At 44.5% G+C, this 144,179-nt stretch overlaps 1 protein-coding gene across 3 annotated transcripts; it reads left to right on the top strand.

Annotated features, from left to right (window-relative positions):
• The first annotated feature begins 47,257 nt into the window (after positions 1-47,257).
• PAMR1 (peptidase domain containing associated with muscle regeneration 1) lies at positions 47,258-120,639 on the top strand. 3 transcript variants are annotated; one of them, XM_069469819.1, is made up of 12 exons: positions 47,258-47,399; positions 67,411-67,587; positions 71,639-71,767; positions 85,881-85,995; positions 90,666-90,883; positions 93,596-93,703; positions 108,881-108,931; positions 111,708-111,920; positions 113,750-113,816; positions 116,887-117,119; positions 118,091-118,383; positions 119,548-120,639. In XM_069469819.1, the coding sequence occupies exons 1-12, from the start codon at positions 47,327-47,329 to the stop codon at positions 120,082-120,084; spliced, it is 2,214 nt and encodes a 737-aa protein (XP_069325920.1). In that variant the 5' UTR covers positions 47,258-47,326; the 3' UTR covers positions 120,085-120,639. The 3 variants fall into 3 exon arrangements, with proteins under 3 accessions (XP_069325920.1, XP_069325921.1, XP_069325922.1); XM_069469820.1 differs by lacking the exon at positions 108,881-108,931; XM_069469821.1 differs by lacking the exons at positions 85,881-85,995; positions 90,666-90,883; positions 108,881-108,931.
• Positions 120,640-144,179: the final 23,540 nt, after the last annotated feature.

Here is a 144,179-nt window from a genome sequence, read left to right as displayed (position 1 = left end):
ACTTTGTGTAAAAGATGAATTTATTATAAAGACACGGGTGTTTTTTGGAAGTCAACAATAGGGGGAAAAATGGGGCTTGGGAAAGGACTAGGATCCGGGATCAGGACACAAGCCATGCTCATCCTGGGTCTCTTGCTTCTGATCTCTTCTGCTCACTCTTACTCCCTGGAGCCTTGCTTTCTCTGCTTCTCAATTCACGTGGCAGCTGGAACACATCCACTGATAGCACAGGTCCAGTCATCCAAATGAAGTCATCCTCTTTTTTTCCTAATCCCATTTCCTGTTCCTGGAGAACTTTATTCAGCCAGCTCGGGTAAGTGCCCACATCTGGTCCGATCAATCATGGCAGAAGATTGAGGCAATACTTTACCAGATGACTGTGAAAGGGTCACTGCCGTGGATGAGGAGATAGTTCAGAGTTTGAACTGAGCAGATATTGCCAAAGTGATCCACTCCTTCATCTCAGTGGGTGAGGATTCCAGGGAGTTAAAGTATCCATGCGAACTGAGGTGGGGCTGCCTACCCCTCCCTGGCCCTCTACCCATCCTCCCTTTGGAGGATGCCAGCATCTGTGACCTTTCTCAGTAGCTGACAGTAGCGAAGAGAGCCCGTGGGAAACGCCAGCCTTCCTTCCTGCCTTCCGCTGAGAGCAGACTGGGGCCTGTAGCTGCTTGGGGCTGGAGGAACTCAGGGTCATGCCACTGCATTGCCCGAAACGAGCTCATTCACAATTCAACTCATGGTCCAAGAAACAAAAATAATATTTAATGAGCAAAATCTTCTTTGTCTAATTATGGGAAATGTCAAGGTTGAATCCAAGTGCTTTGCTTAAGGTCAAATACTCAGTGCTATCAAAAAGCATTTAAACCAAAGCTGATGGGCTATTAAATCCCAGGCTAGTTAAAATCAGGGACGGTTCTTCTTCAGTGATTTATGTCCTCCTATTGGAAGCAATAATGTTGAAGCTGGAACAATCCACCAGTAGCTTGTGCTTTGCTCTTCCCTGCTGTTCTCTGTAGACTGGCCAAGGATTCCCTGATGAAATCAATGCCCACAGAGTTACCTCCTAGGCTCAAGGATTCGGTTTCCGTTTGGTCAGTGATTTGAAAAGGTACTGACCTCTTTCTTAGAGCTTCTGATTTAATTGGTTTGAGGTGAGACCTGGGCATTGGTATTTTTTGAAGGCTCCCAAGTGAAGTGTTTCTAATATGTAGTGGGATCAAGAACAACCGGGTTAAATGCTTGATTGAGTAAATTAAAATAAAATGATGAAAGCTTGTGTCCTGAACTTTCCTCCATATTGCTCTGCCCTTTCTTACGAGTTTCATTCAATACAAATTTATATTCTTCTCTGCTGCTCCTTATTCTTGGAGCCCAGGGCTGGCTCCTCCAAGGGGGCTTGTGCTATTTAGCTCCAGAAAGGGCAAAGCTGCATCACCATGTTCTCCTTGTATTTGGTGGTGAATGGGATGGACCCTACCCCCCACACCTCCCGATCCCCCTACCAAAGGGATCAGCAAAGATCGGTTCTGAAGGCTCAGGAGAGAGATGAGAATTCAGACTATGGGATAGGCCCCTTCAGGTGGTCTGAAAAGAATGGGACAATAGAACTTTCCTGAGCAGCAAGAAATCTTTCTCCTATTATTTATGCACACTGCTTGCTGTTCCTTCTTTCTTTCTTGTCATACAATAGAAATAATGATCTTGGTACTGGACCCTGTGCTGCGCTGGGACAATTAATCACCCACCTAGTCATTTATTTCCTCATACTCTCATCCACTAGGACCATTATCCTGTAGGTAAACAGAGGTGCCAGTAAATCACAGACAGAACACAAGTTGGCGGGAGAATGGTTGATTAAGCGTGCTATAACTTATAGTTGTATAGCACCTCTCATCCCAAAGGATCTCCAAGCACCAGAAAGACTGATGTATGTGCCTCTACCCAGTCCCTATATATGTCATTTTCTACACTGTTGCCTTGGGGGTGGTGGAATGTTTATTGCCTTTGTCACATAATTACTCTCGTAACTGCAGTCATGGGTTAGACAGAAGGCAAAGAAAGGAACTTTTCACTTTCTTGTCCTTTCAGGTAACAGAAATCAACTACCAAGCAGGAACTCAGCAGCAATCTGAGGGTAATCTACCCACCCTCTTGGATAAAATTTCTTTGGTTCATGAAATGCTCCAAATATTAGAATATTCCATGTTTATTCTTCTAAAGTTGGCAGCAACTGAGCAGGCATTGAGGTTGAGTGATGAGCTAGGACAAGATCAAAAGCCAGCGTTACCAGGGCAAGAATGTGTAGGATCTGCTAGAAGGAGGACATCTGTTTAGGAGGACATCTCTGGTAAGAGTAGATCACACACTCACAAGTGTGGTAACTCTGTTCCTTGAGCTTTAGTAATATATGGACCTCTTTGAATAAAAAAGCAATTTCCATTTTCCTTCCAATGTTTACTTAAATTGTTTGATTATAATGCTACTTTCAGACTTATCCTTATGACTTTGATATATGTACAAAACCAAAAACAAGTTCAATTAAATTAAATCTAATACAAGTAAAATTCAAACAAAACTACAAAGCCTATGTAATTAAATTTAGCAACATTAATTTAATGAGAAGGATGATGTTGTTTTGCTGAAACCAAATTGCCTCTCAAATGGAAAATAGGATATTGACTGCTGTCTCATTAATTCTTTTAAGTTTGGCATGCCTGTGCTACTGGGTGCCATGTGATGACCCAATTTCCCACAATTCTCTCTATTTGAACCTTTATGGAGACTCCCTTTGTGAAATATTAATATATATCAACGTATTTGGCTTAATTTGTGTGAGCCCAACATTTCTGTGCAACGTCTATGTTTGTGCCACTAGTGGAACAAACAAGGCCACTGGGATCCCATGGTATGACTTGGTTATGAGGTGTCATTAAAATGATGTGGAAGATGGTAAAATTCAATTTTAAGACTATGATGAAAAGGAAAATCCCCAATTTAAAAAATACTCATAAAAAGTTTTAAGACTCTTTGGGGCGCTGTGGGAGCCATGGACCTTATATTAAAACACATATGTCCAAAGTAATTAGGTTTAGGTCAATAGTGGGTTTAAAGCTGAAATCAATGCAAAATTCTGGGCAAAAGAAAAAAGGAAAATAAAGTTAAAAGATCACATGACAGTGAAATTCATTCCTCAATAGAATCATGGACTTGAGTATGGAATCTTGTTATAGGCATGCCAGAGACTGCTAAATGTCACAGCATGTCTGTTTTCTCCTTTTTCCTTTTTTTTTTTTTTTTTTAATTTGAAGATAAAATCTCCCTCTGTTGCCCCAGCTACAGCACACTGCAACCTCAAACTCCTGGGACCAGCGATCCTCCTGCCTCAGCCTCCCAAGTAGCTGGGACTACAGGTGCATGCTACCACACCTGGCTAGTTTTTGTATTTTTTGGGGAGACAGGGTCTTGCTCTTGCTCAATCTGGTCTCCAACTTCTGAGCTTAAGCAATCCTCCCACTTCGGCCTCCCAGGGTGCTAGGATTACAGGTGTGAGCCATCATACCCAGCTTCTTTTCCATGTTAGTAAGAAAAGTCTCCCCTGCTCCACAGGTGCTCTCAGGGAGCATGGCTAATCAGCTAGAGGCCATGTTTCCTGGCCTCTCTGAAGCTCACTGTGACCATGTGATAAAGTTCTTGCTAATGGAATGGGAGCAGAAGTATACATCTTGCACATTACTCTCTTAAAATGACATTGCTGACTTCCTACTCTCTTTGGCTCTTCTCTCTGGCTGGGACGTGGATGTGGTACTACCAGCATCAGCCATGCAACACCACCCTAGAAGGATCTGGAGGAAGAAAACAGAAAAAACCTGGGTCCCAGCATAACTTGATAGTCCAGAGCTATCAGTCTCCCTGGCTTACAACTATTCTGTTATGTCAGAGATACATAAACCTCTTCTGTTGTGTAAGCCACTGTGTTTTGGGGTCTCTTTTTTACAGCCTCTTAATCTATGCTTTTACTGATAGAGACAGTGGTAGCTTAAGATCCTGTTCCATTCATTCAACAGTATATATTAAGTACTTATTACGTGCCAGGCAGCAGAGAGGGAGAGATTTATTTGAGATTGCATATTTAGTTAATAATAGAGCTGGGGCAAAATATAGGTCTTCTGAATTCCAGCCCAGTACTCTTAGAACATCATGCTTCCTCCTCATCTAGCTGTGTGGCTAATGCTCCAACCATTGAGATTAATTAGGGGAGGGCTAAGTGTTCCCAGAACTGAGTTTGACCTGGTAGGCTTTACTCTCAGATGGCTTGTTAGACCCTTGTTTGCTTGGGGTTTTATTTCTTGAAGGGAAAAATAATGATAGTCCAAGCCAAATTAGAGAAGTTACTAACCCAGAAGAAATGTTTATTCATCACTGCAAGACCAACCCTTTCCCCTGTGTATAAGAGGGATGTACAGGGAAGCTTACAGTATCTTAGGGACACAACTTGCCAGCAAAAACATTGTTAGGGAACGGCAGAGGCTGGAGTGTATAGTCTTAGGCAATGTTTATGCCAGGGAAGAAAACACACTGGAGTCAGGTTAGGTCGAACTGTCTCAATGTTCCAAAGTAGAATCTGAGGGATGAGAAGAGAAAGCAGCAGAAAACATGATTAACCATACAAATAGTAGGTTTACTTCCCTCACCCCCTAAAAGAAATTCCTTACTACATCATCCTGTTTTATTTTCCTTAAGGTATTATAATGATCAGAAATTTTCTTCTTCATTTTTTGCTCATACATTTATTGTTCATCTTCCCCAAAACAAGGTATTTCCATGATGTTCTCATTTACTGTTGATTCTCTGGTGACCAGAAGAGTTAGACTCTCAAAAGTATTATTGAATGAATAAAAGAAGAAATGAATGAATGAATGGTTAATGTGACAACATAGACAATGAACTACATGAATCATGAAGCAAGACAGTCCACCTTCTTTGGTGACAGTGTAAAGATTGTATGTTTTCAATAAAGACAGAGAAATACTATGCTGTCACCTCTTAGAGGTATTCCAGAATACCTTCACTCCACCCACTGCTGCCACAATTTTCATTGTCATGGTGACTGTGAGCATGGTCCTTGCAGACCTCTACTACAGGGAGCACAACTGACCAGGGGCCCTAGCCTCTGGGCTCTGAAATCCATCACCCTGTCTGTGCGCAGGCCATGCCTCCTATGGTCTGCTCCCAGCCAATGCAGAGTACAGAAGGGATACTGGGGCAGACCATTCCTGGGAGACACAGGACTCTTCCAATAGCCAATTTTGGCCTGAGGACTCTCTAAGAGGTTTATAGAACCCTCCTTAGACTATGTGGCCAACTGGGACACTTCTGCCCAACTTTCCTTCCTCCTTTTCCTCACTCAGGGCCAGACTTTCCTTGTAGTCTGGTAGCTCTCCCAGCCTTTTCCGATGCCCTCCGCATTTCCACTCACAGGCGTTTTCCCTATTAAATCCTTGCATATTTAATCTCCTGTTAGAGTCTGATTCTCAGAGAAACAGACTCAGGGAACTTAGATTCTCTGAGGCCAAGACCTCTAAGACCAGTCCTGGGGCCTGCGCTGGTTGGGAGGCTGGCTAGCCCCAAGCACCGTCCCATTCTGAATCCACTGCCTGCTCACACAGAGCCACCATCCAGTTTTCCTTCCATGCCTAGATCCAGTCTAGATTTTAAAACTCTAACAGAAAAGCAGAGGTATAAGGCAAATGCTATTTATTAGTGCTCACTCTAGATAACTGGCACTGACAGAAAGAGAAAATAGCAGCAGGATAGGAAGTTGAATAGGAAAAACAGACACAAAAATCTCTTTTGAGTTCAGAGCCTTCCTCACCATGAGGGAGGATGTCAGCTTTGACATACCACATGCAGCATGTTTATTGAATTTTTGATAACAAAAGAAGCGAGATTAGAGAATTCAAGTGGATAGTAGTAGCCCTTGAATGGAGGCACTAAAACATACAGCTTTGTTGGCTTTGTGTAATTACAGAAGGGGGAGGGGGTAATTGGATATAACATATCAAAAACTAGATTTCCTAGTATGCCCTGGGGAAAGACAAGGGATTGAACATTTGTTCCTGAGCAATGGATTTCCCACAGCACTACATTCTTTGAAGTACTCTCAGCCTGGCACAGACATTTTCCCCCCTCCTTATTAAAGTAAGACAATTTTATCAATTCGTAACATAAGAACAGAAAATACATTTGTTATCTCTTGTCACATAACAAATAACTCCAAAATGTAGTGGCTTAAAACAGCAGAATTTTTTCATCTCCTAGTTTCTGTGGATCCAAAATCTGGGGCAGCTTTATTGGTCCTGTGATTCAGGGTCACTCATTGACTGTAGTCAAGGCATTGTCTGAGCTGCCGCCATTTCAAGACATAACTTCCATGTGGTCATTGTCAAGAGTCCCTTTCTTGCAAGTTATTGCACTGCAGGCCTCAGTTTCTCAATGGCTTTGGCTGGAGGCTGCCCTCAGCTTCTGGTCAGGGGAGCCTTTCCATAGGGCAGCTCACAGTGGGTGGCATTGGAGGTCATCAGAGTGGGCAAGTGAGAGCCAGAGAGAGAGATGCGAGCAAGATGGGAGTCAGTCTTTTGTAACCTGTCTTGGCCCATTTGGGCTTTCATAACACATACCATAAGCTGGGTGGCTTACAAACAACAGAAATTTGTTCATCATAGTTCTGGAGGCTGTGAAGTCCAAGATCAAGACACTGGAAGATTTGGTGTCTGATGAGGGCCCATTTCCTTGTCCATAGGTAAGACCTTTTTGCTGTGCCCTCACATAGTGGAAAAGGGGGCAAGGCGTCTCTCTCTGGCCTCTTTTCTAAGGGCACTATTCCCATTCATAAGGGCTCCATCCTTCTTTTGACCTGATCTCCTCCCAAAGGCCTCACCTACTAATACCATCACATTTTGGATGAGGATTTCAACATATAAATTTTGGGGGACACAAACATTCAGACCATAGCAGTCTAATCTTGAAACAGCCATCCCATCTTTTTTGCCATACTCAGTTGGCGAGAAGGGAGCTACCAGGCACAGCCCACACTCAAGGGAAGGAGACTACAGAAGGGCATGGATGCCAAGAGGAAGGGATCATTGGGAACCACTTCAGAAGCTGCCCATTACACAAAAATGAACTCTACTCAAGGGCATAATGGAAGAATGACATGGAAGAATGAGAAGATGAAACTGTATTTCCAAGTAATGATCATTTATAGGGCTTTATTGGCTTTTATAGAGGACAAATGATGGGTTAACTTTTGAATAGTGCTAGGCGGTCTTCTCCACCAAAGTACCAATAATAATTGAAGATTATAAATGTACTCACAGAGCCCAAAGCAGTTGGTTGCAAACAGAAAATTTCTTTTAAGTTTTATGCTTTGTCTCAAGAGCTTATGTGAATTTTGCCTTCTAGGCCATGATGTATGTGTTCGTGGGAATATAAAGGCATAAAAATTACTTACCATGGAGAAAAATCAATTTTCCAAGGCAAGGCACCATATGGATTTAGTTTGAAGAGCCTGACTAAGATTTCATAGCACCAGTTCCCTTTTGACGGGTCATCTCTACTGAGTCATCTGTGCCTATTTCCTCTGTGACATGGGCAAGCTAACTATTATCATCTGCTAACAGGGAAAACATGAAAGATCTTGCAACATCTATTTATTTTCCTTTTTTTAAAGAAATTTCCGCCCCCACTCCCACTTGCTAATCCTTGTGTGGTCCACACGCCAGCCATGTTAAACAACCACTTGTTCTTCCCTGAGTGAAGCAGCTCATTCTTATGTTGGGTTAGGTGAACATGTAGTTCTCTCCACCAGGACTGCTCTGTCCTGGCATGTTTCCCTCTGTGATTCTTCCTTACACTTCAACCTTCAGCTTGGGGGGTCAGAAGGGAGGTCTTGGAGAAACAGTGACATTTCATCAGAATTAAGGGCTAAACCTGCTCTGTGTTCCCAAAGCCACCCTTGTGCACTTTCATTTGTGCACATTAGAGGGTTAAAACATGTCTACGGTGACCGTATTTTGACACCTCCTCCTGTAGATGTAAGCTTTTTAAGGACAAGGACTTTGACTTTTCCTTTTTATGCTCCAGTTGTGTGTGTAAAGTCCCCACTGTTTAGCATACAGTAGATGTTCAAAAACGGCTTTGACTAAATCAGTGTTTCTCAAACTTTTTGGTCTTAAGACCTCTTTTATACTCTTAAAATGTATCGAGCCTTCCAAGGAGCTTTTGTTTATGTGGGTTTTATCCATTGACATTTATCATATTAGAAGTTAAAACTGAACCATAAAATATATTTATTAAAAGTTTTATTGATTCATTTAAAAATAACAAACCCATTACATGTTAACTAAATAACATTTCTAATAAAAACATTTTTCAAAACAGAAGACCCATTAGTCAGAAGAATGGCATTGCCTTACATGTTTGCAGATCTCTTTAATGTCTGGCTTAATAGATGTCAGCTGGATTCTCGTATCTGTTTCTGCAGTTAATCTGTTGCGATATGTTGTTTTGTTTGAAGTTTAGGAAGAAAATCTGGCCTCACACACTATATAGTTGGAACAGGGAAGAACATTTTAGTAGTCTTTTTAGATAATCATGAATATTCTTCTTTGATATTACATCAACATTTTTAAGTCCCTGGGCTTAGCTACTATCTAGGGATCCACCAATATCAACAATCTTTTCAATTCCTCAAAATCCATCTCTCCAAGCCCAGAAAAACTTTCTCTGGAGAAAAAGAGCTTCTCCTGGAAGAGAAGTGATAGTAGTTTCACTTCTAAGTAAAACTAAGGGGTAGTTTCTTAAAAGTTATTTTCAGTGTGGAATCTAAAACCATATTAATGAACTTTTTATAACCTGTTAGGCTGACATCTGTTGGTCTGTCCTGAAATTTTTCCCCATGAATGATTTTATAACATCATGGAAAATATTTTTTCACTGAAGTTATGCATATCTTCTAAATATCAATGCATTTCATTATGTAATATCAAAAAAAAATCACATTTGTCAATATCACCACTGATCTCATCAGAAAAGTTCTTAAGTATTGGGGAACTGTCAAGTTCACAGTGGTAAATACAATTTTTTCAAATTCCAATTTTCAGTTGAAAGCTTAACTTTTATCTTTGGTGACATATACTGTCAGTTGCTTTTCTTGAAGTGACATGGCTCCTTTCGTTTACTTTTGATAAAATATCTAGCACATTCTGAAGTTTAAATAACTGAAATTTATTTGTAATCTCTATGGGCTGAATTGTGTCCCCTCCAAACTCATATGTTAAAGCCTTTACCCCCAGAACCTCAGAATGTGACTGTATTTGGAAATAAGGGCTTTGAAAAGGTGATTAAATTAAAATGAGGCCGTTAGGGTGGGCCCTAATCCAATCTGATTGGTGTTTTTGTAAGAATAGGAAGACACCAGGGTTGCATGTGCACAGAGGCGAGACCACATGAGAACACACCAAAAAGGCAGCTGCCTGCACGCCAAGGAGAGAGGCCTCAGGAGAAAGCAAACCTGCCGACACTCTGATCTTGGACTTCAAGAGAAGTAAGAAAATAAATTTCTGTTGTTTAAGCCACCCAATCTGTAGTATTTTCTTATGGCAGCCCTAGCACACTAGTATAGTGGCTTTGAGAGGAGCAACGACTTTGGGTGGAGAGACCAGCCAGCCAGAGAGGACTGCTCAAGGAGGAAGCCAAGAGAACATATTGCTCTTCTTTCTCCAAACCTGCTGGGCCCCCCACGGTCCCAAACAGCTGGAAGCCAGAGGGCGTGGAGATATGTGCCATGGTCCAAACAGGCCAGCCTTGCAGAGATGGAGAGCATAGAGAAGGAAGGCCAAACAGAAGATCTCTGGACACTTGCCTACTTATTTTTCATCAGGCATATTTAGAATTTAGAATTTTAGAATTGGAAGGAATCTTAAAAATGTTGTCATTTCTCTCACTTTACGGAAAATACTAACATTTACTGATCACTTGTTAAATACCAGGAAGAGTACTAATCAGGAAGAGTGTTTTATGTAGGTAATCTCACTTAATACTTACAATAATCCTATGCATTAAGTGTTATTATTGGAGGAAAATAATACTCTTGAAATATTAACAGATGTTCACACCTCCTCATCCTTTTAATGCTTCTTTGCCCTCTCTCTCTGTTTCCACTTCTCCCATCCAAGCAGTTGGGCCATTCTGTGACCTCGGGAGGTGTTGGGACTGCAGATAATAAAAGAGGAAAAAATATTTGTTGGCTTTTGTATTTCAAAAGCCTGAGCCTCAGGTTCTCTCAAGGCAGAGATAAAGAATTTTGGAGAAAGCATCCTAAGTAAGTACTAACTAAGTACAAAGCATCACTTACTTCTCTTCCAGGAGAAGCTCTTCTCCAGGAAATGTTTTTCTGGGCTTGGAGAGGTGGGTGTTGAGAAAGTGAAAAGATTGTTGATGTTGGTAGATTGCTAGATAGGAGCTAAGTCCAGGGATTTAAAAGAACACAAAACAAAACAAAACACAGAGAAGTTTGTGCACACCAAAGTGACCATACTCCATTTCACGGTGCAGCCTAAGAGAGCTCTCCAGACTCTGGGGCAGAGGAGAGGAGGTGGCTGTGTGATAGATCTCAGCAGGTGGTACCTTAGATGGCCTCACAGAGTTTTCCAGGCTCCAGAGTGGCCAGAAAGCAGCAGGATGATTGCCAAGCACCCAAATGTGTTAAGGAAGTGTGGAGAAGGCCCCAGACAAGAAGGAGGATTACATATGGGGGGATCTACATAGCTGACAGCTGTGGCTACCAACCTGGACTGATGAAAAACAATCGGAGGATGGACATTTTTATAGATATCAGTATGAACATATGACATGGAACCCAGGCAAGCACTCCTAAACTTGGCACTTTGTAAACTCCCTCAGAACATGGTCCCACCACGAGGAGAAAGGGCAGAAGACCCTGGATTGACAGAGGTAAATGTCCGCCATTCAGATACAAACAGAGCTCAAGATAAAAGTTAAGCTGAGTTATAAAAAATAAAATTATATTTCTTACATGAATTTCTGGACTGAGATTTGCCCTTGCTACAGCCATTTTACAGATGAGGAAACTGAACCTTACAGACAGCAATGTACTTGCCCAAGGTTAAACTGTTAGTGTCTTGGCTGGGATTCAAACACCAGAGCCCAGCTCCTAGACTCTCCAGAGGAGTAAACTGAAGCCTGGGGATATTCAGTGTCCCAGGCCACATGACTATTCAGGGTAAACTTTGAGATGGAACCACATCTGCTAACTTCTCAGTCTGTGCTGTTTTATAAGACAGTGGGATTCTGTATTTCAAAGGAATATGGTGATGAATTCCTGCAGTGAATTGTGTTATAACTGAATTACTGCTGACTTCCCAAAAGACCAAGCATGAGAAAAATCTGTTGATCAAGCGTGAGTTATTTTAATCCTGGCTTTGCAAATTACTAACCTTGAAACCTAGAGAAAGTGATTTAACCTGTCTTCACCTCCATTTCTTCTATAAAATGGGGCTTATAAGGTTTGTCTCCCTACTCCTTAAGTGTGTGCTGTGCATACTGACTTCCTTCCGAGACTACAGTATGGAAAGGGGGAAACAAAGGGAACTTTATGGTGGAGAAACCTGGCAGACAGTGCCTCAGCCAGGTGATGGGGGTTGACATCTTCAGTGATAAGCTGATAAAGCAATGCTTGCTCTGTTGTGCTGAGAATGATATTTGACCTCTGTGATCTTCCTTCCCAAAACTCAGAACCCCAGTGTCTTAGTCTGTTTCGGTTGCTATAGCAAAATACCATAACCTGGGTGCCTTATAAACAACAGAAATTTGTTTCTCACCAGAAACTGGAATTTGTTTCTTCCCAGTTCTGGAGGATGGGAAGTCCAAGGTCAAGGTACCAGCAGATTTGGGTGTCTGTTAACGTTCCACTTTCTGGTTCATAGATGGCCATCTTCTCATTGTGCTCTCACATGGTGAAAGGATGCACTGAGAAGAGAGGTCTCTCTTGGGCCGCTTTTATGGGGGCACCAATCCCATTTATGAGGGCTCTGCTCACATAATCTAATCACCTTCCCCAAACCCTGCCTCCTAATACCATCATCTTTTGAGTTAGGATTTCAACAAATTAATTTTTAGGGGCACACAAACATTCAGACTATAGCACCCAATGTATCCATGACAAAAGCACCAGAGAAATCCCAGGTGATGGACGTTCTACAAAATACCTTACTGGTTTTCCTCACAACTGTCAAGGTCATCAAAAACAAGAAAAGTTTGAGAAATTATCTCAGTCAAGAGAAACCTACAAAGACATGATGCATGAAAGTAATGTGCTATTCTGGATGGGATCCTGGGCCAGAAAATAGACATTAGGGAAAAACTGAGAAAATCTGAATAAAGTATGGACCTTAGTTAAAAATAATGTATAAATATTAGGTCATTAACTGTGACAAATATACCATACTAATAGAAGTTGTTAGCAATGGGAAACTGGGTGTGTGGCATATGGGAATTGGCAATTTTGCTATAAATATAAAAATATTATAAAATAAAAAGTTTATTTAAAAAAGGAAAAAAAGAATAAATATCAATATGTAAGTAAAAAATAACTTTGTCAAGAAGGTGTCCTTGAATATCTTATATTTTATTAAAAGGAAAATCATTATCAAACTTAAATTTCAATTATTTTTAGTAACAAAGCACCAGTGACATACCCGTGGGTACAGAAACTTGGGCTGAAAAGTGCTGAAGTAGATCGTGTCTATAAGAGGCTTTTTGGCAATGCTGCCTTCTTGATTCAGATCATCAGATAACAGCTGAGGTGCTTTCCTGAATTCGATCTCTATCTAGTATTCACCTTCAGTTGTAGCCAGACCTTGCTGACCATTAGCATTACAGGAAGGCTTAAAATTTTTTAAAATATGTTTTTATTAGCCTAACATATCCAAAGTATTCTAATTTCAACACATAATAAAAAAATTAATGCAATTTTTGACATTCATTTTTTATGGTCTTTGAAATCTGGTGTGTATTTTGCACTTATCATACATCGCAGTTTGCACGAGCCACACTTCAAGAGCTCAACAGCCGCATGTGCAGTCCTAGTTTATCAGTTAGTATAAGAAAGGGTACAATGACATACTTGTACACACACACGATTGTGATCCCTAAGTTTTTTAAAATGAAGAAACTTAGGTGAATAAAAGATGAATTGCCTTGCCCATATTGTTCTCTCTTCATTATGAATGTATTTGAGGACCATGCCAGTTTACAGACAGGTGCTGGGGGCTGGACACAGTTGGAGTGGAGTTGCATAAGGGTGCCTAGGACTGCCTTGGTCACACCTGCATTGGCTCCTTCCTTCCTTCACTGAACAGATATTGAGAACCTACACTGTGCCAAGCCTGGTAGGTGCTTGGTAGGTGGGACAATGGTGAGGGTGAAAAACAGATGGGTCCTCTGACTTCACAGAGCTTCCAACCTACATGAAAGGTTAATTACCAAAGGAGTTGAGTGCTCTGTAGTGGTGTATTAAGGGTGAACTGGACACTGAGGGAGTGTCTTTTCTGTAGAGATTTTACAAATAATACTAAAATGAATTGAAAGTTGTTCTGCTTTTCATTATCACCATGCACCTGCAATTCTAAACCATGTCAGTGATAAAATACTTGAAGGAGTCCAGAATATGTCATTGTAGCATGAAAATTATTTTGAGCTGAAAGCATTTGGTTCCTGAAATTCTTTATCTGCCTAAAAGCAGAGCCTCCCCAAAGAATTTGATTGTCATAAATCCCTTTCCTGGGAGCAACTTGGGGAAGATTGACTCTTATCATTAGAGATGAGAAGTCAGCACCATACCCAGACAGACATTGTCACAAAACTATCATATCTCTCATCATTTCCTCTAAGGGCCCATTTATCTTTCCAGAAAGTCATTTGTTTTCCCACAAGTGCCCTTTCTCTTCCTTTCCCCTATTAAGATGGTATATAAACTCCAGACTCTAACCACTTCCATGAGTCACATTTCTTTGTGAACTAAAGTCAGTATGTGATTAAATTTGCCTTTTCTCTTGCTAATTTGCCTGTTGTCAGTTTAATTCACAGGCTCCTAAGTACTGAGCCTAAGCAGGTAGAAGAAAAGTGTTTTTCTTCAAACACTCCTCATAGGAAGACTTTTAAGTTTCCCATGCCCCACTCTAAGTCACTATAATGGGATCTCTGGAGAACTGGCTTAGACATCTGAAAGTTTAAGGAGCTCCCCAGGTGAATCTGAAGTTCATCCAGGTTTGGGAACTCTTGATCTAGACCAGGAATAGCAAATGTAGTTCTTCTGCCATGCTGGTTGGGAAGGACTTTGAGCCCTTGATAGAAACTGGTATGGACCAACTGGGTTCTTTGCCTGTGCACAGGTTGAAGCCAATATACTGAGAGGGTAGGGGTTGCAGTGGAGAAAGAGTTTATTATCTTAGGGCACTGAGCAAGGAGATGGGAGGAATTTCTCAAATACATCTCTCCAAGAATTTCAGAGGCAGGATTTTTGAAGGTAGTTTGGCAGCTAGGGAATTGGGTCTGCTGATTGGCTGGGGATGGACTCATAAGGCTGGGAAGCAGAAATTATTTTCTTGCACTGAGACAGTCCCTGGATAGAGGGTCACAGGACCTGTTGAATAAGTTCCCAAGTATGGCCAGTGGTCTGGTTGGTGTCAGCTGGTTCTTCCCCCACCCTTCAATGCAGAGTATGGAAAATATCTCAAAGACCTGTCTTAGGTTTTACAATAGAGATGTTACCTATAGAAGAAATTAGGGAAGTTACAAATCTTATGGCAGTCAGGGATACCTGACTCCTAGGCAGTAAGCAACTACAGGAAGGCAAGAGATGAAACAATGGCTGGTTAACTTTTAGCTATGCCTATACTTCTATCCAAATCAGAATTCTACCACAGTTCTTGCCTTTTGGCCCTACATTACTTTAACATAGGTGGTTTCAAACCAAGTATAGTCATGTGTTGCTTAACAATTAGGATATATTCTGAGAAATGTGTCCTTAGATGATTTTATCCTTGTGTGAACACTGTAGAGTGTACTAACACAAACCTAGATGGTGTAGCCTACTACACACCTAGGCTGTATGGTATTGCCTATTGCTCCTAGGGTACCAACCTGTACAGCATGTTACTGCATTGAATATTGTAGGCAGTTGTTAACACAATGCTAAGTATTTGTGTGCCTATACATATCTAAATATAGAAAAGATACAGTAAAAATAAAGCATTATAATCTTACGTGACCGCCATGGTATATGTGATCCAACCTTGATTGAAATGACTACTCTGATGAGTGATGTCTACCAGGGATGGCAGGGTGAAGGGGTGCATGAGGAGGCTGGGGGAAACTATTTGCCAAAAGTGCCACCTGTGTGCCATCCTTGTAATTCCTTAAAGTTTTAATAGCTTCTGTTCTTATTTCCTTGGGTCCTCTTCTTTTCTTTCCATGTATCGTAGTTTTGATAATTTTAGCAAATCCTCAAAGAAATTTACACCCTTCCTCTTGAGTCACACATGCTTCTTGGATATCAAGAACAGATGCTGAAGAGCCAGGAGTCATTGTCTACATTTGTCCTTTGGGCTTTTCCTTTTGGCTTATCTTGTTTTTCCATTCCTTCTCTTTAGATTTCTGGAAAAATCTTGGGAGTGATTCATCAGTCACACATTCTAACTTTAAAACAAAAGAATCTCTGGCATTAGAAATAATAGAAATTAAAATGTGATATGATTGCATCCCTTTTCTTTCTCATTCATTCAGCTTCTAGGGTCCAGTCCCCATGCTGCTTGGCACTTGAGAATCAAAGACAAGTAGAAGACAAAATCCCTGTCCCTGGGAAGTTCCAAAACAAGAGACCTGGAGTCCTACGAAATAAGTATAATGTGTTAAGTGCTGTAAGAGGAGGTGCTAAGGGAACACAAAGAGGGGAGAGTCCACTTCCTTGTGGAAGAGATGATCAAGGTATCTGAGGCGCTAACTATGCCCCTTCCCCCTGTGAGTTCATTAAGTTGTTAAACAAATAATTTCTGAGCAGCTCCAGTATGCTAGGCTCTGATCCAGGCATGTAGGATGCATCAGTGAACAAAACAAAGATCCCTGCTCTTGCAGCACTTGTAATATAACAGACGGATGAAATGAGAAATAGATTGAAGTGTCAGATGGGATGGACAGCAGATTACAAGCTGGTAAAATGAGATGGGAGAAAGTGGCTGGAATGGGACTTGCTCATCTTTCCCTCCCGCATCTTCAGGGAAGGTGAAACCTGCTTCATCCTGCCTGGCTTGAGCTGATCTATCTTAGAAATCAGGCCCTGGGCCCTGATCGGGATGTGTTTACCTCAGAGAAGGAGAAGCAAAAAGGTAAACCTGAGAAAGAGAGCTTTTGCTGATCTCATAGCTCAGATAAACTACTCGTTCTCACTAGGAGAGGAGGGTGGGGATGGGTGGTGGTGGTGGTAGAGTGTTGGGATGGAGAGGTCAGAAGTTCTTGTTCTAGAGCCTGGAGGAAGGCAGAAAGAGCGGAAGGGAGCCTCTTTGGCTTTAGATCAGAAAAAGGTTCAGAGAGATGCAGAATTAGATGACGAGAAATTGTTCACTAGGTTGACAGAGATAGAGGGAGTCTTAGTCCGAGGAATAGCACACGCTGAAGCACAGGCTCAAATACTAATTTTACCCTCATTACATAGATGAGGAAAATGCATTGGACATCTCTCATGCCCCGCCTCACATCCACTTGGGCCCATCATTTATTCCAGCTATTGCTGCAACAACCAGCTTGGTATAGGTGTAACCTGACCACAGCTCTGTACCTCACCTTTGTTACTTTCCACCTCAGGACTTCTCTAACGTGCAAAGTCTGCAGGAACCCATCTGGCACTTATGCATGCATGATCTGGGAGCAGGTATGCCTGTGGGGAGAACAGAGCCCATCAGGAATTGTCCCCTCTTCTGTCCCTTGGGCATTCAACATGGCTCCCAGAAGGTCCCTGCACAATTGGGCCTGGTTGTCCACATTGGTGGCCAACTCCAGAATATCCACTTGTAATGGCTTTTCCTCTTTTATTTATTTATTTTTTTCCTGTTCTCAATCCTTTCCCTAGGACATTTCCTAAGCTACCTGCATGAAAGCTCCTGACCATATCTTTCTGGGGAAACCCAGTCAAAGATAGAAATTGCAGTTCCAAAAAGAATAGTAATCATACCAAGATGTCACACATAGTATATGGCAGCAAAGGAACTCATACCTCGGCTTCAGTCAAAAACAGGTCCTTTCTTCCTCCTGTTATGATATCTTTCTTCTCTGCATGTTTTTAGTTGCTAAAATGTACCTACATTCACTGGGTCTTCTAGGGAAAAATTCTAAAATAAACCGGGAGTAGAAAAGAATAAGATATTTTGTAAAGTTGAACTACATGAAACTTACATCTGGTAATTGGTTTCTTTGGAATTTTGAGAGTCATTGTCATCAATGGTTAAATTTGGAAAGCTTTTCAAAATACTGGTTTTGGAATGCTTTCCTTAAAATTATTTGATTTGGGATTTATTTCATGTGGTTTTCATAACACATAAGTAGATTTTTTAAGACAGTGCAAGTCTATTTGGTTTCAAACTGTTTTTTGAAACCAGACCACTTAGACAAAATATTTTTGTAGCATTTTTATATTTATTTAAAATTAAAGAACTTTAATGTAAACAATTTAAAAATCTTCAGAAACCTATTTATCCGAGTGCCAAGATTTCTGGATAAGTCTCACTCTATTTAACTTCAAAACGCTTAGTCAAAATAGCTTGGATTCGAGACAGATTTCAAAGCCGTATACTTTCAAAATGGTTCATCAGGATAACATGCAAAGATATATGGACCATTTTATTGTCCCAAAACATTGGTTTCCCATCATATAAATATGGGCCTAGGCAATAACTTCACGTTACTGCAAAATAAGCCACATATTTTTTAAATTAAAACATCTGTGTAATGTGCAAATGGATTAAAATGTTTTCTTTATCAATAATACAGGGACTATTTTGCAAAACTTTCAACCCATAGGATTATAACTGTGTGGATTGTGGATCACTGGGATATAACCAGCACTTTATAGATTAGCTTTGCACATTTTTTACTTTTATTACTGCTTGTAATTCTCACAACAACACTGTGAGGTATATACTGTATTATCCCTTTTAAAAAAGAACACCTATGATTAAAAAAGATTTTAAATAACTTGCCTAAAGTCTTAAAATTACTAAAGGGTAGAACAGGTTTAACAACTCTTTTGGGATCCGTATCTTAAGCTCTTAACCATGGTACTTCTTACCTTGTGCTCAGTATTCATAACTTTCACTTACGGAAACATTTTATCTTGTTTAGATATCCCCTCATTCCGCTCTGTTTCACTAGTTCTCACCCAGAGAATTACTATGCACCTTCAATCACTTGCCAGATATAAGTAATTTATCATTAATAACAAAATATTGATATGAGCCAATGATTTATGTTGAGAAATTAGAGTGGATTGTGGATTATCTGCAAAGTCATATCACTCCCACACATTTCTAATCAAGTATTCTTCTTGAGTGGAGGCAATGGTGGGGGGAAGGTGCAATTAGACAACAGGGAATTACCTAATCCAGATGAAAGGAAGTCTCTTTAGCATCCTCTATGAGAACGGTCCTTAGCTAAGAATTGAATGTTCCTACACGTGGCTACTCTAAGCTCAGGCAGGAGCTCAGGGTGTAGTAATTTAGCGGTGTATCACTCATCAGCGCCAGCTACCTGGGGGACACAATTTGAAAGGGTGAGGGTTAGGAGTAGGAGGAAAGGAAATAACCCTTCTGCACAGCATGATAGGAAGGACTAACTTCCCTATGTGAGAGAGAGGCTCATACACTGAAAATTATGGAAAACAGAAAATATTTCTCCTTATGACTGTCCTGACTCTGACATTGATGTTTGTCGTTGAATATGTGAGTGGATGTGTTTGATTTCAAGGGTGAGGAAGAGCTGGACAATAGGGAGAATTATGGAGTTTGTCTCTAACTACCATTTGTAGACCAATTTCAAAAGCATAGCAAAAATATTTGGGAATATCTCATGGTCCTTAAGGTGTCAGAGCGCAGGGGTGAATCTTCCTGGAGCTCTCCCCAGCGCTGACTCAGCCTACATGAATTCTACTCGGGGATACTGCCTGCTGCGGGAGGGGTGATGGATCCTGGGACAAGATCAATTTCTTTGGACTGGGGCAGAGTTGCTCCAAAGGTTGGTGGAGAACTTTCCAGAAGAGAGTAACTGGAGGTGCTTTCCCCAAGAATCATAGACCCCCAGACTGGAAAGTAAGACTGGGAACTGTGATATGCTCACAGGGTACTCCCTGAAAGCCTTATATGCAGGACACTTCAGAAAATCATTTGCTTTCTCATGAGCCCATTACATTTGCGCCTTGTAGATGAGAAAAGAATGTCCCCGGCTCCTAAATTGGAACTTAATTTAAATAATTTGTCAGGGACACATATGTCCTAACTGCCAGTTAGGACTCATCTCCCAGAATCAAACCATTTTGCCTCTGACTTGGTATAAACCTGTTAAATTAAGTGAAGAATTAAGACAATTATGCAAATAATTTAGCCTTACGAATATAGTTTTCCTTGAAAAATTCATCCAATTAAGGCAAAGAATTTTCTCCACTTGCATTTTCTGCAAACTGCTTTTGGGTTATGTTAATTAAGCCGTCGCCTGTGGGAGGAAATGCTGCTGGGGAGGTGGGGGTGTCGGGATGTTTGTGTAGTGGGAAAAATTGTAATTTAAAAAATAGAATGGCTGGCTGCATTTCTACATTCCCGGGGAAGGGCTAATTCAATATCCTTCATTTCACCGTATTTATATTTAATTTAGTTTTCAAAGCATGTGTTTCTCTTGCGAAGAAAATCACCTGGATTAGCTTTGATGGACTTTTTGGACTGAGAAAGGGAAGATCCCCTTGGCTGAGTCTGGTCGGGCAAGCATGAGTTGGTCTGGATATAAAGTCTTAAGACTCGGGGTCGGGAGAGCCGACAACCCATTAGGAAATTCTGATGCCATAGTAAATCCTGAATCTGCTGCCAGCTTGGTGGGAGCCACTATCTGCTGAATGACTACGTTTGCCTCTAACCAGGCTCCCCACTATGGTCTTGTCTTGCTATGTAGTCTATTCGCAACCCAGCAGCCTGAGTATTTCTACTAAAACACAAGTCAGATCACACTGTTCCTCTGCTTAAAACCCTCCAGTGGCTCCCCATCCTACTCTGAAAAAAGCTCAAAGTCCTGATCGTGGCTTTCCTTGGGCTTACCCTTCTGACCTCCTGTGTGCTTCCTGTCCCTCTTCTGTCACACCTGCCTCTGGGCTGCTCCTCTAACACCCCAGGTGTACTCCTGCCTCATGGCCTTTGCACTGGCTGTTCCTTGCCCCTGGAATGCTCTTCCTCCATGTATCCTCATGGCTCCTCTCCCCTCCTTCAAGCCTTTGCTCAAATGCTACCTTCTCGACGAGGCCTTCTCATCCACTTATGTAAAACTGTACCTCTCCCACGCCATCCACTCCTGAGCTTAGGATACTATAGAGTCTACTTATTTATTTGTTGTTTATTTTGTCTCCCCTTGATGAAATAAAATCTGTGAGGGCAGCAACTGCTGTGTGTTTTGTTGACTGATGCATCCCAAGTACTTAGAACGACGCTTAGCATACATTATACACTCAATCGGTATTTGCTGGATGAATTAGATTCTCTTTACCACCCGCCTCTGTGTTCTTCTCTGTCGCGTATGCTTCCAGGGATGTTCTATGCATATACAAGCATATGCGGTTACAATTGGGTCCAGTTCTTATATTTTGCTGTGCCATAACTTTGCTGCTTATAACCTTCAGTAAAAGTTTGCTGCACACAACTTCAGGGTACTTGGAAGGGCTGAGGGTATGGGGTGGTGTTTGGTGTGTGACAAGAGGGACCAGGGAGAGGGGACAAGAATCAGAGGAAATCTCATGGAATGGAGAGAAATAATTCAACAGAAACACAAAATCAAGGTATGAGGTGACAGGAACAAATGGGGTAGATTTGGGGAGAATCCTCAGAGTTAACTGGTAAATGGTATTGATTCTGGTTGCCTGTTCACTTACTGTTCTATTTGAATGCTAAATGAAAGGGCCACCCCACCCCACTCCACCGAGGCTGGGAGACTTGGCATGTTTAGACACCGGATGTCTTGCTGAGATTCAAAGAATTGCCCTGATTCTTTATTTCATTATGCTGATGTAAAAATGAACAGGGTCAAGCTCTCAAATAACTGGTTTCTAGGTTTCTATTTTCTTCTTCTTCTTTTTCTACATTCTTTTCTTTTCTTTTCTTTTTTTTTTTTTTGCTTTTTATGGTTCTTAAGGAGACGATCTCAGTTCTCTCAGTTCTGATGGCTGAGACCAAAGGTGTCCAGAGGTGGAGGAGGGTGGGAGATGGTGGAGCTGGATGACATTCTTCAGGCTCCTGCCCTGCGGGATGCAGACACAAGCTCCACTCTTCTTCCTCGCTGATGGAGGGACTGAAAGTGCTGGGACTGTGGCTCCAACCACAGGCCCGGCCTTCTCAGTTCATTTTACAACAGCGCCGGGACGTTTCCTTCTGGCTGAAGTGCCTGGGATTGCAGGTCTGGAACATGTATTAGTAGAGTAACGTCTGGAGAGAAAAGGACAAAAACATGGAAACACTGACTGCCATGGCAACCACTGGAATAATAAACAACTTCTTTTTCCCTAGGAAAATCATAGAGTTTGGGCTTGTGGCAACACTTGGAAGGGAAATATGTAATATGCAAGTTAGATCTTGTGTTTGGGGTTTTTTTTTTTTTCCTTTCTCTTGGGTCAAAGAGATTTGCTAAGTGTTTCATGGGGCAGACGGAAGCCATTATACATTATTCAAAACCTCACACACCTTTCTAGACATTTTCTTTAAACAAAAGTAATTCAGAATGTGTGCACTGAAACGTGAAAATCACTTCTCCTCCTTCTCATACTTACTCTTCCGGGGTAACCACTACTACAGGAACCATCATAAAATGCCTCTGTACCACATACAATTGTGTTACTACCTGGTTTGGGTTGGTTTGTTTGTTATTGAGTGGGTGGGACTTGGTAGGGTGCAGTCAGCAGTTAGTACAAATTTTTCCCCCAATGCTTACTTGAAACGTGCCTTAATGATTTCCCTTTTCAATCTCTTGAAGGCATTTCAGATGATCTCATAGCTTTCTGATCGCTGTCACGTGTTAAAACATCCAGTCCAGTGTAAAGTGAGTCTTCAATCTCTCATGCAATTCACAGTTTCTTTCCCTGTGCCCCCCGACCTCTGACCCCAGCTCAGTCCTGACCTGTTGCGGAAGGGGGGCCATGGTGACATGATCTGTTCTTTCAAACTGCTTGCACCCTGCTGTCCTCTGCGGCTTTTGGCTCCCCCAGGGTGCCGAAGAGGGAATCAGAAGGAAAAAGCAACATCTTGCTGGACTTGCACTGCTGCCATCTGTGTGCCAGGTCCCCAAATGCTGGCTCTTCAGGAAAATCTCCTCTATCCCATTTGATAAGCTTATTGCTCCCCAAACCTGAGTCCCACCTCCGAGGGTACACCCTGAGGTCTACTCACCTCCGGGCCCCACTCACTTTCCACAGTGTTCATTTGCCCAGTCGTTCCTCAGATTTGGGCAACAGGGCTCCAGCCTTGGACCCCACGCTTTAGGGCCCCTGCTCTTTCCTCCTGCCTGTGGCTCTTTGACTGGGCGAGAACTCAGCAATCCACAAGCATTTTCCCACCTGGAGCACAAACAGCTCTTCCAGACCTCATTTAGGGTAATGGAACTCCAGAATTCCCTGTCTTAAATCGCCTCAAGCCCGCTTCCAAGGCCCTTGTGGTTTTCCTCCCCAGGATCACCTGGGCTCATTCCAGGTGTGTACACCGCTAGGCCCGCGGGGCAGCCAAGGGGTGCTGCTTGCTGGGAAGCTCGGCAGGGCCAGCTCTCATTGTGCCTCTGCACTCAGGAGTGAACTCCAAGGATTATGAGAATCCTCTATTTGAATCCAGCTTTCCAGGCCATTCTAAGGATGTATTTGTCAAGGTAGAATGATAGAATATGTTTTATTTAGCTTGAGTTATACTTTGAACTCTTTAGACATAGGTTATCTGGGCCTCCATTTGTACTCTTGTTGTGGGCCCTGGAAATATTAGGGATGAGCAGGACCGAGCCCAGAGGAAAACCCATGCTCCTTGACACCCAACCTTGCAGGTACAGGTGTGTTCTGCCACTGCCCCCTCTCTTCTCCCCAACATCACAGGTCGCTCCAGCCAACCTCCTGTCTTTATTCTCTAGGCTAGAGGTAGGCATTTCTATCTCCCTGTCCAGACCTCTCAAACTCTTGGAGCTACAGTTCAGATTGTCCTAGAACTCCTTAGTGCTCTACTCAGTCAGCAGCACCACGTGGTGGGCTTGTTTGTTGTTCCCAGGACACATTAAGCTGAAGGGTGAGATGTAGCCACCTCTCCTGGCAGACAAACTCAAGACTCCACGAGTAGTTCTCTTGGGGAGCACGCCCTCACTTTGAAGGGGAAGGGAGGAGAAACATAATTGTGCCCCCGATGCCTGTGAATTTCCTTCAAGAGAAATCTTCTCTATGGGATCTCAACCTTTTCTTCTATGACCCCTTCAGTGGGCAAAGGGACTTGATCGTGGAGGACCTCTGTGAGTGGCTGAGTCTAAAACTTTTCCTTAGAATCCATAAGTACTTGTCACTTATCATTTTCAGTTTGGGGCATTAGCAGAATTCAAAGGCAAGAGGGAAAGTCCCATCTAGTAATCTGTTACACATACGCACATACTCATTTATAGTCCTAAACTTACCTTCTTTATTTGCAGGACAGTTTCTGTAGTTCTTCAACAGCTGCATAATGTCTCATTTGGTACATGTGGCTATACCATAATTTATTTAACTATTTTCATGTTGATAATTATGTAGGTGGGTTTTTGGTGTTATAAGTAATGCTGCAATGAGTAATCCTTTCACATAATCCTTGTGCTTTTATGTAAATATTTTAGAAGTGTGATTGCTGAGCCAAAGGGTACATGCATTTCTCACATTTTGATAGGAAGCACATTTTGTGTTTTGATACATAAAGCCACATGTTCAAAGAATTGTAGCAATTTATAATCCTATTTAAAGTATCCGGGAATGCTATTTTCCCCAAACTCTTGCCTACACTGAATATTATCAAGATAATCTCATCTGATCTATTCTAATCTAATCAGTGAAAAATTATATCTCATTGCTATTTTACTTCGCATTCCCCAGATTGCTAATGAAGTTGGACATCCTTTCATACATTTACGCGTCATTTGTAATTCCTTGAATTATGTTTATATCCTTTGGTATATTTAGAACTCTTTGTTCTTTAGTCATAATAACTACTTGAATATAAAATATGTTGCAAATATTTTCTCACCATCTGTTATTCTCAAGATGCTTTCATCATAAATAGACAGATTCTTGAAGGTTATTCTGTCTTGAATTAACTTTAGGTCATTGACTTTAGGTTATTGTCTCTGGCAAATAGAGTCATGAATTGTATTAGTCAAAGTAGCCTAGCTGCTACAACAAATTATCCCCACATTTCTGGAGCTTAACTCTGTAAAATTTGTTTTTCACTTTTGCAACAGTTTGACATGGGTATTTGTGGTTGGCTCTTTTCCAAGTGGTGACTTATGGACTCAGAATCCTTCTTTCTCAGCTCTGCCCTCTTCTAGAGTTTTGAAGTCTTCTCCAGCTGGCAGATGAGGAAAGAGAGAGGTAGCAGAGTCTCTTTGCTGTGTTATGGGCGAGGCTTGGAAGTGGCACGCATGACTTCCCCCATATTCCTTTTGCCAGAGCACAATCGTTTAGATGAAGTCCACCTAGGGGCTTGCAGGAGAAGATGAACACACAACAGGCCCTGCTACAGTAAGATGAGCAGATAAACATCTGAGCAAATAGACTTACCTTCTCCAGGTCTCCTTGTGTTATTGAAGGAAGCCTAGTGGCTCTTGGGAAGAGTGCCTAGGGCAATCCCTGCTGAAGAATTTTCAAAACACAGAGACCTAACTGAATTCTTAAGAATCATGATTCTATTGGTCTGAAGTCCTGACTACCTCTCTTCCTTGTGGGACAAGATTTAAAGTTGTCTTCGGAGACAAGAGCTTCTTCTGAACTCTTTTACAGGAGTAAAAGATGATCTCTCAATTCTAAAAGAATTCTGGAGGTCTTTCTACCCTTCTCACACTCGGAGGTGTTGAGAGTGGGGTGATTGGATGGAAGGATCATGACCAGGAAGCCCCTGTGAGTTCTGGGGCTCCGGTAATAAAGATGGGAGGTTGTTGGCTGACAGCCACAGCCCAAGCAGGATCTGGGGTGAAATGAAGTCAATCGGTGGGTGGGTTGGGAAATCATTATGGGGGGATTGAAGGATGAGCCTTGGGAATGTAGCTCTTCTAAGGGATGGCCTGAATAACAGTTAAATTAGGGCATAGGGAGGAGAAAGACCAGGACAGACTGGAGCTTGAATTTCCAACCCGTGTCCAAAATGCGAGGGAGAGAGAGGCAAAAACTTGGGCTATTGATAGAAACAGCAACCAGAATTGCTCCCCAAAGGCGGCATGTGGGCTTCCAGACATTTTATATGGTTATCTTCAGTAGCCCTGACCCTAGACCTTGGTCCTTCCACACCTTGGCCATTGAGATTTTCTCTAAACCCAAGCCCTAGTGTCATTGGGAAGCAGTGCTTCACCATCTGGTTAGACAACTACCTGCAGGTGTTATCATGGAGCTTGCTGTTTGGTGTTGGGGCCCTGAAGGTATTTAGTTGGTGGGAGGAGTGATCCATAGCCATTTGTAACTAGAATGATGGTTTCCCCATTTGTGAAATCAAAGGACCAATCTGAATGAGCTCGAAGGTTTTATCCAATGTTCCCATTCCATTAGATGGGATGTTGAGGCCAGCAAGAGTCATGACCTGGTCTTTTATGAGGGGTAATTAGTTTAAGGACCAAGCAAAGGAAGACAGCAACATCTCCCGAGCCCCTTAGGCTCTAGTGATGTCTCTGGGCTTGGACAAGTCACTTTCTCTCCCTGGGACTGTTTACCTAACTGAAAAATGGGGTGGAGTCAGTGGGGTGATTTGCCCTTCTGTCTCTGACTTCCTAGGAATCTAAATCAGGTGCATGAAAACCCAGGTTTGTAGAAAAAGGTGGGTTCTGTCATTATACAATCAGGGCAGTCTTTTCATTACTGAGTTTGAGTAACACTCAACGGTCTTTATGCTGCCCCAGGCAGCTCAAAGACCTTAATGGCTTCTCATCACTCATGCTGAGCCCTAGGATGTCCAAGGAGAGCACTTCTTGCCCAGATCTGGTGGCTTCAGTGTCTACCACCCCTCTGCACACCACCCCCAGCCACATCTCTGAATTCTCTTTTGTTGCTACTCCCTGTTTGCTTCCCCCTTTTAAATAAATCCATACAGATGGTCCCTGGCTTCAAGCTTTGGTTCCTCTCCATATCACTGAGTCTTTCATTCTCTCTTAAATTACACACCAACCAAGGCTCATGGTTACATCCTATACAGTCCTGCTCAGAGTCCCAGGAGTCCCATGAAGAGAGATATCGGAGAGTTACTGTGCACCACAGCACTAGTCCTTGTTTTTCTGGGTGACTAAACTTTGGAGATGATGGTCAAGTGGCCTTTAGCTCTCACAGCCAAGAATCAGTTCTGAGAAGTGGGCCTTTTACTGGCTGGAGATTTGGGAGAGGTATTATAGAACATGCACATGATGGGTCCTGGGGCTATCTTGGAGGATGTCTTCGCCACCAGTATTGCTAAGATATGAGGAGTTTGACAATCAAATGTACATTGTACATTGGTAGCAGCCAACAGGGTCTTGAAGTTGTACAGGGGCTGGAAGAGGTCCTGGTTTCCCAGTATTTGCAGGTCTAAAATACGCCTGTCATTACCAAAAAACCAGGCTGCACTGTTGGAGGCCTTATGTAGAGCTGAGGGTGGTCAAGATGCTTGAACAGAATGCTGAACCTATTTTTCCTTACCCCACGTGGTCCCTTCTAACTCAACGAGCAGGACAGGACAGTTGTCTTTGAAGGAAGTGTTCTACTGGTTAACAAGCTTCTTCAGAATGGCCTATACAGTTCCCAGATGATATCACTCCCCACTTTGATCAGGTCTTTATTTCTTCCATTTTATATGGTCCCATCTGGAAGAGAAAAATAAATCTACCAACTGAGTATAATTGTGGGAGAGAAGCTCACATGTGGCAGAGATAATTTTCTAGCAAAACTTTTTCATTCAGGGAACCCACCCTAGGCTGTGGCAGCTTGAGAAAGGGTCCATGTTTTGCTCACCACTGTTTGTTTATTTATTTTTTATTTCAGAGTATTATGGGGGTACAAATGCTTTGGCTACATAAATTGCCTTTGCACTGCCTAGCAAGCGTGTCCATACCCCATTGGGTGTGGATTTACCCATCCTCTACTCCCCACTCCCACCTGCCCAACACACTGTGAATGTTACTTCCCATTTGTGCATGTTAGGGTTGATAAATTAGTATTACCACTGTTTTTTTTTTTTTTTGGTTTGTTTTTGTTTTTAGGCTAAGTGAGTGAAGCAGTGAGAGTTGAGAAGGAACAAAGAAATCTGTAACTTGTTGTGATTAATTAGTTGTAAACGCCACTGCACTCGGACCAGCCATCAGCATTGTTTTTGGTGCCTGTTGAGTGACAGCATCTGGAATGAGTGGGTGAGTCTGGGGCTGCCCCCCCATATCCATGGTGGATGTTCCCAGGGCTGAGATGCCACCCTAGATCAAGGGAGCCCCCAAGATCACCCCGCAATTTGGCACATACTATCCTGTTATACTCTAAATCTCACCTTGTTTCTTACCTTCTTCACTTCACAGGGTTTTTGAGACCGATCTCTATTTCCAGATATAAATTATTATTTCAGACTGCTGTATAATGTTTCATTATATTTTTATACCAACTCTCTAGTGATAGATATCTTACAGGTTGCCTCCAACAACTGACTCCAATTCCTAGCTCCCACCTTGCTCAAAGTACATCCTTGTACTTGTCTTCAGAAATGCAATCTGTCCTTACTAGTTTTGTGCTTACTCAGATGGTTTCAAGTATTAATCCACTGCTTTCTTAACTAGTTTGTAAGTTTCACTCCAAGCAGCTAATTATAGTACCTGCTTCACAGGGTGGTTAAGGGTGTAAATGAGATCACATGTACAAAGTGCTTAGCACATTATCTGGTAAACAGAAAATTCTCCATAGATGGTTTAAGCCCTGCAGAGCCTAGAACACATTAAGACTTTAATAAATACCAATTACAATAATGAATATTTGATTACCTCTGGTGATCTGAGGTCTACTTCTCCATAAAGCCAGGTCCCGGAACACTTAAAACATGAGGTATTCAGGAGATAGTAATTATGATAGTCGCCATTAATCCTCCCAAATTATTCCCCTTTCACAGATGATGAAGCCGAAACTCAGAGAGGTTATGCATCTTGCTTATGCTCATTCAGCATGGTTGTTGCAGGATGGGGGCTCAAATCCTGGACTAACTCCAAGGCTTTTGTTGTTAACTATGCTGTTCTATTGCTACCCCAGGAAAGTAGGCTAGATTATTATTATTTCAGCAACAAGGGTTTTTATTTTCTCTCTGTGTGGATAACAAAGAATTTAAGATCCAATTAACCTTTACTGAGACCTAACATATACTAGGTCCTACCAGGACCATGTTTAGGGTACATTTGTGCAAGCTACCAAAAGATGCCCCCTTTGGGTAGACGCAGCTATGGGCACAGGCTTGGTCAGCAGAAGCTGAGCTGGATTCTGGCCTTCGCTTGTCCCCTAGCCTGGGCACCTGTATGCAGCACACAAATGGCCCACGTGTATTCCGTGCCCTGGGAACTTGTCAAACCATCAAATCTATTTCTCCATATTAGTTCTATGGGGCAAGTACGATGCCACTCCGCAGATGAAGAGACCGAGGTTCAGGGTTGTGACATTGTCAAAGTTACATAGGTCTCAAAGTGCAGATCCAATGTTCAAGTTGGAGACTGGGCTCAGTGGTTCACGCCTGTAATCCTAGCACTCTGGGAGGCCAAGGCAGGAGGATCACTTGAAGTCAGGAGTTCGAGACCAGCCTGAGCAAGAGTGAGACCCCATTTCTACTAAAAATAGAAAAAATTAGCTGGGCATGGTAGCACGTGCCTGTTATCCCAGCTACTCGGAAGGCTGAGGCAAGAGGATCGCTTGAGCCCCGGAGTTTGAGGTTGCAGTGAGCTAGGCTGATGCCATGGCACTCTAGCCCTGGGCAACAGAGCGAGACTCTGTCTCAAAACAAAACAAAACAAAACAAAAAAACAAATTTGAGTCTTTTGACTTCGAGTCCAGAGACTGGTTAAATATACAGCAGAATGATTTAGGGATTCCAGAATTCAGGAATCACTGGGTAGAACCTGCACAATTTGACAACTGCTACTCTTATGACCCTCTTGCTTTCAGGCAGTCACCTCCCTGGGGAGTGATGGACATGGTCCCTCGTTGCCACTGCAGAGGAGACAAAGTTGCAGGCAGGCTGAAGCCCTCTGGTGAGAGCGTGGGGCTGTGGACCGTGGGTGCTGCAAGGGTATCACAAGCTGGAACAGGCAGGGTTTCAGGTTTCAGTGCAGATACTGTGATTCCCTCACAGGGGACTAGAAAACACCTTTACAGAGCAGCACGTGCTCAGCCGAGAGCCAGGAGATCCTGCCAGTGGCTGAGTGGACGGGACAGACTGCTGGGTGCTGTGGTTGAGATGTGGGCTCCAGAGGGAGCCAGACTGGGGCTACCATCTGCCTGGGCACTTCCTAGCAAACCTCTAAGAGCCTTGGTTTCCTCATCTCCTCCCTCATTCTTCTGCGACTTTTCTAGTCCTTTGGAGATTGAGTTTATGATCTCCCTGAAAAGTCCCAAAGTCAAATCAGGACCTTTGATTCTAGAGTGTTGTTCTAAAGCACCGGGAATTTTTTTGCCAGCAAAGGAGATGTCTGTTTTGATGGGCTAGTCTCAATCTACTCTTCAAAGGTATTTCCTTCCTTCTAATGCTGGGGACATTTTTCCCTCAAACAACTGTGCCAGATGTTAGAAATATCATTGAAATATTTTCTACTTGAGGGAGTTACATCTAATGGGAGGTAGACTAAGAAACAAGTATTTATTTATTTATATTTTTTTTAGTGACAGAGTCTCACTCTGCTGCCCAGGCTGGAGCATGCTGATGCAATCATAGCTCACTGCAGCCTCGACCTCCTGGGCTCAAGCAATCCTCCTGCCTCAGCCTCCTGAGTAGCTAGGACTACAGGCATGTGCCACCGCACCTGGCTATGTTTTTTATTTTTATTTTTGTAGGGATGGGATTTCGCTATGTTGCCCAGGCTAGAAACAAGCATTTATAATCCAGTATATTAAGAGTTAAAATACGCACTTACATACTCTGGAGGAATCAGAGAAGACTTCCTGCAGGAAGTGATGTCTAACTTGAGCCCTAAAGGATGAGTAAAAAGTGGAGTGGGGAGAGTTGCAGAAGGAAGCAGCAGTCTGCAAAGAGGCCCAGAGCAAGACAAAGCCAGCTTGTTTGGGGAGAAGAAAGGTGGGGAGAGGAAAGACCCCACCTTGATGCATTTGGACTTTATCCTGGGGACAATAGGAGGCCAGGATGGATTTGAACAGAGGATTAGGCTGCTTTGCAGTTGAGGAAGAAAGATCACTCTGGCCCTGTGGAGAAAGGGCAGGCAGGGAGACCAGTTAGAAGGCTGTTGTAATGGCTCAGATGTGGGATTATTTAAGGAAACCTGAAAACCAGTCTAGCTGTGCCCACTGGGACAGAAGCCTCTCCCCTCCCACCCTAGAGTAGCTGAACTGAGCTCATCTACCCCTGGGATCTCTTGCACCCCGTGGTAGGGGAACCCTTCCTGGCCCCCAGAGCACCGCTGGCTCCAGAGCGTGGCCCTCCCTTCCCCTCTCAAGTATCAGTTCCTCCCCCTCCAGTTAATCTTTCTCCAGCATCCCAGTGGCCTCCAGACTGATCACCAAATATTTTATCCTGCGCCCTTCCATTTCCCTTCTGACTCCTCTTTGATCTTCTCTTGACCTCCTTGTGGCAGACGCAGAGATAAATTTGTTGGCTTCTTGGCTGGGGAAGCAGGTCTTGTGTCTAGCTCTGGCCTAACACTCTCCCTTGGCTCAGCGGGGTGGAGGCTTTGGCTTCACTGTGGTCTGGGTCGGGGCAGAGGAGCAGAGAAGGAGCTCTGGTTGTCGGAGGTCTGGCTGTAGACACGAGGAAGGAAAGAGCAGCTAGTTCTGACCTCCTGCATCAGTAGCGCGCCCTGTCTCAGGGGTCCTCGACCCTGGCTGCACATCGAATCACCTTTGAGGTCTTTTTTTTAAAAAATGCCTACTTCCCACCAGAGATTGTGATTTAATTTTCATGGGAAGAATCCAGGCCTCTGTAGTTTTAAAAGCTGCCCAGGTGGTTCTGACGTGCAGCCAAGATGGAGAACCACAGCTCTATTAACGCGATTCAGAGAGGTGCTGACACCAGGTGGGGGCGTCCAGGCAGGAGTCTCAGCTCTGGCCGTTTTTTGCTGGGTTTACCTTGGACAAATCCTAGCTTCTTTGAGCCTCATCTATTTCCCCTTCTATAAAATGTGCAGTTTAATAGCTCATACCTCTTAAGTCACGTAATTGCATTGCCTGGTACACAGTGTCCAACCAGGAGCACGGACTGGTTATTTTTCTTGTTAATATGCCCTCAAGTTGGGCATTGCCTTATCCTGCCAGGTCTTCCTTCATGCCCAGCCACTTTAGTGTGAGTTAGATGATCAGATTTCTAACCCTCGTCTGTGGGAGGAGATGTACAAAATGAGCGGGAAAGGCATAGGATTCAACTTTTACAAAATGATTGAATAGAATAAGTTTGTCTCTAGGGCCCCACCCCCATTTCCTCTTCCTGTGCCCTGAGGTTTATACACAGGATTTGAGGTCAATGGAAGTATTTCGGTACCAAGCACGCAGCGCCCGTGAGGGTGGAGAGAGAATTCCTCTGGAAATTGTTCCTTTAATAAGTGGTTTCAGTGCCATTCTGAAATAAGACTTTCCATAGCTCTCCTGCCGAAGTATGTTCCATTGGTCCCTGGACGGTTGCATTCCTCCTGATGGCCTGTGTGGTCTTTTCCTATGAGTGGCCTCTTAGAGTCACTTTCCACTTCTCTTCTAGCTTTCTTGGAGTGTGACTAAGGGGGCTAGTGATATCCAGCCTGGCGCGGCTTGCTGGGGACGAATGGGTCCTCTGGTCACAGTTAGCGCTGCAAAGAACTCTGTCCCCTTTCTCTTGATATCACAAATGTATTTTGCTGGGCACAGCAGAGATGTCAGTGAAGGATGGAGAGGTCAGTGCAAACTCATCACTACTGCAGGAAAAACAGCTCTTCATAACGAAAAGAATGATGTGTCTCTCTCAAAAGGTTTGGGACTCAAAGAGCTAGGCTGTGGAGCTCTGGGACAGCTGAATCTGAATTCCAGAGAGAGAGGCTCAGAGAACCAAGTGACAGCTGATAGGAGAAGCCCAGGCCTTCCTAGCACTAGTGATGGATTTCTAGCCCGAAGGATACTTCATTGGCTTTCCATACAAACCAGCTCTCTATTAAGACAGAAAACAAACAATGGTTTCAATATGAGCCTTAAAAAGATTTAGCTAAAGACTCTAACTGCAATTCAATTTCTAAAAGTTGACACTGTTTTAAGAGGAAGCAGTACAATTATCTAAATCATTTTTAAATGCTGTGACAGCACCCGGAAGTCCTGTGCATTAAAATCGCTTAATAATCCAACAAACATGAGTTGCCCTAAAGAGCATCCGTTTCTCCTGTTTCACCACTAATACATCATAGGGACAGGCCTTCGAAACTGCAGGCGTTGATTGGTAACTGCATTGCTTCTCACACGGGGAAGTAACCGCATAAGCATGAACCAGGGCGAGTTGCCGCATGGAATTAATCGTGTGTCCTGGTGAACTGAATGACCAATTCGCTATATAAAGAGGCTTTATGGCAAAATTTAAAACTATCATAGCTTGACATTAATTATTAACAATTATAAAAAATTATTATGATTTCAACATTAGTTTTTATTGTTTCCATTAAACCTTAATAATGGTTAATCGTTTCTCCTGAGCAAACCTGGCAATATGGTGAGTGAGATAAAATATGTCAAGTGTTTAGCACAGTGTCAGAAATTTAGGAAGCAGACAAGAAATGATGGTCTTCATTTTATCATGGGAAAATTATATTTTTCCCAAAAGATAAAAGCATTTTGGAAAAACTTAAAATTTTTCCAAAAAAAGAAAAAAAAAAGGTGCTAGCCTAATGGCTAGTCTGGTTATGTAGGAATCACAGTATCTGTGAAGTTCAGGTTTAGGTATTCATTGACACTGTTGTTTAGATTGATGTTGCTGTTTCTTGAATGAATACAGTAGCCCTCCCCCATCTGGGGTTTTGCTTTCTGCGGTTTCAGTTACTCATGGTATAGTACAGTAAGATATTTTGAAAGAGCACATTCACATAACTTTTATTAGAGTTTATTGTTATGCTTGTTCTATTTTACTATTATTGTTAGTTTCTTATTGTGGCTAATTTATAAATTAAATTTTATCATAGATATGTATGTATAGGAAAAAACTTAGTGTATATATATATATAGAGAGAGAGATTGCTACTATCTGCAGTTTGAGGCATCCACTGGGGGTCTTGGAACATATCCCCATAGATAAAGGGGGGACTACTGCATAATATTAGCAGCAACTATTATTGTCATAAATACTAGTATTAGTAGGAATAGTAGTAGGGGTGGTCATAATCATAGTTGGCATCAGTTGTTTCTGCTTGTATCTTGGCCCCCTGCTTTTGGTAACAGCTAGGTTTTCCTTTGGAAATTACCCCTCCCTGTTGGGCCAGTGGCTCAAAGGTGGTATCCTAGTGGAGCTGATTTGTCCTGATAGCAACACCTGCAAGATCCCATAGGTAGTCCCTGTGGCTTACTCCTGCTTCCTGATTCCAAAGCTTGGCCATTCAATTTATCCTTCAATATGTCAACTATGTCAGAGTCAATCCAATAAGTTTTCTCTTCTTTTTTTCTGAAGTTAACCAAATGTGATTTGCCTTGCTTTGTAATCAAAGAACCCTAAATAATACTTGGGAGCTGACATTAATAATAGCTGTGGTTGTCATTGTCATCATTTTCCAAGTCACAGTAGTAATAACTATCATATACTTACTATTTATTATGTTCTGGGCACATTCTAAACATTACCTCAGTGCATCCTCCTGACAGCACTGTGGGGTGGCAGACATGCCATTATCACCCCCTTTTGCAGATGAGAAAACTGTGGCTTCGAGAGATCAAGTAACTTGCCTGTAGCTGGTAAGTGATGGAGTCAAGGTGCAAATGCAGCGTGTCCAGCTGTGGTCCTTACACACTCGATCCCACAACTGCTTCTCTACTGAATGACTCAGTGGGATGTGCCTGGAAATGTGCTAATCACGTTACATCAACTATCTCTAATTTTCACAAAAAGAATTAAGTTTCAGTGTGTGTTCTGTTTGCAGCTCGACAGACAGGGAAACGGGCGCAGGCGGGTTAAGGACTTTGCGAGGCTGCTCAGTACTCACATTCCAAGCAAAGCCATCAAGCCGAGAAGGGTCTGAGCCTGTCAGGAGAAGGAGGAAGACAGGGTCTGGTCTGCCCAGACTTAACCTCACTCACTGTTAGCAGAACAAAAGCACCTTTAAAAGATGCTGGGAATTCAGCTTCCTTTGGAGGATTCCCAGGAGGCTTGTGCAGAAAGGGAAAACTTCCTTGTGCCGAGATAACTTTGAAACCCTCAGATCAAGGCCAGTTTTTTTTCCCTCCCCTTCTTGTTTGAGAATTCCAGGCCTGATTAGATCATGCTCTGGACTAGAGTCGGCCAAGGGCCATGGTTTAAATCACGTGCTCCTGGTGACCTTACAGGAACATCTTAAAAGGATAAATCTATTTGTTTTACACTGAGATAATGGAAAATAAAGCTATCCCTACTCCTCTCCAGGAAAACTTGCTTGCCAAGTTGGTTTTCATAACATAGTTTGACACTTGATTTATCTTCTCTGAAAAGGGAGACTTTAAAAACTAAAAAACAGAGTAGCACTTAGTAGTGCTTGTGCCAACAATGATGAAGAAGACCCAGAGCATTGTCACAGACCCTATTACCACAATTGGCAGGTTGATGTGTTTCCAGATGCGGGAACAAAGACCCCAGATTCCGAAGAGTCTGGGAAGACTCTCAGCGGCCCTATTTTTAGGGCTTTGTCAGGAAATGAATGATTGGAAGGCACTTGTGTGGCTGCTGTTTGGCTCCCCAAACCACCACCAAATCCCACCAGCATTCACAGCCCCCACCTCCACGCTCTCAGGACAAGTGGGGTTGAAAATTTGGAATTTGTACCCAGGAGGTAGACTCAGGCCCTCTTGAGAGATTATCCGCTTGTGATGATTTTCTAGAGGATGCTGATAGTGGGGTGGGTGTACAGGGAGCAATCAAGGTGATAGCAGAAGAGCAAAGAATTTCTGCTTTGCTTTTTTGGAGCAGTTCCTTCTAAACCAAAGCAATTTTTTCACAACTTTCAGATGAATGGAAGGATGGAATTGTCATTGACTCATTGTCTCAACATCTCTGTGCCTAATAGTCTCTCCTGTAGAATGGGGCAATCTCATGCCTAACCCAGGCTAGATGGGAGGATCCATGCGATAATGCCTGCCTGGCGTAGGGGACGTCACCGATGAATGGTGAGCTCTCATTCTCATTACCCCACTCCCGGCAGCTTCCAAGCCCAATCATTCTGAGTCCCCATCTGTGCTCAGTGGTCTGCCTTCAGGGCTTATGGCCTACTCAGATGATCTCTAAATCCCTTTCTGGTAACATTCTAGTACCTGAGTCCACTCCTCTCATTTTATAGGTGAAGAAAGAAACTGATGCCCAGAGAGGTTAAGTGACTTGTTCAAAGTCACACAGTAGGCAAACTTAATTCTGTTGCCACTCTTATGTATTACTTATCTATTGCTGACTAATAAATTACCCTAAAATATGGCAGCTTAAAACAACAAATGTGTGCTATCTCACATGAGTTCTGAGGGCCAGGGATCTGGGAGCAGCTTAGGTGTGTGGTTCTGGCTCAGGGCCGCTCATCATGTGCGCTCCACTATCAGCTGGGGCTGTGGTTTCTGAAGAATTACTGGGGCTGGAGGATTCCTTGCCAAGATGACTCCGAGGGTAGCAGAATATGCCACCCCAACATGTGTCACTTGGGCATAAGAATTATTTTGAGCTGAAGGCAAATGAAAAAAAAGCTGATACAAGAAGAACTCTCTTCCCTCTACCTATTTGCCTAAAACAGGACAGAAATTTGTAAAGCTGTCCCCCTCCTCTCTCTACCAGGGATGGAGGTTAATCCCCAGAGACAACTCTAGACCTTTCTCAGCCCAGAGAGGGCACCGGAGGAATCTACACGACAAACCTCACCAACCAGCCCTCATCTTCCGTTCGTTCCCCCACAGATTTGCCTCCCCGTAATTTGCCACACCTAGAAGCTCAAAGTCCCTTTGTCTTACCATTTCTCTAAAACTTTACTGTTCTTTTGTTAAAATGCTGCATAAGTCAATTCTAACCCGCTCTTCGAGTTATTCCCTGGGTGCTTCCATGTGTCTGGTACGCGTGCTACACGTGTTAATAAAGTTTCACTTGCTTTTCTCTTGTTAACGTTTTATCAGTCTAATTTGCAGGGCCCCGAATCTAAGATGGGTGGAGGGAAAACAGTGTTCTCCTCCCCGACAGCTTACTCCCATGGCTGTGTCAGGAGGCTGCAGTTCCTCGCCATGGGGACCTTTCTCAGGACGTGACCTCCCCAGAGGACGCCATCCCAGGGGGAGTGCAGACGGAAGCAACAGCATCTTGCATAGTCCAGTCTCAGAAGTGCTGTGCTGTCACCACTCCCGTCTGGGACGGGTCACACACACCAACTCTGGTACTATGTGGGAGGGGACTGTGCAAGGGCTGTGACTGCCCAAGATCATCGGACACCATCGTGAAAGCTGGCGACCACATCTTCTTAAGTTAGAGACAAAGTCCTTGACATGGCCCCAGAGACCTGCTCAGCTTACCAGCTCCACTCATAAAATGCTCCTTTTTGATCTCTGGGCTTCAGTTTACACTGGCCTTTTTTCAGTTCCTCACGTATACCATGTTCCTTCCCAGACTGCCATCGCCATGTTGTGCCGTCTACCTAGAACACTCGGGCATCACTGTCTGTCTCATCAGTCCCTCTTCATCTTTCAAAGCTCAGCTTTGCCAGCACCTCCTCCAGGAAGCCTTCCCGGATCCCCTAGACTCGGTCTGGTCTTCTGGTCAGATGCTCCGCATTGGCAGTGATTGAGTCATCAGTTGCTAAATATCTGGCCCCCTTGCAAGAATCCGTGTCCTGACGTGCTCTCTCTGGGTCACCAGCAGGCAGCACAGATCACAAAGTCGGGCTCAGATTCCAGGTTTCTTCACTCCGAATCCTGAGTCCAGATTCTTATTAACCACTTTTTAATCCTCATTCCTAGAGGGAGAAAAATAGCTGTTATTGTGCCTTGTCCTTATACAAGGCTCTTTTCATTAGTTCTAAAATAGAGTCATGGATTTTCCAGACTGAGCATTGAGCCTGTATGTTTGCTTTCAAGCCCCCTGCGTTGACCACTAGAACGCACTTTCTTAAGTATATTATTTCATTCCCTCATCAATTTGATTCTTCTCTGATAGCCAGTACAGAATTTTAAAAGTCACCAGCCACGCTCCTTATCACAGGTATTCTTTGGAGACCAAGTCCTGCTTCTAGAATACATTGGAGGAAGGAGTTGGATAAGAGAATTCTTGATTTTTACCAGGTACTGTGGTTGGGCATAGTGAAGGGGCCACCTGGGGCAGTGGGGATGTCTCAGCTTGAGCCCACAATGGAATTCATGTCTGTAGCAGTGGTGGGGAGGACCCCCAGGAGGGCATTTGCAGGATGGCTCTCCCACCCTTAACCGGGAGCAGGCAGAGGGTGGGGGACCCCTGAGGGCACAAGCAGGCCCTTTGGAAGGTCTGGGTGGCCCCTGTGGTGCTGAGTGGGAGAGGAACAATATCCTTACTTCTAAATGGACCAGAGCAACCTGTTGGCACCTGGAGGCCCAGCAGCTGTGGAAGCAGCGGTAGGTAGCAGCATCCTTGCTGTGGACATTGGCATTCTCGCCATAGACTGGCATCGGCGGCCACTGGGACACACACACTGTGAGCTCTCAGGGAGACTTAGATGCAGGCAGCATAGGTGAGTGGGTTGGGAGAAGAGAAAATCCCAGTGGCTGCAACTGGGTGCATTGTGTCTATGGTGACTGACTGGCTTGTGAGCACCTGGGAGACACCTCCAGGGGATGCCAGGATACAAGAGACTGAGATCTCATGGGGCACCAACGTTCTCTAGGATCCTATGGGAGAAAGAGCCAGGGATGTGTTAGAATGGCTGTGTTAGGTGAGCTGGTGCCGCCCATAGATCAGAGAGATCGGAGAAACTCAGGTTCATGCAGAATAAACCCACTGAAGTTAGAGGCTCAGGGGACTTTAGAGATCACATAGTCCAACTCTTCACTTTCCAGAGGAGGAAGCTGAAACCCAGAGAGAAAGGCCAGTGTTCCCAGGGCAGACAGCTCAGATGGAGATCTGAGTCCAGCCTTGGTTCTCTTGGTACCTGAGGGAGTTTGGGAAACTGACTTGTATCACTGATATTTCCTTGAGACCACTGAGACTTGGAGCGGAGGCTGATGCTTGGAGACAGGCAGGTACTCAGCATGTTGGGTGACTCTGTGTGGTGCGACTGGAGGGACAGAGGAGAGCTGGCTTGCCTGAGATGGCTCCCCTGACGGCACTCCCTGGACTCAGCAATGTCCTCCCCCAAGATCATTCCTCTGGGATGAAGCTGGGTACTTGGAAAAGATGCTTTAATTAGATGAATTGTCCCTGGTCAAGAGGGACAATTACTGAGGAACTGGGCAGGCCTGGAGGGGAGGCCCCGGGGAGGCCAAGCATGGTGAGCAGATGCTAGAATGGAGGAGAGAAGTGGAGAACAATAACCAAAGGGACCATTTCCCAATGTTACCTGGAGGCCCCCTGCCAATCTCCCATGCCTCCTCCAGGCAGGAGTCCTTGGTTTCAAATGGTCTGATATGCATTGGCCGCACACTCAGAAATCCCCTTCCCCTGTTTAAGTGATGTTCCTTCTGCCTCCTGTTTCGGGTCTTGAGTCTTGCTTCCCTGCAAGTCAGGAGGGGGAAGGAGGGGCATGGAAACAGAGGAAGAGAAAGGAGGGGAGAGAATGAGAGAGGGAAAAGGGGGAAAGAGGGAAATATGTGCAAGAAAGTGAGATACAAACACACGCACAGAAAGAGACGCACAGAGACACACATGGAGAGAAAGACCAGACGCGAGCAGTAAATTGCTTCCAGGGTGGAAGGAACCAAATACGCCCACTTTCAAGCCCTTCTGGGGCCACCGTTTAATAGCAACCAGCCGCCTGGCCACAGGTGGGCCCCTCACCTGTCTCCCATTAGAGCCCCGCGTGATTTATGGGCCCCTCTGGGCTTCCGGCCAGACAGCCACCCCCCACCCACTGCACACGGGTCGACCCCGAGTTGCCTTCCCTTGTGCACGTGGTCCAGCAGGTGGATTTGAGTTTCTAATGACCACAGACACCTGCGGCACTTGCCATGGTGATGGAGAACAGATCCAGGCCACACCCAGGGGGAAGTGCCCAGCGGAGGAAACGCGAGAGACAGACTTGTCGGAGGCATGAAATATCACGGTAAGTGTGGGCCTTGTTCGATTTCATTAACTGTTTACATTTCCCTGGCTGCATTTCCCTGGTCACCTGCCCAAAAACAGGATTGGAAACACAAACCTTCAATGAGGTCAGATTTTCCAATGAAATTTGATAAGAAAGAAAGAGTCGGGAGCCAAATCACAGGTAAATGGTGGGCCCAGTCCACCAGAGGGACAGTCATAAGGAGCCCAGTGTCAGCATCGCCCTGGTCCAGCCTGACTTATGGTTGTGTGGAGGCCCTGGGAGGCCCACTGTGAGGAAGGGGTGAAGCAGGTTTGCAGGCCCGAGGGAGGCACAGCTCGGGCTTGGATTTATGGGGGGCCCCCTTCAGAGCAGCTTGCTTCCTGTGGTAACAGTGCTGCTGCAGCTCGTGGAAACTCAAGACTGAAAGTTTCAGGCCCATGGTGGAGCCAGCAGTGTGGAGGCGAAAGAGAAGACTTTGTTACAAACCCTGTAGGTGCAACACAACTCATGCTGTTCACCCATGAGCTGCTTAGCAAAGAGTAACCCTTTCATCCCCAGGGAGCATGACTTGCAAGTTCCCCCAGTCCGTGGGTGCCAGCTGTCCAGGGCCAGCGGTCCCCTGTGGCTGCTTCTGCTCAAAGAAAGAAGTGTTTCCTGCTAAAAATGTTCAAAGATGTTCCTTTAGAGCCCCTGGAAAGAGCTTTCCCCTCAGTCAGCATTCCAGCCTGTGACCTTAGAGGAGGTCACTTCTACTCCTTCTTTAAGCCCCTACTCCTCAAACTGTGGTCTGTGGACCAGCATCATTGGCACCATTTGAGACCTGGCTAGAGATGCACAGTCTCCATCCCTGTCCCAGTCGTACTGGGTCAGAATAGTGCCTGCTCAGGGGTTCCGCGTTGGGCCCTGCTGCTGGTGGGCTGGATATGAGGGTTGTGGTGGTTGGACTGGCTTTGGTAAGCTGCAGTCCAGGCTGCTGTGCCCCGTGTAACCTCCACCTCTGCCACCCCGGCCCCTGTTCACCTGCCTATCACGCCAGGCCTGGGTGGTTGATGACAGACACTGGCTAATGTCCACTGGCCAAGCCGTTTCTGTCCACTCTGTTGTTCAATGCCTCTTCCATGGTGGAGGCTTTCTTGTCCACCACTGTCACACTTTCTGGTCACATCTGGTGCCACTCCCACATGCCTGTCCACATGCCTCTGCTCCAGGCCCTCCTGCCTCCAATCATTCAGTCCATTTCATTTCATGTTCCTAATCAGTCAGAAAGGCCATTCATTCGCCACTGTCCATGAATCTGCACGTATATTCTCACCTCAGGCCACTTCTCCTTCCACACAAAGCAGATGACCAGGTGCACTACTCAAAGCTCCACCCATTGGGAAGATCTGCCCTCAGCACTGTCTTTCAAGGCCACTCCTGAAAGTGGCCGCAATGCATTCACCATCCACCTTCAGCTTGTACTCACATACCAAGGTGCAAACCAAGTTGGGGGTTTCCTAGTTATACTGGAATGGCCAACCATATGGCCACAGGTGCAAGCTCAGAGAGGGGCACTCGACAGCCATGGAGGATGGGAGGGGGCCTGGGATTTCTGCTCACGAAGCTTCATCTTCACTGGGCCCTCTAGTCCTGCTTGGGCTCGATTCTGGATGGGCCGTTTCCATCTTAGGAAGGACTGTGATGGGCTTGTGTGACTTTAAGACCTGGAGAGTCTGCTGGAACTCAGCTCATCACGGGCAGTTCCATACTCATGGTCACTTGATGCCCCAAGGGCCAAGTGTTCTGTGTCCATCTATGTCCATAAATTTCTGTTGTTATAAGACACATAGTTTATGGTATTTTCTTATAGCAGCCTGAATGGACTAAGACATTGTGAAACAAATTTAGCAGCTTAGGACAACAGACTTTGTTATCTCACCCAGTTTCTGACGGTCAGGAAACTGGGAGCAGCATCTCTGGGTGGTTCTGGCCAGAGGTCTTGCATGAGGCTGTAGTCAAGTTGCTGTCTCGGGCTGCAGTCTTCTGAGGGGCTGGAGAATCTGCTCCCAAGCTCATTCATGCGACTTGTCAAGGGACTTCGGTTCCTCTCTACGTGAGGCTCTCCACAGGGCTGCTCACACAACATCAGCTGGCTCCTTCCAGAGAGAGAGAGAGAGAGAGAAAATGAGGGGGCTCCTCCAGCACACCACCATGCACCAGCCAACCACCACATGGTCATCACACTGGGAGTCATCCTTGACTACTCTCTCGCTGACCCTCCTCCACATATCCTCAGTCACAGATTCCATCCTTTTAACCTCCTTAGTGCCTCTCAGATCAAGCCACTTCTCTCCATCCTGTTGTCTGCAGGGACCAGAGAGAGCCGAGTCTGAGGTACAAATCTGATCTAGTCACTCTTGGTGCTCAAAATTTTTCCCGTTGCCCTTAGAATGAAGTTCATGGCTTCCAAAGTCTCCCTACATCTCTAGCCTCCTTATTGCATGGTCCATCTGTATAGTAAATGCCCTCTATCCTCCCTTCCCTCTGTTTGTCTTTAGGTCTGAAGTTCAATGTTACTTCCTCAGGGAAGCTGTTCTGACCCTCAGACGAGATTGCCCCTGTCACCCTGTTACAATATTCCAGAATATTCTGTTCTTATTGTATTGCTCATCACATTTGTTCAATGTCTCATTGAGATCTGGTCTATAAATCCACAAGGTGAGGGACCACACAGGTCTGTTCCCAGCCATACTCCCAGGACCTGAAATGATGCAAATAGTAGACATGCAATAGATTGTGTTGATATAAGTGAATGAGTGATGTTTACTTGGGCTTTGTCCTTGACTTCCTCCCATGGAAGGAGACAAGTTGCTTTATGTCCATCCCATTTTACCCTAGTGAACAATGTGGCAAGATTGAACCAGACATTCAATGCAAGGACCCTCCAAGGGAACAGGCCTCTCAGTTTTGTCTTCGAGCAGATGCACACTTTGTGTCTAGATCTCTAACTACAAGCAAAAATGTACAAGGCAATATATTTTTCAGATGTTCATTTGCCTCAACTCTACATGGAAACATAACCTAACTTATATCACCAAACCTGAAGAAAAACAGTTCCTACTTTAATTTAAATTTTATTTAAATACCTGAAGGGAGGGGTTTTTTGCAAACTTCAAGATGAGATGTTCACAGACAGATACATAGATAGTTATAATAGTTAACAGATAGTTACAATAATAGTTAACATTGTTGGACCTCCCATTATGTATAACAGCCTCATTTTAATCTTGTCACCCCAATTAAAGGTAGCTATTACCTCCTTTTTACAGGTGAGGAAACTGAGGCTCAAAGGGGCCATTAAACTTGCCCAAGTTCATACGTCTAGTAAGTAGTGCCGCTGTGCCCCATTGTCTTCCCTTGGAGTTACTCTATTTTTTATTTCTTTCCTCACCCAAAATGGCTCAACTGCTTTTAACTCTTGAGCTAGTCACTTGGATGGTGGTCAAAATTTTTACCAGTCTTCTTTGTAAAGCCTTGCAGTTCAGTTGCATAGCAGACAACCTTTTTTTTTTTTTTTTTACTGAAGTTTATAAGTATATATATGGAAGTCAAGAACAGGTTTCCCCAAGTGATTCAGGAGCACATTGACGATGAAGGAGAGAAGCTTACCGGCTTTCAGCAATTTGTGTGAAGAATGACATAGGGCCAGAAGAATGTGGCCAGAGAAACAACCACAGCTGCACCTACCCCCTTGCCTGCCTCCCGGTGGAAGGGAGTGGAGCTGAGCCAGACCTGGAGGCAGAACATGACTGCTCATTGTGTAGGTGAACAGCCGGGATTCATTAGGGCTGGAGACTCCCCTGGTGGGGCCGGCTACATACAGCAGGTTCTGGTGGAAGGGTCCTTTATCTTTTCCACAGTCTGCCCTTCTCCATCTCTGGCCCTGGCTGACTTGAACTTTGTGTTGTGCACAGCTGGGGAAAACCAAACTTAATTGCCAGCAGTCTGGGATGCCTCTGGTAGGGGTGCAGACCTGTTCCACTCTGCCCTCTTTCCTCCGGCCCTCTCAGTGTGTGGTTGCTGCTCTGTTGCTGGTCTGCAGAAGGTACAGCTCCTTCAGAGATCCGGGAACTGTAGACATTCCCAAAGATAGCCTTCTCTGCTCTTTCTCCCTGTGCATTCACAAACAACTGGCTTCCCTGGTGGCACTAAAAAAGGTACAGCTTTTGTTAGAGTGCCTCATCCTTTCATGTGAAAATTAGTGTGTATTACGACTTGTAGTTAAATGGGTGGCCTGACTCTATCTACTAAAGCCAATTGTTGATTTCTGAATGCTGATTATTAGTAGATAATTCTTAATTCCAGGTATCATTCCCTACTTCCCAGCATGCCACTTGCCTTTTTTCATCCACAGCCTTTCTTGTGATTTATTTCTCCCTGAAGCAAGCAGCTGTGGGAGGTAAGGGTCGGAGGGGGAGAGAAGTACAGTAGACATAGCTAACATTTACTGAGTACTTAGTGTGTTGCCATTCTGAGCTCTTTACTCTAACCCTATGGGAGGAGGTACCATGATTCTTCTCAGTTAACAGATGAGGAAACTAAGGCCATCATAGGTGAAATGTGCCCAGGTGTACATAGGTAGTAAGTGGTCCATCTGGATTCAACACTGGGCAGTATGGTCCAGAGCAAGTCAGGAGTATAAGAAAGGACAGGGGTCCTCCAAGTACCCACTATGCTGTTGATAGTCTAGACTCAACAATTGTATGTATGTACAAAATCACTTTCCCTAAACCCAAGAAATATTTGGCCAATTTTTCAATTTCAACTTATAAAGATCCATGATGCTAAACAATTTGGGAGTTTGCAGATGAGACTTCAAAGAAGGTCATGGCCCTCTTACTCCAAAAGCTATATGCAAAATTTTTTATATAATTTCAAGAGGTTCAAACTCCCTCTAGAAACCCCTTCCTCATAGGGAACTCCCAAATTGAGAAGCCCTGATTTAGCACAATACTAAACTCCATCAGTATGAAAAATTGAGTTGACCTTAATGGGGACAGAGGGAGCTAAACTTGTGTAGGAAAATCAAAATTTGTGTAGAGCTGTATGGCCTCGGGTAAACTACTGACTTTTCTGTATCATAGTCACAGCACCCCTCTCAATCTCCTAGCCCTGGGTTCGTTGTGAAGTTCAACAAGGTGAAGTTCAACTATCTGATCACTGCTTTATGTTCTCCAGAACAATGTGTTTCCCTCCTTTGCAAAGCATCTTTCTGAGGGTTCCTTTCCAGTTTCTCTAGCCTTAAGAAATTGGCAAACCCAAATAAGTGACAACAAACTAGCAAAAAATTCTTGTGGAGATTCCAGAAACAGAAGTAAGGGCCATGTTTTCAGGCCCCCAAACCTGCAGAAGCAAAGATCTGGTCCCAGGGACTTCCTTAGCAAGCAGCCAATCAGGCTGGTTTGTAGGGGAGGGAAAAAAAATCTTCTTTTTTCTCTACCCATCTTAGGTTCCTTGGCTGGAGCCCTCTAAATTAGACTGACAAATCAAACCTATTTTGTAGACGATTGCAAGAATTTAATGAGATTATGCACATAAGGCCCATAACAGTGCCTGGCACATACTAAGTGCACATAAATATTAATCATTCTCTGTATTATCTATTCTGAGACTGACCCCAAGAAAACCACATGGTTTTCCTCACCCTCAACTTCCCTATTTGAGGTGAACTCTGTTTAAAACAAGCACCACAAGTAGCATTAAAGAGGAGAAAAATACCAAAGGGCAGAATATCGAAGGAGTGCTGGGGTTCAAACCCTAGCTTTGTCCCTCATTAACTATGTGACCTCGGATGACTTATTGAACTCTCAGTGGCTCCATTTCCTATCTGTAAAATGGAGTGGACCGTTTTACTGTGAGGAATAACTTAGTTAATGCATATAAGGTACCTGGACCTGGCACAAAGACTTGATAATAAAATGTCACCTATTATCTTATGAAGCAAAAAGATTCCCCAGTCTTTTTGGCACCAGGGACTGCTTTCATGGAAGACAATTTTTCCATGGATTACGGGTGGTGGTGGTTTTGGGATGATTCAAGCACATTACAATTATTGTGCAAACCTCTCTGCTAATGACAATCTGCATTTGCAGCTGCTCCCCAGCGCTAGCATCACTGCCTCAGCTCTGCCTCAGATCATCAGGCATGAGATTCTCATAAGGAGCTGGCAGCCTGGATCCCTCACATGCACAGTTTATAGTAGGGTTCACCCTTCCATGAGAATCTAATGTGGCTTCTGATCTGATAGGAGGCGCAGTTCAGGTGGTGATGAGGGGACTGTAAATACAGATGAAGCTTGGCCAGCCACTCGCAGCCTGCTCTACAGCCCGTTCCCAACAGGCCACAGACAGGTATGGGTCTGAGGTGGGGGGTTGGGGTCCTCGGTTATACAGCTTCCTTCTTGCTCACTTCAAGATGTCATTTGCTGTCTCATACCTAAACTGAGTCCCCTCACAGGGGAGGTAGCGCCCTGCTCTCTGTGTCCTTCTGTTCTTGAGCCTAACGCCCTGTGTGGCGTGGCACAGGAGCTATGCATGTTGCTAAATATCATGGAAAGATGAAAAGTTTTTTCCAATAGGCTGTAGTTGCAAAGAGTAAGGTTTCCCAATGGTGATCGCCCGGAGCAAACAGAGGGAAAAGGAGATCTTGGGGGCAGACAAGGAGTCCTGGGAGGAGGGGAGGGGCGGGCTCCCCTTGCCTCCTGTCACCAACTCCCTGCTCCCCCAGGCCATGCTTTCAATCGGGGGACTCGGTGTGCTGCCGAGCAGACACCTCCAGCTCCGTCCTCACCTGAGCGCTGCGCAGTCCCGCCCACCTCCGCTCCCACCCGGTGCGCTCCCCTTCCCACCCCGGCACCCAAGAGAGGGAGCCCCGCCGGACATGGGCTGGCCTCGGGCTGGCCGCTTCCCTTCCAGCCACACCTCCCAGGGCCGCGCAAGGGTTAAGGCAGCCGAGAGGTTTGGGCTGACGTCGCTCTGGCTGAAGGTGGCTCCCCTCGGATGAGGACGGGAGAGCCGGGCGAGCTGAAACCCGAGCTCCGGCTCAGCTGGGGCTTGGGGAGGTCCCTGTAAGAGCCGCCTGCCCGCCGGCCTCCCTCCGTCCCTCCTCTCCCTCCCCCGCAGACACTCGGGCACCCGCCGCGGGAAGGATGGAGCTGGGCTGGTGGGCGCAGCTGGGGCTCACTTTTCTGCAGCTCCTTCTCATCTCCTCCTTGCCCAGAGGTACTGTGAGTAGTGACACCGGGGAAGGGGCAGGACCAGGGAAGTTTCGAGAGGAGGTGGTGGGGGTGGGGGGCAGGGGTCTTGGCTGGTGGCGCTGGAGCTCCTGTCGCCCTCCCTGGGAATGTGACACGGTTTTGTCATCCCTGATAGTGAGACTGAACTATCTCGGGATGGAGGACCAGCTCCAGTTTTATTTGTTCTTTTTATCTTTTTAAAAGTACCGAATTACCTTGGGGAGTCACTTCTGTCTGCCTCACCCGCTTTGACTGCCCAAAGCAAAGTTTCCCCTGGAACCAGCTCCCTCAGAGGTGAGCAGGAAAGAAAGAAGAGAGCGAAGGAAAGACTCGGATAGAGAGCAGGGCTCGCCTGGTGTTCTTCCTGGTGAATCTTGCTTGGTGAAATCTTACAGACATGACATTCTGAACAGACCTCCAACGTAGGAGATACACTAACCCAGCATATATGTGTATACACACACACACACACACTGCCTTCCCCATAGGAATGAGAAAGAAGAAAAAGCAGAGGTTAAAAGTGCAAGTTGTTTCTGGGGGATGCACAGTGTTTGTTTTGAAAGAGCGCTGGCTTCTTTGTTTTTCACATGTCATCTTCTGAACCACAATCTCAGGTCAAATGGGCTGCAGGGGGCCAATGAGGCTGAGACCCAGCACAGAGCGTCTGGGAGGCTCTTGGCTCAGCCAAGACAGAAGCAAGGGAATGGCAAGCTTGTCCTGTAACCGCTAGCTGGCAGGCAGGGAAATGGGGACTTCTTAGGAGCATCTGTCCTGTGGCTCGAGGGCGAGGTGTCAGAAGGTAAGGTGAGATCTCATGGAGTGAAGGCAGGCTGCGATGTACAGAGACAGCTGTGCATAGGGGCAGGCTACGTGTCAGCCTCTGCTGCTTCCCTTCTGATCTGGCTATGTGTCACCCGGGCCGTACCTGAGAGCTGGTGCTCTGCCGTTGAGAATGAAACAGGACAAGTGGGGTGTAGAGGAAGCCAAACGCGATACCCTACCGCACAGAAGGGGAACACAAACTATAAGGTCTATCCCTTCGTGGTAAACAAAACGCTGACACACACAAAAACTCCTTCTCCCCCATTTTGGTCAATACTTTCCACCTACCCAGAGCCTGCCTGCCCAGGTAAAATCTTCCTTAGTGATTTCCTATCAAGATGGCCAGAGTGTTTCATTTGAATTTTGCCTGGATTGGCATCTGGAAGAGCCTGAAGACATTAATGAAGGAAGAAGGAGCCCTTCCTGAGGGTCTGATAATACACAAGCCTAAACACCGACCCAGGAGTAAGCTGCAGCTTTGCATGAGGACTCCTCCCTGTTCCATCTCTGCCTCTTGGAACCAAACCCACAGGGTGTGGTGTCGTCAGATCAATTCCAGAGGACCCTGGTTCTTCTCAGTGTACCAGGGCGCAGTGGATTAGATTCCTCATGGTTGCATCCATGATCTCCCGCTTTGTTTTTTCAAATAATGTGGCAGGTAAGATGGGTCAGACCTATAAAAGTTAAAAATCAAAGCTCAGCTGTCCCTTTTTTCTAGCCTAGGATCTGAAAAACCCATTTATTTCTGACCCAAGAATCTCTTTTACCTTTTGCTATGAGAAAGCTTCAGGGAGGGTGCACAGTTTCTTGGCAGCCAAGCTGCTGACTGAACCAGAGAACAGCTTCACGTGTCTAGCAAGGAAATTTCAGTTGTTGAATGTTTTATTCACACTTAGAGGGAAGACGGAGGAATAGAGTGAAGAAGGAAAATATTTCTTCAAGTAGTGAAGGAGTCCACTCCCTTCTGGAATTCTGAATCTGGCCCTGTCGAGAAAAGCTTGGAAGCACATTTCCTCTAATTGCTTTTCTAAAAAGAGTATGTGATGAAATGTAAACATCCACTGGGATAGTACGGAAGACTGTTGTTGCTCATTGGCATGTGACCCGTGTTGGGAGGATGAGAATCCAAACATTAAGCCAAGCGATAACCCAACATAAACAGAATGTTTGGGGAGAAAACCCAACTGCACTGACTTCACCAAATAGCAGTAGCTCTGCCAGGGCGATTTTGCCTAAAGAGGAAAACCTCATTTAAAATATGGGACTCTTGGGAATGAAACCTTAATCTGGAGAACTTCACAAGTGTTGCTTCCAACAGACATTAGCTTGTGGGGAATGAACATAAATACGACTGGGAGAGATAATTCGAAGTGCAGATATTCAGTGGGCAAGAGCAGCCGGCTGAGAAAGGAAATGTGGAAAGAAAGCAAAGGAGAAGGAGTGGCAGGAAAAATTAGATGTTAGTTTACACTGGGATGTGTTAACAAATTCCTAGGAAAGAGCTATGACAATTGGGCCTTCTTGGCAGGGGTGGACTTTTGTGGAGGATCATGAAGACAGTGTTTCCCTAATATATACTCTGAGAGCTCCTGGCTTCCCCAACAGGAAAATAATTTCATGATTGGATCATGGAGTTTGGGAGCGGAGGGTGACTTTAGAGATTATTTTAGTTTGAGTCCCTCCATTTCAGAGGACATTGAAATCAAACATCCAGCTAACATTTAGTGAGCATTTATGATGTGCCCAGTCTTTGAGCCAAATACTCTATGTGCATTAATTCTCAGACTGCCCTATTAAGATGGGTACTATTATTATCCCTATTGTACAGATGAGGTTCAGAGAGGCTCTAAAGATATCTAGGCCTGGTTCCTCAAAAAATTAAATATAGAATTGCCATTTGACCTAGCAATTCCACCTTTGGGTATGTATACAAAAGAATTGAAAGCAGGGACTTGATCAGATATTTGTACCCCGATGTTCATAGTACCATTATTCTCAATAGCCCAAAAGTTGGAAACAACCCAAATATCCATTGATAGGTAAACAAAATATGGTCTATACATACAATGGAACATTATTCAGCCTTAAAAATGAAGGAAATTCTGATACGTGCAGCAACATAGATGAACCTCAAAGACCTTACACTAAGTAAAACAAGCCAGACACAAAAAAACAAATATAGTGTGATTCCACTTATATGAAGTGCTAAGAATAGTCAAATTCATATAGCTGGAAAGTAGGATGGTGGTTGCCAGGGGCCAGGCAGAGGAGGGAACGGGGAGTTATTATTTGATGGGGACAGAGTTTCAGTTTGGGATGATGAAAAAGTTCTGGAGATCAATGTTGGTGATGGTTGCACAACAATGTGAATGTACTTATGCCACTGAGCTGTGCACTTAAAAATGCTTAGAAAGGTAATTTTATATTATATATATTTTGCCACAATAAATCAATTACAAAAACAAAGAGACAACACAGGCAGATTAGTGGAGGCTGGGATAAGACCAGGCTGTCTGCTATCTGAGCCCAAGTTCACCTGTTACCTGGCTGACTTCCACTCACACATCTAGCATGTGGGTTGATTATGCCGATGCACATCCAACTCTGGTAAGGTTTCAGGACACACACAAAGCAAGAGAGAGAGCCCCTGCTAGCTCCTGTTTTGGTGGCACCATTGCAGTGTCTTGACTGGCCGTGGCAAAGAGACAGATTGTAGCGCTGAAGGACAGCAAACTGGTAGCCCTGGGGCCAAAGTGCCTGCAGAAGTATTTCACAGGACATGGTGCTTAAAAATGTTTTGCACCTAAATTCCTTGAGGTAGGCTGGATCCTCTCTAGGGTCTGACCCACCACCTTCTCAACCCACATGTCTGATACCTGCTGGTCCCTACTAGCATTTGAGTTTTTGACTTCCATTTCTGAGACAGACAGGGCAAGAAGGGAGAGTAAAAGAGGCTGGAAGGCTGGATGCTGAATGGGGAGAAATGCAAGTGAGTAAAACTACTAAGGATTAATTGGTAACAGGACTTTTAAAAGCATCTGATAGATTTGTATGGGCATCTCATAGATTTTTAACTTGCATGTTTCATGGAACATAATCTCACTTCTCTCTGTGACCTCCAACTCTTTGGTAAAAGGTTTTACTCTCATGCATGCCCTTGAGTGTGAGCTTTTGGTGGAAACTGAGGGCAAGGCTGGGTGTTATATCTGGGTCAGTAAACTGTGGACGAAGCACATTTGGACCTGGGAGCCCAGAAGCAGAGGTGACCTAGAGAATGTAAGTCCCTCAGAAATATCCAGAATTCTTGGAAAGAGCTTTGAAATGTCACTGGCATGGACTGTGGGTTTGACTTAATCTTATCTACACCTGGGTCACACTGGCTAGACAGAAATGGCTGAGGTAATGATGTCTGGGGGACCTAATGACTGGCCTTAAGTCAGAAAATTATTTCCATCTGCCCCGCTGGGGGTGGCCAATCCTGATGCAAGAGAAACTTCTCTACCTGTCTCCCCTGAAAACAGCTCTAGAAGCTGCAATTGATTTGGGGTGTGTGTAATTTGGAAAAAGTGCCATTCCAATGATAAATGAGGGAAGGTTATGCCTTCTCCCCCAACATGGGGAGGGAGCAGCCACCCTCACTCTATGGATATTTGAAAGTTACAAGGGCCCGGCTTCCCTCCCCTCTTATTTTATTTTAAAGGGGAGAGAAATGCAGTGTTTACATTTTCCAGTTCCTGAATCCCAGGGCAGAGGATCCAGAGGCCAGCTGGAACATTGAAAGCTACCAGATCAGTGGCAGACAGTCTATCAGATCCCAAGCCTGGTCTGTGCTTAAGGAATTCTGTTTGTCGTCACAGAATCTGGGCCAAAACTTTAGGTTTATAATGGAGAGAAAGAAGAAAAAAAAAAAAAAAAAAAAAAAAGTAGAACAAACCAGATCTTATACCTGTAAACAATACCACAAAAGGCAGGTGGAGAATTGGAGTTGGCTGGAGATGTTCCACTCTCTTAACGTGATGTCTACCCCCACTCAACAGCCCCAGTGGGCCCACTGGGAACCCAAGAGAAGCCATTTCTTAGAGGAAACAGGGGTGCTGAGCAGACCAAAAATCCAACCGACTTCTGGGATCTCTGTCCACTGTGCCATCTCACTCTGATTACACATGGGAAGTGAGAATTTCTTTGTCCCATGATCAACTTTTACAATCCAAACCATGTGTCCATTTCTAGAGCAACAGAATTAAGGAAGAGACATATTTCATGTCTGGCCCTGACACTATGCATCCCTGCTCCTTTATGGATTTCTTCTGTCAAGATCATCAATGTGTAAACTCTTAAGCCATGGGATGCGAGGAGCAGGCCAGGAATGAACAAGGGGAATCATTTTTCTCCTTTCTTTTTTTGGCGCAACATAATTGATGGATAGTGCAGGGGATGGAGACTCACTCCCCTTCCTCTAATCCTAGGATGGGCTTTAACCAATTCATCTCAACCTTGAACGAGGATCTACTGTCTACCAGACACCAGTGTCTTGGGTCTTAATGTCAAGTATTTAAAAGAAGTGCTTCTCTTGGCTAAGCAGCAAATGGAGACACCTATTTCTGCCACCCTTCTGCTGCTGGAGTTGGATAAATGCCTTTATTCCTGCAGTCTGGGCGTTTTTATCTCCGCCCTCTCTAAGGTTCTGGCTGTCTCAGAAGGTTGAGTTAGCGGTTTGGCAGCAAGTATCTGTGTAAGTAGCAGTCTGGTCAGTTGGTTTGGTGATTAGAAAACCAGGACTGCTACTGCCAGAATGGAGTGAGAAGCACATTCAGCTAACTTGAGCTCATGGGGAGACATAGCAATTGTCCTCATAAGCTGCATTTATGGAGGGTTAAAAATAATTCCATCCAGCTTACTGGCAAACCACTGGATGGAGAGGGGATGTTGGCCCAGTTTGCTTCAAATCAAATGAATTGTTTGAGGACTCTGAGAAACTAAAGTGTCAGTGTTCTTCAGACCCTCCTCAGGAGTTAACAGAGGTGGTGGAGAACACCTGACATGCCCTAGGAAAAGTTGCTTGAGCTTAGCTTCCAGTTGGTATCATCTCTTCCTGTATTTTCCAACATACCCGTGGCTTACCTGGATGCAAGCAGAAGGGAGGACTTGGCTGATGGTAAAGAATCTTTGTTGTAGGATTTCTTGGTCTGGCTTTCTGCTTCCCAGGAGGTTGACTGCCTGCTTCCAAATGGTGTTCACCCTCCCTTCTGGGAAAGCCTGTTCCTCTGGCCAGACCACCGGGAGAACAAAACGGCCCTTATGGAAATGAGATACCAACTGCAATAAACAAAAGTATTCAGTAGGCTGGTTGTGGTGGCTCATGTCTGAAATCCCAGCACTTTGCGAGGCCAAGGTAGGAGGATCGCTTGAGGCCAGAAGTTCAAGACCTACCTGGGCAAAATAACAAGACCCCTATCTCTACAAAAAATGGTGGCTCCACCTGTAGTCTCAGCTACTGGGGAGGCTGAGGTAGGACGATCGTTTGAACCCAAGAGTTCTCGGTCGCAGTGAGCTATGATTGTACTACTGCACTCCAGCCTAGGGCGACAGAGCAGGACCCTGTCTCAAAAAAAAAAAAAAAAAAAATCAGTAATAGACCCAATGGATTCCTCATTCTGGACAATAGAGACTCCAAAAGTGACAGCAAGAGAAGATAGAGGATTCTAACATCAGTCTTTATCACAAATAGCCTTTACCTTGGGAATCACATGTGCCTCCTATGTCCATATTCATGTATCTATTTGGCAATCCATATCAAGCACATATTAGGTGCCAGGCATGGTTCTAGGTGCTGGGGATACCATGATTAAGACAAAGTCCTTTTCCCCAAGGCACTTGCAATCTACTGAGAGAACTTATGGTTCAGCATGGCAGTTCCCAAAATGGATTTCATGGAATGCTAATCTTGGGAGATATTCAGCAAAAATAAACAGAACCCAGGATGTTATGATGAATTAAGTCTGGGGGAATGTGGAGATTCACTAGGCACAGAGCATATTATAGACTCTGAGTCCTGCAAGAAAGACAGCTGTAATTAGCATTTTACAGAGTTTGACCACAGAGCCTTTTTTTGCAGAATACCTTATACTATCCAGTGGAAGTAGTGCTGCATGGAATGTAGTTTGGAATACTCTGGTCTCTTGCCTGAAAGGAATAAACATAGAAGAATATCTCACCATTACAGTTTGAAAGTCTACAAAATGTGGGCTTCTCTTCAGCTTTTGCTGAGGTATGGGCAGGAAGTCTAATGTCCTTGTCACTTAACACTTGCTGAGATGCCGGCAGGACCACAGAGATGATGGCATATTCCTGCTGCCGTGAGAAAAGTCCTCACCGGCACTGACCTACACGGGCCATCCGGAAAACTGGTTTCTTGTGTTCAGCTTGTTTGAAGTAATGTGTCTGGTCTGGGATTGTTGGGCAAACTGAGACGTGAGTCTGATTCATGAGCACTCATAGTGGTGTGGCAGTTCTGGGAAGTGATAAGAGCTGTGACTTGACTTCCCAACTCGGTGTTCCTTGGTGTCAGTCATACTGTCTTCCCTTCAAAAATAAGGAGAATATCTGGGCATGCTCCTAATCCCTGGGGCATTGAGTCCAAGGTTCATTCATCACCAATTACTCCCTCCTCTCCCTCTACCCTCCCTCCCCATTCCCCCTCCCCGGGCTTGTCTCCAATCCCTTGTTATTTACTCTTGTGTTTCCTAGTTCTGACGTAGCCCAGTCACTGTGACCCTGGTTTGCACAACCCGAGAGTGGTCTCTCTGTTTACACTGGGGTTGTATCCCATAGAGAGAGCACATGAGTTTGAACTTTTCATCCATCCTTTGTTGATTGTTTCTGGGACCTACTTGATTCCTGCCTTTGCCAAATATTGTCCTTGTTGTCATGCAACATGGTTTCTCCCTTGGCCCTAGCATTGCATGCCTTCTCTCTGCCCGAACTTGTTTCAGAAGGGATGACTGCAGTGACAATGGGTGAGGAATAAAACCAGCTAGCTGTTCCTTTAAAGGACATCTCGCCTATGTGGCCTTTGGCAAGACATGATCTCCTCAGCAAAGATTCAGCCCCCACTGAATATGTATGGAATTCATCTTTGGTATAGATGTCTTAGTATGGATATATTCAAGTTTACATGTGCATGCACACAGAAGAATAAAAGTACAGATGTGGATATATTTGTGTGTGTGTGTGTGTGTGTGTGTGTGTGTGAATGTGTACATGCATGGGGCATAGAGTATTGTGGTTTAAATGACAGGCCGGGGTTTGAATCCTGGCTCTGTCATTTATGGCTGGTTTTATTTGGCAAATTACTTTACCTGTCTAATGGGACCTTCTCACCTTCCAGTCTGTAGACTGAGGGTAATTGTGCCTATATTGTAGGTTTAGTGCAGGTATTAAATGAGATAATCTATTTAAAATACTTAGCATAGTGCCTGATAAAATGAGAATACTCAGGAAATTAAGGTTGTCTTCTCCTCCTCCCCTTGTTTCTCCTGTTATTCCCACTAACACAAGTTTCACAGGGAATTGAGAAGAAGTGATACTGGTGTTTTCATCTGTAGTAGGGTAGAACTTACATAGTCTGCCTGAGGCTCACTTCGTTAGTCCAAAGTCCCATTTCATTCATCTGTGATTCTGTCCGAACAAAAAATCCCTAAAGATTGGCCATACATTTATTAACTCATGACATTTTCTTTCTCCTGTTGGTTTTATCAAACATCCTCCTCCCAGCCTTAGAGGAAGTGCTTTCCACATGCTGTGCCTTAATGTCTCTGTGTTTGAAATGGGGCTGGTGTCAGGTTCTTGCAGGGACTTAGGGGACAGTGTCTTGTAGAATAGGTGAATTTGAGCCAATGATGTTGCATGCCAAACACTGAGGGCCCCTTAAAATTCTGCAGATGAGATGTTGCTCATGACCGTTCACCTGTTGGGATTCAAGGGTGGGGCCAGCAAGGAATACTCAGGCCAAAAGAAGTTCCCCTTCATCTTGGTCTGGCTTGCAGAGCTAGGGGGAGGTAGCTATAATAAGGACTAGTTTGCCTGAAGCTGCTGCCAGCTCAGGGCTTAGGAACCCATCAGATGTACCATAACAAATGCATCCCACTGGCTCAACATCCCACCACACTTCACACCTGTTGTCGGCCAGCCAGCTGCCTTTGGTAGAAAGAAGATCTGGCTTCTACTTGGCATCAGTGAACCTGGGTGGGATGACAGTAATGCTAATTCTGGAAGCTTTTGGCAAAGAGGTAGACAGTGGAAGACCAAGACCCCTGGTGTAGCCCTAATGCATTCTGGCTCAGAAAGAAGATTTTGAAGTGCTCAAGATTTGGAGCACGTGGGACAGTTTGTAGAATTCCTGGGTCTAGGGAAGTCCAGATTGGAGTTTCAGGGTATAGCCTAAGTTTTATTGTCTTTAATGTAGCCTAATGTAGCACTCTAATGCTTTGTTTGCTATATTATTCGCTGAGTTCTATTGCCAAGTATTTTTAGATGCATTATCCAATTATTTTGTCAGTAACCAATGCTAATAAAAATAACATCTATTCAGCTCACATTCCAACATTCGAAATAACCCAGAAGCAGCTGTCCTTCAGGGATTTCCGGCACCACATTTGGTGGATAACGGCACCCGGGGGCTCCTCCAAGATGCTAGAGTTTGAGTTTTGTTCCCTTTGGCTACGGATATGGAATTTCTATTTCTAAAGAGAAGCAGCAGGGGGTGAGATATGTCCTATTAAATGGTGTCCAAAGAGGAGGAATTAGAGAAAAGAGATGAGGAAATCTAAAAGCAAGCAGGAAGAGCCGAGAATGCCAGGATATAGACATGAACAGACTGCTTGAGAAGGCCATGTGTGGACCCCCAGGGGAGACGTCATAACTCACGACCTCTGCTCCCTCAGCCATCTGTGTCTTTTTTTATTCTGCAGAGCCTAATGGTACTGTCTGACACATATGCAATTTTTCTTCTGAAGTCCTTTATGCTCATTGCCTTTTTCAATGTGGTGACATCGACAGTTCCACCCCTTGTACCTCCATTCCCGTGGGGCCTTGGGGAAAGGCTATGGCAAGGTGTCTTGTCCCTGCTTGTCCAGCAGCAGAAATGAGGGGCAGATTCCATGATCGTGGGCCCAGACGATAGCCCAGAAGGTCAGAGTCCCTTTCAAGGCCACTAAGAAGCCAGGGTTACCATTCTTGATCTTCAGTCAAGTGGGAAGGGAGCACCAATACAAAGTAGAGCCTTATGGGAACTGGAGAGAGGGTGAGTTTGGGGTAACATTCTCCTAGAAATAGTGAAAGCAGAAAAACAGGGCTGTGATTCTCAAAGGAATATGCTTATTGGACAGGCAGAGACTTAGACCCCACCCCTAGGGATTCTGAGGGAAAAGGTCTGATTGGGGTCCAGGAATACGACTTTTCCACAAGCATCCCAGGTTGTTCCAATGCAGGCGGTCTGGGGAGGGTGTCGCAGATGAGAACGTGGGCTTCTGACGCGTGTGAACTGAGCCCCAGCTCCGCCGCTTCCTGTGTAACCTTCACCAAGGTCCCTAACCTTTCTGTGCCATGGTTTCCTCATGTGCAAAACTCAAGATCGTAACGCTGTTCTGAGGACTACAGGAAACAACACGTGGAAGCACATGGAAAGCACTCGGCCCCGTGCCTGGCTCAGAGCAAGCTCTCAGTGTATGTTTATCATTACTGTTGCCATTCAGAATTATGAGTGATCTCTCCGCGAGCCAGACCAGCACGGTGGTCAGGCAGTCTGACTCCGCAAACAGGCTGTTCGGATTCGCTCCTGTCTGCTCCTTGCTACTCGTGTGATCTTGGGCATGCCATTTAACCTCTCCGTATCTATTTAAAAGATAAGAGTGCTAACTGTCCCTATATTCTAGGATTGTTATAAGGGTTAAATAAGTTTATACAGGTGAGCAGCCCAGAACTGTGTCTGGCATACGGAAAGTACTGCAGAGGTGTTTGCTGTTATCTGAAACAGGTTATTCATCAGCACTTTGCAGTGGTTTCAGAGCACAGCAGTATCTTCCCTAAACTTCCCTTTGGTGTCACTGCTGGCAGCAGAGCCCTGTTCTGGGTAGACTGCTGATGTGACCCACGGCATGGCTGTTGATCTTAATCATAAAGATAGTAATAACACCGAACAGTTACTGAGCACTCCGCTAGCCACGTCCCTTTTACCAGCTTTTGTTTTCCTCATTGCGACCACGAAGGAGTATTATCATTAGCCACATCTCACAGACGAGAAACTGAGGCACAAAGAAATGTAATGGCTCTCCCCAGGCCACATAGTAACTGATGGAGCTGGGATTTGGGCAGTCTGATTCCCAGGTGTTTCTGCTTCACCAGTGCTGCTTTCTTCTTAAACTGTAAGTCAGAGGCATAAACGTTTAAGAATCAATGTCTTGTGTTGGAAATAACAAGGCTTTGGCCCCAGAAAGAGCTGGGTTCTGATCTTTCTTCTTCTACCTGAAAGCTGTGTGACTTGGGGCAATTTACTTACCCTCTCTGTTTTCTCACCTGCTGAATGAAGAAAAGAATACCTACTTCAAAGGGTGGCCGTGAGGATCCAGTGAGCTGGTGTCAAGGGCTCAGATATATCCCTAGTGGGTGCTAGCACCCAGGAGTAGAGGGGGACAGATGAGGACCCACAGTGTCAGGCAGTGTGCTTAATAGAGGATGAAGAGGGAAAGAAAGTGACAAGTTGACTTTTGCCCTACTCCCTCTCCCCAGTGTACATGATCCAAAACCCATATATCTAGGGACTCTATTGAAAGTTGTATCACTTCTGTTACCCAAAGTGAGGATGAAGGCCTTGACTCTCCATCTGTCATTGTCCAGTTAACAGGAGGAGCTGGGAGAAGGGGAAGACTGAAGTCATGGAGGTCGAGATCTAGCCAGGCTGGACTGAGAGTCCCCCAGTGACAGGCTGGCTCTCAAAGCCTCAGGAGGAGGGACAGAGTCACCAAGGGCCGCAGGAAGCCATCCATCCCCTGACCCATGCTCTCATTATTCAGGTCTAGGCTCTGCCCATGTCATCAGCCCCACGGAGCTGGTGGTCAGATCTTCCAGTAGTCAGGAACGCTGGGTGCTGCTTAGACACCCGTACGGGGTTTGGACAGCACAAGGCGAGGGGGCCAGTGAGTGGTGATGAACGAGGCCGCCTAAGTGTGTCTGTCTGATGCCTACATCTCCTTTCCTCCCTCTGGTCTCAGAAGGTTTAGAAAATACAGATGGTAAAAATAAAGCCTCAGTAGAAATTTTAATTAAATGCGGTTAGATGGGAGGCCTGTGGGGGTTTTGGTAGACCAAGATGTCTTTCATTTTACAAAGTGCAGTCTGGAGGAAGCAGGGCTGTGCTACTAGAACTGGACTCCCCGACTCTGGACGGGGGATACTGGGACGGCTGCCTCCAAGCATGGACGTTGAGACAAGGGCTCGAACAAAGCTTATGATGCCAAAGTATGATACTTTGCAACTCTCTGATTTAAAAAAGGGGTGACCGAGTGCTTGCCCGCATAGGGTAATTATACAGCTATTTAAAATTTCTTGTGAAGACTATGCAATGTCAAGAGAAAATGTTCATAATATAAGGAAAAAAGCAATTTCTAAAACAAAACATGTTACCAATTTTGAGAGGTAGAGACTCTATGTATCTATCAATACCCACATGTAGATATATATGCCTGCTGAAACAGATTACTTGATGACACCAAAATGTTGAGATTATTTCTGAATACTATTAATTCTCTTATTTATAATTTCCTTTATTTTCCAAAGCACTTTTTTTAAATATATTAAAAAGTATACTGATTGGGGGTGGGGAAGGATAAAAGGCAGAGCACAGAGGGTTTTTAGGGCAGCGAAACGATTCTGTGTGATGCTATAATGGCAGATACACATCATTATGCATCTGTCTAGACCCATCGAATGAACAACACCCAGAATGACCCTAATGTGGAATATGGACCTTGGGCAATAATGATGTGTCAAGGTAGGTTCGTCAGTGGTAACAAAGGCACCACTCTGGTGAGGGGTGTTGATGATGGGAGGAGCTACACATGTGTGTGGTAGGGGGAGAGTTGGGGGTTCATGGGAAATCTCTGTACCTTCCAATCAATTTTGTTATGAATCTAAAAGTGCTCCAAAAAAATGAAGTCTTAAGGAGTTTTATAGAGAAAAATAAATATTTTATCCAATGGAAGAATTAGCAATGAATGTATGAACATGTGCAGCTCTCAGACTTCTGTGAGCTTCATCTCCCAGTGCCTCAGTTTACCCCAGGGCTGTGCTCTATGGGTTCTTAATGCTTTATTTGTGCTGATTTACTGAGAAGTACTGACAGTGTAAAACTCATTTTCAGCTTTTATAAGGCTTATTTTTAAACATGGAAAGCAAAGGAAAGTTTGCTGCATTCCAATAGCTGGCAAAACTGGAGGCTGTCCTAGCCTGTTTCCCCCTCGGTAGCCGGGTTGTTCACCTCCCCTCCAGCCCTGGAATTCTGTGGACCTCTCTTTGTCCCCCAGAATTAATTCTCTAAAACAGATTCTCTGGCATTTCTCTTTGGTTCAATAAATAAGATCAACTCTTCCCTACTTAGCATTTTCCCTCACTAGTAACCTGGAGGGCTTGGGCTAAATGACTTTTAACTTAAAATATATTAGCAACCTCACTGGATCATTTTGAAAATTAAATTGTTAGGCGTTTAAAAGCACTTTAGCTAAAGGAATGCTAAAGTGCTTTAGCATGCATATAAGAAAACATTCAATAACTTCTACTGCTGTCGGTGTTGCTCTAAATCCTAGTTTCTGGAACTGGCCCATAGCACCATATTGAAATTCCCTGAAATTTGTACAGCTGAAGCCAAATGGCCAATGGGCCATTGTAATTCTAATAAAGGGAGGAAAAAAATCCAGGATGTTGCTCCTGTCTGTTTATTGCATTTTTAAATCTCTTTAGCTGATCAACTTGAAATACTTCTCACAGGATATCTCATGTATCTGCTTTTTACATAAATATTTTGGGGGTCACTTTCCTGTCTCTGCTCAAGCTGGGGGAGATGGAGGGGCAGTGGATTTGTCAGGCCAGAGGGCAAGGGGCCAAGTCACAAAACCATCAAAACCATCACTTCTACCTGCCACCTCCATAATCCTGGGATGTGGTCTTATTTTTACAAATAGATCAATTTCTTTCTGTGATTTTATTTAAACCTCCCTAACCCTGTGAGGGTCTGTAGCTTTGGTGCTAATGCCCCTTCATGACCATTCATTCATTCTCATGGCACCCTAAATTTTCTCCATCACAGTTTGTAATTGTGTATTTGTGGGGTCATTTGAACGATGCCTCCGCTACTAAACCGTGAGCTCCCTGAGGCCAGGGATGGCGTCTGTGTTTCTCTCCATTGCATTCCTGCACCCAGCCTCTTGCTTGGGACATAGCTGACACTCAGTAAATACTTGTGGAAAGAAAGAATGCGTCAGTTTACTCACACTCTTTGCACCGTGTTCAGTGGGGAAAATGAGGAACAGAGTGGTTGAATGACTTGCTGTGGGTTAACCTTCCTTTTAAGAAGTCCCAGTGTGTCAGTCCCCTATTGATGCTGTAACAAATTACTATAACCTTAGTCACTTATAACAGCACGCGCTTATCACCTTACAGTTCTGGAAATCAGAAATCAGAAAAGAATCTGACAAGGCTAAAATCAAGGGGTCACGGGGCCGCATTCCTTCTGGAGGTTCCAGAGAAGAACCCATTTCCTTGCCTTTTCCAGCTTCTATAGGCTGCCTGCATTCCCTGGGCCGTGGTTCCATCCTCCATCGTCAAAGCACATCACCCAGCCTCTATTTCTGCACATCTGCCTTTCTGCCTCAGACCCTCCTGCCTCCCTCTCGTAAGGATCCTTGTGATTACCTTGGTTCCCCCTGGAAAATCCGGAACACTCCTCCCATCTCAAGATTCTTAAAGTCCTCCCATCTGCAAAATCCCTTCTGCCAACATTCCCTGGGGTCACTTCCGTAGACTGAGATGGTTGTTACTTATAAAGTTACTAATAATGGGCCAAAGAGGGCAGAGGTGGGCTTGCTTATTAAAGAGAAATGCCAATGAAAGTGTTTTAGGGAATCAATTCCTGGGTAATAGGGAGGGCCTTGGAATCCCACAGACAGGCCAGGGTGACCAACCGTGCTGCTTAGCGGGAAGCAGGCTTTGCCAGCTGCGGGAGTGGAGTGAACCTTCCTTGGCCTCCCGTGTTGAAGTGCGAAGTCCCATAAGGGTTGCAAATGAGTTTTATGCTGTCAGTGCCCCACTTCAAGAAGTTACTCATATTTATAAATTCTTAGAAAACCTAGAAGGATGTAGTGCTTGCCCCAGGGTGAACAGAGGGAGGGTGTGAGACAGGAGCCACACCCACCAGGTGTATTCCCTGCTCACAAGGGCTGGAAGGGAAGAATATGGGGGCAAGGCAGGCAACTTGGACCACCTTTCTAGACACCTGGCCATGGGCGGAGAAGCGCCAGAGCTCTGATAGCAAATTAGGGGCAAAGCCGGCTCTCCTGGCTCCTAGGTCCAAACTGGACCCATTGGTTGGAAATCTTCGACTGTTTAGGCAAGGGTAGCTCTAAGGCATTAAGGCCAGATTCATTCAACAGATATTTATCAGCACCTCCGTGTACTTGGCCCTGCCCTAGAAGCCGTGAGTGAGTCAGATGTGGTTCCTGTTAGCTTATGGTCACAGGCACGTAAGGGAGACAGACAATAAGCAAGTCAATGAAAACAGAAAATTATTATGAATTGTGCTGAGGGCCATGCAAGGAAGCAGACAGGATACTGGGATGGAGATGACCATGGCTGGGAGGGGCGGGGCGTGCATTTCAGATGAGAAGGCCGGGAGGACCTCTCTGAACAGGTGTTGTTTCCACCAAGGCCTGACAGCTGAGACAGAGGCCCTGGGCGGGGCAAGAGCTTGGTGGTTTTGAGAAACTGAGAGAAGGTGGGAAACTGGCTGGAAAAGGTTGGTGCGGTGGGGAGGGAGCAGGCCCTCAAAGGCCTCGTGGGCTGCGGCAGAGCATTTGAGGTTTATTCGATGTGCAGTGGGAAGAAAGCTGATCATTGTAAGCAGGAGCCGATATGATACACAGTTTAAAAATAAGACCCTTGACAAACATGGATGTTCTGTACTATTTTTAAGGTATTCAATACTTAATATGTACTGGGTACTATGTTAAGCTCTTTATAAACATTATCTTGTCTAATACTTTCAACAGGCCTGAGTTGAATAAACTGTTCCCATTTTACTGGATAATAAACTGAGGCTGAGGACATAAAGTAACTTAGCCAAAGCAGGTAGCAGGGGTAGGATTGAACCCCCCGTCTGTCTGACTCTAGTACTTTGCCTCTAACCATTTTGTTTTCTCTCACCCCCTCCACTGTTTTAACATTTAAAAATTGTGGTTATATATATATTTTTATATATAAACATAAAATTTGTCAGTTTTTGGTTATTGCAACTGACTTTAATTTGAATAATTTTGGCCATATCTTATGGATTTAACACACCATAGTACATTACCAATAATACATATTCCACCAGGAAAACTTTTGGCACAGAGAATACAGGTAGGAGCATGTGATCTGAAAAATAACTTGCCCAGAAGTCATAATTTTTTTTTTTTTGAGGCAGAGTTTCCCTCTGTCACCCTGGATAGAGTGCAGTGGTGTCATCATAGCTCACAGCAACCTCAAACCCCTAGGCTCAAGCGATCCTCCCTCCTCATCCTCCCAAGTAGCTGAGACTACAGCTGACCACCACCACGCCTGGCTAATTTTTCTATTTTTTGTAGAGACAGGGTCTCACTCTTGCTCAGGCTGGTCTCGAACTTCTGACCTCAAGCAATCCTCCCACCTCGGCTTCCTAGAGTGCTAGGATTACAAGTATGAGCCAACATGCCTGGCCCAGGATTTGTAATCTTTGCTTCTTTCAAGCAAGCTTGCTTTTTGCCCTGTGCCTATGGCCTGTGTTAATTTCCCTCCTTTGGCCTTTGGGTATGGTATTCTCCCTAACTGGATGGCTTTCCTTCATTCTCTTGGCCTTTGGAAACATAATTGTTTTTTTCTGTGTTTAAAGGAAGCTATGTATAAAAAAAAGAAAGCTGTGTTGAGTTAGTAGAATTTTTAGATATTTTACTTGCAATGAGAAAGAAGAAAAGAAGTCAGGATGTTATAATTTAGTAATAAGTATCAGTAGAGTGACATCTTACAGTTCATCAATCCACATTTATCAAGAATTCAGAGTGGTCAGCATGTCGTTGGGTGTTAGGGACACACAAAAACACTTTAGCAATAGAGAGATATAAATATAAAATGAGGGGGGACAGAGAGCTAAGGAGTAATGAGAGTAGAGTGCGGTTAATCAGAGGAGGAGTGGGAGGACAGAGAAGGCTGAGAAAATTTGTCATTCAAACCATTTTAGGTGTACAATTCAGTGGCATTAATTATATTCTCACTGTTGAGCAACCTTCAGTTCCAAAACTTTTTCATCACCCCAAACAGAAGTTCTGTAATCACTAAGCAATAACTCCCCATCCATCCTTCCATTCCCCTGGCTCCTGGTAACCTCTAATCTACTTTTTGTCTCTCATATGAATTTGCCTATTATAGATATTTCATATAAGTAGAGTCAGGCAATATCTGTCCTTTTGTTTCTAACTTCTTTCACGTGGCATAATGTTTTCGAGGTTCATCCACACTGTAGCATGTATAAGCACTTCGTCCCTTTTCAGGGCTGAATAATATTCCACTGTGTGGATAGACCTCATTTTGTTTATCTCTTCATCTCTTCACCATACGTTTTCACCCTTTGGCTATTGTGAATGCACATTGGCATATAAGTATCTCTGAGTCCCTGTTTTCAATTTTTTAGATATATACCTAGAAGTATAATTGCTGGATCATGTGGTAATTCTATGTTTAACTTTTAGAGGAACTGCCAAACTGTTTTACATAGCACCTGCACCATTTTATATTCCTGTCAACAATGCATGAGGGTTCCAATTTCTCTACATCTTTGCCAACACTTGTTTTCCTCTTTTTTTGGGGGGGGGTGTGGTTTGGATTGTAGCCATCCTAGTCAGTGGTAGCTCATGGTGGTTTTGATTTGTGTTTCCCAAACAACTCGTGATGTTGAACTTCTTTTCATTTGCTTGTTGGCCATTCATACATCTTCTTTGGAGAAGTGCCTATTCAAGTCATTTGCCCATTTTTTAATTAGGCTGTTTGTCATTTCGTGGTTGAATTGTAGTTGTTTTTTTTTTTTTTATGTTCTGGGTTTTAAACCTTTATCAGATATATGATTTGCAAATATTTTCTCCCATTTTGTGGGTTGTATTTTCACTGTCTTCATAATATCCTTTGATGCACAGTTTTTGATTTTGATGAAGTCTCATTTATTTTTTGTTTGTTTCTCATGCTTTCGGTGTCATGTCTGAGAATTCATTGCCAAATCCAAGATCATGGATGGAGATTTATGCCTGTGTTTTCTTCTGTTTTTCCTCACTTATAACCATCAAATTCTCATCTAGATTTCAGGTCATTCACTTCATCAGCTACCATAGAAACATGGGAAGCTCAGCTAAGAAAGGCGTGGTGGTTGCCCTGAAGGGACTCACACGGTCGTGGGGGAAACAGACCTAGTGGTGACAACGCCATGAGGATCTGTGCCACTCATGCCCAAACGCCAATGGGGGCATCTTTCCTGGTCCACCAATGTTTTAGAAAAAAATGATTTTAAAAAGCAAATTTTTCATAAGACTAAATTTATTCCATTTAAGAAATGGTCCCTTATTATGCAAGCGGTTCCTTTCTATTGTACTAGAATGTTCTTGTGACCCGAGGCTGAGAGTACATGGGGACAGTTTCTTTAAATGGCTCTACTTGGCACATTAAAAATGATCACCCCCTTGTCAGAGTTCCACATTTGAGAAGGAAAATAGAAAACCAGACTGTGAAATGCAAGAGTGTAAAGGCCAGCGCAGATGCTAGGGCCCATTTATGTGGCCTACAGTGCGTGTTGGGGCTCTCAGCCTGGAGTTTGTAGGGAAGGCTTCATGGGGACCTTTCCAGATTCACTTTCTTTGTCAAATATCTGACCTGTTTCTGCTTTAATCGTCATCTTTGCACCACAGTTTTAGAAATGGAGAATAAGGAAAAAGCAGAGCAAGTCCAATTTGGAAGGCCTGCTTCTTAACCTGAGTTCCTCTGGGCAATCTCTGATTGATTCCTCATATAGCTTTTGCCCAGATGGTTTTCTCTTTTACTTAAGGTATAGTAAAAAAAGAAAAAGAGAAAGAAAAAATCCTGCCCGGAAAGGGATACTTTTTTCTCACGGGAAAGGACACTCAGTTGTACTTGGGGACTGAATGAAGTTGGGCTAATGAGTTCACCCTTGTCTAACAGTGAAATTCTCCCAAACATACTAATTAAGGTACTTTTGTCTTTTCTGTTGGTTTTAGCTTTGAAGGTACTATGAAAATGGCATGCTGCAAAATTGAGGAGCCAAGTTTGGAAGAAATGGCATAGCCTCTACTTGGCAACCAGCCTTGCACTTGAATGGCCTAGTCTAGAGACTGATCTCCAAACTTTTTTCATGGCCCACATGCCTGGGCTGTGCTGTATAGTTATGCAGTGCAATGGTTCCCCCTGGAGTTGTGCAGTGCGCAACCTATGTAGCTGTAAGCAGTGACCTGATGTATTACAACAAAAATAGAAATGAGCACAGATACCCAAGAGATGTGTACTTGTTTATAAATTATATACATGCTCTGCTGGTAATGTAATTAGATGATATATTGAGGAAACATGATTTCTTTTTTTTAAAAGATAAAAATAAAAATGAATAGCAGTTCTAATGAATTTCATCTGTGCACCAATGGATGGTTTTGAATACTCCTTGGGGTGGGCCACCTCACTTTGTGGACATCGGCCTAGGAAGAATTCACTAGAGGTTCTTCTCTCTCGTTCAGGCAGGACAACGCGTTAGTAGGACGAGGTTGCTTCCTTGCAGTAGAATATTTAAGGATCTTACCACTCCCTGCCGGGACCTGGCCTTACCTGCTGGCTTTCCATTTCAGAGTACACTGTCATTAATGAAGCCTGCCCTGGAGCCGAGTGGAATATCATGTGTCGGGAGTGCTGTGAGTATGATCAGATTGAGTGCGTCTGCCCCGGAAAGAAGGAAGTCGTGGGTTACACCATCCCTTGCTGCAGGAATGAGGAGAACGAGTGTGACTCCTGTCTGATCCACCCAGGTGAGTGTGGAATGGGAGACCTCAGGTTGACTTCTTGTTGTCCGAGGTAATGAATGGGAGCAGGCTGAATGCCTGAATTCTAGCAGGCAGCCATCAGAAGGCCGTGGTGCCATGATTATTAAAAGTGACACAATTTAGCCCAGTCTAACTACAGGCATGGAAATTAAACAGGTCTGTACTCTTTTTGGTGTTAAACTTGTAAAGCTGTGAATGTATTCCTTCATTTAGCAAGCAGACTGAATAGCTCCTATGTACTATGTCAGGTAGTGGGAATACAATGATTAGGAAAAAAAAAAAAAAAAAAGACACACTCCAGCATTCCCAGAGCTCATAGCCTAGAGGGCAGATGGAGAACGGGCAGCTACCATATAGCCACACAGCGCTGTAAGCGCTTGACAGAGAAGCACAGGGCACCAGGGCAGCGTGGATGGGAATGGGAGGCAGGCAGGAGGAGGGTTCGTGAAGACTTTCTGGGGAACGTGGTGTGCACGCTGAGGGTGGAAACAGCAGACTGGAAAGGGTGAAGGGGATCTGGTAGAGAGGTCAAGCCACAGAGATAGCATGTGCCAAGGCCCTGTGGCAAGAGGAAGTGTGAGGTTTGGGAAATTGCAAGTAGCTCTGTCTGGCAGGAGAAGTGTGTACCTGATGGGAAAAATGGAAAGAGAGAGAGAGAGAAAGAGAGAAAGAGAGAGCGCACAAGAGAGTGTACATGGGAGGGGGGAGGGGAAGAGAGGAGGAGAAAGAAGATTAAGAGAACAATCTGAAGGAGGGAACAGGAGCTAGATCCCGGAGACTGTGTAAGCTGTGCTGTGATGTTAGACTATATCCTGAAGATATTTCGGTGACATTGAGATCTTTTAGTAAAGAGAGGAAAGTGGATTTTCTCTTTAGCTGTAGTATGGGGAAAGGATTGGGGCAGGGGCACGACCAGAGGCAGGAGGGAAATAATGGGGACCTTAATAAAGGTAGAAGCCCTAGGGATGGAGAGGGTGGAGGGATTTGAGAGCTGTTGGGGTGGAGCTGGCTACACTTTGGGATTGCCTGGATGGGGAAGGACAGGGAAGGAAGAGCAGAAGTCGAGGATGATGCTCTGGCTTTTGAGTCGGACGTTTGGAAGATGGTCGCAGTGACGTGAAAGAGTCTTCACATGAGACGGGAACTTCTAGTGATTATTTCTTTATGGTTACTGCTGGCCTTAGAGTCTACACCACTAGGTATATACAGTCAAAATATTACTTTTTAAAATCAAATCAACTGATAGAATTCCTTTCTCAGTGGTGTTATGCCACCTATTTGATATACAAATAGATTTGTTGTTTTCTTCTGTTTCTATGTTTGAAAATATAAGCAAATATGTATATATATATATTTATCTTTCCCGTTCTTACACAAAAGAGAACAATAAACATTGCTAGCCATCTTGCTTTTTTCTCCTAACAATATATGCTGGAGCTCACTCCACATCCGTGTAAAGCCATGTTCTTCATTTCTTTGAATGGTTGCATATATCTGCACTTACCGGAGTTTATGAACATTTGGGTTGTTTCCAGCCTTTTGTCATTATTAGCAATACTATAGGGACTGCCCTTAGACATATATCATTTAGTACTTTTGCAGTGTATCTCTGAGGTAGGTTCCTAGAAGAGGGACCTTCTGAGTACAAGGAAGGTGCAGATGTCATTTTCCAGGTTTTGCCAAATTCTCCTCCATGCATTTGGCATGCACTCCAGCAGTGTATGAGGGTACTGTGTTCCCAAAGCCTTGCAACAGAATGAGTCATTTTTGATGCTTGCCAATCTCATAGGTGGGAAATGGGATCTCAGTATGGTTTTAGTTTGCATTTCTATCATTATGATAGATGATGATCTTCTCTCTGCTGGTGGCAAGTGGTACAGGAGGATCAAGATCCAGGCCACCAATGGCAGGGATGTGATGGTGACTTCCAGTAGCATCTGGTGGCACCAGGGCCCTCACTGGACCAATGTGGTTTCCTGAGGTTCTAGAATATGTACCTCTGCAACTGGGTCCCTGGCCCTTCTGGCAACTCAGTGAGCTACCTAGTGTCGTTTTCTCTCTCTTTTACTGATACATGATATTTATACATATTTATGGAGTACATGTGATATTTTGTTACATGCATAGAATGTGTAATGATCAAGTCAGGGTATTTAGGGTATACATGATCTTGAGTATTTATCATTTCTATACCTAGTGTCTTTTAAATATAACCTCGTTCAGCTTAATTGCCTGGCTGGTTTTCGTGGCTTGCACCTAAGGACCCCTGATGTGACTGTGCTGAAAGAGAGCGTTGGCAGGGCTGCTGAGGGCAGACTCAGCCCATCTGCATCCTCGGTGGCAATTATATAGGGAATTAAAGAAGGGAAATCGGCACGTGAGTGCAGATGGCCCATGGAAGGCACAGTGACCCCACAGGGACCCAGTTATAGTTCATATGACCTACTGGAATTTGCCAAATCATACAGTCATACCTTGGCATCCATGAGGGATTGTTTACAGGACCTCCATGGATACCAAAATCCACAGATGCTCAAGTCCCTTGTGCAGCCCTGCAGAACCCTGGGGTTCCACATCCGTGCATACTGTATCTTCCATCCACAGTCGGTTGAATCCATGGATGCCGAACCCACAAATATGCAGGGCTGACTGTTTCAGCAACTCATCTTCTCTGGTAGGAGGGGGCCCTGGAAGAGGGGAAGCGAAGTCAGGATGGTGTGGAAAGAGGGCTGCGAGTCTCTCTCCTACAGAAACCACACATATACACTATAGGCCAAGGAAAAGCTAATTTCAGCCAGAGCAAAGAAGCACGCTATCAGCTCAAAGAAATGTTTTTTATCCCTAGCAGTTCAGAAGCCTGGATCAGCCATCCATTCATTCATTCATTCACTCATTCACTTGAGTAATATTTACTGAGCACTTACTATGTTGCCAGCCACCGCATTAGGTGCTGAGGATATAATGTTGAACGAGATATAGTCCCTGACTTAAATCTGTCAACGGATAATAAGCTGTTGACACTAAGCATGACATATGCAGTGGTAGGGATACACCAAGTGAAGTTATGGGAAAGCAAAATAATAATAATAGCTCATATTTTGTGGGTACTCTCTATGTGCCTGGCACTTTACAAATGCTAATTTAATTTAAAGATTAAAACAGTGCTAAGAGGTAGGTGCAATTTTTAATCCCAGTTTGACAGATAAGGACACTCAGGTACAGAGAGCTTAAGCAATTTGCTCAAGGACACACAGCTGAACAACAGCAGAGACAGACCTGAGTTCTTGGTTTTGAAAAGTGGGGTTCAATTATTTCTGCTTTTTCTCACTATCCCCTAGCCCTTTAAGAGACAATGTTTTTAAAATGGTCCTCGCTGGAGAGTCACTCCGGACTCTCTGGTGTGGCCTGCTGGTGACACCTTGCAGGGTGAGCCTATTGTTAGGCATTCGGCTTGTTTCCAACGGCATACTTTGGTTATAGAAGTACGTGACATAGATTATTTAATGGCACAGGAAAATATTTACTATCTATTATTAAATTAAAAAGTGAGTTACAAAGACAGAATGTACAGGATATAGCATAAGCCTAGTTTTAAAAATTGCATGTGTTTATACTCAGAAAGTGTTAGCAATAGTTTTTTCTGGGTGATGGGATTTTAGGTATTTTTTTATTTAATTCTTTTTGATAGTCTGAATTTTCTAAATATTCTGCAATACACATGTAACACATCTATATAAAGAAAAAATATACTATATTAAGAGATTCTGCCTTTTCCTACTCATGTTACTTTAAAACATCATCCACTAACTGGGAAGATGGTTCGGACCACCGCGCTAAATCTCCCAGTCTGAATTCTGGTGACTCTGCCATGTTCCTTGGGATGAGCAGTTTTTCCTAGGGGTTTGGCACCTTGCTGGGTCCAGAAGCACACTGTGTTGAGACAGGGCCCTGAGAAGGTGCAGTTTCTCTCTCTCACGCAGCCGACCAGAACCTGAAAGTGTTTAACCCAACACTCCTCTTCTTGGGAATGTTTCAGGCTGTACCATCTTTGAAAACTGCAAGAGCTGCCGAAACGGCTCGTGGGGGGGTACTCTGGACGACTTCTACGTGAAGGGGTTCTACTGCGCAGAATGCCGGGCGGGCTGGTACGGAGGAGACTGCATGCGTAAGTAGACCTGGAGCCAGCTCCATCTCCAGTGCACGCCGTCGTAAAGCGTAAAGTCTTGGCTTACAGGGGACTAAGATTTATCTTTATCTTTTTTTTGAGACAGAATCTTGCTCTCTTGCCCAGCTAGAGTGGTGCAGTGGCATCATCATAGCTCACAGCAACCTCAAACTCCTGGGCAGTCCTCCTGCTTCAGCCTCCCAAGTAGCTGGGACTGCAGGAACATGCCACCATCCCCGGCTAATTTTTCTATTTTTAGGAGAGACGAGGTCTTGCTCTTGCTCAGGCTGGTCTCTAATATTTATCTTATTGGAATCTGAGTTCTGGGAAGCTTGTGGCCAGAGGGTTTTCTAGGTAAGACTATAAAAACAAAGATATGTTTCTATGTGGTGGGTGTGGATTGTGGACATCGGTTTGAATTGTTGGCCACAGGAGGTTTATATCTGCTCTTCAACCTCTCCTTTGTAAGGGAAGCCAAGGCATTCTGCACGTAGCCTGCCTGCGTCCATTCCAGAGCAGTCGTGCGGTAGCACTGGTCGGCACACGGTGAATAGGCTTCAGAAATGTTGTCTGTAGAGCATTTTACTTACGCATTTCTGTGGGTAAATTTCTTGAATCCTGAGTTAAATTCCTGGAACCCACAGCAAATTGCCAGCGTGCCATTTGTCCCACGAAAGGGATTCTTTCTGGGAGCTACTTGATCTCAAAGAATTACTTAATCTTTATAAAAGTTCTCTTGTGAGTTTCAATAATTCTTTGACAATGGAATGGAAATCTAACCCTGTGCTCAGTCTAGATCCGCCTCTGCCGTGCCCTGATGGATGAATATCCCTCTGAGAGTCTGTGTCTGGAGGAATGTACAAATTGCTGGTATTTCATTAAACTTGTTTAATATGCTTTCTGTCTGAACCAGAAACAGTCAGAATGGTCATACAGTCTAACTTCACTCCTGTGGATGATATTTCCAGTTTACAGAGATGGAGGATGCAGTGTTATTGGTAATTTTTGCCTGATCCAATGTGTAGTGAAATGCCACCAGTTTTAAGACTCTAGGGCTAAGGATAAAGTGTAGGGTCTGCAGCTGAGAAACCCAAGTATCCCCAGAGGTGAAGGGGTTTGCTGGCACTTCAGGGTGAACTTGGGAGTTAAATTATCCAGAATACAGAAAAGTTTTAAAGTGCTGGTTTCAGTAGCGGATTTAAAACCTCAATGCCATTTTAGGTGGTTTCTAGTAAAATTTAATTTAGTACTTGGCAGATTATGTTCCAGGTAGGTTAGTTGCAAGATTTAACCCTGATCTTTCTTCGGCAGCTGTTCTATGAAAACTGTATTATATAACGATCAGAACAAAGCTCTGGAATGACACAGACCTGGCTTTGAATAATGACTTTGCCCATCACTACCAGTGTGACCTTGGACAAGTCATAAAAGATGGGAATTATGCTACCTACCTTGTAAGGCTGACTTGAGGATTAAATGAGATAATGCGTGAGAAGCACTTAGTGCTCTGCCTGGCAATAATAAAAGCCAATTAAACACAATCAATATGTCAGTATTCTATAGGCTTCTTAATTGCTGAGTTGGTAGGTGGTCCAGAAATAAAACTACTTTCAATAAGAGTTTAAGAGAGACATCATTAGAGTTATAGTGCACCACTTTAGATTTCACATTGAACTTTGGACTATATGAGATCACTTTGGGTTTTTCCCTGTTTTGGATCATATGGAAGGTTACTTTTTCTCCGTGTACATGAATGCGGAAGGGGAATTTGATGGGGTTGGAGTGGTACGTGGGCGTGTGGTCAGGCATGGCCTCGTAGGTAGGGAAGTTAGGTAAGGAACTCAGTTGTTATTCCAAGTGCTATGGGAAGCCAAGGAAGAGTCATAAAGTAGGGTATGGACCAAGTGCTCTGAGAACTAGATAAGAGAATAGTTATCACAGGGACTTGGGGAGAGAAAGTGTCAGAGAGGAGGTGATGGTTGAGCTATGCCTTTGCTCAGATGTGGGTGAAACAGGAAGATATTCCAGAAGAGGGAATAGAATGGTCGGCGTGTGAAAATACAAGGTATGTTCGGGGAAGCATGTGACATCCAGTGTGATTAGGGTGCGGTGATGGTGTTAGGGGGTGGTGGGCGGTGACAGTGGAAAGGTAGGCGGTGACAGTGGAAAGGTAGGCAAGCTCTGACCGTGAAAGGCGTAGTGTGCCGGGACTCAGACCTCAGACTCTGTTCTCAGGATGGTGGACGGTGTGCACTGGATGGTTAATCAGGGCAGTGACGTTTGACAGGTAACTGCAGCGGCGTATGGAGGGTACACTGGAGTCAAGACCACATCGAAAGGTAGCAGTTAGGAGCATGATTTCAGTGGTTCAGGGGATGGAGAAGGGCAAAGGTAAAAGTGACAGGAAACCATGACACAGCTGAATGTGGAGGTGAGGAATCTCAAGAGTTTACCATTCAAGTTCCTAGTTTGACCAGCTCTATAGATCAACTGTTAAGAGAATAATAAGAGAGAAGAGGTTTGGTGGTGGGGGAACAGATGAATTCCACTTGAGACATGCTGGAATTTGAACATCTACGAGAGACTCTGGAGACAGTTGGAAGTAGTGTCTAAGCTCAAGAGAACTTTGGAGACTTGAGATATACGTATGGGGGTCACAGGCTGAAGCATGAGATGAACAGAGTGCCAAGGGCAGAGGGAAGAACAATAAACATACATGGAAAATAAGAGAAGACAGGGAAGGAGGTGAGGAAGAACAGTTAGAGGGGTGGGAGGAGCACCAGGAGGGAGGAGGCTTCTGGAAGCTGGGGGCAGAGTGGGTCAAAATAAGGCGGCAAGGTCAAGTGGGATCAGGACAGTAAGGAAGGTTTTGTATTTGACAGCTAGCTGGTGACCAGTGACCTTAGCGATAGCAGTTTCACATAAAGAAAGATTCGAAGGGGAGAAAATGGAGACAAATAGTAGAGACAATTTTTCAATTAGCTTAATCGAGCAGGGGAGGGGAAACATAAGGCGAGAGTTTACACGAGTAAATAGAGTTGTGGAAAAATACAGATTAAGACAGGAGAGACTGGAGCAGGGTTGTAAGCTGATGTGAGGGAGGTGCCAGTAGAGGTATTAATAGAAGCTGAAGATATGAGAGTGAAAATAGTTGAAGAAGTCGCGTGGGAGTGAGATGAACAAAGGTGAGAGGAAAAGGAGAGGGAGTTTCTTACTTCTGTTCTAGGCTGACGTAGGAGGGAAAGAATTATTTATAAGTAACACATATCCACTTGTTAGGCATTGGATAGTAGGAACTGTGAAAAGCGCTTTATGTCCAATGTTTTATTTGATCTGTACCTTTGCCCCATGAAATCCATATCCCCATTTTATAGATTATGACACTGAGGCTCAGAAATGTGAAGTAACTTTTAGGGATAAAGCACAGGGTGATTCCAGACCACTTGTTCTTGTTCTTAACCACAGTCCTAGCCTGCCTCCCACTGGTGAGTCCCCTCTAATAGTTCTATTTTCTCTGGGAAGTAGGAAGTGAAATCTCGGCTGAGAGTAGAGTGGGAGTGGAGGCTGTGCTTGAGAGTATCAAAGGTTTGGCGCAGCCACAGGAGGAACAAGAAAAGTCACCAGCTAGTGATAAGATAAAGCATGTCCCAACAAGCTGGAGCTCCTGCGGAGGTGACACAGTCAGCTGGGATAGCTGAGAGATGCTTTCCAGGAGCGTGGTAGCAGAGGTGAGTGAAATCAATTGTTGGTTGATCCAAGAGTTGGCTAAGACATGACTGACCTAGATCCCAGGTGGGAAGGACGTGAAACCAGAAAGAGCCTGGCAGGGAGAGAATAGGGACTGGAGCAGAGAAGCAGACTTAGTGGTAATAAAGTAAGAACAGGTGGATAGAAGGATATTATGATCAGAGCATAGAATTTCTAGGTTGAAGCTTTCAGGGGTGGTGGTGGAGATAATGTGTTCATATATGTCAGTCTGTTTTCACTGTGTAACAATCTCAAAAGGACAAATGTTTATGTTTCTTTATCATGGGTCTATGGGTTGGCAGAATTCAACGATTTTCAGCTGGGCTGGTCTGGTTGGGCTCTAAGCTGCAGGGCTCGGGCAGAGAGGGCAGCAGCTACTTGGGGCATGAACTTCTCAGGGTGGGTTGTGGAAGCATAAGAGGCCAAGCCTTTTTGTTTCAGGCACACTTATGGCCTCTGCTCACATCACATTCACTCACGTTCCATTGGCAAAAGAACTCACATGGCTAATCTCCACATTAGTGGAGTAGGGAAGTATACTCCATCCAAAAGTGGGGGGCGGGGGTCATAAATACAAATATTTCCTAAACCGCACTCCAGTCACCCCATGTGAGTGAGTGAGTTTGTCCAGGAGACAGGGGAAAGAAGGGAAAGAATATTTCCATGCAGGAGGCCAATAAAGCAAATGGGAACAAGACAGAATGATAGCAGTTGCCCAAAGAAATTCCGTATGTGTGCCCTTCCAAATAGCACCTGTTGGTTGAGGCTTGGCTTGAACCTCAGTGTGCAAGGCAGCTGTACATGGATTCCATTTGGATGGGCTGGTGAGGGTGGCCATATATAAGAGCAAGGCTCTCTCAAGGACAGCAAAACTGGCTCAGGGCAACCAGTCATCACCACTAGGCAAGCAAAGCGGAGAGCTAATGCCTTCATTCATTAATCTACCTGTTCATTCAGAAAATATTTCTTAAATGGATGCTCCCAGGTGCTGGACATACAGTAATAAGCAGGACAGATGTAGTCCCTGCCATCTTGGAGCTTGCAATTTAAAGAGGCAAAATCCCCCACCTCCCGCCCCAACACCAGCCAAAAAAAAAAAAAAAAAAAGTAAAAAGAAATTTGGAGTGTGGTCAATGCTATGAAATGAGCAGACAGACTAATGGTCAGATTCCTGTCTGATTCTGTGTTGGTTCAGTGGTCCTTGTTCACTTCCGTTATGCTTGTTCCATTATACATTCTCCACAGTGTATGTTACCATAGCCTTAAGCATTGATGGAGCATTTCTTATGCAGCACTGGGCTGGTCGCCAGGGAGCACCACCAGCTCTCAATGAGTTAACAATCCATCTATGGAAACAAGGCTTGACCGAAAGAAGATGTCAACGTGATGTTATTAGGTTCTTATCACCCACACCTCATATTGGCACTAAGTAAGTGTGAAGGGAAGTCACAGGAAGAATTAGTGCATCTTACTCTTTGTTGAATGCCTGTGTGGCCGGTGTTAAGGGGTGGCCTGTTCCTGGCTGGGCGCGGTGCTGGCGCTCCGCGGCAGTGCAAGTATCTCCCCACTAGATGGCGCCCAAGCGATCCTTTTCGGGCCGTGTTATCCCGAAGGAGGAGGACTTCCGGCTGAGACGTCTGCTGAGCCCTGGCGTTTTCCCCTGACTACCATGTAGAGCCTTAGAAGAAAGGAGAAGTGACAGGCAAGTTCCTGAAGGATCAGAGCTGGTTTATATTTGACTTATAGAGCATTAGGCATTGAATAGACTCAGGAGCACTTTTATTTGCTCACTGCCCTTGACAATGTTTGTGATAGTATTAACCTAACTCATGACAGTGTTACAATTTATTCTGTTACCGATTCATTCATAACCATTGATAAGTTATATCATCCAGGAGAATCGGAGAAGGGCCTGAGGCTATTGAGCCCAGGAGAGAACTCATTCCCATCTTCCTGTCCAGAAAGATTGGTTTCATAATCTCAGGGTATCCAGACTAGGAGCTAGTGGCACTTAGTTACAAAAAAAAAAAAAAAAAGAGCTGTTTTTTTTCTTCCTTTCCCTACTTTTTAATGTGAAAAATTTCAAATCTACAGAGAGTTGAAAGAATAGTATACATCCATATACTCTTTACCTGGATTCACTAATTATTCTTTTCCAACATCTGCCCCTCTCTTTTTCTGCACTATGGACTCATGAATTTTAGTTTTTTTCCCCATGTTTCATAATGTTATCACAATTTTTATTTTTGATGCTGAAATTTTCCCAGGTTTTTCCCTTCAAGCCGACCCTACTACATTGCTCTTTGAGCACTTCCTTGCTTTCTCCCCTCAAATGTTTCAAGTCCACCTTGATTTTCTATGCCCAGGTCCTAGAACCAGCTATTTCTCCATGAATCCTGGTTTCTTTTAGTGGAGAATGGTATTTAGGAACTGTGATCCGGCTGCTGGTTCTTAGAGGTGCTGGTATGCACAGTGAAAATCAAGCCTTCCTTTCAGACTTTCTTAAACTCAAAAGTTGAGTCCTTAAGTGGAACCACTCTGCTGACCTCCACTACTGACCTCCAGAGTGGTGTTGATTTAATGTGGCCACCAGACTGAGTTCCTTTGCCACCAAAAGAGATGAGCATTGGGAAGACCCGGGAGCAAACCAAAATGCTGCACTTCTAGCTTGTGTGGCCGTGATCCCAACCTTCCAGACTCTGAAGGATACTGGGGATCTAAGAAGGTTAGGAAAGCAACCCAGATGAGAAGGGATTTATGGGGAAAAGAGATTACAGGCTCTTAATGCATTTATCTTCTTAGTCACATTTTGGACAGAGGCAGAGGAACAGAGGAACTGGCCATAAGCCATGGCCCTAAATGTTTGTAGGGTGAGGATATCAGAGAGGAGGAGGGTTTGTGAGGGGTGCTACCTGAGCCATAACCAGGAATGATTAAGGGCAAGTTTAAGGGAGGTGGCTTACAAAGCTGTGTGTCACTGACTTATGGCGCTGTCCTCTTGGGGAACTGTGGAATCACCCAGAGTGGAATCACTGAAGACTGCCTCATCTTGTTTCAGCCTTTTGTGTCTTGACATTTCCAGGAAAATAACAATGCCCAGTTGAATGCAAATTGGGGATGGTATTAGGTGGCAGTTAGCAGCCTGGGCTTGGACCCTGGAAGACCTGGATTTTAATCTCTATTCCTCTTGTGACTTTGGGCAAAGTTTCCCAACCTTTGTAAATGTCAGTTTCCTCATTTACAAAATGAGAATAATAATAGTGGCCCTCAGAGGATTTTTGTGAGGGTTAAATGAAGTAGTATTTATAAATCCCTTAATATGGAGTCTGGTATATAGTAAGAGCTCAATAAATGGTGGATGCTATTCTTATTACTAAACCAGAAGCATGCATGGAATGAGCTCTTTTGGTGTATTTATTTCTTTGTTGTCATTTTGGGGGCAGGGGAAGAAATCAATATAAGGCCAGAGAGGAAAGATGACAAAAAAGAATTCCCTAAGCGGCAAAAGAATACACACTGAACACAAGGACATAGTCTTCCCATGGCAAATGGTTTTTTATATTTTATGTGCTGTAGCTCTTTAACTCCAGAGAATTAATATTTGGACCTTTGCAGACAATTTTATGTTGCCAAAGAACTCATCAATCATAACTCAGCTTCTGGTGAGGTGTAGAAGGGTGTGAAAGACCTCCGCTCTTGCTCAAACAGTAAGAAATCACTAGATAAACCAAAGAAAATCATGACTTTCTTTAAGACCATAAATCATCTGTGAGCATGAAATCTAAATTCCAGAGGAATGAGTTCTTCCTAGGTGAACAAGAGATCCAGGATGCTTCATACTTGGAGACAGCTGCTGAAGTTGGGAGCAGGGCAGGTGAAGGAAGGGACACACCAGAGAAGGAGGAGAAGCCAGCCAAAGTTTTGGCTCTGTGGACTGGCCTGTTGGACTTCAATCTAGAGGAGATCCCAAAGCAAAGACAATCCTCTTCACCTGGTATTTCCTTAAGTGGGATTTTGCTGAGCAAGCTGAAATGAAGCTACAAATCAGAAAATCTTGGGATGTTGTATCCTTGAAGCTTCAAAAAACTTGTCATCTCAAAGTCTCATAGGCTTACAGTTTTCCAGTTTTGTAGTCATGAAAGTGCAGAAAGTTGCGGGGAGGAGGAGATAAAAATCAAAGAGAGATTTGCTTAGGTTTCTGGTGTTTGAACTTCAAGGCCCTTCTAGTGAGATTTATAGCCTCAGTCCTGCCTCAAACCAGATTAACTCCTTATTGGGTCAAACTGATCCAATTCTGATCACTTCTCCCTACCAAATAGAGGAAAGGACATTTCCAAGGAAAGGAAATGATAAATTTCCTGTTTTGAAGAAGCAAGAGAATATGACTTTTAGTCAAGAGAATAATCAGTCAAAAGAAATAGACCATGAATGGCCAAATATTGAAATTTTCAGATAAGGACTTTTAAATAACTTTAAAATAAATATATTAAAGGACACATGGGCAAAGATGAATATAATTGATAAAGATATGAGGAATTTCAGGAGATATTTGGAAAGTATTAAAAAGAACCAAATGGAAATCCTAGAACTGAAAAATATGTTATCTGAAATAAGACAGAAATTTATTGGAGAGAATTAATAGCGTATTGGTCACAATACGAGAAAGGATCAGAGAACTTAAAGACAGGTTTGTAGAAATCAACCAAACTAAAGCACAAAGAAAAGCAATGGAAAGTATTTAGCAATCTAAATTCTTTGTGCTACCCTAGCCAGACACTGTATTTCCAGTTGGATCAGCAGGGCTATCTCAGTTTGCGTTTTTGGTGAGGACCCTGGCAACTTTGGGGAGGAAAGATTTTCCACAGCAAAGTGATAGGTGCCATTCTTGTTGGACAACCACGTTTTTAACTGAGTGGACAGGCCATTTGGTACAGGGGGTGGAGAGGAGCTTTAACAATGGTTTGACTGAACAGGAATAAGTTTAAATTGATAATATAATCATTCATTCAGCTAACAATTACTATAATTGAGTACTGACAATGCACATAAAGGTGTGAGCAAGGCAGACGATGTCCTTGCTCTCACAGAACTGCGTCATGATGCAAACAATTCAATAAACAATCATTATAAAGGGTAAGTTTGATTTGGGTTACAGGGTGAGCGGTGTAGTGACTCCTGGACCCCTGATAAAAGCCACCACTCGGCGCTTACTGTGAACCGGGCATTGTTCAAAATGCCTTCCTGTACTGACTCATTTAATCCTCCTTGCAGTCCTCATCACATCCATTGGAAGGTGAGGACACTGAGGCACAGAGGGGTTAAGTAACTTTCCTATTGTCATACAGCTCGTAAGTGGCAGGGCTGAGATGCAAATTCAGAAGCAGGCCCAAGAGCCTGATCTCTTGTCCTCCCCATTAAACCACCTCTCCATGTGACAGGCACTTGAGGTCCTCACTCTGACTGCCTGTCTGAGGGCCCAGGAGGCCATGGCAGGAGGACCCAGACCACATGGAAGATGCGAGCTTCCTTCCAGCACCTGGCCTAGAACATGGGACAACTGGCTCTGCCATCACTGTCTGGGCTGCTGGGCCTGGGGGCATTAGGGTTCTGGACAGTGATGAGCCCTGGAGCAGCGGGTCAGAGCCTGAGCTGTCACCTGTGATTCTTGTGCCAAAATAATCAATGTCTCAGATCCAAGCAAGACTCAAGAGAAGTACCAATATTTGTTGCCATTTATTGAGCATTTTTATGTCCCAGGCTCTGTGCTAAGGGCTTCACACACAATATCTCATTTAATCCTCAAAACAAACAAACAAGAAAAACACACGGTGGTAGGTACTACTATTATTCTCATTTTCCAGGTGGAAAACCTTGACTCAGGTTTGCACAGCTGGTCACACAGCTGGCAGATGCTGCACTGAGATTCGCACCAGGCTGGCTTTGCCACTGTGAGACCTGCCTCCTGAGTCCTCTTGAAAGGACGAACGGAAATGCAAATGTCTCCTCATCTGAAGGTTTTTTCAAGTCCTTTTTTCTTTCTAAGAGGAAAGATGAAAGAAAAACAAAACCTGATCACTTCTTAGAAGTGTATGTTGTGTCTCTTCCCTGCCTTTCCCTCCCCCGCCGCCAATGCTGGCTATAACAACACTCCTGTCCGAATCCGAGGGGCGTTCATTTTTGTTGGGACCCTTCCAGCTCTTTCACTGGTTTAGAAATTAAGGAAGATTTCCTTTCCCCGCTGTAGAAGTGGAGTCCATCCAGCTACCTGCCCCGTTTGGGTCTGTAGCAGTGGGGAGGGGTGGAAGGTAAACCCAGGATTTGAGGGTCTGGGGCACAGTCCAGCGTCACGGACAGATCCCCCTACACACACACACACACACACACACACACACACCCCTTCTCCTCCTGCAGCAAGACGTTGTTAGGGAGTCTGAGCACATCTTTCAAGCCCTTTGCCTGCTCTGGTCTTTCAAATTCAGGACCACCTGCTAGGTTGGCCAGCCGCACTTCCTTGGCAGGGACATTCTGTTGTGTTCACTGTTCTGCCCTGGACAGAGAGGTGTAGTCAGTCTGTCCCTGCGCCCAGGACTGCAGCTCCCCAAGCAGAGGCAAGAGTGGAAGGGAATTGAAGGAGTCCTTGACGTGGGGAGGGAGTGGGGCTCCCTCCTCTTGCTCTTTGCCTAGTATTCCTTCTTCTTCCAAGCACAGTTCCAAGAGGTGGCCTCTTTGTCTCTGGTTGGTTGGAAGTTGTTCCCCATCTTGGAGCCAACTCTGCCCTCCCCTTCAGAGTGAGAAGGAGCCCCATTAAGAGGAACGGAGATGTGAGATGTTGCATGTGTTTGGAATCCTGGCTGCTTCTGCAGGACAGTCCCCGGGACTGCAGGAACAAGCGGTCCAGAGTTTCACATGGCCAGGGACCCGCACCTGGGTGAGGACGGGGACACTGAGCCCTCTGGAGGCTGCATGAGACCCTGGAGCTGGCCAAAGGCTGAATGGACTTGCCAAGGAGGCCTGAATGGGATCACGCGGGCACTGCCTCCTCTTGGCTTTAGGGAGGGCCCAGGGGCATGGCTGTCTGCTTCCGGCTTCCATATGGAGGGAAGAAACTGGAAACAGGCTGGCAGCATCTGCTGCTGGTTCTGACTTGGGGTCCCCAGCAGGAGGTTTGCTGAGGGAGCTGGAATTTAACACCTTGCAGGCTGGGAAGCTGCCAGTCCCTGGGGGGCGGAGGCTGTGCAGGAAGGCTTCCTTTTTTGTCTCTCACACTATTACTTCCGCAGCCCAGCGGCAGATGGGCAGATGGGGGCGATGAGGAGTGTGAGGTGTGCAGGAAAAAGGAACGTGCTTTTCAAAAAATGAGGAGTGGGCAAAGATTCAATGTCTCTCTTCTGGGGGTGGAAAAATTCTGCCGTTTCAAAATGGAGCGGGAGAGGGCTGGATGAGGATGCCCCTAAGACAGTTGAACATACTGGCCAAGACCCAGCGTGAGTACCAGACAGATCAAGTTCAAATCTCTGCCCTGCCATCCAATAGCAATATCGAACATACACTGATTTTGCTGCTAAGAGTTTTCCATGCATAATCTGATTTAAATCTCACCAAACCACATAAAGTAGGTGCCGCTTTTATTCGCATTTGACTCAGGGTTGCTGAGGTTCTGAGAGAAGAAGTAACTTGCCCAAGGCCACACACCTGGTGAAGAAATATGCAAAGCTGACTTTCACACCCAGGACAGTGGAACCCTGAAGTCTCTATTTTTAACGACTGCTTTATAGTTAGGGCAGTGATTTGCAGTCTTCTCACTTCCTGGGCTCTGAGCTTGGGGAAGTCACTTTCTTTCTCCATCCTTAGTGTTCTTGCATGTGGGAAATGGGAAGATGAATGTTGTTCTCCTAGGATTCTTATGAGCATTAAACGGGAAAATGCTTATAAAGTTTTTAGTCAGTGTTTGGCCTGTAATAAAATCATCACTCATTTATCCAACAGATATTTGCTGAGCGCCTGCTCTATGGCAGGTACCATTCTGGGTGTGCAAGCTAGCAAAGTTCCACCGCTACCAAAGGGAGTAAACAAGTGAGCTAGGTAATCTCCAGCAGCGATGTGTGCTATGAGGAAAACAGAACAGTAATGACAGTGACCGTGGAATTGGGAGGGCCTATTTTAGTTGGATGGTCGTGGAAGGCCTCTTTGAAGAAGTGGCAGTTGAGCTTCATTCTTAAAGGGAAGAGACATAGAGACAGAAGAACCTTCTAGGTTCAGGGGACAGCAAGTTGGGCACAGAAAGAAAGTAGGCTGTGTGTCTGGAGCAGTGTGGGCAAGCAGATGAGTGGTACGCGAGATCAGGCCGAGGGTAGGTCTGGACAGCCAATGAGGAAGGGTCGTGAGTGTGGTAGGAAGGTGTTTGCACCGTGGGCAGCCTTTGGAGGGCTTGAATCAAGAGAGCAGTGTGATCTGATTTATTTGTTTAAAAGGTGACATTGGCTGCTGTGTGGACAATAGAATTTTGGGAGATAAGGATGGATTCCAGGAGCCCAGGGAGGAGGTTGGGATTACAGAGAGAGATGATGGGGCTGGGGCCAGGCAGGAACCCCAAGTGGAAAGCAGAGGTTGGTGTTTCCTGTTGGGGGAGCTGGGCAGCAGCCGTGAAGATCTGAGTGAAGAGACGAATTGCACTGACTAGCAGTAGTTTTCACGAAAGGAACAAGCCTCAGATCTTACAGCTTGTCAAAAGTAGGGTTTGGGCTCTTTTCCTAATACTGTAGAAATATTACTACTGACACTGGGCATGGTGGCTCATTCCTGTAATCCCAGCACTTTGGGAGGTTGAGGTGGGAGGATCACTTGAGGCCAGGAGTTCAAGACCAGCCTGGGCAACATAGCAAGACTCTGTCTCTACAAAAAATAAAAAAAGTAGCCAGGTGTGGTGGCACATTCCTATAGTTCCAGCACTTTGGGAGGCTGACGTGGGAGGATTGCCCAGGAGTTCAGGGCTGCAGTGAGCCTTGAACTTCAGAAGTGTTGCACCACTGTATTCTAGCCAGGGTGACAGAGCAAGACCTTAAAAAAAGGTCAAAAGAAAGAAGACAAAAAGAGAGAAAGAAAGAAAGAGAGAGAAAGAAAGAAAGAAAGAAAGGGAAAGAAAGAAAAGAAAGAAAGATTATTACTGTCATTTGCTGTGGAGCAATATTTGGCAAGGGGTGGTTATTGATCATAACAGCATATCCAGAATTTATTATGTCAATCTGGATTTTTGAATAGAACTGGGGTAGAAAAATTTTGTTTGAAAATGGCTAGATAGTAAATATTTTCATTTTTGTAAGCCCTGGTGTCTCTTGCCACAACCACTCAACTCTGCCATGATAGTGCAAAAGCAGCCATAGACAATATGTAAATAAATGAGTGTGGTTGTGTTCCAATAAAACTTTATTTACGAAAATAGTCAGTGGGCCGAATTTGGCCCATGGATCATAGTTTGCCAACCCCAGTTAGAGAATATCATTTATTTCATGACCCAAATAATTTTTTCTTAAAACCACTTTAAGACATTTTCTTCAAACTCGTCGGTGCAAAAAATATGGTACATGTGCTTATCGTAACACTAGAAAGTATGATACAGTTTCAAGACTACTCAGCCCAGTGGTTTTCAAACCTTAGGGATTCCTTGGCTGTAACTGAACCAGACCAGGTGAGGGTTGGGGCGGAGGATTTTGGCTCCTGCTTCTGCTTCAACCAGGAGGCCTTTATTTGATCCCTGTTTTTTTTTTTGTTGGTGGTCTTGATAAGAGTTTGTTTGAATAAAAGGGGTTAGGGGCAAGAAAAAGATGGAAAATCATCAATGCAGTCCAACGGGTTGGAGATAATCTCTCCCTTCCAATGTCATACATTAAAGATGCATTTACTACATAATTGATTGCTCACAGGGTAAATTAACATCGATTTTCTGATTGGCTGTGGGTGCGGGGGGAGTAGAGCTGAGGGGAGGGTCTACTTGCTGAGCCTTATAAGGTAGGGACAGCAGGCTGGCAATTGGAGGCCTGGAGAGTGGCTTGAACTTTACGTAGGGACCCAGTTAGGCTTGAGTCTCTGCTCTGTCACTTAGTAGCTAGACAAGTTATTTATTTTAACTTTCTGATTATCTGTTTTCCCAGCTGGAAAATTGGGATGATACCACTTCCCTTCCCAAGCTGTTGGGTGGATTAAATGAATTACTTTATGCAAATTGCCTAGCACATTGCCAGCTGCTTGAGAAATATCAATTTCCTTCTTCGTTTCCTTTATTCATTGTGTTTTCAGAAGTGTGGACCTTCTCCCGCCTCTTTCCTGTTGACCTCAATTTTTGCGTCCCAATCTTTTCTTTTCTTCTTAGGATGTGGCCAGGTTCTGCGAGCCCCAAAGGGTCAGATTTTGTTGGAGAGCTACCCACTAAATGCTCACTGTGAATGGACCATTCACGCCAAACCTGGGTTTATCATCCAATTAAGGTAAGGGGCCAGGGCTGCATTAAGGAGTCTGAGGTTGTAGGAAGCAGTAATGGGGTGGAGGGCCCTGGATCCCATGACCACAGGCCAACCATCAGCTCTTTATTCTTAAAAGCAGAAAATGTATATCGGAGCTATTCTCTTTACCTCTCAGGGATTCTGTGGGATAAGGCCTGGCTAAAACTATCGTCAACTAAATATCTGTCATTCACTGCTCTAGAACTGTGGGGCTCAAATGGTTTTACCCAAGGATAACACCAAAATACTGACAGCAAAATACTGAGAGCAATCTAGCCATCCACAAATCTTTAATAAGGTTTCCTACTACCCCATGCTGGGCTGGGTCCTATGGAAAGGATGTGAAGAAATAAAAGGCATTCTTGTGATACTTCACTTTGGAGGATGGGCTCAAGCTCTATCCAGGAAAATATAAGAAGTGCTAGATCACCACTGTTTTTTGCAATTGAGTAGTATTCCATTGTATACATATGCCATATTTTATTAATCCATTCATGGATTGATGGGCACTTGGGTTGTTTCCACATCCTTGCAATAGTGAATTATGCTGCCATAAACATTTGAGTGCAGGTGTCTTTATTATAGAATGTCTTTTGTTCCTTTGCGTAGGTGCCTAATAGTGCTATTGCTGGATCAAATGGTAGTGATATTCATTGGGGGTTGGGGGGTAGGGGTGCGTAAATTCACAACTAATGGACGCGGTGAGCATTGTATGGGGGAAAGCGCACAACTCCAATCCTGGCTCGGGTGAGGCAAAGTCATAACATGTAACCAAAATGTTTGTACCCCCATCATATCCTGAAATTTAAAAAATAGTAAAAAGAAAAAAGAAATAAAAGTACAGGTCTCAATTTCAAGGCATTTATGCTCAGATTGGAGTTTATGCTTTTCACAGCTCCTTTCATTGCTATTCTCAGAAAACAGCAAACACCCTACAACAAGTAAACCACTTCTCCCACCTGTGTGGGCGATAAACCATTTCTTCTTAGGGAGCTTTGGGGTCCTCACAAATGTTTAATTTATGCCATAGTCCGGGGCATAGACCCTGTTTTACTGTAACTGTTGATAAATGCTACAAAGGAGCCCTGTTTTATAAGAGCTGTGCGTTACTGCATCCTAGTGCCTGGAGCAGTTCACGGCGCATTAGAGGTGCTTGCTAAACACTTGTTGCATGAATGAATGTTGAGAGAACTGCTTTCTGACTCCAGTGCATCTTCTCTCTCTCCTGGCAAACTCCTTCCTCTTTCCTCTTCAGGGAAGCAGGGTGACTCACTCACCCCTAGGATTTCTAAGGTCATTGTCCACTTAGCTCTTCCCTTTGAAACCAGTGGTGAGGGGAGAGGGAATTAAAACCCCTGATCCTGTAGGGTACAAGCTTTCAATAAGTATTTTCTGGGTGGGTCAGTGGGCCCAGAGGTTGCCACAGGCCAGCTGGCTCCTTGAATGGCTCTCTGTCCTCCAAGAGGGGCAACGCAGGACCCTGAATTAAAAGGACCCAACGAAACAGATCCCCTCCCCAATCCTCCTCTTCAAAACTGGCACTTGGTAGCTGGTGTCCCCAGGACCCAAGGACCTGGGAGTGAGTCTCATAAGCTGGGCTTTCTCAGAGGAAGGCCCGCTCCAGGGGCAGGTGAGGGGCTACACTCTTCTGTCTAATGGGCTCATGGGGGGGGTGTCTGCCAGGAATGAGAAAGGCGGGTGCTAAGTGCTGCATGTGAACATTTCAGCAGCTACGGGACCAAGACAAATGGTCCCCTCAGGGGACCTCAGGGTCTCTGAAGAGCTTCTCCAAGCTCCAGGACACAAAAGGAAATCCCAAAATACCAACACAGTGGAGGACTGAGAAGCATATTAGTTGCCAGGAAAGGGCCCTAAGGAGGTGTGGAAATATGGCGAATTTCTATCTAGTTAAACCTGGACCTCCAGGCCGGGGACAGTCATAATAATAATGACAATGGAAACACTAGGACGCAGATGCACCATGTTCAGCCCAGAAGCTCAACTGTCATCCCTGACGTCCCCTCTGTGTCACTTACCACCGCCAGGCCACCACAAAATCCATTTCCTTACCTGTAAAATAATCTCGCATCTATCCGTGTCTCTCTGTCCCCACTGCTGCCATTCTATGAATACTTCAGACCACCACCATCCTCCCTGGGGATTCTGTCCTGGCTTCCTCACCGGCTTCCCTGCATTTGCTCCTGCCAGCTCTGCCGTCCTCTCTCCACAGAGGGGCTAGAGTGAGCCTTTGAAATCCTACATCTAATCATCGTTCTCTTGTTGAAAACTGCTGGTGGCTTCCTGTTGGGCTTGGAATAAAATCTGAATTCCCTACCATGCAGAATTTATCTCGGGCTTTCCTTACCAGCCTTGGTTCATATCACTACCCTTTTACCTTGCAGCATCCCTGGCTTTCTTTCAGTTCCTCAAACATGCCACGCTCATGACTGCCACAGGGCCTTTGCACGTGCAGACTACCCTGCCCCAGGACCTTCCCATAGCTGGCTTCCTGGTACCATTCGAGTCTCTGAATCTCTGCCCGGATCTTACATCCTCAGAGAGTTTTTCCTTGACTGCTTTGTGTCAGAAACGTAACCCCCCTGCCCCAGTCCCTCTTTGTGTTCTTACCTGATTTATTTTATTCATAGTACAGAGCTCTTTCTGAAATTACCTTAGTTTTTGGTCTCCTTGCTTATCATCTGTCTTCTAAATCAGAGCTCATCTGCATGAGGACAGGCACTGTGTCTAGTTGGTGGTTGGGGCACCGCTATGCTGATGACACCTAGAACAGTGTCTGGCACACAGCCAGCCTCCGGTGTGGGTGTTCCATAAGTGAACAAATGAATGAATGCATGAATGCAATCGTGGTTGCAGTGTCTCATTTCAGCCTCAAATACAGCTGTGGTCTCCGTGAGGTGGCGGCCTTGCCTTCAATTTTCAGGCAAAGATATCAAGGCCGAGAGAAGGAACTGACTCCTCAAGTCCCACGTGAGTGAGTGGGGCTCTGGAAGTCAGGTGTCCTCTTAGATCTTAGGGCATGTTTCACAAAGCGTGATTCCCAGGACTTATACCCCCCAAAAGCCTACCGATCAAATCTTTGTGGAACAAACAATGATTAAACTCAGTTATTGGGTTTCTTTGTAGGACCTTTTAGAATATTTAAAATATGCTGATTGTCAGCCGGGCATGGTGGTGGCTCATGTCTATAATCCTAGCACCCTGGGAGGCCAAGGTGGGAAGATCACTGGAGCTCAGGAGTTCAAGGTCAGCCTGAGCAATAGGGACACCCCATCTCTACTAAAAATATAAAAATGAGCTGGGCATGGTGGCACAGGCCTGTAGTCCCAGCTACCTGGGAGGCTGAGGCAGGAAGATCACTTGAGCCTAGGAATTTGAGGTTGCTGTGAGCTATGATGATATCACTGCATCCTAGCCTGGGCGACAGAACGAGACTCCATCTCAAAAAAAAACAAAAACCAAAAAAACAAAACACACACACACACACACACACACACACACACTGATTGTTGCTATATTCCAGTGTTCTCTAATACTGGCTTGTGTGGCTTTTACCCTAGGTAGTAGAAATATCCCTAGTTCCAACTTTTCAGGCTGCAGTCCTGGGCCTTTCTGTCAATTTCTATTTCTCTAAAGCGTGGAGGAGAAGATACAGATGTACATCTTGTGAACTTGACACTCAGGCAATCCCCTGGGAATCTTTGAAAAATGGCCTCTCTTGCCCTGGGATGGGGCTGCTTCTTTTCTTGTCTCTGGGAATTGGGGGCTTAGTATTGTCTTCTGCTTTTCCGATCTGATGTATCCTGATGTTTTCAAACCCGAGACCCCTTTTAGATGAGCACAGATATATCATGTATCCTTAACCCCCAAAATTCTGATTTGCTGCTACTTTTTTGACTGTTTGTGGTGAGTGTTATTCTGTTAGCCAGGGGGCAGTTACCTTCTGCTCCTTCCATCAAACAGCAGAGCATGCGGAGCTTTGTTTCCTTTGCTTAGTCTTGCAAAACAACAGGAGCCTTTTCTATTCTCCAACTGTAAAATGACAATGTCATATCCATTCCATCATCCAGCCAACAATATTTGTTTAGCATCTCTGTGTGCCAGGCACTGTGCTGGGTGCTGTGAGAACAGTGGTGGAACAAGGCAGATGCTCCTCCCTGCCCTTAAGGAACTTGCAGGCTAGTGCAGCAGACAGGCAATAAATACATAAATCAATCAATCAAGGAGGTCAGTATAAGAAATTAAAATTTGTGCCTACGTTATTAGGAAAATAAGGGATCTCCTTCAGAAAAAGTGGCGATGAAAGCCTCTTTGAAGAGGGGCTGTGTAAGCCTAGGCCATGCAGACTGGGGGGAAAAGTGCCCCTGGAAGAGGGACAGAACATGCAAAGATCATCTGCATGGAGCAGGGCACCTCCCTCCACCTAGGCATGCGCACGTGTGGGCACATACATGCAAACGGTATGCAGGTACTACTCCTCTATTCCCCTGCGAAATGAACTCATCTAACCTCCAGTGCTCTAGGACCATTTTCCCATCGGAACAGGCCGATGGTACCATCTGTTCCCAAGACCTGTTCATCACTTGGCCTTGAACATGCCCAGGGCATGTTTCCTTTTGTCCCCTCTCTACCCGCAGGTTTGTCATGTTGAGCCTGGAGTTTGACTACATGTGCCAGTATGACTACGTGGAGGTGCGTGACGGGGACAACAGCGATGGCCAGATTATCAAGCGTGTCTGCGGCAACGAGCGGCCAGCTCCCATCCAGAGCACTGGCTCCTCACTCCATGTCCTCTTCCATTCCGATGGCTCCAAGAATTTCGATGGCTTCCATGCCATTTTTGAGGAGATCACAGGTAAAGACCACGGAGACAGACGTAGCACTTTATGGCTTGCTCCGGACAGATATCCCCTTTCTGTGCACCTCCCTTCTCCCTGCTCAGCTGTGTTAAAACCTAGCATGTCGGGTCCTCAGAAGCAACCTACACACTGAGGAAAAAGGGAAAAATGGCAAGGTAGGTCTCAGGAAAGCTCACCTACAACCACAACCTGGAATCATTATCTCTCTTATACAGATGAGTTGGTTGGAGCACAGAGAGGCTGGAGAATCTGTCCCAGGTCACATAGAACTGGAGATTGGTACCCAAGCAGCTTGGCTGTAGAGCTCCCATGAGGGGCCCTCTCATAGTTAAGAGCATTGGCTTTGGAGCCCTGGCAGGTCAGATCAAGCTGTGTGACCTTGGGTAAGTTCTTTTACCTCTCTGGGCCTCAGTCTCCTAATTAGTGATAAGGGAATAGCAACATGGCCTGCCCCATTAAGGAGGCTCTGGGAGACAGAACAAATGAAGTGCTTAGCATAGTCTAGTACACAGTAAGCACTCAATAGCTGCCCAACCCCAGGCGTACCCTTCCCCTCCATTTGCCATCTGTATTGCCATAGATATTAAAATCTTAAACTACAATGGCAAGTGTCATTTACCTGATGAGTAACTCTAAGCCTGACTTTATCTCCTTCTCTAGTCATATTAGGAAGTAGGATTTGACCAAAATGACCAAAATGCTCCATCCTAAGGAATCACCCCATTCTCATTGTTCTGAGTTTGGATCACACCAGGTTTTACAAAATAAACTCAGGTTTAAGTTCAATTTTTTAAAATACTATATTCTAAAAAAAAAAAAATGGCATTCTGATCATTAAGGCTTCCTTATGTATAAGGTATGATATGAAAGTCTCAGGAAAGGAGTGGGTGGCTGTATGATCAATTGCTTCAGTCCCGTTCATTCAGCAAGACGGGCAGACTCTGGCCACCCTCTGCCCCTCCTGTAGGACGTTGCCCGCAGGAGCTCTCAGCAACCCCGACAGTCTGTCTGCCTGCCCTGCCCGTGCCGTGCCCTGTGGGACTGTGCGGGGCCTGGGGGTGGCCTGGTGTGATCAGCCTGTGGCTGAATCTCCGTCTCAGGGCTTAGGCTGAGCAGGGTCTCACAGAAGCTGCATCTGTGGTGACTTAGGGCAGTCAGCAAGAGCCGGCTCTCAGGGAAGCCAGCTGGGGACAGAGACAACTGGCCAGCCTGTGACTCTGGGAACGAGGGAGGGTCAGGAGAGTCTCTGCCTCTGAAATGGATTCCTCCACCTCCCCTGCAGAAGTTTGGGGAAACCGGCCTGCGTTTTGGCAAGGCAGTCAGAAGGCACCGCTTCTCACGCCTCAAACACCCTTGCCTGTCTGCTTGGACTCAAGTTATTTCCTCTGGCTAAAGTCACCTGTTTCAAACCTGCACATCAAAACCCATCCTTCAGGACACCTATCACATTCTTCTCCTCTGCTGAATCTTTTCTCTTGCTCCCATGAGCTGTGACTTTGCCTGTTTTTGAACACGCTGTAGCACTTTCTCTTCTTTCTTCGTAAAGCACTAACTGTATCATACTTCAGGTTATAATCCTTGTATACTTTTCTTCAAACACCTTTAATATGGTAAGTAGGATGTCCTGTTCATCTTTGTATTTCTCCAGCACCTTCCACAGAGCAAGCATTCAATACAGATTTGTTGAACTGAGCCAAGGGTTATCTTCCTTCCTTCCTTTCTCCCTGCCTCCCTTCTTTCCTCCCCCTCTCCCTCCCTCCCTCCCTTCCTCCCTCCCTCCCTTCCTTCCTCCCTTCCTTCCTTCCTTCCTTCCTTTCATTTTGTAGAGACAGGGTCTTGCTATGTTGCCCAGGCTGGTCTTGAACTCTTGCCCTCAAGCAGTCCTCCCACCTCACCCTCCCAAAGTGCTGGAATCCCAAGCCCAGCCCAAGGGATATATTTCTATGTTGGGATAAATGAATATACGATTGATGGACAACACACAGACCATGTTTCCCAGTCTTTCCTGTAGAAAAATAGTTCCCAATACTCTCCATAAAATGTAGGGTCTGAGGTCAAATAAGCTCAGGGAAGGCTGACTACTATGCACATTCTTAGATATTCACAAAGCCTGTTAGCACATTGAACTGAGAAGTTCTGCAGTAAAGAAGTCTGGTTAATTACCATTGAATGCCAGCAGCGTGTCCCCAACATATTAGAGCCCAGATCCCTATTTAGTTGAACACACCAACATCTCAAGGGACCAATGTTTACAGAATATAAGTTTGGAAATTCTCAAGTACACCTTGAACAGTGTCCCATAAAGATCACCTTCAAGTCGCTTTCCTCCAGTACCAGGGATGCTGAGCTTTTTTGAAAGAAGATGGTCTTCAGCTGTCCAAACCCTATGGGAGAGATACGAGCATGGTTCTGCTTTTAGCAGTGTAGCGTTCCTGTGTGTGTGTTTGCCTTATGCTCTGCAGGCTACAGTGGTCTCAAGCATACTTCTGGAGCCTTCGAAAATGTCACATGATATCAGCAACATTTGACAATTAATGAGCATTTGTTTTAGGCATCCTCAAATAATAGTACCGTGAATTCACTAAAAGTAATAAACACATTACAAGAAGACTTTGATAGATAAGTGAAAGACTTTTTTGGCCAAGATGCCAGGCTTGAAGACATCAACTCATTGCACAGTGGCCTGAGGGATGCCTTTTCTCTTGCAGCGTGCTCTTCATCCCCTTGTTTCCACGATGGCACTTGCCTCCTTGACAAAACTGGATCTTACAGGTGTGCCTGCCTGGCAGGCTACACCGGGCAGCACTGTGAGAATCGTGAGTATGCCTCCCGAGGGGGAGTTAAGGTGTCACGTGGGGCTGGAGTGGAGAGGGCTTTGGGGGCTTGCAGGGCCTATTGCTTCTTGGCGTCTAGGATGGTCTGTCTAAGATGGCATGTAGTGTGGACACCCCATTGAGTGGTTCCCAGAAGGGCAGGGCTGCTGCTGAGTCAGGTTGTTTGGAACTACCCAGGTTTGCCCATTGACATTTCTATTAATACCCCTCACCTGCTGCAAATACCTCTCAGAAATATTCAGTGGCCTTGAATAATATTCAGAGCTCAAAAGCACTGAGAATAGGTCAATAATAGAAAGCCACGTGGTAAACTGTCCTGTGACTCGGAGTCTGACTCCCTGTCCACCCTAAGATCTGGATTTTAGAGTACGCTCCAGGGTGCCGTTCATAGACTCCAGTGTTATTGCAGTTTAAAGCCCTGCAATGAGGGTGGGGAAAATGTAGGGTGACCATGAGCTCCAGTTTCCCAGGGACAGTCTCAGTCTATGCATTTTGTCTGGGCATAATTATTAATAGCAGCCTCTTTCATGTTCAAAGTGTCCTGAATTGAATGACAAATTACATGATCATCCTATAAATAGAAGACAAGGTTAGGGGAGTCACAGACAAACCACCCAACATTTATGGAGGGAATAGCGGATTCTCTGAAGGAGCTTATCCTGCACTGGTGAGACAAACTCTGTGCTTCTTCTGCTGGAGGTGGGACAGAATCGAGGAGTCATAGCAGAAGGAAATCCTTCCAGCCACGCGATTCCACGGCTCTCTGTCTCTAGGATGCTTTCCTTTTGCTCTAACCACTCACATCTCCCTCCCTCAACCTCCTGCCTGAGCTTGTCCTGTCTGTCCCACCGAATCCCCCGAGTTCTCCAGTTCTTGCACACAGGAGTCAAAAGCAGAACAATAATAGCCCCAAGTAACCTAGAGTCAACCAAACAGTGGAAACGAGGGGAAACCAACTCAAACAAATGACCCACTCCAAAGCAGGCAGGGACTTCTAACTCATGTTCTTGAAAAGGTAGAACGTGACTGTTTGATATTGTCTTCAGACTTCTGCCTGAGAAGATAAACTAGCACCTGCTGAGCTTAAGCATGTGTCTGACAGCAAATCTTTTGTCCTAGGGAAGAGTACGTGCAGACCACTGCATAGGGCAGCATAGGGATTGTCCAGTCTAGTGCAGTACCAAGGACTGTGACATTGGCAAAGAGGAACTTAAACACCATGACCTGAAATCATTTACCAAGGGTGCCAGGTAACAAGAACCTATGTATGACATGTGTCCTAACAGAAAGTTGAGACCCAAAACTGATGTCACTGACTCCAGCTATCAGCATGGAATGAGATGTGCAGAAGAACAAAAAGCATCAAAATTTGGGGGAGAGAAAAGGAGGACAGATAGTGCCCTAGGCAAGGTGCCCCAAAACAGATCCCGAGATGAGGGTTTGTGTGTCAGTGAGAAGCTCATAAAGGCGTGGGGAAGCCCGCCTGGCAAGGGAGGGGGTCCAAGCAAGGGTGTGATTTCAGGCAAAATCCCAGTGTCAGTGTGAACCAGTGAGATCTGGCATACAAACTACATCTCTGAGTTTGCCCTGGCTTTAAGGAAAGGTAGCTGGCCTTTCATATCCCTGCAGCAATATATCATCAGCTAAGGGCTGCCCTGATGGAGTAGGAGGACATAAGCCCTGGGCATGCCTGGCTTTCTGTGCATGTGAGCAACATGATTCCAGCAGCCCCTGAGCAGTTCCCTGAAAGACAGTCACAGGTACAGGCCCTTGGAAGAAAACACCATAGACTGGGGAGGGAAGGGGCCCACACAAACAGTGAAAATGGACCTGGGGGCAGCACCAACAGTGTCTGCCATGGTCATTTCTAACTCTGTAAGGGCCTTGTCTGACAGCATTCTCTAACGTCCACAGATTTTTCAAGTTCACTTTCATTAGTGTTTCCCTGCAAACAATGCAGATGGGAGCCAAGGTTTCGATTGCACGTTCCTGAGCGTGTCACCGAGTGCTACTAAAAGCATCCTTGCTCTGGCTTGGCAGAGCTGACTTGAGTGTGGCTATGCTAGAGGCTTAGAAAAGGATGTTCTACTTCGTGGTCCCTGCCTCATTGGAGCCTGCTGCCTTGTGTGCAAGGCAGACCAGAGAAATGTTGCTCTCCCTTTGTTTCTAGTATTTGTATATAGAGTGTGATTCTAGAGTCTTGACAGTGGCAAGTCCTGAGCTTTAGCCTGTAGATGCAGAGGAAGAAACAAAAAAAAAAAAAAAGGAAAGGCTTAATTTCTTGACGAACTGACTACAGTTTGATAAACAAAGGTAAAGTTGGAAAGAAGTAAAACAACCAAATAAACCCAACTGCCTTTAAGAAGCTGGGTCACATCCAGGGAGAACAATACATTGGTCCAAAAGTTGTGACTAAAATACCCATAGGTAGCTTGTGAGTCAGAAATGGATTTCTCAGCATTGCTATTGTAGCAAGAAAAGAAAACATAATGAAAAAAGAATATAAAATAAGTCATTATGAGCTGATTTATAACTTGATTCACAAACTGTCTCAAATACTTTACAACACCAGCGTAGATGGGCAAGAGAAAGCTCCTTTGCTGGTTTTCAAAATATTGATCACAAACCTTAATTCCCTCAGTGCCGTGGGCGAAGGTATTAGCGGCAGATAACTGGCCTCCATATGGGGGGAATAAATGTTTTATATTTTCTGTAAGATCCAGGTTTGTTTTTGCCTCTAGGAAATTCAGTGTGAGTTCCAACTAACTCAGTGGGGGACGCATCACAAAAATTGTCAGGGGGCAGTTTACCTGATAATTTCTGAATAAACCTTAACCATTTTTTTCCAGAACAGCCGGTTACCTAAAAAAGCAAAAAAGAGGAAAAAGATTTACTTTATTGTTTTCCTTATAAGGATACCAACAAACTAGAAAATTCTCCTTGGAGAGAATTCTTCCAAAATTAGGAAGAAACTCAAGCATCTGGGGATTCTCTAAACTCTGAGATACCCAAATTGGACTAGGCTCTTTTTTTTTTTTTTTTTTTTTTTTTTTTTTTTTTTTTTTTAGAAAAACAGCTTTAGGAAAATAGCACCAAAGCCAATATTAATGAGCATTCTGTCTTTTATTTACATAGTACCAACTCTGACAAGGGGAAACCACATCATAGGCGCTGCTTTACTGATCTGTCCTCTTAAAGTTGTTGGGGAAAAGTAGATGGTCCTTTTTGCAGATGCACGATTTGAAGCAGGGGGTGCAAGACCCTGGCCCCCATCAAATTCAAAACCCAAGGCCAGGATGCCACATTTCCCACATAGTTCACAGTCTCTCAGACACGGTTCTTGCCGTGTGGCTTGGTGAGACCCCTGATGATCAACTGACAAGCCCTGGTTACCAGCGTGTCCCGTTAGTGAGTCCTCTCAAAGGACTTCCCTTCCCTGCTAAGGCTCATCTGCATCTCTCCTTCCAAAGAGAGTCTTGAGCGACTGTTTCTTAATAGAAGCTATTCCCTTTATTTTATTAGTGTATGTTTATGTCTATGCGTGGAGTGGAACAGAAATAGATTTTCTATTTAATTATGAAATATATGCTTGTCCAAAAAATCGAACAGTACACAGGTGTTTGAAATAAAAAGAGTATATTGTTTTCCCTGGCCAATCCTGATCCCCAGCAGAACCACTGTTAGAAACCTGGTGTGTATCCTTTCAGACTTGTTTCAATGGTATGCAAACCTAAGTTGTCTGTATGTCGTTATGGTGGTTCTCAACTGGGGGTGATTTGGTTCTCCATGGCACCCCCAGGGGATATTTGGCAATGTCTGGAAACAGTGCTGGTCGTCATAATTGTGAGGGTGAGGGACGGGGTGCTGCTGGCATCTAGTGGGCAGAGACCAGGGACACTGCTAAGCATCCTGCAATGCACAGGACAGCCCCACAACAAAGAGTTCTCCAGCCCAAATGTCAGTGCCAAGGTTGAGAAATCCTGTTTCAAACAAAAGTAGATTAAAATATATACATAATTTTTAACTTCTTTTCAGTGCCCATATCATGGATTTTTTTTTTTTCCAAGTCAGTCCATAGTGGTAAATCTCACTTGGGAAAATGATTGCTGAGTATTCCATTGTATGATTATATATTGAATGTATAATCATATAGTATACATTGAATGTATGATCATTTATTCATCTAAGCCCTTAAAATCAGACTTGACATTGTTTATAATCTTTTATAAGATTATATACTATGCTACTATGCAGAGGACTGCAGTAAATATACTTACATATATCTCTTCGTTCACATGTAGAGATATTTTTGTAAGATAAATTCTTAGATGCTGAACTACTAGCTCCAAGGGTGCACATATTTAAACTTTAGAGAGCTATTGCCAAAAAGGTCACTAAGAGGTTTTGCCGATTGACAAGATGAGCTGTTCCTCATAAACACCAGTCCTTAAAATAAAAACTGGGATCCAAGTTGCATAAACTAGGGTCTATTCTTGTCAAGCTGTAAATGGCGTTGTTGTCAAAGGAATTAATTCCATCAGTCTGAGGAGAGATTTCTTGGGGTTGTAGATAAAGGATGAGAAACAATCGGTGAGGTTTGGCCACGTTCCAGTGGTCGAAAAGGCGTGAGGGTCCCTAATGGGACAGTCTTTGAGTGCTGCCACCCTGGGCCTCCCCTTCCCTTGTCTCCCACGGAGGAAGAACTTTCCCTGTGCCAGGGTGACCTCCTCCGTCACAAGGGGAGTGGCTCCCCCTCAGCCCTGAGGCCGAGCCTAACATCCTGCCAACCTCCAGCCTTCCCGGGCCACCTTGTAAGAAACTGGGCCCCTTCTTCCCTCTGAAGTTTCCTGTTTCTTTGTATGAAACACAATGACAAAATAAGTCCTTGAGTAAATGGTCAGAATCTTGTTTTGAAAAAGTGGAGAGCGAGGGATTCATCGTCCTGCTCTAATTTCCATGTGGCCTTTGTTCCTCCGGCCCAGTTGACGATGCCGGGGCTTCGTCCTGCATCCTAATGAAGGGCGATGAAACGGGCTGCGTCTTGGGGCACAATGCTTACACTGCGAGCTCTGATGCGCCTTTGAACAAAACAAGCCGGCCTCCACCAATTAAAGAAAAATGGTGAATCTGGATTCGTGTGGGTTTTGGAGTCTCAGGAGGTTTCCCACCGGCCCGTCCCAAGGCCTGGGAAGAAAAGAGGCCACGATGAGAGGCACACTTTATACTCCAGCTTCAAAGGGGCGGCCCGCACTTCTCAGCAGAATAAGGGCTGGGGCACTTGGGGGTTTTCATGGAAACACTGAAGGCTGAGGCAGTGACAATGTGCTGAGACCCCCTGTGGGTAGCTATCATCTCCCATCGGAGACAGAAATCATATGCTGTGGGCTTGGCAGATGATTGCAAATGGTTCTGAGGCCTTGGAGGTGAGGCATTGAAAAATGGAATTATTTAGTGCCTTTTTTGCAGTTCTAAGAAGACCTCTCTTATCCTTAATGCACAGAAGACAGGTGCGTCTTTGTCCATCGTGAGATGGCACACTCTGGGTAAAGAGCTTGGAATCTGTGGTCAGCAAGACCTTGCTTTGAGCCTGAGTCTGCAATTTACCAGCCAGGTGGCATTGAGCGAGTCATTTAACTCCTGTGAGCCTTAGTTTCCACATTTATAAGGTCCAGAAAAATAATATCAAATGCTTGTGGGGTTGGAAGGAGATGACCCACACAAGGCGCTGAGTTGAGTAACAGGAGTTATTATTCTCCTTACTGCTTCCGGCCATTTAAAAGAAAGCAGAGAATAGGGCATTTTCTGGAGAAGAGGTTAGGGCAACAACACTAGTTTCTACAAACTAGATGATTATGACAAACCTTTCTCAGGGCCCCAGGCTTTAAGAAAACTCTTCCAAGACTTTCTGGGTTTCCTCTGCAAATTCACCTTCCTGAATCATTGCTGGATACTAAGTATTGCTGCCACTGCACCAGCACACAGGCAAGAAAGATCTGGTTTAAAAGGATGGGTAGATGTGGCCAATGTCATGGTCATAAAGAAATCCTGGATCCCAGGAAAAGACACCCACACTGAGCATGATGGATGGGGAGACTTTGTAGCACAGACAGCCCCGAGAGGGGGCTGTTGGAAATGATAAATGAAGTCATGCCAGGGAGGAACTAGATTTGGACACTCCAAAGCAGGTTGTCCAGAGCATCATGCTATCTGGTTGGCCTCCCTTTTTCTCATGGGGTTTCAGTAGTCACTCATTTAACAGGTAGTGTGGGCTGTATTGTCAGTGCCCTGGTGATCATTTTGGAGACTAGGGCTTCAAAGTAACATTTTTGTATTTTGTTAGAGGGACAGGGAACAAGAGAGAAGGAGCAATTTGGCTTGGGAGAGTGTGAGGGGTATAGGGGTAATTCCATGGAGAGAGACCTGGGAATCCATAGCTATTAGCCACAAGCTCTTGAGAACCCAGAGCCTGGAGGACCCCGGGAAGGCCATCAGCTAGTGGGCTGCTCCCTTCTCACACATTCCCTGGGGCTCCGTCTACCCACCCTCCCTAACGTGGAAATGCATTTCTGACATCCTTCTGGGTGTGTACAGAGGGATACCATCCCACATGGATTTAGATCCAAAAAACAAAATCTGTCACTGAAAACAGGAGAACTATGCCCTTGCAGAGTTAATAAGGGATGTGTTTGGGGGTTTTTTTTTTGTTTGTTTGTTTTTGTTTTTAAATTCAGGGGAAATGTTTTCCTTTCATTTGGATCCATCCTTGTTGAGTGACCCTGTGTCTCCACAGACCACGTGACATCTTGGAACTCTAGTGGGCTCCGGGGGCCCTGTGCTTCTTGACCAAAGCATAGCTATGTCTCATGCTGGAGGATTGTCCTGGAAAGGGAACATTTTGCTAGTCGGCAGTTATTTTAGCAGGAACGGCATTCCAGGCAAATAAGGAGAAGACAGGTGAGGCCACATAAACAACTCTCCTCCTAATCGCCTCCGAGAACTGGGGTGGAGCACCCCTCAGTGTGGAAAGGGCTGGACCCACCGTAGCTCTGCGAAGCCTTCACTTGCACTTGCCTGCTCTTGCCAAGGCCCTCTTGGCTTTTGCTGTGGCAGCTGAGGTCACCGAGGCAGGACTGAACACAGGAGGCAGATTTTATTTTGGTTCTGGGTTCAGAGGTTATCCATTAGGACTGTGATGGCCTGTCTGCCCACTGAGGGAACAGGGAGGAGGGTGCAAAGAATAGAAAAACAGTGAGAGCATCGCAGAGTTAACTTCTGATGGAAACAAGCATCTCTGTCATCGTGGGCCCCGAGATGGATGCCAGCCCTTGCAAAGGCTACAGAGACCCCGCTTTTTCCTTAAAGGCTCCTGCCTTGTGGGGCATTCACTGCCTGTCCCTCTTCCTTCTTGAAAAGATGAAAGCTTCCTCTTTGCAAAACACAAGGCATTCTTGTTGGTATCCACGTACTAAAAACAATAGTTATTATCCTCTCTTTTCTTAACATAAGCCAGGCTCTGTGCTATTTGTGACATTGTCCGTTTAATTGTCACAACATTCCCACGTGCTGGGTACTTTGATCATTTCTGCTTTACAGATCCGTCCAGCCGAACATTTTCGAATGTCCATGAGGTACCAGGCACTGGGGAATGAAGGCAGGGCTATGAAGTGTATATTCCCCCTCCTTTTGGCAAAGCCATACAACAGTCCCAATTAATGGTATAGAGAAGAATGTCACGTGTCATACAGGTCTGGGCTACAACTTCCTCTAGTGAGGCTTTTGGTAAGGGTGATGGTGGCGATGACAATTACTAAGTGCTGCTTGTATGCCAGGCACTGGGTGGGATCGCCTAGGAGACTCACATTCGCTCAGCAGCTCAGGACTTCCATCCCCAAGGCTAAACAGAAGAGAATCGCCCAGCTTGAGCCAGTTTTATCGCAAACATTTCTTATGTTTTGAAAAGTTGACTATGACTATTGCTGGTCACTCGGAAACCTTCTAAGATCTGGAGAAGCCCCAAGAAGACCATCATGACCGGGCAGATTCAGTAGGTAGAGGACAGCTAAGTTTCTCACCCTCACACGGGTTACCTATCTACTCTATCAAATGGGGATGTGTCAGGTTGATTTTGAACAAGAAATAAAATGACCAGGACTTCCTGAAAAATTTTCAAAGTGGACCTGTCTCTTAGGTACAGGCAATTTCAGCTGCCTAATTAACTAGGCCATCCAAACACGGGAAAAATGGTATCCAAAAGACACAGTGTACCAGGGGCCAAAGACAATACTGATTAAGATCAAATAGCTAATTGTGAGCCTCAGCCTCTAAATTGCTGCCGGATGAATAAATAACAGTGTGTGCAATCCAAGCATAATTTCACATGGATACTGTCTCTTTGAGCCCCGCAGAGGGCTGGAAAACATCAGGGGGCAGAATTCCATTGGCTGGAAAGGGATAAAAAGAGTTTTCAGTGGGCGTGACGTCACCAGTTGGCGTTATTGCTGGTGAAGACCTTCCTGGGAGTAAAAAATATGTGGTTTGGTGCAGCGACACCACACTCAAATATAAACTGAACGGGGAAAAGTGAGGAAGGGAGCAAAGGCCGTCCGATAGTTGTCTCAAGCACTGGCCTCGTGTTAAGTCAGGTTTCCGGAACAAACAAAGCTCTGATGAGAAAGTTAATGCCTTTTCCAAACAGAACCGAAATCTGTCACAAGTTGTTTCCTTGATTTTGGTGATGAGTGAGAATGGGTGGATACCAAGAGTATGCTGAGAATTGGGACTAACATCCCTCCATCCCCAACCCCTACCACCAGCTGGATAACATAGTAATGAATTTTGTTGACTTTGGATGTATTTCTTTGCTGAAATGCTCAGATAATCTTATAACTCTGAAACCCAGCTCTTATTAAAGAGACAGCATAGTACCCTGACTTAGTTTTTTGCTCACGTATTTATCTGGCTGTCATACATATTTCATTAACATAAAATTTGCAAAAAAACCTGAAAAAGAAATGTATTCTTTCCATGTATAGTTTTGTAAATCACCACAAACTATTTCTTTATTTTTATTTATTTATTTATTTATTTTTTGAGACAGAGTCTCACTTTGTTGCCCTGGCTAGAATGAGTGCCATGGCATCAGCCTAGCTCACAGCAACCTCAAACTCCTGGGCTTAAGCGATCCTACTGCCTCAGCCTCCCGAGTAGCTGGGACTACAGGCATGCGCCACCATGCCTGGCTAATTTTTTCTATATATATTTTTAGTTGGCCAGATAATTTCTTTCTATTTTTAGTAGAGATGGAATCTCGCTCTTGCTCAGGCTGGTCTCGAACTCCTGACCTCGAGCAATCCACCTGCCTTGGCCTCCCAGAGTGCTAGGATTACAGGCATGAGCCACCGCACCCGGCCACCACAAACTATTTCTGAAAGGAAACAGGTTATAATTAAAATAATAATTTAGGGCCAGAACAAGAACAATAGAAAAAATAGAGTATTGGATGGGGTGGAGATGAAGAGAAAGAGAACACAAGTTCATCTGGAGATGCAAACGTTGTTGATTTTATGCTAACCCCTACTCCTTTCTTCTCCTTATCTAAAAATGAGTGTTGGGGAAATGTTGTTCACTTCAGTTTTGTAAATTATAGCAATGTTAATTTTTTATGTTATATATTTCTAACAACTAGACCCTTCCCCTTCTCCTGAAATGAAAGAGGTAGCTAGATTGATTATGCGTACACCATTCCTGTGTGTGTCAACCCAACTGGCTTCCAACCTCACACCCCTCCCACCCTGCCTGAGGCTTCCACTGGCTCCTGTATGTGGCAGACCGGAGGTGTGAGTCCATGTTCACACCAGCATCCTTCCATGTCCATGATCGATGGCAGTTGGTAGGTCGTAGGTCATATCCCTTGCTCCTTGGGTGGGATAACAATGAGACATGTTCCACACTGTCTCTCAGAGTTGCAAAATGGCATTGAACTTCAGTTGTCCCTGGTGGTAACTTGCTTGGTGATACAAACCTCCCTGTCACTTCCCTGTCTTATTCCCCCTCTCCACTATTGGTCCTTTCTAAGATTGCCACTGGTGTAAACTACTTGCACTCAAAGCCTTGTCTCACAGGCAGCTTCTAGGATCCAACTTAAGATGTTGCATGAAGGTATTTATTTGAGGAGCTAACTTAGTAGAGGTCTAGAGCTTTGTGTTAGTCACGGTTCTCCAAAGAGACAGTACTGATCATGTGAGCCGATCCTATACTATACCATCTCCATTATACACTCTACCAATCCAAATGCTAATCTCTCCCAGAAACACCCTCACAGACATGCCCAGATATGATGCTTCAGCAGATATTTGGCATCTCACGATCCAGTCAAGTGACACATAAAATTATTATAACTATCATAATTAGCTCGATCACCGTTTGATTGTTCCTCTAAAATGTTAGCTAAGTTTCTGATCAATGCTGAATAACATATATTTTAGGGTTGCATTATCTGAAGGATGCTCAGCAAAGGAAACATTTGTTTTGCTGATTTAATAAAAACTAATGTTAAACCCAAGAATTGATATTCTGTACACATACACCGCACACACACACACACACACACACACACGCACTCTTGCTCTTCTCTGTGCATAAGATCCAGCCCCATCCTTTATAGAGTAGGATTATGGGGGTAAGTAGAGATTGCAGTGATGTTTGTAGAGAGAGCCAGTAATACCTCCTAGAGGACTTGGAATCTTCTGAAGGATTTGTTCAAACTCTGCCCTCTAGCATTGTTTAGACGGGGGTTGGAAAATGGCTGCTCCCATCATATCTTTGGGCCTCTTCTAATTATCTTACTTTTTTAATTGTGCTCCAATCAACTGGCCACACTGCATTAACTACAACGTGTGCCCTGGTTAAACGGCAATCTCTACATCAGCAGTTCTGTCTGGCACCACAAGGAGAACACAAATGTGATAAAACTGGGAGCTCCAGTTCTAGCAAATTTCCAATGGTTATTCTCAGCAGAAGCCTCTAAATTAGAATTTGGTTCCATTTAACCCAGCTTCCTCCCTGTAGATTAAGAGATTTTCTTTCAGACAGCACAGCAGGCTAAGCAGATCAACCCACTTCAATCTATTGTACCTGATGAAATCTTTGTTGCAATCCAGACTGCAGTCAACTTCTGGGGTTGGCTAGTATTTGATGAGACACCCACACCCCATTCAAATTAATCTAAGGCCCCTGCAATTACCTTTACTTTATTCCTTGATTAAGGAATCTATCTTCTGATACAATTTTAGAAGCAAAGTTGAGAAAGTCACCTAGGAAGAATTGGTGCTAATGGAAAAAATAATATATCTTTGTTCTCTGCATCCCCACTCCCTCTCTCCATCTTTCTCTTTTTCAGTGTCAGAATGGGTTGATTTGGTCCAAAGAAGTGATTGGATTCTTTGGTTCCTAGGGGCTTTTTGTAACTCTTGTCTCCAAATTTGAACTTACAACTTGGACACTTAAGCAAAAAAGGAAAAGACAAATATTCACGGGAGGCTGGTGTTTCATATTAAGATTTTGGATTCATTCAGAAAAAGATATTACTTTTATGGACACGGCTGTACAGGTGGGCAGTGCTATGATGGGAGAAAAGGTCTGCTGTCGCTCCACAGCTGGGATCCGCCCCTGAGGCTTTGTGGTTTATCAGGGGATGAGGAGGTGGGTCCACTGCCTAGGTGAGGGATAAAGAGTGCAGCCATCCTTTTGTCATATTCAGTATTATCGATTTAATCAGAGGGCAGAGAAAAGTGACATTATGACTGTGCACTGAAGAACCACTTTTCCTGAACATATCCCCACACTATCCTGACACACCCCCGGATGTCCCCATCATCACGTCCACTTCTCTCAGGCGTTCTAGACCTGGCCATCTCAGCTGCCTTATATTGAATATGACTCTTAGGGTACCAATCAGGAGAAAAAAGGATATGACTTTATTTGCTTTAAATCCACTTAAATCGAGCTCTAAGACCCATACTTCAGGCTCATGAGAAATGCAGTCTCTGTCATTGTTGGGACTTCCTCTGTGCCCCAGGGTTGTAAAGAGATTCCTCACTTTGCAGAGACAGTGCCAAATCATCAGGGAGAACCCTCTGATGGTGGGTTTTTAGTCCATGCTGTTCAGCTGGGGAAGCCCAATGTCTCAGACTGCCTGGTCCCTGCAGGTAACTAGCTCAGCTGGTGCAGGGCTGGCCTGGAGCCTGAGAGTACTTGAGGAGGCTGGAGGCTCTCTCATAGGATCCAGCCTCTAGTTGCCCGGCCAGGCATTGTCCCCAAGATCTTGTCACAGCCTGGACTGCTGAAAGCCATTCAGGGTTTAATGCCCAGGACTAAGCCAACCGCCTCTCTGGGGTCTTGGCTCTTCCAGGAGTGAAAAGACGTGAGGGGCCCTGTCATCCAGGGATAAGAAAACAACACCAGAACTGTCTTAGGTTAGTTTCTTTCACAAACAGACCCTGAGTCAAGCATTTGGGTCCAAGCACAATGTCAAAGGAAGCACTCCCAGGACCAACCAGTAAGGGTATCGGGAAAACAAGGTAAGAAAGGGGATGATATCAAACAAGGCTGTTTTCAGCTAAACTCCCAGGCTTAGCCTGAGCCAGTGGGGCTTCTGGAGAATGTAAATTATACCTCGAGGAAGAGGAGTTGGGCTTTCATACTTCCACACCCATCAGTCATTGGCTCCAAGCCACCCGGAGGTGGGCAGGGAGGACAAAAATCTCCTAGGCATTTTTCAGCTCTCCGTATGGGCAAGAGGGTGCCCATGCCCAAGGGCAGTCCTCTGAAGGTTGCAAGTGCCAGGTCCCAGCTGCAAAGCTCACATGTGGAAATTGAGGGATGGGCACCCTGACCTGGTAAAAGGATCTGGGGGACCGGAGGGGGGCACCAGCAGTGTTCGCTATAAGAGCCATCCCAAAGCCACCACATTAGCTTCTGTAAAGTGGCATCTCAGTGAACCATCTCATATAGCTGCTATGAGGAAAAAAGAAAATAAGAATAGAGAAGGTCTTTCTTTAAATGTTTATCTGAAACAATATTCCAGAGAAATGCACCTCTGATTATTGTTTTTTGTTCACACAGTAGCATATAAGGGCATGCTAAACTTAGTGTGTTTATGTCCCCAGGATGAGTCCCAAAAGTATCAGGGCAATGTGCTATTTATTATTAATCGTGGACTATTTTACTTAGCAAAGTAGGAGCTTGATGCTCCTTCAGGCCAGAAATACAGATGCTTAAAATTCTCCTTTGCATGAAAACATACATGCCCCTGAGAAGAAATGAAACATAAAGCCCTTAAAAAATCAAATAGGCAAGAATCATGAATGTATTCAATGAGGAGATATAAAGATTTCTAAAAAGAAAATGAATAGGAGGAAAAAAAGATCATTTTGAAATTTAACCCTGGGGAAGAGCTCTGATGAGATATAGATGGCCTATGTACCCACCAGGTAGATATCCAAACTGAGAGAGAAAAGGATGGATGGAGGAAGTCTTAGAATTCTCTTCAAAAACATCCGAGGACAGTGTGCAGCTTTGGAAAGTACAGGAAATAAATGAGAGGGAAGAGAGAATAATACCCAGTGGCCCTTTAATATAGGAATACAGCTTTAAGGCTTTCTTGTGCAGGAGTAAAAGAGATGAAGGTATAGACACCATGGCTGGTACCCAGGAGTCTGAATCAACACTGGATCCAGGCCTGGAAGCCCATTGTGGGTAGACATTACCAGGAGCCCAAAAAATGGAGTGGAATATCGCATTATGCTAGAGTAAGCCCAGTAATGGGCCTTTAGATTTCCTTTTGGTGTTTTCTTTAAGGTGTATTAAACTTGGGAAATTGGCTTTGGAAGGTGGTTGGGTGCCTTGTAAACAAAGGTAAACAAAGGGAAAGGAAACTTTGTGTTATTTGAATTATTCCTCAGTACCAGCCCAGCCAGGTTAAGTGCTATTATCCTGTTTTTCAGGTGAGAAAGGCAAGGTTGGAGAGATTGTATAATTTTCCCAGGCCCTGGTTCTTAAGTGGAAGAATGAAGAGATTTCACCCTTAATCCCTTCTACTTACCAACAGATACTACTTGTGCACCTACTGTGTGCTTGTTCTAGACACTGGGGAACCAAATGATTACCTGAACCCCTATCTACCCGATCCTGGAGGCCATTCTTTTTCCCACCAGAGTGTAGTGACTAGACTTATTTAAATGATTTCATGGAAAATTGTATTCCTCTATGATTATGCAAGATGTTAAAGAGATTTGCATGGGGTGAAGAGGCTATGAAAGATGGAATAATGCTTGATTTAGAAGCTTAGCAGGGAGGACCCAAGCCATTTTGCTTGATACATATATTAAAAATAACAATGGAAACAACAAAAATAATAAACAACAAACTTTTATGATAACATTTTCTGATTATAAAACCTTTTTAAAAAGTATAAAGAAGTAAAAATTATTCTTAATGTTATAAGCCAGGGATAATGACTGTAGTTATTTTAAAGTATGTTCTAGTTTCTCCCTCCCACCTCCCTCCTTGGCTGCTTCATATTTATCTGACATGGAACTTCATGAATCTATAGGTTGATGTCTTTTATCGTAGGAAAATTTTCAGCTATTATTTCTTTGCATATTGTTTCTGATCCATCCTCTCTCCTCTCATTCTTGGATGCCAATTACATGTATTTTTTTAACCTTCTCACCATATTCTCTGTCCCTTACATTTTCCTGTATATTTTTCACTTTTTTATCTCCTTGGGCTTCATTCTGATTTTTTTTTAAGTTGTATTTCATTTATTAACACTCTTCAGCTCTATTTAATTTGCTATTAGCTTATCCACTGAGTTTGAACTTTCTGCCATTATAGTTTTCAGTCCAGATTTTTCCTTTGGTTGTTTTTCAAGGTTTTCAGTTTTCTGCTCAATCTTGTCTTTTATTTGCTTGAATATGATCAACATAGCTATTTGTAAGTAGTGTAAGATAACTAAATTGCTTGGATCCTTTATAAATCTTTCTGTTGTTTGTATTTCTCTTGATTTTCAGTCTTGCCTTTTGTCTTAGTCAATTGGGGCTGCTACAACAGGATACCATAGACTGGGTGACTTAAACAACAAACATTTATTTCTCACAGTTCTGGAGGCTGGGAAGTCCAAGATCAAGGCGCCAGAAGATTCGTTGTCTGGTGAGGGCTTGCTTTCTGGTTCATAGATGGCTGTCTTCTTGCTGTATCCTCACATGGTGGAAGGAGGGAGAGAAAGTTCTCTGGGTTCTCTTTTATAAAGGAACAAATACCATTCATGAGGTCTCCATTTTCATGATCTAATCAACTCCCAAAGGTCCCATCTCCTAATACGATGATTCTGGGGGTTAGGATTTCAACATATGAATTTTGAGGGGACACAAATATTCAGTCCATTGCATCTTCTATTGGATCCTAACTCAGAAACATCACTTGGCTCTATCCTGATGACATTCCATAAGCAAGAACTTAAAAACAGATAATAGTTCTTATAGTTCCCCATTCTAAGATCTCACCAAGTTCAAGTTGCACCCACTGATTTAATTATAGCTTTTCTGGAGTCATGAGTAAGGAAATCCTACATAAAAAGTATACATCACAGGTGACCTGATTTCAGAAATGTCACATTATAAAAATGTAGGCATCTAAGAATTATGGAATTCCTCAGCCTCGGGGAACACTGAGTTTATGTGTCCTGATTTAGTTTTTCTTTAAGTCTTTTTAAAGAGCCTCCTCAGTGAGAGAAACAAAGGATCTGAATTGTCCTAAGTCTTTGTTACTTCCAAGGGCTCAAGAACTCTCCAAAGTTCCTGGTAATTAAACCAATATTAAATATAGTAGGACTATGATCCATAAGAACCCTGCATGTGGCAGATCATGGGGTGGGAGCCTAGCAGACCATGGAAGCACTTCCTTCCAAGGGGAGAAAAACCCAACTTTGAGGTTTACCTGTCAAAGCCAACGGTAGAAAGGATTTCTTGTCTTCTGCTGAGGCTGATGTGGCTGGACCATAGTTCATTTTCTCTCAGTATTCCAGGACTGGTCTTAAATATCACCCAATCTTTCTTGGCCATGAGCTCTAGCAAAGCTCAAAATGGATGGGGAACTACACTTAAATTACACAAATTATAACCCATTAATAGGCTAACTGATGACAGGTTCAAATGCCTGCCAGAGCCAGGCAGCCTGGTGGGGGCCCCCATCTAAGCAGAGTCACTTCTCAACTCCAGTTGGTTGCTGCTGTGTGGGAATACAGGCCCAGGGTTTCCAGAATGAATTGTGTTAGAAACCAGTAGTACAGATCTTTATGTGAAACCCCTCAATTTTTATGTTGGCAAGATGGCAACTAATTCCATTTTTTAAAATTTGCACCTATAACACATTGTATTTTTGAGATGATTGCAGTCTGTGGGCCCCAGTGGGTGCCCTCTGGCTTCATGTTCAGAACTGAATGAGTCTGTGCTCTAAGAAGGCAGCCCGTCACTGAAGCGGTACGGACTGCTTGCTTTCTCCGCCTCCTCCTCTCACATCATAGAGGCATTCCTAAAAAGATAAACTGGGGTTTTCTGAGTCCACTTGAAGCATCAAAAAATGCATTTCCTTCCCCGTACCATCTCAAAATTTTTAAACAGCTCACCCAGTGAGGTCTCTTTTTTTATACTTAAAACAGGGGTTTTGGATTCACCCACCAGGAAAATTGCCGATATTATATAGCCCCAAAGCACACAGAGTATCATTAAGATCATCTGCCACATGTTCTATGCACTGTCTTAGAGTAGACAAACCAGTAATTTGGCTAATTGTAGCAATCTTGCCAAGTTGCACATAGGAAAGTTATTAATTTATTTTTCATTCTCAAATATTTTAGAGGTGTTACCTGAATGGAGATTCTTTTCTTGCCTGGAGGCAAGCAAGTAAGTTGCTTGGAACGTGATTGGGACAGTTACAGGAGAAAAAAGCATGTCAAATGCATAATTGCCTTGCAGGGGGACTGTTTTATAGGGATGAGCCTAAGTCTTAGAAGAAATGATTAAGAAGAAACCAGAGACACCGATAGAGTGATTGGTACCCAAATTCAATAATTGAAGGTTGGTTTCTCTGGGGCACTCTGTTTCCTTAGGCAAGTCTCATTCAATACGGTGCCATAATCTATTTGAAAAAAATGTTACCTATCTGATAGAATATTTCCAAAATTTATCTCAAAATCCTGTCCAGTGCTCAGAATAGCTGCTGATTACTTTAAGTAGCTTATTTTAGATAACTTTAAGAGTTAAAGAGTAGAAATACCTCTGTAATGAATATTAAGCATTTAGATGGAAAGTTATATTTGGAGATGAAGGGATATTTGGTGTATCTCCACAATTATATTGTTCACTAGTATTTTTAAACTATAACTTTCAACACACTTATGTTCCTGGAGATTAAATATAAAATCTAAATTGATGTCCTATAGGCATTCTTGTTTCTCACCCGTTCTACTTTGTGGGTACAACCTATAGAGGAAACTGAGCAGTCTGGTTTAATTGTACAAGCTTTAGGGAATGAAGGAGATAATACAACAACACGGAAAAATGATAACTCTTATATAGTGATCATAAAATCTAGGTGAGTTATTTATTTTGTCCAGGCCTGCCCAGCTCTCACAGTTTGAGAAAAACATGAACAAGGTCATATGGGAGCCAGATTTGGTGTCAAATTTATTTATATAGAGAATGAAATACCTTTCAATTTAAGAATAAGTCATTAACACAAGGGGAAGACATGTCTAATACATGCATTTTCTATTATGAGATTTCTCTTGGTAATTCCCTGGAGCACCATTGTTAGCAGGTTCTGTATCAATGTGTTTTTAATTCAATGAAACGTGAAAAAATTCTATTCTAAAATTGAATGACTCAGACTTTTAACAGTTTTCCTTTTCTTTTATTTTCACTTCTAGTCCTTGAAGAAAGAAACTGCTCAGACCTCGGGGGCCCAGTCAATGGGTACAAGAAAATAACAGGAGGCCCTGGGCTTATCAATGGGCACTATGTAAAAATTGGCACCGTTGTGTCCTTCTTTTGTAACAACTCCTATGTTCTCAGTGGCAATGAGAAAAGAACTTGCCAGGAGAATGGAGAGTGGTCAGGGAAACAGCCTATCTGCATTAAAGGTAACTTTCAGATGTTCCTGAAGTCTATAGACATGTGGAGTTACTGGACTTTTTGGTAGCTTCCATGCATGGGTTTAAGCCCCTGGGAAAATACCTTTCTCTCTTAAGTTCTCCCTGGAGCTATATATAACTCTTAGGTTGGAAACCATCCTAAAAACGTTTGCTTCTTTTGAGGGGCCTCAAGAGGACCTGCTAAGCTTAGTCACGACGTCTTAAGGTGATCAAGCAGAGTGGTATAGTTATCAGAGCAGTTTAGAAAAGATGACAAGGCTGAGTTCCATATATGCAAATCCTAATACAGAATTGAGGCACTTTATAAGCATTTACATAGCTACACTTATCTACTCTCTGTGCATTATTAAGTTAGTGCGAGAAATAAAAGAACAAAATAGACACATCCTCCCTGCCAGCCTACGTAGCGGGAGGATTGAGATGTCAAGATGTTTAAAAACAAAGACAGACAGTAAGCGCTTGTACATTCAAGGGACAGTCATAGGAACAGATGAGTGGTGTAAATTCAGAAAAAGGAGGGATCAACACTCCTGAAATAGGGACAATTGTACGAATCAGGTAGGATTAGAGCCAGTCTGGAGAACTGGGAAAGATCTGTAGATGTGAAGAGGATATGGGATGATATTCCAGATGGAAGATAGAGGGGAAAAAAAGAGGTGTAGGCAGAAGCGACATAATCATGGCAAACTCAAAGTAAGGCAATCTGGGAACCTGGGAGGTAAATTTTGAGATGTAGGTTGGAACCAGAAGAAGGGAGTGTGGTACAGAGAAGTTTGAACCCTGCCCGCGGGCAGTGGGGATGTGCAGGTTCTCATTGAATTGACTGGCTAGTTTGCTTCAGGTTAACAGCCCCTCTGTTGGAGGGCAGGCCACAATGATCCGGCTGTTTACTGGGAAGAAAAGCATGTCCTTGTCCTAGATTATCCAGATAATTGCCTTAATCCTCCACTTTGCCTTCTGGGTGTTTGTCAACAAGCTGAATCCTGGGAAAAAGAATGAAAGGGAATGGCTTGTGAAAGGAATAAATCACTTTAGACTTCAGCCAGAAGCGACCTTCATCCCCACCAGCACAGACTCTGATTTTTTATTTCATTAAGTATGGGAACGGTGTCACATATGTCCTTGGAGGTTTTTGTCAACTCTCCTCTTACAAATTAATACAACCAAAGTTCTCTAAGTTGCTAATTAGATGAATGTTGGCTGCCTGATTGGGAAAGTGAGATGGGAAGGATTCCTTTTCACTTGTGAAGAAAGAGAGACTTCAACAAAATTAAACCGGGCTTTGAATTGCCCTCAAGTGATTGTTAGGGCCCTTAATTGCAGAGAAAGGACATGGGGAGTCAGTTACCGGAGACTTATCTGTGGTTGACGCTGCTGTCAGATTTCAAATGAGAACCTCCTAATTGCCTGTGTGGGCTTTACCGTAGAACCTTCATGCTGACTTTTATTCCATTTTGGTCAAGTTTGCTCATTCGGTTCACATTAACAGTTGATCCTAATCTATTAACCGCTATTGTTCCAAATCACTTAGGTGGAGCAGATTTTCAGGGGTATCTACTCCACTTGGGTTCTAAGAAGGGGCTGTCAATTTAGGTGCAAGGCAGCCAGCTATTTTGCTAAGTGAGCTGTTGAGGCTTGGCCGGTATGTCTGTCCCCTGAGAGCTTAGAGAATAGATACCTGGTGTCCAGAAAGGGTGGTCAGGTATGAATCCGAACTGAATGATGTGAACAGTGAATATGGACAAGGATTATGTAACATTATTGTTTTGGTTTTTTGTGTTTTTTGTTTGTTTGTTTGTTTGTTTGTTTTTTCCTAGCCTGCCGAGAACCCAAGATCTCAGACCTGGTGAGAAGGAGAGTTCTTCCAATGCAGATTCAGTCAAGGTGAGGTCAAAACACCTGAACTGTGCTCTAAAGGCCAATAATGAGTATTTACCTCCCATTCCCTTTCCCCTCTTGTGTTCGGCCAAAGGCAGTCCAAGGTTTCTTGGGGACATTTAGTGCTAACCAGTCAGGAAAGAATAGGGCTTGTTAGATGAAAGCTCGTTAGCCAGCTGCCTCTAGCCAAGAGGTAGCAACTGTTGGAGAGTGTACAAATTTCACTGGACCGTGGGAAAGTGGATGGTTAGTGAGACGCAAGACTTTCAGATGATCTCGGAGGAACTGGATTTGAATACTTGAGTCTTCCTGAAATTACTATGTATTTATTATGGCAGCTGCTAGGGAGATGGCATTTCTACTCGACACAGCCAGCTATGATTTAGGAAGATGATCTTGGTGATAACCAATCGGCTGACGTAGGCCGAGGGTGCCCAGGAACCAGGGATAAATGAGCAGCCGTGCGTGCTGAGGGACGTGAGCCCTCAGGTATGCCAACCTTTCTCCTGGAAACACAAAGGCAAGGACCACCTGGTGGGGAGAGGCTAGGCCCATTTCTACTCATCTCTTCTCCTGCATTCTCCTCCGCGCTCTCCCCACTCTAGCTACATGGGAATCCTTGGTTTTCCTCTGTTACTCCAAGCATAATTCTGCTTTGGAAACCTTACACTTGTGGCTCCTTCTCCCTGGAACCTGCTTCTATTGGATATCAAGCCTCACTTCTTCCAGTTCTCTGTTCAGTTTTTTCCTGACACCGAGACCTGACTGTCCCTTTACAAATAGCGAGCCCACCTGCACCCCGACCATGGAGTGGGCCCTTTCCCCAGAGTTCTCTGGCCTTTACTATGTTTCTGTTTTCATCCCTCTCCACCTGTTGTTGTCTTATGGACTTCTTTTTTTTGTTGTTGTTTAATTTCTGTCTCCTTCACCCTGCCTGAAATGTAAAAGTTACAAGTGCAAGAACATTGTATGTTTTGCTCGTGCTGAAGTTCTAGTGCCTAAAATAGCATAGTATGCACTCTGTAAGTACTGAATGAATGGATTGGGCTGATGAACAAGGTTCAAGGCCTGGGTATGCCTCCCTTTAGTGCTGGGGTGTTCTTGGGCAAGTTCCTAAACTTGCTGAGCCTGAGTTTCCTCTTGACAAGGAGGGATAATCATAGCATCTGTCTCTGGGGATTGCTGTAAGGATTAAATGCAACACTAACAGCTAATATTTATTGCATGTTTGCTTTGTGTCAGTTGCTCTTCTGAGTATTTTACAGGTATTCATTTAATTCTCACTACAACCTCTGAGGTAGATATATTATTACCATTTTTATTACAGATGGGTAAACTGAGGCTCAGAGAAGTTAAGTAACTTGTCCAAAGTCACATTGCTAGAAGAAGTGGCAAAGCCAGGATGTAAATCCAGTATCCGATTTCAGGGTCTCCTCCCTTATGTGCTAGACTTTAAACCTTACGTCAAGGCCTTAGCAAAGCACCTTGCACACGTAAGCACTCATCAGTTGTAGCTACTGTTAAAAACAGTAACGATGAATCCCAGTGACTAGAATTGATTCCAACCAAGTGATCTGGAATATTCCTAAGTCAGGATACCCACCAATCTCTCACCCCTCCTCAGACGATCTCATTCCATTTTTGTCTTTCCCTTTTCGGGCAAGGCAAGGTATTTCCTAGGGAACAATGGCAGTAGAATCCAAATTCTGCCCCCTTTTCTGATCTTTGTGATTTCCCTGGACTGGCCTCTCCACTAAGTGGGATTGACCTGTTCTTCTCAAGGAGACATCTTGCAGAGGAGCCCCTGAGCTATTCGGAAAGATCACTTCCTCCTGGGGAAGCAATCTTAACGGGAGGTTAGGGGGCAAGGTGCCAGCTTTCTCGTGTAAGTGAGAATGGAGGCCTACTTGGTTTGAAGTGTCTTTCTGAAAGGTGGGCTGTGGTCGATCTGCCTATTTCCAGCAGCCAGGCTCACCCCGGAGCCCCCAAAGACAGTGTAGACCTTCCATGGCTAAGTGAGAAGCTTGTTTACAAGTTCAGAAGTTCCCTGAACTACCGACCTGGTTACAAACATGAGCTAAGGATTTGTTCAATGAAATCAATGTGCATGGAATATTTACTCTGAGCCAAGCACTATACAGATATATAAATAGATTTCTTATGATGATATCAAACTGGTATGGTAGAGACACCAGGGTGGAAATCGTGACTGCTCAGTGCTGTCTTGGGTCCTGTCTTACTTTCCTGTGTGCCCCTGAGCACTCCCACTTACCTCTCTGGGCTTCCGCTCTCCAGCTCTCTGTTTATTAAATAGGGATGAAAACATAGATTCCTAAAGGAATTCCACCTTTTCAGTTGACAATCACTATGCACCAATATAAAATAAACACAAGCTGAAAATGTGTGCACAACTTCCCCAAGAATCCCCAAGTTGTCCGTGGGGGCTTCAACTTCAAGGCTCATTTAATATCCCTCTTCACATTTACACACAATGCGTCATATTTCTCCCAATCTATGTGCCCTGAAAGTTCTATTCTCTGAGGCGTGCTAATTACATCTGCTAATTGCTAAATCAAGCTACTGTATCAACACAGTTTAGTTCGAGTCAATTCCTAATATTGCCCCATTATGATAACGTTTAGAGAAAAAAATACGCCTGGATTTCTCTCATTCAAATTAACTCCCTTTTCTGTTTAATGTTGCAATTAATTTGTGTGTATGTGTGCATGTATAACGTACCTTCAGATAGCAGCTATTATGCCAGATATTATTCTCTTTGGTTAAAAGCTTAAGCAGTTGGAATCATGCCAAAAATAGAAATGGAGGCATAAAATGAAGATTGAGGTGTGCAAGAGAATTTGCTCAGTAGTAGAGATGAAGTGTGCATGTGAGTAAGAGAGAGAGAAAGACAGAGACACAGAGAGAGAGATAGAGACAGAGAAGGAGATAGCCATTTTTTTTTCTTCTTCTGTAACCAAATATCTACATGGGGCTTGGCATAGATGCTAAAGGAGTCACAGTGACTTTCTCTGGCCTCTCACTCTGCTCTTTCTTTGGGCCCATGTGCCTGATCCAGGGAGACACCATTACACCAGCTATACTCAGCAGCCTTCAGCAAGCAAAAACTGCAGGCTGCCCCTACCAAGAAGCCAGCCCTTCCCTTCGGAGACCTGCCCACCGGGTACCAACATCTGCACACCCAGCTCCAGTACGAGTGCATCTCACCCTTCTACCGCCGCCTGGGCAGCAGCCGGAGGACATGTCTGAGGACTGGGAAGTGGAGTGGGCGGGCCCCGTCCTGCATCCCTAGTGAGTCAAGTCTCATCCTTGGGCTGGAGCATCTTCCATATTTCTTGGCTGCCTGTGCAAAAACATCATCCCTGTGGAAGACTTTTTTAGGAAAGGCTCTTTGTCCAGAGGAATGGGTTGCCAAAACTTTCCCTAATTTGGTGATGTCTGAAATTCCACAGTTAGTTTCCTTTAGCTTAAACTTACTACCCAGGAAAAATGGACTCTTTAAGTTTTAGAGGCATACTTTCTTGTGGATGGCTCCATCATACTTACTTGGAGAAAAGAGAGAAAGAAGTCATTAAACACCAAGTGAGGAAGGGGTTAAAGGTGCCAGAGGGCCCCAAGTTGCATCATCTTGGCTACTTTGTCTAAGCCCCAGTTTTCACATTCATCATCTGGTGATATTAATTGAGTAATTGTTATTAATTAAGTAATGAGGTATTAATTACCTCATAAGGTTATGATGATTACTGAGATAATATGTGGAAGTATCTAGAATAGGGGCTTGCACATACTAAGCTGCCATCCCATCTTCTTTTTGAAAGGAGAAAAGTATGGTGGAGTTCATTGTGGTCATGTTTATGATTAGTCATGATATTTTGAGTCCGTTTACGTACGTCATCTTCAGTCTCCTCAAGAACCCTACAGAACAATTGTTATTACTCTATCGGTTTTACAGGCAAGAAAACTGAGGCTCTAATAGATTAGGCAACTTTCCCAAAGTCCTACTGATAGTAAGTGCCTGGGATTGAAACCCAGGTTTCATTTGACTGTAAAGCCTCCAATTTTAATTCTGGACTTTATAGCCGACCACGTCAAGGGTGGCTGATTACTATTTAGAGTCAGGAAAAAAACAGGTTAGGTGGCTTAGTGGTCATCACACCCCTGAGGTCCGCCTTTCCAGATTTGTGCCCTCCTGGTTGAGTGCAAAACCCCCTTCGGATGGGACAGTCTGAGTTTATCTTACTAAGCTCGTACTTTCTCCCTAGTCTGCGGGAAAATCGAGAACGTCACTGCTCCGAAGACCCAAGGGATGCGCTGGCCGTGGCAGGTGGCCGTCTACAGGAGGACCAGCGGGGTGCACGATGGCAGCCTGCACAAGGGAGATTGGTTCCTGGTCTGCAGTGGCGCCCTGGTGAACGAGCGCACCGTGGTGGTGGCGGCCCACTGCGTGACTGACCTGGGGAAGGTCACCTTGATCAAGACAGCAGACCTCAAAGTCGTCTTGGGGAAATTCTACCGGGATGATGACCGGGATGAGAAGACCATCCAGAGCTTGCGGGTAAGAGGGCTACGACTTAGAAACTGAGGCTCTGGCTCAACAAACTCCAAGCACAGGAGAGCAGTGACTATGCCAGCCCTGTCCCCTTGGGAAGTCAGTAGCCAGCCAGCCCAGAGCCTGGCACATAGCAGTGCCCAATGTTTCATATTGACAGATACTAGACAGGGGCATTAGAAAGCCTGTGGACTCTTTTTTTCCTTTAATTATTTTACAAATAAGATAGAGACAAATATCTGTTATTGTGGCCACCAAAAGTTCATTACCTAAGAGTAAAATACACATGAACTTCTCAGCGTAGTATATACCATAAGTTGTAACAAATTAAAAATTAGAGAAATTATTTGTTTAATGGCTGGCTCTGCCTAAAACCACTGGCTCCACGGATGTTGTGATTTGTCACTGTGCCCTCACAGCCTAGCACAGTGCCTGGCTCAGAGTAGATGATTAATAGATATTTCTTGGATGAAAAGAAAGTTAATCACTTGTTATGTTTGGGCATTGTCCTAGGTAGGCTTTGAGGACATAGAGAGGTTTTATCCAAAGTATTCCTAACCAGTTTACAATATACTTCTCTTTCCCTGCCTCCCTCCCTCTCTTCCATTCATCCACTCTTCTGTCTGTCTATCTATCCATCCATCCATCTATCTAACCATCCATCCACCCATCCATCTGTCCATCCATCTACCCATCCATCCGTCCATCCATTGTTGAGCTCCCACAACATACCGTTCACTGCAAATAGATACAGAACTGGATGAGGCATGGTTTTTCTCTGAAGAGTCCCCAGTATGGTGGGGAGGACAGACCAATATACCATAATCAGTGTGACATAAGAAAGGCCCCGAGGAAATTCACCCAAAGGCAGTGGAAGTAATAGAACATACACATAAAAAATGACAAGGTATCATAGTTGTTAGCTCCTAGAGGTCCTCGTCAAAGAGCATGACCAGCAAGGAATGGGAAAATCATGGAAGGATTTTGTGGAATCCTTGTGGAATGTTCTGGGTGTAGCTCTATCTTGCTGGCTTGAAGGTAAATGAAATGTTTACAGTGAACCAGAGGTTGCAAGCTGGCAGCGTGTAGGGGTTTGTGCCTTGATGATGCTAACGCATTTATTTGCCAACATTTAAAGATCAGAATATTGTCTATCCGTTGTGTTTGTAGATTTCTGCTATCATCCTGTCTCCCAACTACGACCCCATCCTGCTCGATGCTGACATTGCCATCCTGAAGCTCCTGGACAAGGCCCGCATCAGCACCCGCGTCCAGCCCATCTGCCTCGCCGCCACTCGGGACCTCAGCACCTCCTTCCAGGAGGCTCGCATCACCGTGGCCGGCTGGAACGTGCTGGCGGACGTGAGGAGTCCCGGCTTCAAGAACGACACGCTGCGCTCGGGGGTGGTCAGCGTGGTGGACTCGCTGCTGTGTGAGGAGCAGCATGAGGACCACGGTGTCCCAGTGAGTGTCACCGACAACATGTTCTGTGCCAGCCGGGACCCCACCGCCCCTTCCGACATCTGCACTGCAGAGACTGGGGGCATTGCGGCTATGTCCTTTCCGGGACGAGGATCCCCTGAGCCACGCTGGCATCTGGTAGGACTGGTGAGCTGGAGCTATGACAAAACTTGCAGCCACAGCCTCTCCACAGCCTTCACCAAGGTGCTGCCTTTTAAAGACTGGATCGAGAGAAACATGAAATGAGTCAGCCACAGAAGCATCGAGAAGCTTTTCCGTGCATCCATCTGTATGCATGTTGTTACACGAGGCAGTGCGGACCTGAAGTGTGATTTTGCCCATGAACTTGGCTATGCTGGGGCTTTTGATTTCAGGGACAAAACTCAGTAGTGGGTGAGTAGAGATCAGTTTCTGGTAGGCCACTGCCTCCCTGAATGCTTGGACAACCGTTTGGAAGATACCAGCACTCGTAAGAACTGAGTTTCTTCAAAGAAGACTACATGAATAGAAAAGAAAACCTCCCCCTTCAACTCACCTGGTGGCCATTCCCACCTTTCAGTGATGCGAATGTCATGGTCAGCTCTGGTAGAGACAGGGTTGATCTGGGCAGTTCTGGGCATCATGAGGTCTCTTTCCGGGCTCCAGCCAAACCCAGTTCCAAAATTCCTGCCTGCGGGACAGCCCAGGGCTTGGGTGTGACACATGCTTTTGTGTACGTGGCCACAGGACAGTCTGGTCCTTTCCCATCCCAATCTCCTGTGCACATTTTAATAAAACAAGGTTACCTTCTGACCTATAAAACACATGTGCCAGGCTCTTATTCTGCATGCTGTTTCTCTGAGCTACGTGCATTGGTTTCAGGGCAATGGCTTGGTGATAGCCCTTTAAAATAGAGGCGATGGTTGTATTAATAATTCTCAAGTAATGGGTACGACAAAGTAAGTGTCATCTTTTCAGTACCAGCCCTTGGAGCTTGGAGGGTCATGGGCTGGGGGAGGAGGAACATGGGTGTACTGAGATAAGGTGCCAACAGAGGGAAATACCAGGGGTAGGATGATTTCTAGGGTTACCTCTTGTTCTCATCTTCTAGATCCAGCACAGAACCCTGCTTGGAAGCTCTATCAATCTTCATGGTCTGTTTTTCCAGCATCTGAATTGGAGGCACATATTTACTCACACTCGATTTAGATAATACCAAGAAACTGAAGCTTCACTTTTTCTATAATTTACATGGTTTTCCTCTGAAGCGCCAGCCCCACCTCCCACTGGACAGTGGAGGAAACAAGATGAATTCAGTATGATCAAATACCTTAAGTGATCTTTTCAGTAACCTGTCTCTTTTGGGTGACTTTCCCTTTCATCCTTTCTCTCCTTTTCTCCTCACCATGTAGCTCTGCTCTAAGACGTGCCTTGGAGGTTACATGCCTTCGAGCACCGGGACCCTGGTGGGGACTCCTGAGTTCCTGCTGGCTCCTGGGTGATTTGTTGGCATTTGCTGCTGGGGGCTGTAACTAGTGTGCCTTGTGCTATGTTCTCTCTCTACTTTCATGGGGCCCGGTGGTCCCTCCCGTGGACTTGGCTCCTCAGCGCTCAGGCAGGTACTGGTACTCCTGACATCTTGTGGTGACTCCTATTGGACCCACGTTTGGGTCGCTCAGCCTCACGGCCACAGTGACAACTTTCTCTGGCAACTGCCCAGCCAGACACTAAGCGACCTCCTCTCCCTCCCTTGGGCACTTGTGGGAATGTCTCAGTCTTTTCCACACCACATGGGAGCTGAGAGCCCGGGCTTGTTGCAGCGCATCCCTGAAGATGTCATGGTCCTCCACCTCCTATAGACCCAAACGGGACCTTCACTGTTTCCTCAACCCATCTCAGAGAACTTTGACCTCCAGGACTTTAGCCCCAAGATGGGAGGTGAGGATATGCTTGTTTCCCATCTCTGTGTCTTGAAATAATCCCCTTAACCAGGAGACAATTTCTTCTACTTTCTCTGTCTGTCATCCTTTTCTAGGGCTTTCCAAAAGTCACTTCCTCCTCCTTTCACCCAACCCCCTGCCCCCATTCTCCTGGCTTCATCTAAGAGCCATGTATTACTTATCAACTGTTGAGTACAAATGACCCAGCACTGACTGGCTTAGATCAGTCAATGTTTATCCTCTCACAGTTTTAGTGGGTCAGGAATTGGAGAGCAGCTTCCCCTGAGGTTGCAGTCAACTGAAGCCTTGACTGCAGCTGGAAGATTTGATTCCACAAATATTTATCAGGTCACTCAAAGGTTTGTTTATTTATTTATTTAAGCCTAAAAAGCTTAAATCTGGGAAGATGTAATGGAAGTTGAGTCAAAGAGATCTGAATTCAAATTCCTGTCCTTCAGCTTCTTTTTCTAGGTGACCTTGGACAAGTACTCAGCCTCTCTACCTTAGCTTCATCATCTGTTGAATTCGCATAATAAAATCTTGGGATTGTACTGTGGTGGCTGTGACAATTCAGTGAGATGTCATGTAATGCAATGAACACAGCACGTGGCGTATCGTCTGATGCCGGTAATACCTGGGCTGGGGCTGTCCAGCTGGGTGCAGCTCTATAAAGCCCCCATGTCTGCCTCGACACTTCATACGTGGGTGCCCACCCACATGCCCTCTGTCCCCTGACTCTGTCCTGACCCCCCACCTGGGCCGTCATGTTCCCCACTTTCTTGACACCCTGTTTACTCCTTATTGTCATTTTCCCATCTTGCCTCACCACTGAGATTTGGTTCACATGTACATCATTGCAGCTGTGACTCTGACCCCCTCAGAAGCTGAATCTGGTCCCAAATCCTGGGAGCACCACCCCAGGCTGCTTGGTTAATAGCTCCACGGCCATTTGCCACCACTCCTCGGCCTTGCTGTCCCAGCACTGCTCTCACAAGCTGAGTACTCGATCACACTCAGCTGAGACTCCAAGTCAGGACCAGAGAATCAGACACAAGCCTGTCCATTGGCCGCGTCTGGCTGCTGTTGGAAGGTTGTCCATCTCTTTATAACATGGCCCTTGCATCCTCGTGCAGGACCCCAAAGATGAGAGGTGTCCTCTGTCGGAAATCTCAAGTGTGTATCAGTCAGGGGCTTTTTGGAGAATCAGAACTTTCAAGAGTCATATGGAATAAGGGATTATAATGACCACATAAAATTGTGGGCACTGGTAGAGAAGTCTGTGCAAGGCTGTCGCCTTTGCTCCCGATGTTGCACCTGAAATCAGCCAGGCCAGTGGCAGGGAAGGAAAGCTGAATGCGAAGTTGGCAGAAAAAGGGCAAATGGTTTTGTCCCTGTGTTTGTCCCTTGCTGCCCCAGCCTCTGTGATGTGAGTGTCCTGCAGGAGAAGCGGTGGCCTTTGCTTGTAGCTGCACACTCACTCAGTCCAGGACTCAGAGGAGCCAGAAGAGATTTCCAGCAGGTGTCGGAGGAGCCGTGGGCCTGGGTGCCATTCTCCCCACCCCCCAGCAGGGTGAGCTGGCAGATCAATGACATCGTGTATGAGCTGCCACAGCATTTGATATGCTCCACCAACTCTCCGAGCGGGAAAATAGCTGTTGTTTCACTCTCCATTCCAAATCTCATGTAAGTTTCTCTTGTGCCCCCTCTAACCTGGAGCCATATAGGAAAGGGGACTCCGCAACATAATTTCAGCTTCCCTAAGTTGACAGGGAGCAAAGCCATCACAAGTCATAGAGTATTGATGCTGAAAAAGTGGCTGCCAACTCTCCTTTGGGAAGAGCCAGAGAAGGCTCCTACTTCATGCAGAATTGTTTGGTTCTAATTTCTTTTGTGGTGGTTGTTTTGGTTTTGTATATACATATGGACCCCTGACATCTGATATTCTGTCAGCCAGGCGTGGGTGCCTAGGAGTTGATCTGGCACTGCTAACTAGGAAGTGATGTTCTCATGTTGAAGATAAACAATTTCACAGATATCAACCAGGGTCATTCTGTGACTGTGATGGAACAAGACACAAACAAGACCACTTCGTATCTTGTGTAATCACAGACACAAGCAAGGTCATTATGCAAACCATGAAAATGCCAAATATCCTCCTCTCCTGGTTAATATGAGTGACTGCTGCTTTTTCACCAAATGCAGCTTTAGCCTCTATTTTGTCTTCCTTCCTTCTAGATACGATATATTAAGATGGCCAATTATAGATTTACTCCCACTTCCTGACAGCATCCAATCCAGAACCAAGCCCTACTTGCTTGAAACCTCCCTAGAACATTTAACAGAAGCCCAAATCCTATCAATTCTTTCTAGCACACTCTTGATGACATACTCCACAGTCACTGGGATGTGCAACATTCCTCATTGCCAGGAGCAACAGCTCTAACTTGCTCAACTACAGGTGTGAGTATATAGACAGTCCCTCGTGGGGTGTGTGGAGTGTGAGTATATAGACGGTCCCTGACTTATAACAGTTCAACTTATGATTTTTCGACTTTATGATGGTGTGAAAACACTATGTATTCAGTAGAATACATACGTCAAGTACCCATACAACCATTGTTTTTCACTTTCAGTATAATATTCAATAAATTAAATGAGATATTCAGCACTTTATTATACAATAGGCTTCGTGTCTATTATAATCTTATTATAAAATAGAACTCTGACCAACTGTAGGGTAATATAAAGTTTTCTGAGCACATTTAAGGTAGGATAAGCTATGATGTTCAGTGGGTTAGGTGTATTAAACACATTTCAAACTTATAATATTTTCAACTTACATTGGAGCTATTGGGATGTAACCTCATTGTAAATTGAGGAGCATCTGCATATATGTGTGTGTGTGTGTATGTCCCCTAAATCATATAAATTTTACTTAAATTTTGTTTACCATATGATAAAATTTATATGACACCTAAAATTTAAGTGAAATTTATACAATTTAAGCAAGACTCTTACTTTCCTTGGGAGTGGGCAGGTTTATATGTTAGGTGGACTTTTTGTAAATAACTGAGTAGTCAATCCACACTGTATTCTCTTACACAAACTCCAACAGGCATTGAGGGGAGGGGCCCAAGCAAGCAGGACAGTTAACTTTTCAGTCACAGGGTAGCCGGACTTCAGTCCAGTCTTTGGAGTGATGAACGAGAAGGAAGTAAGATAGCATAAGTAATGAAAGAGCTTGGAAAATACTTAAGATTAAGCATGGAGGGGGCTGTGTTCAAGAAGGGACGATTATTTCCCACCGTGAACCCTTTATTACACTGATGGGTCAGATTGGCCAGCTAAGGCGAAGCCAATTGCTGGTGGATCTCAAATGCTAGTGGTTTTTCTCTGCCCATCTGCAAACATCAAGCTCATTATGACATCTCCAGGAGAGTGAAAGGATAGAAGTGGCGTTCTAGAAAGGCCCACCAGGATGGCTGTGCTAGCCAGTGGGCAGCGGTTAAAAGACCCAGTCTGTGCTCAAATCTCACCTCTGTCACTTACACAGGGGGACCTTGATCATGATGCTCAGCCTCTATCCCATAGTCATACCTTATTTGTAAATGGGAGCGAAATGATTTGAGAATTCACTGAAATAATGCATCCAAGAGTTAAGGATGGGAGCAGTGTCTGGCCCATTGTGCTCTATAGATATTGGCTGCTATTATGGCGGTGGTGGTTTTGTTGTTCTTCAGGAGGAGGTCGAGAAACCAGTTGTGAGAAATGTTATGAGGGTTGGGAAGAGGAAAGGAAGTTTTAGAATGCTGTTGAGGTCCCAGCATGTGGAAATTAAGTTTGGAGTGGGGTCCATAACAGGAAAGGGTGAGTAGAAATCAATGGGAACAAGGATTAGCAGAACCACACAGAGCAAGAGCAAGGAGCAATGAGATTGTCTAAGTGAGAGTTGTCTGGACAAATTTCTGAGACAAAGTGCAGGGCCTGCACTGATTCTTAAAAAATAGGTTTCCCCATCTGCGTGTGTCGGGGGGCGGGGTGGGTTGGAGGTGGGTGGTACAGGCTAGAATTATTAAAAGCGACCAGGCTCAGCTGGACAAGTAGGAAATTTGCAGCCATTCAAACCTCTTCTTTTAAGCATGATACCCATTATCCTCTGGAGCTATGAGTATGGTATTTGAATATGAATTTTCACAGTTCTTTGGGATTTGAGAATTATCATGCTATCAAATTCATCACCTGCTCAAAACTTAATGGGCCTTCCTCATTTACCTCCTACATCAGGACGTTAGTGGATAAAATCTCTTTCATCCTGAATTCAATCAAGAATTGTGATTTCACTGATTTTCCACCTGTCTGCCATTCATTCAACAACAAAAATTATTGCCGCTTGCTATGTGCCAAGGACTAGGAACACCAGAGGTGGATAAAATAAGCTGGTGCTTGCCCTCTGTCGTATTGTCCCAGAAGTACATGCAGAATTAGAAATCATGGTAAGAACTAGAAAGGAAAATACAGCATGCTGCAAGAATGTATAACAGGGGGAACTGATTTAACCTGCAGGGGATGGGGTACACGGTTTGCCTTCCTGCAGAGGTGATGGCTGAGTTGCGAAGGAGTTAACTATTAGGGTGGGAGTGAGGAAGACCATTCCAGATTGAGGGAAGAGAATGTGTAAAGATCTTGAGAAAGGGGGCTTCTGGCATATTTGAGGAACACCTAGGAAAGTGGAAAGGCTGCAGCGAAAGCGTGAAGAGGAGAGACGTGTGATGTGAGTTTGGACATGGAGTCATAGATACAGGGCCACCTTGGAAGCTGGGGGAACCAGATGAGACGACACAGCCCGTGCCACATAGCATATATTGATACATTGAACCCCATGAGTTCCCAGAATGTGCACTAGGAATTATTAATACTAGTGAGGTCATTAAGCCATCAATTACAACCCTTAACCTTGACTTTGGGTTGTTCTGTTGTCCTAACCCGGGCATGAATGAAGACTTTGAGTCTCACTGCATTGACACAACTGCATGTTGTTTTAACAGAGAATTATCTTACAAGAAGATCAGATGAGTGAAAAGAAGAAAGACGAAAGGCCATGGAAGAGGCAACGAAGTCAGACACATATCTTCACTCCTGCCTTATTTTTTCTCCTTCTTTAGTATCCTGTGAAAATTTTGAGTGAAATACTTTGGATCCCTAGGGCTTGGGGAAGTTTATCTTTTCAGGGCTGTTGGAAAGACAAGGACATTTTGGAGTGGTTTGGTAGCAATTTGTGGTCTCCCTCTGCTTTTCTTGGCAGCAGGACTTGCTTTCCCTGGCAGGGCCCTGCCCGGATGTGCTGGTGAGGCCCAGCATTTTAAGAAAACTGTCTCAATGGCTGAGGTTTTTAGGGCTCACTTCACATTTGTATTCCAATTCACTGAGTGTTTATCCAGAGGCTGGGACTAGGTTTCATGGAGAGCTTTGCCAACAAAGAAAAAAAAAATGTTAGCAGATAAAATTAAGGAATAGCATTCTCAGGTGAAGAATAAAATTCAAAATTGAATTCTTAGAGGAAAAACACCCACTGTTACGTACCTGAACTCATAAGAAATCACAATTTCTAGGAAAAGGTAATTCCGCACAAAAGAAAAGGAAAGAACGCTCTTAATCCTTAAATACTCCCAATTCAGGAAAAGTTGTTTATTTTCACTGGAAAGTGGAATAGGATATTACAAACAAAACAGTGTCCAGGTGCTAATAAATGAAACCTCAGAGCAAATTGGGATGCCTTCCAATGTACTGTAGTATGCAAAGGCATAATTTAGTTCTTTAGCTTTTGATTAAAAAAAAAAAAATCCCTGACTCTGTAATCTCAATTTAGAACTAAATTACCTGATTGCTCTCTCTCTCATTCTCTCATTAAGGAAAATAACTTTCTAAGAAAAATACTTTTGGGATTTGAGATACAGCCTCTCTCAGAATTACCAAGTAATTTCATCAAGAAGTGAGTAGAGAAAATAGAACAAGGATCACATCGTTGGATTTTCTGAGGTCACCAGAGCCTGGCTTGGGTCCTTGATTTAGTCCTTTATCCAAACACTAGCATTTAATCACAGGGAGCTGTTGTCAAGCAAAGAAATACCCTGAAAATAAAAAATTTTCTCTCTTTCCTTTTGTTCATCATGAGGATGTCATTATGGAACAAAGGGAAGGGGGAGATGGAGGCATAGCTGGTAATCTTTGCCATGATTAAGAGAAACTGAGGGTAGAAATTAAAATACCAGCAATCACTCTCAAAAAGTATTCCCACTTTATACAGGATCAAACTGCTCTAGTTCAAAAAATGTTATGGTTTTTATGGTGGGCATAAAGAATTTGCGCTGCCCCTGGCATTTAGCCTTAAATCATCTTGTAGTAGAAATGCTGACGGCAGGAATGATAGACCGAGGACTCACGATTCATCTTTTTCCATTGTCTCCTTTCCTCCTTCATCTATACTAAGTAAATGGAATGAATTTGCACTCTTTCTGTTAGAATTCATCAGGCAGTAAGCGTAGCTACCAAATGTTTCAGCCTCCCCGAGCTCGCTACTTAATGAGACAATTTCTGCCTGAAGAATGGATTATATTTAGACCAAGTCCTCAGTCTGAATTGAGATTTCTATGAAGTAACATCTCTTTTCTCATCAGCTGAGAGAGTGAGGTAAAAATAGAACTCTTTCACTTCTCTTTTGCTAATGTGTGTTAACAAGAAGAGTGAATGAACTCCACTTGTGTCTTACGGTTCCAGACACCTGTGAGATGGACGCGTCCCCTGATTCCCTATTCGGTGACCATAATCTGACAGACGGGGCTACAGGCAGGCTCGTCGGTAGCTGTGCTGTGTTGCTGGATGCAAAGCATTGCCATGGATCTTCGGGGTGGTGGGAGTGGTGTCAGTCAGGACGCCGACATCATGAAGATGATAATAGCTACCACAGTGTGCCAGGAGCTATGCTAAGTGCTTTATGTGACATCGCCTCATTTAGTTGTCACCCAAGCCCAGTGGATGGGGTCATTACTATACCCCTCCATGCCCAGAGGGGTGAGTGACTTACTCAAGGTCATTCAAACAGGAAAGAGGGAATGATGAGTTCAGTTTGAATCTCACTGCTCCAAACATGGTCGAGATTGATGGTTCCCAGGTGGGTCTAATTCTGAGACTGCTGTAACTTCTGTGTCCACCTTAGCATTCTTAGTACAATGATCTGGTGTTGCCACTGTGAAAATGCTCCTTTGGTTAGTAATTGTTCTAAACCTACCTCTTTTTCTAAAACCTTTTCATTTTCAATTTAGTGTCAGGCTTCTGCAGTTTCTTTCTTGCATGCTCTTGGCTTCAGAGCTAACATTGTCAGAGAATGGTTTAGTATCTTTCCTCTGAAATAGGAACTCTATACAATAATTTTCATTCATGTTTTTCATTCACCCTAAAAATAGCTCAGATTTCTGAAAATTAGCATACTCATATTAATTGTTTTACAAAAGGACCCCTAATGTCCCATTTGTTTTATTTTTTTAAAAAAAATCTTACAGTGATTAGGGTTGTAGTCTTAGTGGTTGGGTCAAAGTTTTAAAGACAGATTCAGACACACAGCTTATGATTCTTTGGTTATTTGGGAAGGCAGAGGACAGACATTTAGTGTGTTCACACTATATGGAAAGCCCGGTGATATCTGCTTTATGGATATAATTTTTGAAGCTACAAGAATTATTTCCATTTCACAGATGAGAGAGTTTAGGCGGAAAGGGATTAGGAGAACCACTCAATGTTGTGTGTGGAAGAACTGGCATTCAAACATGAGCCTGCTTAACTCTAAAGCCCGGACTTGCTTTATCAGAATAGCTTTGTAGAAACTTGGAAAGGACAAATTGATTCCCTGGGTGGTTCTGAATTTGTAAAGAACCACAAATATGTATGACCCACTAATTAACTGATGGTGGGTGGTTTTCCTTATTACGAAGTTCTAGAGAGCATCAACAGTCTTTTTTAATACAAATTTATGGGGCACATGTAAAATGTTGTTATGTATATGTAATGAATGGTGATCATCATGGTATTTAATGTGTCCATTACCAAAGTACAGTACATTTTTGTTAATTCTTTAATTTTGTTTGTATGTCTTCTTTTGAGAAATGTCTATTCATGTTCTTTGCCCACTTTTTAATGGAATTATTTATTTTTTTTTCCTGTTGAGTTGTTTGGGTTCCTTTCATGTTCTGGATATTAGTCCCCTGTTGAATGAATAGTTTACAAATATTTTCTCCCATTCAACAGGCTGTCTTTTCATTCTGTTGATTATTTCTTTTGCTATGCAGAAGCTTTTTAGTTTAAGTTCCATTTATCTATTTTTGGTTTTGTTGCCTGCACTTTTGAGGTCTTAGTCATAAATTCTTTGCCTAGAACAATGTCCAGGAGAGTTTTCCCTAGGTTTTCTTCTAGTATTTTTATAGTTCTGGGTCTTATGTGTAAGTCTTTAAATAATTTTGAATTGATTTCTGTATAGGTGAGAGATAGGGGTCCAGTTTCATTGTTCCTCATGTGGCTATCCAATTTTCCCAGCACCATCTATTGAAGAGAGTGTCCTTTCCCCAATGTAAGTTCTTGTTGGCTTTGTCAAAGATCAGTTAGCTGATGTTCTTCTAGCCAGGAGCCTGACTGATATAACCACTGACTATCTGTATAACCTGGGATAAATTCCTTAATCTCCTGGGGTAAATTTCTTAATCTCTCTTGGCCTTAGTTTTCTCTCTGTAAAATATAGGTAATAATATCTTCTGTAGAAGGTCATCTTAAGAATCAAACAAAGTTATACATGTAAGGTACAGTACATTATACACATAGTAAGCACTCGGTAAATGTTAAGATATGTAACGATGTAAGATAAGATATGTAAATATGTAACTTTATTTCTGGGTTCTCCATTCTTTTCTAGTGGTCTATGTGTCTATTTAGCATCAATAATCTTAAAGAGCAAAGCAGATGAAGCAGCAATTGCATTTGGGGGGAAAAGTCAAATTCTCAGACATTACCAAATGATAGTCCATTTTGTGGGGATAGCCCTTGGTCACTTGGCTGTTTTCTCTGTCTAGGTCACTTTCTTCTGATAAACTTTGAACACTGCAACATTTCCTTGTTGTCATCATGAGGGCGAATGGTTTTATTCGGCAGCCTTTTATGGGAAAGCAGTGTAGGACAACTTTTTCTTTTCTATATTAAGAGTCGCCCCCTCCATCTCCCCAGTTTGGAGTTGCAGTAACCAATCTCAAGCAATTTGAAAGACAGCCAAGACAGGGAATGAATTCTTTAGCAGAGCACAATAAGAGAAGGGAGAGTCTTGGTCTCTTCTTTGGTCTAACTAAGCTCCTACAATAATTGGAGAAGAACATTGAAAATGATAGAATTTAGCACCAGAAACTTTGAAGCCATCTCATGACTTCTTCCATGACATAAATATACCTTCTGATCCCTAGCAAATGGCCTGACCAAGTCTGTTTATCTGCTGGAGCACTGTGTGGTGGAGAAGTCCCACATGTTATGGGGGCAACCTACTCTGATAATGACATTATTATCACTATAGGTCATATATCAGTGAGGTTAAAAGCAAAGTTCTGCAGGAAGACTGCACTCAAACCCTGGCTTCATACATTGGTCCTGTAGATCCATTCTCCATGTTTCTCCATCCTCTGTGATTCTGAGGGAGGTTGAACAGCAAGACTACATAGAAATTGTGGCAATGGACTCTCCTGCCTTCCAGCTTCCAGTTGGCTTTGGCCAATAAGGAGTCCTGGAGGGGAAAAAAGGACTGAAGGGAATTGGGGGTTGAGGTATTTATTCCGAAGTCCCCTTCCAGTGGGTTGCTATGGCTACAAAGATCTCAGCTCATGTCAGGTGGCCTCTCCATATAGGACTCCCCTTTAGGTCCCCGTAACCTCCCTTTGGGGAGGTAAGAGACTTGCACTTTGCTGTGAGGAGACATTGGGGTCATACCCCAGACCACACTTTAAGTGGGGAGGCTAGGTTCTCACGTGAGCTCAGTGACAAATCAAACTGGGTGCAAGCTGCTGCTCCCACATATCTAGGATGGCTCTTATTGAGCACGCATGATGTGCCAGGCTCACAGCTATGCATTTTCCACATATTATCCCATTTAATCCTCATGACAACCTTGAGGTGGTCGTTATTGTGGTCTCCAGTTTGGAGATGAGGAAGCTAAGAACCTAAGGTCCCAGACTGAGGTAACATAGAGTCTTATACACAGCAGGGGTAGTATGTAATGCAGGCCTGTCTGACACAGAGCTGAGCGCTTACCCTGCACGGTGGCAGTGCTGTGTGGCGGCTTACCCTCAATGGTCTATGCGTGCGTGACATAAGAAGAAGGCTCTATGTTTTCATAGCTTCTCACACTGGTTGTCTAAAATCACAGACACGTGTTTGCCTGGAAAGATTTTAATTCCGTGTATTTGAAGACATGATGATCCGCCTGTGTCATATCTTCCCTAGTTTTTCCTTCCAAAGGTTACACATGCCAGTTTTCCCCGACTACTTCTCAGGGCCTTATTTTTCGACCCTTCTCCATCTTGCTGAGCCACCTCTAGTCCAGTGGTTCCTGCCTCTGGCTACACAGTGGACTCAATCACCTGGGGAAGTTTTTAAAAAAGTCTCAAGTCAGGTCCCTTCATTCTGATGGACCAGAAATCTCTAAAAGGTGGACCGAGCATTGTTATTTTCTAAAAAGCTCCCTCAGAACATTTTAAGGAATAGCCAGTGTTAAAAATCACCACTCCAGTTTGCTTAAAAAGTGAAGGATTGGTGTGAACATTGACAGGGGCTCTCTGGCATGAAGAAAGAGAACCAATTTCTTCAAGCTATAATGATTATTAGACAGAATTATCTGTGGCATCGTCCACATGACTTAAGAGACCTGGTCTCCCAGGGCAGCTGAATGCAAATGTCTCTCAAGCATAGGATGGGATGTCAGGGTTTATAGACACAGTGGCAAACTAGAATGACGACTCCCATCGAATCCAGCCATGCTCAATGATTCACCTGAATGCCCTCAGGTCCTGAACATTGAAAACATAATTGAGTGTTTTTTAATTGGATGTTTTAAAAAGTAAAAACAGCTTTATCCTTTGTCCTCCTTTTTGCTTTGTGTTTATATGCCACCACGTGCCTTGTTCTTGGCAGTGAATGCTAATGAATGGTGCAGCTCAGCCCTCCGAGCCTGTGTGCAGACACGGAGGGATTATGCTGGAGTAGTTTATTCATGCTTATTTTAAGGGGGTTCTAACGACAGAGTAGCGCTGCTGGGATCATTAATATTTAGGCCTGGGAGAGATGCTCATGGCTCGTTCTTCAGCTGCCACTTCAGCAGAAAGGGAAACAAAATCCCTAAATTCTGTAGTTAGAAAATTAGAGTGTGAAGGTTGTGTATGTGACAACTTAAGATACAAAGTCACATATCTACCCTAGACAGGTCTTAATAGAAGAGAGCGTCAAACATCCTATCAACATATAAGAAAGTAGCTTTAACACATTTACCAGATTAAACAAAAACTAGATTTTTTGGAAGAGGAGCGTACCCAAAAGCCAAATGCCCAAGGATGAAGAGATGGTTAAGGCTTTTTTTTTTTTTTTTTATCGGGTGGTTCTGAAGGTTCTTAGGATGAGTAAGATACAGATCTGATTAATCCAATGGGGCAGACAGGAAGGAGGGAGGAGAAAAGAAGAGGGGAGAAATGGAGAAAGGCCTGGATGGAAGAAGATGTTTGAACTCAGATTTTGGAAAGGGGGGTGAGGGAAGAAGGTGATCAGAGATTTCCTTTTTAAACTTCTATTATTTTTTCCCTTATTTTTCTTGTTACTTCTCTCATATTCATCCTGGGATGTTTTGCCCAAGAAACTATTCTCCAAGGACTCTTAGAATTAACTGAACTTTTGTTTTTTTGACACTTTACTGGATGCCAGACTCCAGTTTAGGAGCTTCGCATCTCTTTTTAATTTCCTTTAGTTCTCTTAGCACCGAGAGGTGAGAGATGATATTCCCATTTTGCAGATGGGATGAAGAGAGGTTGAGGAATTGCCCCAGATTACTCTGCTGGAAGATGGTAAAGAACTCCAGCCTTCGGATATCAGCGGCTGGCATTTAACCACTCAGAGTCCTGCTGGGACTCCGGCTCCTCTGGCAGCATCCCTCGGACCCCCTCTGCCAGTTTCCACGTGGCCGGCGCGGTCCATCTTCTAAGGTTCAGCACAGCGCGGGTCCGAAGAGCGCCTCCTGGGGGAAGAAGATTGAAGGGACAGATGCAGAGGGACACTGGTCCCAAGAAACTGGCGCGCCCCGCTGATATCTCCCAGGCGCGTCTACACTTTGCAAATCTCTTTCTCACGGGAGCCTGTTTAATTCTCACCACAGCCCTGCAAAGGGGGTTATTTTGGGTCCCATTTTCCAGACAAGTAACGTGAGGCTTTGCCTTCTCGCGGTCAGAGGGTCGGCAGGTGGTGGAGCCGTAGGTGTCTGCTGTGTCCCAGAGACAATAAAAGCTGCACGGGTTTCAACATTATTATGCAAAGCCGGCCGGGAGGCTTGGACTCTCCCTTGCAGGAGCCCATCTGTCTCCGCGCGCCACCCCCGGGACTCAGAAGCCTGCGGGGAGCAGAGCCGGGTGGGTGGAGACGGGTCCCCCCGCCAACTCTCCGCGCCTTCCTAACCTGCGCCCCCGAGGCCGACCGCTCTCGGCTTAAAAAAAAAAAAAAAACAACCTACGACTTCTCCTACGCCTCCCGCCACCCCCAGGGAGCTGCATTAATATTAATCTCCATGAATAATTGAAGGCCGGAGATTTATTCGGGCTTCCGCGGGGGAGGGCGCGCAGCTGGGCCGCGTTTCGGCCGCGCCACCCGCGTCTTTCAGCCGCTCGGTTCCGCGGGGCCCGGACCCCAGACATGGGAGGATGGGGTGGGTGTGCCCGCCTGTGAGCTTGGGGGTGAGTGTGAGCTGAAGCGGGTATGCCAGCGAGTGAGGGGGAGCGCCCGAGGCTGCACCAGGGAGGCGGGGACGGAGGGGCATCCTGGGTCTCCGCTCCGTCGCCTGCGCTTCACCCCGCGCGGGGTGACTCAGGGCCACGCCGACTTGAGAGGAAACAATAGCGACTCCTTAGTTCCTGGGCTCCTGCCACCGGCAGCCCAGGCCTTCCCGGACGAGCGGCTGGGCCTCTTTTCTTATTCGGCTAATTTATGGCTACAGGCTGGGGGAGGGACGACAGAGGAGGGATCACGCCTGGAGATGGGGGGCGGGGGGCGGCGGTTAAAGGAGTCGCCCGAGGCGGCGGCGCGGGTGATGTCAGCTCTCGACGAAAATAGCGAGGGATCGCCTGCAAATCCCCAGCTCCGGCGGGGCTAAACCTTGCAATCCCTCCCCGGCCGGCTCCCAGCCAGGGCGCAGCGGCCTCCACCGCCTCCCCCGGCGCGCACACACCCGCACACGCGCGCACGCACGCTCACACTCCCCCGCACACACACTCATCGTCCTCCCCCTGCCGCCACTCTCCGTGCCCGCCACTCGCCGCACCCGCGAGCCCCAAAGCAAAGCACAGGTGGCAGCGGTGGTGGTGGTGGCGGCGGCGGCGGCGGCGGCGGCAGGGGCGCATTGCCGGAGTGCGCCCTCCTACGGCCCCGGGCGCAGCGCTCTCTCGGGGAAGCCACCCTCTGCGCCCCCGAGTTCCCAGCCAAACGCCACCCCAGCCGGCGGAGGGGAGCGCGGGTCGCGCGCCGTGGAGAGCCGGGACGCGGATTAGCGCCCGCAGGAGCCTCTTGCGCCCGTTGAGGCGCTAAAGGGCTTACCCGGGAGGGGGGTGGAAGGGCGGGGAGAGGCTCCCCCTTAAATACCGCTCCCGGCCACACTTGCGCTCACCCCCGGCACCCGCTCACTCCCTCGCCCGCCGCTGCCGGAGAGTGCCGAAGAGGAGGGGGCGTTCCCTAGACCATGGCATCCACGGAAGGGTGAGGGGGCTTTTCTCTGTACCCGCGGGGAAGCGGGGCCTTCGCGCGGGGTGGTGGCCCCCCTGTCCGGGATGGGGACAGAGAGACGTCGGCACCGCGCCTCGGAGACGGTGACGGAGCGATGGCTTGCCTGGGGGTGGGATGGTGCGGAGGGGATTGAATTTCTTTCGCGGAGCTTGCTGCTTAACCCTTTGAAGATGCGAGAGACTGGGGGTGGTTTTATTTTAATGAAAGGGGTAAGGTACGCTGGAGGTGTGAAAAAGAGCGTGAAGAAGAAATTCTCTGGAGGCCACTTTTGAGATTTCAAAAACAATAAGGGATTAGGCACGCTGTGAGCAGACACTGACCGGAAAGCGGCGCCTGGAGCGGAGAGCGCGGCTCAGGCTGGAAGGTGGGGACCGGCCGGGAATGAATGAGCCGGGACCAGGCTGGGGCGGGGCGAGGACCCGCGCGCGCGGCCTGGAGCGCCAGATTTGCAGGGTCGCCAAGGAGATCCTGGGCCGGCTCGCATCGCTCCTTGTCCCGGGATGGCGGAATGTCCCTGGCCAGCTCTAAGGAAGCGTGGAAGAGATTTGGGTGCTTCCCGGGAGGAGGCGGGAAAACCTGTGGTTTTGGGCAAGGATAGGAGTCCGCAGACTCTGGCGGGTGTAGCGTTGGCTTCCCTAGTTTGCCTGCGGCCCTGGAGTCGTCTCCTGCCTCCGGAGAGCGCAGTTGGCTCGGAGAAAACTCCAGCGATAAAGACAGCTGTCGTTAGCAAGAGGGAGAGGGGGATGCAAGAGGCAAAAGGAGTCCCCGAACCAGTATCTCCCAGGAAACTTTTCTGGCTTGGTAGAGCCTGAGTGGCAATTAAAAGACTGGTTGGGGAACTTGGCCTTTTGGTTAATTCTTAAAATTGCACTGGCCACTTGCAACAGATCCCGGGATCCATGTTATGTGAAGCACGAATACGAGGGGCTCCTCTGGGCTCAGGTGGAGAGTCCTTGGTGCTGGCCCTTCCCAGTTTCTTCTGATACATTTTGCCAGCTCTGCAGGCTTGTTTTAGGGGAGTGGGTGTCTAAGCAGGAGTGAAGAGCCGTGTCCAAAGCCAGATCTCTAGACTCCAATCTCCGACAACGGGGAAAATATTTCTAAAACCGTCTCTCTGTGTCCAGGAGAAGGAACCCTGGAGTCCTTCCAGAGAGCTCTGGCATCTTGTCATAGCATGAAATTTCTTTTCTCTTTTTGCCCTAGCAGTTCAGCAGGATGGACCTTTTAGGTTATTCCTTCTCCAAAAGGATGCGCCAGAAAGACACCTGTGTACAAGGAGAGTGGTACCTTGCGCTGAAACGGATCGCTAGAAATAAATATTAAGATCCCATGTGGCTCAACATCAGTGCCTTCCCTTGTTTAATTTAGAAGGCTTCCATATTAGAAAAGATATAGAGGTATTTCTGGCTCCCTTCAGGGCCCTTCTAGATGTACCCCTGCTTGTACAGGCTAGGTTGGAAAACATCTGTGAAAAAGATGGATGATGGTAGTCTTTCAAATCCTGTATCCAACTCGCTCCCTATTTTGATGACCAGATAGAGAAGGGAGAGGTTAAGACAACCATGAAAATCCCGAGACTAAGTATGTTTATCTCACTTTTGTCCTCAGTGAGAGCTGCCAAATGATTGGACATTAAATAAAATGCAGAAGTGATTTGCAGCATTCCAATTAATGCCATCTTTGTGCACTGTGCATGGTTAAGAAAAGATTGGCCAAAGGAACTTGTATTTAAGAGATGAAAGAATTGGAAAAATTTGAAAGGCTAGGAAACAAATATAGAAAGATCTATGACCCATCATTGTTTAACAGCAGTAACTGATGGGCAAGTGACTTCTCAAAAGCCCTGGTCTTTCCGTTACTCCTCTCTTCTTTCCTTTTGTCTTTTCTTCCAGGAACATTTACTGAGTACTTATTGGGTAGAACTCACATGTAAGGCACTCTGGGGGGACACAGACATATAAACAGTCTAGGAGTCGGACTTATAGACATTTAGCTCCAGCTGATGATTTTCATTGGTAAATTGTTCATGTGGGTTGGTGAGATTCTCTTGCCTGTTCTGATATCTTTGGTTAATGCGCCTTATAAAGGAAAATTCACTAAGACTCCTGGGGCTGATTTCTTTTGTTAGCCTTTGCCCTCTAACAATATTGAAACTGTTTCCTTGAAACATACATTGCTGAGAAGGAAGCAAAAATGGCAATATAATTATATACTTCCAATTTATGTATTTTCAGTTCAACTCTGTTTGATCCAGAATGTTTGGGGAATGGGGTAACATGATAAACCAACCATTCTGGGTAACATTTCTTCAGTGATGTCATTACCATCAACAACATATGTTGATCACCAATTTTTAAGGAATTATTAGAAGCAATAGTGACGTCTTGTGTTTGTTTAGCACTCCACTTTCAAAGCTCATTTGTGTACTTCATCACATTTGATTCTTCCAATAAGTCTGTGAAGCAGGCAGTCCAATGAAAATAGACTTTAAATATAAAATTATATATATAGAATATAATGTCATCTTTCCAGGAAGATTCCAGGACTTGGCAAAGCTTTGAGGTTATCATCTGGATATGTCAGTTATCATTGAAGAGTGTGCTAGGCATGGTCGGTGCAAAAGATTATTGGCTTTCTCTCAAAACTTTGGCATACATATCCTGCAAATTGCCTTTTGGAATATTCTTTTTATAACCTGTGCACTTGGTCTTTGCTTTTGCAGAGCAGACCCAACCATGGTCTGGTTACTTGAGGGTTTTGATTATTTGGAATTGGGATTATTAGCGTCCGGTTTCTATAAAAACCAACAGTGGACTGTTTGGTAGTTCCCAAGCCTTACGAGGTATTTTCCTGCAAAGCAAGGTCTAATTTGATAGTTGAGCATTCTCTTTTTCTGATTTCCCCTGTCATGGCTAGAATTACTGAGATGGCTTTTAGGTCCCTGACCCAAATTGGAAAGAGATTATAAGTAGTTGGTGGCAGACAGGCTAGTATCCGTTATTGACTGGGTCACAGTGGGGTGTCCAAATGGTGAGGAGACAGGCATTTTAGAAATATGTTCTTGGAGGTGGCTAGGTCACCCCATATGTCAGAGACACAAGGCAATTTGTTTTCTGATCAGCTCCCAGGAGCCAAGGGGTCAGGGCGAAAGCCAACCATGAGGGCTTGGGTTTCAGTTTGACTTAGAGAGCAAGTGAAACAGAAAACTGCTGACAGCAGGAAAACCTTGGCAGAGGAGACCCCCGGAATTTATTATTTCAAGCAAACAAAAGCAAAACATAACAGTTGCCTTCTGCCTCTCCCACTGGGAATGAAGTTGAGGTCAGTCAGTGGAGCAGACTTATTGGAACGTGGGTAGAGGCCATGGCGCCTGGGGTCTAGAGGGGTTTGCATATTGCATGCCTCAGGCTGCGCTGGAATTTTCATTTCTCATTTTCTCATTTTCAAGAATATAGAAATTGGCCTCCTTGGGTAAAATAGATATCAGTAGAGCTATGAGAAAGCTATTTTATGTTTACTGAGACAGTCTCTCGTGAGTAATTGAAAGCTTAATTCTCAAGAAATAATTTCTAAATCCAAATGAAACTTGGGAAGCAGAAATACCAAAAAATAGGTCTGTTCATCAGTCTCTGTGGCCACTTCTTTTCCTCTTTCATGCAACACGATTAGGTGTTGTCTCTTTTGACTTTGGCTTTAATGGATGTGTCAGACAAGGAAAAGTCCTTAACAGACGATTCTTCGGCTGCAGAAACAAGCAATATTTAACAGCGAAGTGTGAGCTTTCTGGGTCAGTGTGCCATCAATCCTACAGTTCCAGGATTGCAAAGCCTTTTCATAGTTCGCAGCTCAAGGTTGATGTCAATGAAAATCCCCCCTCCCCACCCTCCTCCATGGCTGTATCACACAATGCCTGGATGTCTGGTTTCCCCCCTTTAAAGGCAAACTGAATTGTTTCTCACACTGAATTTTCTCCCCATTGGACTGGCTTGTCTCTCGGAATCAACCGAATCTACTCTTCATTTCAATCGCCTGCTTTAATTATTTTTAATCTATAAAACACCAACAATTTTGAAACTTCTAGCAATAGTAGGCGGAAGCATCATTCTCGAGATAAAATGTTAGTTTTGTTTGCATTTTCAGAACTTGTCCTCGCGGTCTGAAAAAAATCTAACAAATGCCAGACACTGCCTTGCTTGCAGCCTTTGCTGCCATGCCCTTAACAGCTTGTTGGGGGCAGGCAGGATGCTTCATAGAAAGGGTTTTAGAATCCAGATTACGGCAAATCTCTTTATTTAGCGGGATCCTGAGCTTGCTCTCTCCTCCCTCTGCCCACCCCTCACCCTGCAACTCTGCAAGTGCCAAGTCCTTGGGATGAATTAATTAAAGGAGTGTTTAAAAATATCTCATTGCTCCATCTCCACGTACTCCATCATTGATTGGAGGCAGATGGGCTGCATATTTGTCGGTAGAATAGAAAAGGACTAGCATCTCCTTATACATCTGTCTGGTTGGCTTTAAATGATGTCAGAAAAGACAATGGGCCACAATATTAACGGAAAATGCAGGATAGATCTTGAAAATTTTGAAAAGAATACCTCATTTTATTAGGGCTTTGTTTTTTTTTTAATGTTGTTTGTGAACTGTGTTGATATTTATTTATTTTTCATTCATTTATTTATTTAACATCTCATTTAGATAAGCAGATACGACTGCTGTTTGCTGAACTGCTGTCTGGTGTTTTTGGCAATCTCGGCAGCTGCTTTGGATTATAGACTCATTGAGCAAGGACTGTCCGTTAAAAAACGGAACGAAAGGAATGAACTCCATTTTGGCAGCTGGGCATGATCTGTGTCAATCCCGGTCCTCTCTGGGGTAGATGACGGCAAATGTTAAAGACCTTGAATGAAGTCCTTAGGGACAAGGAGGGAGACATTGTCCCCACACTGCCCTGTATATTGGAAGCTTCATTTAAATCACAGAGAGTACTTTCTTCTGTTATGTTTGGTCAGGAGAGCCATCTGTCATCACTGTTCGTAATCTGGCACAGGACTTTCAGTCATGTGGTCCTGCCGTCCTGGGTTCCCAGCCACTGTGCTCCTAGGACCACAAAGCTGGTGACAAAGTTGGAAGCGGTACTGAGACCTGTCAGCCTCCCAGCCTAATGTGCTTTGCCCAGCATTGGAAATGAGGTACCGGGTGCCTGTGGGCTGCATGTGGCCCCCAGGTATATTCTTTTTGGCTCCCAGAGGATTTTGAACTTGCTTTAATGATTTGTCTATACTTAAAAATGTTTTACCTAAAAAAAAAATCCTGATTCTGGCCTCTCTTAAAAATTGGGAGACCTGATGACAAAGAATCTGCCCTTTTGTCTTGGTACTGAGTAATTACAGCCCAGCATTGTTTTAATCACTTTAACACGTGTTAATTTATTTAATCCCCACAACAATATGATACAGCAGGGGTAATTGTCAGCCCCATTTTACAGGTGTAGAAACTGAGTCGTAGAACTGATTAAGTAATTTGCCCGGGGTTTCACAGCTAGTGAGCAGCAAAGCCAGGCCTTACTCCCAGGCATCCTGGCTCCGGGACCGACACCTCTCAGTCCATCAGGGCAGGGGCTGGCTGGGGCTGAGGAATGGCTGTCCCCTGAGACAGGGCACCTGCCTTTCAGGTTGGGCACAGTTTTTTCTGGGACCATGTCGCTCATGTTACCTGCTTGACCTCTTACCTCTCCAAGGCAGCTATTGAGAGACTAAGAGCTTGGATTCCATCCTCTTAGGATATATCATTGTGTCGTGGTTTTGGATTGGAAAAATTATTCAAAATTTCATTTCTGTGTAGTGAGAGGTAAGTCAAGCTACTTTTTTTTTTTTTTTTTTTACAACTTAGCCACTTGTTATTTCCTTCAACTTTGCTCTGGGTTGTTCTTAATGGAACGTTCTTTTGTGATTAATGGTTGTCAGGAAGCCCAGAGCGTTGTCTCTTCGAGAGGCTGTGTGTTGAAACAGCCCAGGGCACTACGTGGGTCCCATCCTTTGTAATATTGAGCCTTGGGTATGTGCTTCTTAGTGGCAAATGTAGCTGAGCATTTAGCAGCCCCTGGACCTTATTTTTTCTTTTGCAATCTTCAAGTGTGGCTGTTTGGGGTTGTGACTTAGCTTATGCTCTTCCCTGAAACAGCTGTTGGCCCTGTCCTTGTAGGAGTGGAGCTGATGTTTATTTTGCAACAGATGCTAACAGTGATGACCTAGGGATGCCTTTTGAATCGAGGAAGAAATCTTTCAGGGGCCATATTTCTGTGTGTTTTTAAGAGTGGCACAGTTTGCTCATCATCCGACAGATGGCAGTAAATGTCAGCACTTTGTCCAGACTGGTGGCTTGACTCCCTTTGGAAGCCCTTTCTTTAGTCCTTAGGGAATCCCAATTCCCAGAGCATTCCATTGTCTTTTGGTTAAAGAAAGTTTCTCCACCAAATATGTGGTTTGATAATAGTGAGTCAGTTGCAGTATATCGACAGTGTTCATAGAGATGACCATAAACAAATATAAATAGGACCATTCATTTGAACTTATTCCAAGTATATGTGACTCTATATACATGCCTTCATTAAATCCTTGAAAAACTCCTATGGAATATAATGCTCATTTTATAGATGGAGAAACTGAAACTTAGAGAAGTTTTGATTTTATGCTGTTACTGGATTTATTGCTTTTTTGTCACCCACTTTTACTGTGTTTCATGTTATCCATATCTTGCAGTTAATCCACATTTCCTTAAAATTTCACAAACTCTCCCTTTGTTTTTCATTTTTGTTTCTGTGTTGTTTTCCTGCTCCCGTGCGTGTCTGTAATCATTTTGATCAGAGAAATCAAGATAGCAACAACAACAAAAAAGAATTTAAGAATCTTAAATTATTAAAGAATCTTAAAGAATTTAGGAGGCAATGCCTAAGAAAGACAGCAATGATGACAGAAAGAAGTTAGTTTTTCTTTGAGTGTAGACGTGACATTCAAAAGAAAATGCTACTATGAAAAAAAGTGAGAATAAGTTTAGGTAATGGAGAACTGTTGTCAGATCCATTTGTAGATATCAAACAAGAAAATTTCATATGGAAGGAGTAGCAGTATATGACGGGAGATAAGGCAAAAGAAAACAGAAAAGAATTGGTTTTCTGGGTTTTTTTTTTTTTTTTTGAGTCTTTAAAGGACAATTGGGATCTGACAGCCAGCTTTGTTGGGAAAGTGCCCAGTGGTACCTGGGGGATTTGTTCAGCTATCATTTTTTAAATTTAGATGCAACATATGGTCTCAGAAAAGTGTCAAGAATGAATATTGGACTAATTTCTAAGAATGGATTAGAGAGTAATAGAATTATGGACGGCATCTATTTCCCCAGTGTTTTTCTGGAATTCAAGGTCATCAATCAGCAGACATTTGTGAAATCATCATCGAATCTTAGCACTGAAAGGATCATTGATTTTTAGATCATGATTAAGTGCAAACATTTCAAATGAAGAACTCATCGTTTGTATGAGTTGATCTATTAATCTGAGAACATCCAAATTCGAATTCTTTTCACAGACTTTGATACATTGGGTTTGAGGCATTGTTGCTGGTTGGTCCCAGGAAGCAGACTCTGAGATGGAGACTTGTGTGCCAAGTTTACTCGGGGGAGCTTTCAGCATAGGTCCTCATGCAGGCGTGAAGGAGGGAAGGGCAGGCGAGCAGACCCAGAGGTTGAAACAGTCACAACAAAGGCGTCAGCCCACGCCCAGTGAGCTCTGGAGCAGGGATGGCTGTTCTGAATGGTCCAGAATTCAGGAAAGAGGTTTGGCTTTTGTACCTCTGCGTTAACCAGCCATGAATGGGCTGTTCTGGGGCAGGGGGCGTGGCGCTAGGGAGTACAGGGTGAGGGGAGGGGGGTATGGTTAAGAGGTGTCACTTCTCAACACTCCCAGCACACGGCCAATGAATCCTTAAGGCCTGAAGGTGGGGGTACGGGGGATCTGGGCAGCATAGGACAGCGTCCGGCGTAGACTCCAGATTCAAGTGTTTCCAGACAATAAAAGAACAAATGCAGTTGCTTTCAATCTGAAAGTCCAGACCTCCGGAAAGCTATCATCTGTAACAAAACACTATACCTTGCTGGTCAAAGGATACAAAATGTCAGTGATCTATAGTATAACATGGTGACTGTAGTTAATAACAATGTATTGTGGACTTGAAAATCGGTAAGAGAGTAGTAGATTTTAAGTGTTGTCACCACAAGAAAATGGCAAGCATGTAAGGTAATAGATATATTAATTAGCTTGATTTATTTATTCCATAATGAATACATACATTAAAAACACCATGTTGTACACCATAAATA

This window comes from Eulemur rufifrons, chromosome 6 (assembly GCF_041146395.1).
Source record: "Eulemur rufifrons isolate Redbay chromosome 6, OSU_ERuf_1, whole genome shotgun sequence".
Lineage (NCBI taxonomy): Eukaryota > Metazoa > Chordata > Mammalia > Primates > Lemuridae > Eulemur > Eulemur rufifrons.
Note: the sequence above shows the minus strand (reverse complement) of the source record. Positions and strands in the feature narration are given on the sequence as shown.

Bases quoted from the DNA above. Each gene is read 5' to 3' on its own strand.
- PAMR1 (XM_069469819.1), top strand. From the start codon at position 47,327: ATGGAGCTGGGCTGGTGGGCGCAGCTGGGGCTCACTTTTCTGCAGCTC. The intron at 93,704-108,880 runs GTGAGTATGCCT...TATTTCTCACAG, and splicing joins CGGGCAGCACTGTGAGAATC to TTCTGGAGGCTGGGAAGTCC. The intron at 118,384-119,547 runs GTAAGAGGGCTA...TTGTGTTTGTAG, and splicing joins AGACCATCCAGAGCTTGCGG to ATTTCTGCTATCATCCTGTC.